At 44.3% G+C, this 144,179-nt stretch overlaps 4 protein-coding genes across 5 annotated transcripts; all 4 read left to right on the forward strand.

The window, feature by feature from the left end:
• Window positions 1–16,410: 16,410 nt before the first annotated feature.
• tmem170b (transmembrane protein 170B) lies at window positions 16,411–24,937 on the forward strand. Its single transcript, XM_071901398.2, has 3 exons — window positions 16,411–16,733; window positions 21,885–22,055; window positions 24,245–24,937. Exons 1-3 carry the CDS (start codon window positions 16,544–16,546, stop codon window positions 24,373–24,375), a joined length of 492 nt encoding a protein of 163 aa, XP_071757499.1. The 5' UTR covers window positions 16,411–16,543; the 3' UTR covers window positions 24,376–24,937.
• Window positions 24,938–45,319: 20,382 nt separating this feature from the next.
• hivep1 (HIVEP zinc finger 1) lies at window positions 45,320–90,452 on the forward strand. 2 transcript variants are annotated; one of them, XM_071901390.2, is made up of 10 exons: window positions 45,320–45,415; window positions 46,535–46,664; window positions 47,961–48,095; window positions 75,833–75,886; window positions 79,756–85,562; window positions 85,726–85,859; window positions 86,016–86,191; window positions 86,965–87,066; window positions 87,859–88,391; window positions 88,697–90,452. In XM_071901390.2, exons 3-10 carry the CDS (start codon window positions 48,056–48,058, stop codon window positions 89,819–89,821), a joined length of 7,971 nt encoding a protein of 2,656 aa, XP_071757491.2. In that variant the 5' UTR covers window positions 45,320–45,415; window positions 46,535–46,664; window positions 47,961–48,055; the 3' UTR covers window positions 89,822–90,452. The 2 variants fall into 2 exon arrangements, with proteins under 2 accessions (XP_071757491.2, XP_071757492.2); XM_071901391.2 differs by lacking the exon at window positions 46,535–46,664 and having other exon boundaries at window positions 45,329–45,415.
• A 3,001-nt stretch (window positions 90,453–93,453) lies between these two features.
• On the forward strand, window positions 93,454–96,779 carry edn1 (endothelin 1). Its single transcript, XM_071901394.2, has 5 exons — window positions 93,454–93,688; window positions 93,971–94,121; window positions 94,475–94,624; window positions 94,903–95,007; window positions 95,689–96,779. The coding sequence occupies exons 1-5, from the start codon at window positions 93,628–93,630 to the stop codon at window positions 95,825–95,827; spliced, it is 606 nt and encodes a 201-aa protein (XP_071757495.1). The 5' UTR covers window positions 93,454–93,627; the 3' UTR covers window positions 95,828–96,779.
• A 37,184-nt stretch (window positions 96,780–133,963) lies between these two features.
• LOC139908370 (cyclin-dependent kinase 5 activator 1) lies at window positions 133,964–134,956 on the forward strand. Its single transcript, XM_071895037.2, has one exon. It carries the CDS (start codon window positions 133,964–133,966, stop codon window positions 134,954–134,956), a length of 993 nt encoding a protein of 330 aa, XP_071751138.1.
• Window positions 134,957–144,179: the final 9,223 nt, after the last annotated feature.

Below are 144,179 nucleotides of genomic sequence, written 5' to 3' on the forward strand. Positions count from 1 at the left end.
CTGCATCAAATCCACCAAGACAAATTCCTGTACATTTATTGTACTTGGTGTTGACAGCAGGGTTGGGGTCAACTCATGAATGAACTCATCAATTAAAATTCAACTGAGGAATTGGAATTGAAAAAAAAAACAACAGGAAACAGAATTGGAATTGAATTGGAATTTCAGGAAGTTGAATTTAGTTCAATGAAATTCTGTGAAATCTGTTGTTTTTTTGTTTTTTTCTTACCACATACTCTATCTTTCCGGTGGTATTTGATGCATAACATGTAATCGTAATCCATACATTATGGACTGAATGTCTTTTATTTGATTCATAATGTTTGATTTATAATATTTATCAAGACAAACTCTCTTAGAAGTGTAATTTCATGGAATTTCATGGAATTCAATTCTGTTTCCTGTCATTCCAATTCAATTCACATTCTGTTTCCTTAGAGCTGATTCCAATTCCAATTCCAACTCCAGGGACTGAATTGGAATTTACCATACATTCTCAGTTCAATTCATGAATGGCCCCAACCCTGGTTGACAGTGATTGTGATTCTGACTTTGACATTTGGGCTTGAGGGCGTTTGTTCTGGAGGAAGAATTGGTTTGAGGAAATGTCGATGTGGAATTTGAGATCATTCTCACACCAATCTGCTAAAAACCACACTGCTGTGAGTCACAGTTACCAGAAGTTTACTTTGACAGAGACAGGCTAATTACCAGTTAATGAACTTTCCTCTTAAGGGTAAACAATTCATCAGAGAGAGAGGGAGAGAGAGAGAGAGAGAGAGAGAGAGAGAGAGAGAGAGAGAGAGAGAAAGAGAGAGAGAGAGATTTTATAGATTAATACAAAATAACGTCCCATCCTATTTGTTCTGGATGGAGCCATTAGCATGCAGAGGGAGTTGATGTGCCACCGTGCGGCGGATTTCTTCCAAGCCTTAATTATATCTCTGATTTGCATTTTAAATTCAATTTCCTCTCACAGAAGACAGATTGCTTTCACTTCTCTTTTCCCTGTCATAAATAATTCCACATTTAACTTCACAGACGGCAGTATAATGACATGTAAATGAGTTCATCTGAGTGAGGAAAAAGACCATGATGAGGAACAGATAGGAGAAATTTCATCTTGGCACTAGAGATAATTTGGGAGACAGATGAGTTTATTTTACTCTGATTGATGGCGACAAATGAATTTCACGAGTTTCATTCCAAAAGACTAGATGTCCAAAAAAATTGTCTCTCTGAAATTGTTTCAAAAACACTGATTCAAAAATAGAACTGTTTTGTGAGCAAAGGTCTAACGATGACTTTTAACTTCAATATTAAGCCATGATGTGCTGTACTTTCATTACACCAATCATTCTGTGAAAGTAATTATCGTCATTTTTAATGGCGGATATCTTGGAGAGAACGTCAGACGGACTCTTTCAAACTACCCAGAATGCACTTCAAAGTGTCTGATGGGCATGATGTGGCGCACGTCTCCCTCATGACTTCCAGCGGCTTCGTTTTCCATGCGGTGCTATTACATGAACAGCTAAGAGCTCTTAAATGTCACGATACACAGTTACACACACGCAGTCAGTCACACACTCACACACACAGAAACTCACACATACACACACTAACCACTCTCTCGTTCAGACAAAACACACACAGAAACACACACACACACACACACACACACACACACCTTCCGGCAGAGCAGTGATTATCTCAGGAACATGACTGGCTGCAGATTCAAAACAGGAACTAATACACTAATGCATATTGATCGGCTGTAATTGAATGCATCAAATGAGAGTTTTTCTACTGATGACACGCTCAGGTTAGAAGGTAACGACCCCCCCCCCCCCCCAATCCCCTGTCTTATAAACACACGACCCACTTTGCTCTGACACAAGTCACCCACTCATTGTAGTCTAAAATAGCTCAGCCAGGCCGGATAATTAGGCCTGTTTTTAATAAACAGTACTGAGGATGTCACTGCTGCCCGGCCTGCTCTACACGAATAAACGTCCTTTTCCATCTTCTGTAAAAACCCCACTGGCCCGCCGCGACTTCCAGACACACAGGAACAGAATGTGCCCCCCCAACCACCCTCCACCACCCCCCAAAAAAACCCCAGCGGCTGCCTAACCTCACTGCCTGCCTCTCGTCACATCACCGCCGGGCCCTGATTAAACCGGTTTGAGGCTTTGCCCGTATGTTTATCCAATCATATTCCTCTGCCACGACCGCGGAGCTGGGCTTCCTCGCACTGTCCAGTTTGATTTTTCCACGGGGGCTCGCTGGTGAAAGCTCTGCGGCTTTGGGGTTCAGGAGTGTCATGGAGTCAAGATGTGCTGCCTGGCTGCGGAGCCGCGAGGGTGGATGCTTCACTGAATGGATGAGGGCGATTTACGATGGGAACCCTGTTATTATGGGCATCTGGCTCAGTAGTTACTGTATTAGTACTGTATTAAACATATTGCTGTTGCCGTGTGGAAACCTCGCAATTCCAGGTTTCAGGTTTTCGTGGGAAGTGTTTCCTTGTTCTAACTGGGGGTCTAAGGTTAGGGGGTGTCGTTTTTAATTTATTCCTTCTTAATGTGGCTGTTGTGAAGTCATTTAAGACTGTAACAGTGATTAGGGGCTACACAAATAAACCAGACTTAGGGATTTTCATGTTTACACTTCAACTGAAGGATTACATGGTCCTCTGTGGCAGTGATTTTTAACTTTTTTCATATCAAGGACCCCTAATTGAGTCCACATTAGGGCCACAGACCCCCATTTGATGAGATTTTGTCTCTCAGACCCAAATCTGAGAAGATTTTTATTATTAGATATGATTTTGTCCAGAATTCCATGACTATCTGTATTGTAGATAGAGAGATAACAGTGAAACTATGATCAAAATAGTCATTCTACTACATTCTCTAATTGTGTTACTGTAACTTCTGGTAAATGAAATAATGGTGAAGTTGAACACTTCTGCTCTATGGGTTAAGAAAATTCTCTGAACTCTTGGTCTGATGAAACCCTTTCAAAACCCATCGGACAAACCAAAAAAATGAATTGCCATCAAGCTAAAAAAAAAAAAGGCAGTTTTTCTTAGTTCCTGTAAAGTTGACATTTTGGAAATACAAGGTCTTCTTCACCTGACAGTGATGATATGCAAGGTCTACAGAGCGGCCAAACACACACCTCAGCCCACTTTCTTCAGGCTTCTTCTTCTCCTCTACTGGTCCCGCTTTTTCTCAGCGGACAAAGCGGTTCTGCCACTTTGCCGATTACAGGAAAAGATGAGCGCCTCAGCGGACTTCCAGGGAGAGCTGGATGGAGCGTGTCCCACCAGCTGAGGTCTCGCTCTGTGAGGAGGCATAAAGACCGGCTCATACCTCACAACCTGAGTCACTGCCTGACGGATCCCGGTGCCGCGGGATCCCTGACTCAGAGGGGCAGCCAGGCAGAGTAATGTGCGGTGGGACACACGCACACACACACATGTATGCAGTCAGTCAATCAGTCAGTCAGTCAGTCAGTCAGTCAGTCAGTCAGTCGTGTGTTGGTCTGGGCGGTGTCCACATCAGCTCTTAAGCCCAGTGACCCTGGGATCAAGGCCTGCATGCCTTCCCCTTGAGCTCAGCCCAGATCAAGAAAATACCCGGCATTCTGGGGGCTTTGAGGCAGGGCAACTCTGCTAAACATATCAGATGGTGAAGCGGGACGTTTCAAGTCTTGGAACGCCTCTGTTTTAACACACAAAAAAACATTTTCCTACACACAGTTTGAGCCCCCGGTATTCTGGCTCCGACCGAACGGGCCCACTGCGCCTGACCTGAAGGTTTGTGTGTTTCTAATACTCTCTCAGGGCTCAGACTGTGAAAGAGTAGTAGCCCTCGTCCTTTGTGTTTGATCCCATTATGCTGTATAGTGCTGGTTGAGGGATCCATGGGTACTTTGTGCTCTTTGCTGATGAAAGACAAGAGGGGCTGTAAGTGAGCGAGCAGCCGCCATTTCAGGGCCCCAGAGTTGCAGGTAAGAGCAGATGGAAGAAGCAGCCATCCTTGCCATGCCTCCCTGCTTCCTCATTTGAAGCTGTACCACTGAACTGCGACCCATTAAGTGGCTCAGCCAGGCTGCATAACGAACCCCCTGATGGTCACCACCACATGCATACAAAAATAAAGGCAAAATGAGAAGGGGGGCATCTGTTGTTACCCGATCCCTCGTTAAATATTTGAAGGGAGAGTGACAAAAAAGAGGGAGAGTGACAGCATGCAATCACAAATACTCCCATTTTCTTCTTGAGAAAGTTATTTTGACTCAACAGTGAATGTGCGACTGTGCGGTTTTGGCACCGTATTGTGTTATGCAGCTTAAGGAAGAGCATAGCAAATGTTTAGGGAACATTGGATTAAATTGGATCATCTGCTCCGGGTCAAAAAAAAGCAGCTGATCTTATGTTCTAAAATGATTCCAAAAATAGTCCGAAAAACTGAATTATCCCACATATTTGTCTTTACCATACCTGCAGTTTTAGTGCCATTTCACATGCACCTACATGCAGTTGCACATAAGAAATATATTAGGATTACTGAAGACCAGTTCTGCTCTACAAAGCTAACTGTATAAGACCAATACTTCGTTATCTTTATTTTCATTATCTCCTGTCATGACAAAAGTATTCTTGGTACAGAAGTGGATATTGCACATTGTTTAGTATAGCATGACTCTAATTTTTGTTACAATGAAATCTAAACCTGAGTGATGATGATCTTTGAAAAACACAAAAAATAGTTACTGTTATCTTTGTATGGCAGAATTTGCCTCATCACTTAAGTTTTCCATGTGACCTATTGTAGCAAACACACACACACACACACACACACACACACACACACACACACACACACACACACGCTAACTCCAATTTTTACCTGTGGAACATCACCATGTTGACCAAATGTTACATTTTACAAATCATTTAATAATCATGGCTGAATCTATAGTACTCTAAAGTTTAAGAAAGAGACAGAGAGAACAGAAGTGTCGACAGATAGCGTGAACACAGTGAATGTTGTTTTGTTGTTTGTCCAGGCTGTGTATCCATGTTAGCGAGTGTTGTTGGTTGATGCCCTGTAATTTTTATTCTGCTGCATGGTGGCTGGCAGGCCGGCACCGCGCAGCGCCCATGACATCAGCTCTCTGGGCACGCTCAAGAAACCCAAGGAACAATATTTACCCAGGGCGCTCTCATTCAACACGACACAGACAGATGCACCAACAGACTGATACATGCTTCAGATGGCTCTTACTGGGGGGGAAAAAAACAAAATGTGTTCCTACTTCTTCTCTGGCTGTTTTGGGCAAGCGTTAGGCAATTCTGGGGTGAGCTGCGTTATGCAACAAGGCTCATATAGCAGCCTTATATGGAGGCAACTTGGTGAAGATGCTTGTCCAGTTAGTACATGCCTATCGATGCCTGAGAGCAGCCTGGCAACCTGGAATCCTGGTGACGAAGGAACAAAGTGAGATCCTGAAGTCTTTTTATCTGGAAATATGCACTCTTGTCTCATACATTGCAGGAAAATAGCGTAATTCGACCTCAGAAATAGATTTCTTCCTCAGTAACAACAAAATACAATAATTATAATAGCTACAATACAATATGAAACATTACTCTCTGTGGTTCATAAACTGCAGAATCCTCCTCTCAGTCTCAGTTTTCTTCTTCTCATGATTAATGGCAGCTTTGCATGAAGTCAGAGACTGTAACCATGCATCATGCTAAGCTTAACACTTTTATTAGTGTAGTTTTTGTAATTCAAGATAGATGTGTTTTGTGTGTCCACCACTCAAGAGTGATAAACTACATGTGATACTGAGATAAAAGCCGTCATAAACATGATTTATTCTTTCTAATCCGATGATACAGTGATACAATTGTACATAATCATATCTGCAATAAATCATTATCCAGATCTATCTAGTGCTCCTTTGTGCTATCTTGAGTTGCCTTTAATAATTAATAAGTGCTTTCTTCATATGTTTTTTCCTGTGTGTCTCCATTGTTTGAGCAAGTCCTCGTCTCACCTGGAATGAAATCCTGCACCTGCCCCAGGCTTCCTGCTTGATTAAACTGGCCAGGCATGAAACGAAAGCTGATCAGAGGTCTGTAATGAGTAAAGGAAATTAAATCATTCAGTGTAATGTGTCACCACCACTCTGTCTGTTTAGACTCCCAAAATTGTAGTGGAATTCTATCTGACTGGGAAGTGTTTTGTGTTTTTTGGGGCGTTCACAAGCTTAGTGTAATGACCTGGGTGGATTTCTGCCAGAGTACAGAACAGAACATTACGAGGGTTACTGGGTTTCAGTACCAGCAGAAGTTGTATTGTGTGACTGAGGCATGTTTCAGCTGGGCTTCAACTGGGTTTCAACTAGATTTCAACTTGGTTTCAACTGGGTTTCAGCTGGGCTTCAACTGGGTTTCAACTGTGTTTCTACTGGGCTACAACTGGGTTTCAGCTGGGCTTCAACTGGGTTTCTGCTGGATTTCAACTGGGTTTCAACTAGGTTTCAGCTGGGCTTCAACTGGGTTTCTGCTGGGCTTCAACTGGGTTTCAACTGGGTTTCAGTTTGGTTTCAACTGGGTTCCAACAGGGTTTCGACTGGGTTCACAGTCGTGAGGCCAAGTGGCCATGACTCTGTATGCACAGTATGGTGTTTTGGAAAATGCATGATTACGTGAATAGAGACGTAGCTGTGGAAAATACGGGCCTCCATGAATGACATCAGGGTCCCGAACGGCAGAGGCTTTGTTTAGTCTCACCGTCGCTGACCTAAAGGATGACTCACCCAGGGTTTTCTGCACTAATGTATTCAGAGCAAAACTTACTGTATAACTCAGAATAAATATTTGCATGGACACTTTTACACTGTCAGGACGTGTCGAGCATGTAGGCTACACACCCGGTGTGTGTATCGGACCCACTCACACCGACACAAAACATCCTCAACATCTCAGTGGAGAACGCAGACAGGAAGTTGTCTGGTGTTTCACCCAGTGAAGAGCCCCTCTGTCAGGCTTATCAGTGAAGATGGCATCGCTGAGCCACGGACTGAGGTTGATGGAGCGATGAGACAGAGAGACCTGACTCCGTCTGTCACATCCTTAAATCTGTCAGATTAGCAAGATAAACGCAGACCTGATGGAGAGCAGTGGCCTGTTTTGCGAGTTAACAACGGGTTCACAACAGGAAACAGGCTCTGGCCAAAGGGTTTCTCTATAATGACCAAAAGAGGATAATACTTTACTTTATAGTGGCCTTATTAAAGGATTTTATTAACCTGTGTATTAATCTATGGAAAATATTGATTAGACAATAATATAATGTTAGTTTTAAATGTAAATCTCCCTAATGTACTGTATCTGTATCTATTAGGGAGATTATCATTAAGTACTTATGTCTAAGTACTTAATGTCTAAGTGCTTTTCCATGTGCTAATAAACAGATGAATGCACAGGAATAAAGAATAAAGAATAAACAATTCAACATATTGTACAATGTGCTATATATGCTTAAGTTTTATTACTTTGTGTTCATTGCATGACTGTTGAGTGTTGGTATTTGTGATATTGTCTTGCTTTTCTCTCTTTTTTTTTTATTAGTGTCACTGCACCAAATTCCAATCATTTCTTGTTGAAATGACAATAAAGTATTGAATCTTGAATCTTGAATCTATTGTAAAGTGTGATCTAAAACATTATTTTGATTCACAGGCTAAGAAATTTGGGTTTCACTTTATTTCAATCCACTGTTGGCTCTCAACAAAGCATCAGTAGATATTCAACAGAGTATCAGCTGACTGTCAACAAGGCAGACTGTCAGCTGGGTGTTTTCAGTTGACTCTCAACAAAATGTTCAACAGAATATCTGTGTTTTATGTCAACTAACAATAAGTTGATTGTCAAGTACAGCTGCTCAAATTACTATCAATAGACTGAAAACAACTTGGGTTAAGGTTATGGTTAGGTTTCAGTTTCGGGTTCAAGTTTAGTCACATAAAATACCTGATTAAAGTCAGGGTTATGGGACAGCAAGGCAACTGACTCGTGAAACAACTCCATAAGTAGGAATGTTTTTCTCAGTTGATTCTCAGTCTGTTGATCAGCACTTGAGATGCCACTTACAGTCTACTAGTGGTTTGTTGAATACGCGTTACTTGTCTGCTGAGACAAATCTTGTTGACAGTCAGCTAGCATGTTGTAGAGAGCCAACAGTGGACTATCAAAATAAACAGTTTCCGAAATTTGTTGTATTTTCAATATTAGGCTATCAATAATAGAGAAGTCGGGATGTAAAAATGCACGAATGGCATAATAATTAACAGATAGTATTAAATCTAGAAGCTTGTATGTTTAAGATGCTTAAATTTCAGTCTTATGTGGAAGGCGGCGGGGCAAAGGAGAGACCCACATCATCACACTGTTCACAATAGACCCTCACATCGATACCACCCGCCCCCCCCGAGTGCCTTTGTTTGTTTAGTGTTCAGTGGAGTCTATCCCGTTGATAAGACTCTGACACATTCTCAGCCTGCGATATGGGCACTGCTCAGGTATTTTGGCATCTAAATCATTCCCATCTCCTGTCCTCGGCAGCCAGCCCTCGAGTAAACATAAGGGCCCTTATCTCAGTCTCGGTCTTTGCTGGTAATTCAAGAGCTTTTTTGTCACAAGCGGTGGAAGTCTAATCAGCGGAAACCATGAATGCCTCAGTGTCGTTTGTTGGAGCTGCATTGAGAGCCGACGCAGCCCACCGCCTTTCATAGCTCACCTGGACTTCCCTGACTTTGAAAAGAACTTGTCTTGATAGCCTGAGTGTAATCTACAGAGCAGTTTTATATGGGTCATTGTGTCCCCCCCCCCCCCCCCCCCTCCTGGATCTCTAAGGCCAGATCCCAGACGCTGATAGGCCTGTTGGGACTCGATGGTTTTGGCTGCTTGCGGGAACACTGACTCGAAATGTGCCGGGAATTTTTATGCTTCTGGAAATTACGGTGCTGCATGAGATCGTCTTCATTACCCACATACCGCTGGCTCCGATTCCTGCTCTTTTTGTCAGGCGAGTTGTAGTGACCCGAGCAGGGGTTCAGGTTTCTCATGGAAAGTTAAAATAAAAGTTAAGTTCCTGATTCAGGTTGTTTCACGGTATGAACTGAAAACATTGGCTGCACTGTAGTTTGTAGCTTGGAATAAAATGGACCTACAGTATATCTCACATAAGAAACTTTTCATCTTTTTTCCTACCTATTACTGTATTAATGTTGAGTTAAACATTGTTCAACTTAACACTCAAGCACTCCTTCCCCTTTTTCCTGCCACAACAATTCAGTGTTGTTTCTTTGGGATCAAAACCTGCCAATAAGGACAAGTAAATTATAGTCCTCCAGAAATGATTAACTCACTGATTTGACATTGACCAAGAGAGAAAATCTGTGCCCTTAGGAACAGTTTCCTCAATGAAAGACCAGATCCACCCACGTGCAGCAACATGAAGCAACCTGTTCCTCCCTGTACTACAGTGAGTCACCTTCTGATGAAATCTCAGGCCCGAGTAAAAAGACTCTAGCTAAGGACTAGTTGTCTTTCATTGGAACTATATAGCCTGAAGGCTGAAGTTGGATCTTGGTCCTGGTTTCCCACAGTAACACAGTGGTATCAGCGGTCAATTTGGACAGTATTTTTTAATGTAACCTATCAAAGAAACAGGATCCCTCTAATCGCATCTAAACCCTCAGTTCTACCATCCACTGTCACTACATTAAATTAAATTGTCTAACAAATTGCTGTTATTCAATTGTATCATTTTCATGTAATGCCAGGCAGAGATTTTGTCATCTTATCCCGTGACACATGTGCAACTGCCAACATGAAATCTCTCCTGACAGGTTAAAATCCAGGAGAAAAAAAGAGGATATTTTGTTCTGAAGGTTTAACAGGGTTCCCACAGGCCTTGAAAATCCTTGAAAGTTTGTGGATTTGAGAAAAATAAGGCCTTAAAAGTTTTTTGAAAATGAATGGATGGTCTTGAAAGTACTTGATTTACAAAAAAGGTAATAAAAAGCACCCAGATCCATCAGTATCTGGAAATGAGCTCCTGAGGAAAACCCTGTGATGGACATTTGACTTGATACAGCCGCAGTTTGTTTTTTTAAAGATTTATTTTTGGCATTTTATGCTTTATTGACAGAGAGATAGGAAGGTATGGGAGAGAGAGGGGAGGACATGCAGCAAATGACCGCTGGCTGGATTCGAACTCGGGTCGCTGCGGAAAGGATTGAGCCTTATATAGTACGCGTTCTACTTGGTGAGCCACCGGGGCGCCCACAGCCGCAGTTTTAAAATGGATTTCACCAGGATTTCTTGACCTGACAAGACCACGAGTGAACAACAATGCCTCTATGGTGTCCAATTCTGACCAATGTCACATCTTACACCAAAACATGGCAATTTTGAGTCCATGAATTTCACTTAACAGGATCTTGGAAGTCACTGAAAGGAATTTGATGTCCAAGTGAGTGTGGGAACCCTGTTGTAATATAAATGATAAATGATAAGAATTATGAGTGAACAAAAACAACACCAGAAAGATATAAGTGGTTGGGAGTTAGCATAGGGATGAGGTGTGTGTGTGTGTGTGTGTGTGTGTTGGGGGGGGGGGGGGGGGGGGGCATAAATGGCAGACAAATGCATGCTGGGGGCAGATTGTGTCAGATGCAGGTGTGGCCGTTGCTTGTGGTCAAGCGCCGGTCTCTTCAGGTGCAGCCATGCAGTTTCATGTGCAGCCAGACAGAAGAGAGATCAAACCCCATTCACTCCCTCAGTAAAACTCGCGCTACATCAAACAAAGTCGTTTATTTAAACTGTGATGGTGAACACCTGCCTGCACAGAGCCATCAAAGGTGAGCAGTACACAAATCTGCTTGTGATCCCATGGGAACTCCTTGTTCTTCCTACAAAAGGAACTGGAGTACCTGCTGAACTTTGTTTGACTTTATACTTTGAATTCACTTACCATTAGTGCACATAACAATAGCGGTTTAGTTTGTTTACTTTCAGGTATACACTTACTTTTAATCTCATTTATTCATTTATTTCGGTACATTTCCAAAAAAAAAAAGATGTCTTTTAACCATAGATAGATAAAAATAGAGTATGCAAACAGCTGGGAGGATTGCATGTCTCGGTCTAATAGTAAGGCAGCAGCGTCTTGAGTCATCACACAGCCGGTTGGTTCCAGTTAACGTCTTCACAGTGACAAGATGTTAGCCAGATGAGGGGGCTCCGCTCTGCTGATGACTCACCTGAGTCCAGGCCATCTGCCCGAGGGAGAGGGAGGAGGGTGGGGGTGGGGGGGGTGGGGGGGTGGAGGTGAACAACAGAGAGAGGGAAGAAAGAATGGCAGAAAGACCACAGCACCCACAGATGAATAGGTTCAAGGGAGTGAAAGCATTTTAGGTGATATCTCACCTCGCAGATTCAGTTACACCGAGGGGAGGGGGTGGAGAAAATACAATGGGCTCAATATACGAGAGATCAAAAAAACTTTCAGATAATAGGTCCAAAATGCTGCAGGTCCATGCAGAACCTCAGGGTGACTCTGTGGGTGAGCACAATGCCAGCAAGAATCTGCCCGGGATACAGTGACTTCTCATGTTGCCCCCAAAAATCCCCCTTTTCAGACAAAAACATTTGTCAAGGCCCCTCCTGGGAAAAAGGGGATTCACAAAATGGGGATTCACAAAAGCAGAGATTGACTGTTCAAAAATATGTAACGACAGATACAGCAAAGTCTTTATTTGGTGATCTCTAACAAGTACATGAAGAAAATGATTACTGTGTTAGTCAGGAGTCGCAAACCAAGATTTGTCACAAAAGCAAGTGGAAAAACACATAGAGGGTAATGTTAGAACTACCATCATACCCCACCTAGCCTTTTGTTGTACACATCTAAGCATGGCCATGATTGCTAGAAAAAGCCAAGCCAGCCTCATTATGGAAAACTACAGGCAGGGAGCCGGTGGAAAAGTGGAGAGAGGAATCCACCTGCTGGCCAAAGCAGGGAAACATCAAATCAAGAAAGCAAAGCAGTTTTCAAATAATCTTCCAAAGAGGAAAGAGGTGACATTTTAATCTGTCAGTTGCCCTATTCAGCAGGGCTCATTAATTATGTTTCTGACCTAATTTTTGCATGACCTTTATTTTAGCATTCAGCCAGCGGTTCATTAAATCTACAAAGCACCGTCTGACTGCATTTGATATGCTAATAACTTGTTTGTTTTCCGTGCACTGAAAATTTGTTCCTCAATAAACAAAGCTGAATTCCTTTGAGGATAAGAAAAAACATCAAAAGGCCACATCGGGATGAACACATCCAATCCGGCGTAATTATCTCTCACAGCCTGTGTTAGTGGTTATTTGCTGCCAGTAAAACTAAATGGCGAGCAATAGTGTAAAGTAAATTCGTCTTTTGTTCTCAGATCCATTAAGGGTTTTTTCGCCGTGCAGGCTAGAGATGGGTCAGATCAATTCAAAGACGCAGCAAGCTGTGGGAAAGTCAAAGGACTCTTTCATCCCACCACCAGGACCATTGATGTGTCTGCTCCTTCATCTTCCCCTCCCACAGAGCTCCACCAGTCCTCAGCGCTTCAGTTTACCCAGACGGACCCTCCACATCAGACGCGAGGGACCGAAAAACAATATGATACTGTCAGAATTCAGTTTTTCATTTGGGATAAATGGAGAATAATAGATCAAAGAGGCTACGGGGGTTAAGTCTTGGCTTGTGATGCAGACGCTGTTTTTATATGAAGGCTTAACACTCCAAACAACTGTACAGTGAGGAAAACCCTAAAAACAACACTGTTAGATTTACTGCTTAGTAGATAAAAACAAAAGACCAACCTGTTTTGACTGAGCCATGGCCACAATGTAAAAGTAAAGTTAGATTTTTGTTTTTCTTTGCTTCACAGTACATTGTACACTTTGCCTACTAGAGGTTTAACACTCTCCTGCAAACTCAGATATGAAATTGAAAAATGTGACACCTACCACAGTGAAATGATTGCTGGCATTAAAGTAAAACCCACTATGGATCATTATTGAAGTTATTTGTTATCTTAAAGCCTTTGCTTGCAAATACTAACATATTAAATTGCATAATCAGTTGTATTATTGAAATATTGAACAATGAACATTAAGTAACATTTTCCCCGAAATTGGATATGTGGCATTTTAGAATGAAGCAGTTCACATACTGTTGATTAAACCATTGATACTATGACCTGACATCCTTACTGACATTGTGACCCCGATGACACATGTGATGGTCTTCTCTTCATTACACGGCAAAATCTCCAGTGTTAAAAATCAACACTATGCTAATGTTTATATCAGACCCATCAAAGTTAATTTAACACTTTTAGATAGTTTTGAACAGCCGCCTCAGAGCCATATCAGCTCTATAAGCGAACAAACAACTCTCCAATCAACACTTGTCAACTCAAAATAATTGTCACTGAAAAATCAACACTTATGGACACTGGAGAATCTGCTGTGTTCATCACTTTTAGGCTGATTAGAGCCACAATTTGGCATCATGACTGATTTTCAAACTCGGACCGAATCCAAAAGCATAAAGGCTTTTTGTTAAAACTTTTTCATGGTGGACAGTTGCATCTTGGTGGACTTTTTTTTGAGGTGTCAAAAAAAGTTGGCATCTGCTTTGCAAACCAAAAGTTACCTTCATAGTGTCTTTGCTGTCTGGTCTGCCTGTCCCCCCAAAGACCACCTGTCTCTACTGCAGAGCCAAGCCGCACTTCTATTTCTTTCTGTCTTTTTTTGTGTCACAGAGAATAATGCATGTACATCCATGCTGATTCCAGGACTTCATATCAAAGACAAAGCAAAAACAGTAATAAAGATGCTCCTTCTTTATACATGGCTTCATTAGGCCACGACACGTGATAGCTCTTTAACTCTTAACAAAAGTTTAGGATACATGTAATGACTGGTGACGAGTAGTAACTGGTTTACTGTATGGGATGGAAGGCTTCACAAATGTCCACAGAAAGATGCTTAAAAACAATATGGTACCACTCACCAAAAATGTCAGGGACTCAAAATTTAAAGGAAAAATTGCAAGATATTCGTAAAACTTGGACTACCTATTCTCCTTCTTGCTTTAACTGCCTGCCTGGACTGTTTTTTAGGCTATAAGGTCCTTGGGATAGAGTTTGTAGCTGATATATGCAGGAGTTAGGAAGTAGGAAGTAAAACTTTTGGAATGAAACGGAATGGATAAAGGCTGAGTGGGAAAGGAAGTATTTCACCGAGTTTGGGGTGCAACAACACAATGTAAGGACAAATAATTACATTTGTGTGCTTTGTGCTTACATAGTATTGTTACATCCCTATAAGTACATTATACATCAGGGATATTTTGATTCAGCAGTTACATGGGATTGTTGTGTGCTTTTCCACAGGTTACTACTGATTCATTGCGTTACAAATTGATTGCCTTTCTGAAAATAATAGCTGCACTTATAGTATAGTGGAACTGAATTGGAATCACAGGAAACAGAATTGAATTCTATTAAATTCCATGAAATTCCACTTCTAAGAGAGGTTGATGACTTTATAAATTATAAATCAAACATTATGAATCAAATAAAAGACAGTTAAACAAATCAAATATATTCAATCATAATGTATGTATTACGATTACATGTTATGCATCAAATACCACCTGAAAGGTTCCTTTAACATTTTATGATATTCAGTATTGATAATATATAATACTATTTGTATTCTCAAATATGTGGTACGAAAAAAACAAAACAAAAAACATGGAATTTCACAGAATTAAATTCAACTTCCTGAAATTCCAATTCAATTTCAATTCTATTTCCTGCAGGTTTTTTCAAATTCCAATTCCACTTCCTCAGTTGAATTTGAATCGCTGAGTTCATTCATGAATTGACCCCGACCCTGGTGTGAGTCTGCATGGATTCCCTCATGACCGAGCGCTCCATTAAACCCCATTCTGTTCACCTTCACCTCCGGGGGAGATTCCTCCGACTCGAAAGATGTCAAATGTCAGACATTTTCTCACCCTCATACCTCTGAACTGGGACACGTCTTAAAATACTGCTCTCCTCCGAGGATTGTGCCAGAACATTCAGAGTCTACATAACACTCAGCCTCCCTCCCTCCCTCCCTCCTCCAACTCTCTGACGCTCCACCGTGTGAGAAAAGATGTCAGACCATAACGCTTCACACTATTTAAAATAGCTTTCACCTGTTCTCACAATCTGTCTTCATCCTATTGGGGCTGACGGACCAATTAAAATCACTATTTGTCTCAGTTAGCTGTTATGTAAAAACACTATAGGACTGTGGCACACTGAGGTCTAAATTCAAGTCCACCTCAGCCCAAAAAGTTAGGATTTATTTCTACATTCAGGCTTGTTGTACTTCCAGTTAGGTTTTGAGTACGTCTTGTTTGTTTTTTTGTGTTTTTTCCTTCAAAATGCGTTTTGGAGGAAAACGCACACACACACACACACACACACACACACACACACACACACACACACACACGCATCCATATGCATCCATCCTATCATATCAGTTCACTTGTCAGGCGTTTTGGGGTGACGTGGCAGGAGCGAATCAGCACCGCGGACAGCTCCTGCATCCACCCGTCGTCACGGGCAACGCCCCGGTAGTAGCCTGACACTTATGAATGGCTTTTTGCTGTCGATTTTTTTTTTTTCTTAAACGACCGGTTAATGATCACAAAACACTCATTATATAGATATTTAGGCTACAGCGGATATTTGTAAAATGTATAGTTCCGTCCCTCCTGATTGGCTGAGTCACGTAAAAGCACACCTTTGACCACATAACAGTTCATGTAAATATTAATGCGCTAACTGATACGTGTCGCTTAGCAACCACGTTGTTTGGCTGCTGGTCAAGAACTATATTACTTGGCGGAAAAAAACACCAAAATATAATCATTATTGATTAAAAAACAAATGATTTTATGAATCTTTTTTTATCCCAAATTGTGTGTGTTACCGTTTTATAAAGACAGTAAGAATACCCTACGCTTGATAATATTATAGCAAACGATTACGCACATTTTCTGCGCAAATCTTTTGTTTCCCATTCATAAGTGGCTGCAGCATCATGAGGATAACTCGCCGTTAACTGTAAACTGTAAACTCCCCCTTTAAAAGCAGGCGACGGGCCCTTTAAGGGTTATGTAGCGAGGCTAGCCGATGTAGGACGACCGTGCGCGCTGCGATCCCGCTGCCATCCCCATCATGGCCTCCACACAGCCGCCGACACCACCGAGAATGAACCGACCAGCCGGCGGCCCTTCCCTTCCCGGAGCGGAGACGGACGTCAAGCCGAAGCAGAGGCACCGGTAGAGGCGAGCCGCGCCGGGGGAAAGCCGCCTCACATGCCACCCCGGTCTCCTCCATGTCTTCGTCTAAAGCCACGTACAGCTATTTGATAAAGAGGGGTGCGAACCCGGGCGGCGGCGGCGGCGGCGGCAGCGGCAGCGGCGGCGGCAGAAACATGAACACGAACAGGGATTATTCTATTAATCTGTCGGTGCAGCAAGTGCTGAGCCTTTGGGTGCAAGGCACGACGCTGCAGCACTTCACAGGTATGCAGAATAAATAGGCGCCGCTCGGTGCTCCCGGTATCCTACGTTACTGTTTTCATGTGTTTCACCCTATCAGCAGAAGTCATCAGCATCTACTGTAGAGTTGTATAGCCTGTAACGGTCGCTGTGGGCATCTCTGCGCGTCCATTTTAAAGGAGAATAACCGGCATATGACACCCACAAACCCACCGAGTACCCCGAGATGTTATCACAGCACACAAGCCGAGTGAACAGAGGAGGACAGGGGGCATCTGTATCACCTCAGACCCCCCCGCCGGTGAATAATCGCAGGGGAATGTGATGCCGCTCCTCTGTCCATGCGTGCGGAGTCAGCGGCCGACATGAATAACATCACAACATGCGGCTAATTAATCTTTCTGCTGCGTGAATGCGCCTGGGCTGTGTAGTAAATGAAGTGTTGTCATCTCCGTTCCCATCACAGACAGCCCCCCCCCCCCCCCCCTCCTCCTTTTCTTTTGTCTTGCAGTCGAGTAATCAGGGGCAGTTAGAGGCATCATCCTCAACTCTGGGACAGGCTTTCTGTCTGGGTCTGGGATGGTAGAAATAGTGAGGATGAGGATGGTGATGTGGAGGTGCAGCCGTGGCTTCATCAGATACATGGTGGTTTGTGGTTTTCTTGCGTTGCTGTGCTTCTATAATGTGAATATGTCGTTGGAATATACTGTAATGATGCATTTATAGCAAGTGACAGCAGGTGTGGTAACAGTGTGGTAAGGTGTTTCCTCTACAAGCTGGCTGTATTTTTTCTTCTCATTAAGAAGTTGACACAGCAAGATTTCTGGCCACCATCGCGTTAAAACAATGCCATTATTTTCCGGCCGTCGATACTAAGTGGTTGGAAAATGCTGAAAGGATTAGGATAGATAGAAATAAAAGGGGCAGTGTGGACAGGAACAACAGGAACCGGTGTGTCATACGAAGACAAGATGAAGAAACACATGAGTAAGAGCAAAAAGCAGAGACGGACAGGACATATGGGCATGATAGCCGGCCTGGCACAGAGCCATTTTATGAGACGGAGGGAGCTGACATCCTGTGTTGAGAAACACATCAAGCAAAAGAGGAAAAAAAAACCCCAAGAGGTAGTTAATGATGCTGACTCAGCAGGAAGCAGATGCACATGTAGAAGTTTGCGGAAGGAGAGTTTGCAGCAGCGAGGGGGAAAGCGGTGAGGAGTTGACACCCAGACGTTTGGCAGGACGCACCACGCTGCCACCCGATCCCCTCAACCTCATAGTTTATACCTACCAGGTGAAAAACGACCTCCTGAGATATTAGATAAGGTCAGCGGAGAGCGTGTGAGCCTCGAACAACAACAACAAGAGCAATACAGACTATTGAAGCAGATGTACATGTTTTTTTAAGATGTGACAAACCGCGGCCTTTTCTTTCAGGACCCGGGCGATTGCTTAAGCAAATGGATTTCCTGTTAATGTTTCGCACTATAGCGGCAGTTTCACATCTCATTTCCTCAAGTTCAGTATCTCAGCAAACCACAAGAACAAGATGTTTGTGTTATATGGTTTGCACAGTCGGACACACTTTACTGTACACAACATGTATCTTCTGCTTTTGCACTTTTTGTTTGCGTGCAAAAGGCAGATTTAAAAGACCATGCATCCTCAAACTTTGTCCAGATGTCTGCTGGATTTCACTGCTATACCGTTGATTTAGCAGACATCTCTTTGTCTCAGGCTTGCTTCACTTTCAAGTCCTCACTTGAATATCACGTCACACACACACACACACACACACACACACACACACTTGTATTGGAAACAAGGAGCATGCTGTAGGTGATAACTTTGAGAGGATTCACCTCAGATTTGCAGCGCCTGTCACGGGACAATGTCTTTCTTTCTTGGAGGTTTATTACAAGACAATAGCAGTGGCATTACTGCTAGCCAGCCATGTCCCTTCTCTCCCTCTCTCTCTCTCTCTCTCTCTCTCCTCCATGCCGGGGGAACAGATCCATCCATCTCCCCCCTGAGAGGTGAACTCAGAGCTTCATCAGCTCGGCACCCTGCTGCTCTCTCCCTCTCCTGTACGCCGCTTCGGGACTCTGTGGCCTTGCTTGCTTTCGACCGTTTGCTGTTCTGCAGCGGCCTCTGCGGTTGTCCGACCTCTTATCAAGGGACCGCAAACATAATTCCCTTCTCCTGTTTTTTTTTTTTTGTGCTTCATGTCGACACGCGAGCCCTAAAGCTGCCGTGCTGACAAAGACTTGGGACCGTGGCAGGGGATTAGCAGAAATTAATGGTGCGCTCTCACTGTGGGCCTGCGTTTGGGTTGTAACTCTGAACATGACACAGCACTTGAACTACAGACATCTCTCACCCATGGTCCTCTTTCTGAGCTATGATTGTGTTCGCACCGGTTCACACCCACCCACACACACACACACACATATACTGTATATATCTAAAGGTGTGGGAAGACACACATGCATGCTAGTCTTTTTTTCAGCTGTGTTCACATGCCAAAATCTGGTAAACATAAAAAAAAAGAAACCAAAAAATTGCTTAAAAATGTACCTAAAAATGTAAGAATTTATGCACCTGACCCATTTTCAGTGCTATTTCATGTGTAGACACTTAAAAGGTCAAGGGTCATTTAAAACTTGATTACTCTCTTGTACAATAGATCAAGTTTGTAATTCATCATTGAGTTCATGAAGAACTCAATAAAACTGACTGTCAGAAAGTTGACTCTCATTGATTTATCCGGCAAAGACAGACTTTACGGGCATTTGGCGCTCGCCGGGTGTTCATTTCGGACCCGTCCCGTAAGTGGTTTCTTTCAGGGTGTGGTGTTACTTGTGTCGGTCATGGGATACGACTGAGGTGGGGTTTTGTGGGACATGTCCTCCGCTGCCCCTGCTCGTTCCTATGTGGAGCGTCCTGTAAATCCGTCCGGGCTTAAGTTGGGCGACAGATGCCTGTGCAGCCCGGACCCGGTGTGGAATCCTAATGGAGCTGGCTGGGATGCCTCTCTCTCTCTCTCTCTCTCTCTCTCTCTCTCTCTCTCTCTCTGTCTCACCCCGTCCCTGTCCCGTCCCAGACGTCTCTCTCTCTCTCTGCCGGACGGGTGACGGTGATGGGAAGATAGTGGTAGACGGATGGGGCGCTTCACTGCGGCCTTGATTCGGGCCATGTGTGATCTCACCGTGTGTCGCGGCCAGTCAGGCAGAACAAAGAGCCGTTGTGTTACGGCGCTGTCACATCTCTCTCTGCCCGGCCTGACAGCTGACGGCCCGATCAATACTGGAGGTAGGCACTCAGTAGATTGTGCAACAACAAGGTTAAACGGATATGCTAAAAAGAGTTGCCTCCGGGCGAGGTTTGCATCGGAAAATACTTTGGAATCGAATGCTCAGAACGGGGCTTCAGATACTTCCATCACACAACGATGTCACGTTTCCTGTTTATATCCCAGCGCCCAAACAAAACAGGCTCGGTCCTTTTTGCGTGACATTCCACCGCTTTGGACCGGTTCATGGTCGTTCCTATCCTTCTACACCCCCCCCCCCCCCCCCAGTCCCATCTCTTTTCTTCTGGAATAATCTCCTGGCCAACTGGCTTTTCCTTGCTCCTACTGTGCCAGTGGGGCCAAGCGAGGCCCCTCTCTGGCCAAGTGTGATGAGGCCCTGGCTCTTTATGCAAAGCCCGTCTGTGAGAGCCGGTGGCCCACGAAAAGAGGGAAGAGAGGGATGAGGAGGAGGACGAAGAGGAGGAGAGAGAAGTTGAATAGGGCTCTCTCTCTCTGCAGGCTGACCTCTGATTCGGTCCAGCCTACTTCCTCTGGAAAGCTGTTTAGTACTGTTTTGTTTTGTTTTTTGCCACAAAATCAATTATTAAGGCAAGGCTGTCTGTGCCTGTAGGGATGCATGATATGTGTTGTCAGAGATAACAGTTGTGTTTGTTGGAGCTCCATAGCTGCATAATTGGGTGATTGTTGGCGATTCGGGTTTAACTGAACAACTTACGCTTTTTTTTTGGGGTTTCTGCAGCGGTAATCAAAAGAGCAGTGCAAGAATGTGAAATTGTTTATCTTAACGCTTCAACTGTATGCCTTTAAACACCTTAAACCACCACAAAACGCTCATGTTAGGTGTTGTTCCGTACAAGATATTCCATTCACCGCTGTAATCTGTCGCTCCAGCCTCGAGTTCAGGCTAAAGTCTGGCTCTGAGCGGTGTTGTACATCTCACCTCAGGTCCATTACCACGCCCGGCTGCCTTCCTGATGAGCCCTAACTTGGGTTGTGGCTGCTGTAGATTGAAATCCTCCCCGCCTGGCAGAGAGGCGTGCAGCCCCGATCTGTAGCCGCTAGCTCTACTTTCTGAGCCGAGGACTGTGATTTGTAAATCTGTAAAACTGCATCAGTGAATCTGTCAGCGGCGATAATTCAGTATTATCGTTTATCGTCTTTCAGTGGAGTAATATCGTGATGATATGATGATGTTGTGATATCGTGACAGACTATTCTGCTGTCTAAACTGATGATAACAAGCACATTGCATTTAAAGAATGAGGTATGGTAGGAATATTATTTAAAAATTTCAGTTTTGTTTGAGGTCACATGCTAATATTACCATTCAGTTCAATGGGATGAACATTCATTTGATTATTTAACGTGTGATTTTGCATACGTGAGCCATATTGTGATATATATCGATATCGAAAAAGTCCTTGTGATTATCATGATATTGATTTCAACCATATCGCCCTAGATCAACATAGCAGGGAATTCTTTCTAATCAATAAAACAGTGTATTTTCTTTTTTTTTTAATTCCTGACTATCCTATTCTTCACTTCTGCATTAATCCTTGGGGATCAATACATTTTCATCCTGTCTTATCTTAACCAGAGTTATGCCTAACCTCCTAGCAGTGTGCAGTGTAAATATCCTGCTTACAGTCTCTCAGGGCCTTTTGAATCTGAGCTGTCGAGTCGCCCATCTGTTCAGTCAGAAATTCTTGGAAGACATTGACATCCTGTAGCCCTTTTTCTTTTTTTCCTTTTTTTTTATCAGACTGTACTTGCTTCGGGCCGTATCTGATCACCCCCCCCCCCCTCCCCTCTCTCTCCTGTCTGTCTGTCTGTGGTGTGTTTTCTCTCCCCTGTCAGAGATGTGGTACTGGGTGTTCCTGTGGTGTCTCTTCTCCTCGCTCTTTGTCCACGGGGCGGTGGGGCTGCTCATGTTAGTCATGCTGCAGCGCCACAAGAGGGGCCGCCTCATCACCCTGGTGCTGGTCAGCGTGGGTTTCCTGGCCTCCCTGTCCGGAGGGGTCATCACCAGTAAGTCCAGTTACTCCCCCCGTTTTTTTTATTTTAATTTATTTTTTATATCCTTCTTTTTTTTTTTTTTAGACACTGACCTCGCAGCGCTCACACCCGCTCAACCAGAAAGAGACAGGAGGTGACTTAGAGAGAGAGAGAGAGAGAGAGAGAGAGAGAGAGAGAGAGAGAGAGATGAGGATGGAGGGACTTTCTGTGTCAACTCCTGTCAACCGAAGGAAGAATGGAGTTGACACAGAGAGACAGAGAGAGAGGAAGAGAGAGAGTGACAGAGGGAGGGAGGGAGGGAGGGAGGGAGAGAGAGAGGGAGGGAGAGAGAAGAAGGGAAAGAGGGAGAGAGTGACAGAGGGAGAGCGAGAGGGAGTGACAGGGAGGGAGAGAGAGACAGAGAAAGAGTGACAGAGGGAGAGAGAGAGAGAGAGAGAGTGACAGAGGGAGGGAGGGAGGGAGAGAGGGAGGGAGAGAGAAGAAGGGAAAGAGGGAGAGAGAGAGAGAGAGTGACAGAGGGAGAGAGAGAGGGAGGGAGAGAGAAGAAGGGAAAGAGGGAGAGAGAGAGAGAGAGTGACAGAGGGAGAGAGAGAGGGAGGGAGAGAGAAGAAGGGAAAGAGGGAGAGAGAGACAGGGAGAGAAAGACAGAGGGAGAGCAAGAGAGAGTGACAGAGGGAGGGAGAGAGAGTGACAGAGGGAGGGAGAGAGAGACAGAGAGAGAGAGAGAGTGACAGAGGGAGACAGACAGAGAGAGAGAGAGAGAGAGCGACAGAGAGAGGGAGAGACAGAGGGTCTTGCTGTTTCCTTCTTCTACATCCCCTTTTTGCTTATGTAGCACAGTGAGTCTCAGTCTGTATTTCCGATGTCTGTATATGTCTACCTGTCTGTCGCTGTCTGTCACCGGACACAGCGCTGCGTTGCTGGCTGCCTGCTTTCTGTCTATACTCTGTGTTTTTTTGAATCTGAACGTATACAGCAATTTGTCTGGCTTCACTCCACCATGCACAAGGCATAAATTTGAGCGTTGCATTGTGTTCGGTTCGGTCCAGGCAGAGTGCTGGAGCGTGGTCGCAGGGTGTGTAAATAGACCTAAATCTCTCCGAGCGTAGGACAGCAGCTCTGGAGGGCACACTGAATGAATCACTCTCAATCACAGATGCAAGCCGGCCCCGAAATAGAAAGACACTTTATTATTAATGTGTAGCAAGCAGGGAGAGCCGGCTATTGACTGTGCGCACCCCCCCCCTCTCCTCCCCTCCCCAGCCGCCCTCCACCCCATGTGTACACTAGATTGGCTTAAACTCTCTGTGCAGCGGGGCAGAGCAAGATGACAATCTGAGCCCAGTAGAAGTGAAGGAGAGGTGATGTTATGTTAGAAAGGTGAGGCTTCGACATTTTAAAGGCAACTTTATCTCTCAGTTTTAGATTCAAGATTCAAGATTCAGTACTTTGTTGCCATACCAACTTATTTGTTAGGAATTTGTCTCATAGCAGCATAATATAACAGAAAAGACACATGATAAAATTCATGACAAAAACACATGACCCCCTCCCATCCTACCCCATCAATAAAAAAAAGTGAAAAATGTATCTATGGATGTAAGACTTTAAAAACCACAAATTACAAGAATTTATTTAGTGTGTACAGGAATTTATTTAGTATGTACAAGAATTGATTTAGTATGTGTTGAACCAAAATAAGGCCGCTCTCTTTCGATCCCGAGATTATAGAGATTTAAAGAAAAAAAAAAAAAAGTTTCCTTGCGATGTTCTGTTGCTGTCTGTTTCCATGGCGACGCTCCAAACGGCATATTGTGAGGATAAGCGTGACAAACTCTCATAGGAAGAGTGGCGAGTCAACTCAGTATGTGGGTAGACATTCAATAACACCCCCACTAGCTGTGTGGAGCCACAGATGAATGCTGCCCATCTTTGAACGGCCCGTCTGTGTAAATATTCACACACAGAAAACGTCACTGGCTTTTGTGTGGGATACTTGGCTGCCGGCGGCCGCCGCGCTGAGAGACAGAAAAGACGAGGAAGGATGTGCTTGTCCTTTGTGCCCCTCGTTATAAACGCACAGTCTGCGGTAATGGTGACAGGCCGTGACAGACAGGCGTGTTTGCCCGCTCGCCCATCTATTTACTCTGTGTGTGTTCATGCTTATGATGTGTGTGTGTGTGTGTTTTTTCCGCCCTCAGGCGCGGCGGTGGCGGGGGTGTACCGCGTGGCGGGGAAGGACATGGCCCCCCTGCAGGCCCTGGTGTTCGGCGTGGGCCAGACCACCCTCTCCGTCATCATCTCCTTCTCACGCATCCTGGCCACTCTGTGAGGCGAGCGTTGCGCCACATGGACAGACCAATCGGAGGACAGCAGACCCGGGAGAGGAGAGGAAGAGGGAGAGGAGAGGAGAGGAGGAAGAGGAGACAGAGAGGGAATGAATCGAGCCAATCAGAGACTTTACGGGTGCTCACGTTAAAGAGCGTCGAAAAGCACGGCCAGGGTTTGAAGGGAAAGGAGAGAGGATGGAAAAGCTCTGGACGTTTGGGGCTGAAGGCAGGAGAGAGAGAGAGAGAGAGAGAGAGAGAGAGGGAGAGAGAGAGAGAGAGAGAGAGAGAGCCCCCTAGTGTCTCTGTTCTGTTACTGCCACAATCACAAGAGCCCCTTCAGTGCGGTTCAGAGGGAACTCAATGCAGGCCGGTCGTCTTCGCGTCGGAGAGCAGCAGCACTAGCAGGACGAGACGGCACCATCCTCAGCTTCTGTCGAGCGGCGGCACGTCCTGGACTGAAAGCCATTGTTTTGGGTGCGTTCTCCAGAGTTACATCAGTTCTTCGTGCCAACGGCCCCTCTCTGGGACATCCGGATGCCTTTGTGGCCGTCTCCACTGACTCTTGAAGGCTTTCTGTTGCACTCGTGGGGGGGGGGGGGGGAAACCTCATTTAAAAAAAAAACAAAAAAAAACACAAAAACAAAAAAGTGACGACCTGTAATTAATTGTGATGATCTCGTGATGATCGTAATGCACTTTAGGTGCCGCTGTGAGAGCAGAAGTTGAGCAGTGAGGGTTTGTCGAGAGCGTCGCAACCCAGCAGTGTTCATCAGCAACTTTTTTCAGTGTTAAGATCAGCCTCGCCAACTAGGTCTTCTCAACTTTCGATTACAGATTATCATAACCATTCCTGTTTCTTAAGTGGTTTGACGACGGCTGCAGTGCTATTTCACCGACCTACTCAATAGCAGGATGCAGCTTTTGAAATTTGCACTTTCTAAATGTTGGAAATCCCCCTGTATGCCTAAGAGGTCTGAGTAGAGAAATCAGTAGACGTCTCAGTTGAGCGTTACGGAGGAGATAACCAGCGTCCGTGCTACGTTCAGTTTGTCTTGTTGAAATATTGTATCATTGTGTGCCAATAAGAACTCTGATCACGGAGTTAAATAAGACAGGGGGAAAGCCAAGGCATGAGGACAAGCCCTAAGTACTGCAAACATTTAAAAAATGGGCGTGCACTTGGTTGAATTTGCCTTGAGCAGTTTCATTCAGGTCTGGTCAGTATTAGATCAGTGTTAGGTTTCCCATATTCAGGTTCAGAGGAAGAGTATTGGGACTAACTGCGGTGAAAAGGGACGCAGTCTGCTTGTTTGTGTTGCTGCTTGAGAGTTAACTGATATATTTTCAGACAAACTGTGTCTGCGAGTCCTGGCTAGTGCAGATTTACTGTATGAGGCTGGATCCATCCCTCCTTGGCCCGCCATAGTGTTAATAACATTGTCTGCACTGCTGTAAATTCCCCAAGGAAAGCCATCTCTCCCTGGAGAAGGTCAGACTCATTCTGCTGCTCAAATAGCCGTTTTATATGGCTCCCTGTGTTGTTGTTTTTTTTTGCCAATCCAGTCTCGTTTTGTTTAACCCATGTTCCTTAAGTTTAACTTTGCATATTGCACTGAAATTGATCTGCCTTGTTTTAGCACAGTGTGCGATGATACTATTCTGGTGTGTTCCCGTATGAATCCAGTATACAGAGTTGTTATACACAGGAACCAGTGATTATATACACTGATAATCTTGTTTCGGAGAGGGTTTTGGTTTCAAAAGACTACATTACCAATAGCATTTGGTAAAGCATACTGTACAGGATTATGACGAATGTGATTTATCTGCTGTATTAACAAGCTACACAGGAAATATCTTGCTGATACACCGGTTTGAGTTCTTCACTCCTAGTATTGAAGAACAGCAAGGTACTCTGACTTTTTACCTTACCATTATATTTACTTTCAACGCCCACTACCTATTTAATTGGTCTATAAATCCTCCCAACAGTGAAACCGTTTCCCTTGTATACTGCACCAGACCCAGGGTGGGAAGTGTTAGGTTGTAATGCCAAAGTATCTCTCACATCCTAGCTTTATTTGTCATCTTTTTCTCGTTTGATTGTTATCATCGCCAAGAATTAGTCATATGATGAATTTTGTTCAGTTTTAGAAACATTTGCACAGTGGCACGGGTATCAAATCACCCTCAGACTTGTGGTACAAGTTCATAATACTGTACTTGGTGTGACAAAGATGATGATATCATATCTGTGACCTAAATGTGCGTGCTGTGAGATTTTGTAGCTCTAAAGGTAATTGAATTGCCATGTGTTTCTGTGAGTTATGTAATTGACACGACTCACCTTCAGTACCAGCTCGGCACACAAGAGGGCAATATTGCACAGAAGTGAGTTAGCAGCCTGAATGGAAAGATGATTGTGGACTTGAAAATGTTGAAAATGCTACAGAGTGTTTTGATACCGTCATTTGACAAGATATTTTCTATTTAATCCTATTGTTTGTTCATTCGCCTGCCAGAACCTTTCCCCAAAAATGAAAAGCATAAGAGTTGTTCTTATTCGGAAAGTCATCTGAAAGCCCTTTTTATCCACTGGACTGTCTGCACATAGACCATACTACTCATTTGAATGTTTTAGCTCAATTTCAGGGACCAAATGTGAGTTATTGCTGGTGACTCACCTGCTGTAATAGCAGTGATATCTATGTGAAGCTGTGCTCGACAGTTTCTGCATATATGGTTCATAGGAGACGTGACATTTGAGTGTTGTTTTGCTGTATTTGGTGTCGGTCTGTGTGGTTGTGCATGTGAGTACTACTAGTATAACATTATATTAATTTATTTTCTTTCATAAGGGGTTGGACACATTCTTTACCAGACCTCTGAAGCGCTCTGTCTCGATCAAAAAGGGTATAAAGGACCTAATTGTAAGTGACACTGTGTTCGGAGAGGCAGTCACAGCAGTTCACTGAGCAATGTCTTACATAATGTGTTGGAAACCGGTTTTTATTTACTGTTTCAAGGTGTTAAGAACTACTTTTCTGCCAACAAAATTCCAAGCACTGGACGTCTAACGATAGCTGAAGTTGTTAGATCAGTGCACTTACATCCTGTACTGTATATAGCCATAATGTACAAAGTCTTCACTGGGCGGGTGCGTATCAAGACCAGATGTAACCAACACACTAACCTTTGGATAGTATTTTGATATTCACACACACACACACATGCATTCGTCTGCTACAGTACAGTACAGTGACCATGCATCGCAGTGTTCATGCTTGTGCCATGATCGGTGATCTGAGTGTGATGAGTGAGAATATTGGTTTTCTGCTTTATAGGCTCTGTGATTTGGCCATTGTCGAAGTGGGTGGATGATACCGTGTGTACTGCAATACCTAAAGAGACACCCAGCAACTAATAATCCCCCTTAGTCTTTAAAATGCCATCGCACAGCAGCGAGACGCCCAGCTCAATAATCCTGTCTCTTTCATAGGCTTATAACTACTGCTGCCCCCTCAGCCCACTGTTGTACAAATGCCACATATTCTCCATGGATCCGTACTATGTTCCCCCTGTGATTGCATGTGCAATGCAACTCAGATAATGTGTGAATGGATTATGGACAATCCAACAAGAGACAATGTTGTACAAAACCCAAAGTGGCACTTGTAGATACTGTATAATATGTTCTTTTTTAATTTTGTACCAGCCAAACAGCTGATGTTTATAACTATTGCCTATTTATGTACAAATTGTTCTCCTGTACATACTCAACAGTCAGTTGAAATAAAAATGTTTTGCAGTATAAACACTCAGAGGTGCTGTTTCCATTTCCTCAGATGTATTGAGCGGGTTCTTCGCGGCCTCCATATGTCTACCTTATCTTGTTATAAGTGCTGCGGCAGTGTCGGCGGTGTCTTTCTGCATCACTCTTTCACAGGAGCGGCGGAGAGCGTGATAACATCCAAAGAGTCCGTTGTGCTTTTTTCCCCGTCTCTTTCCTCCCTCCATCCATCTGCTGTCTTCCTCCTCTGTGCCCCCGCTGTTACCATCGCTCTCCCTCCGGTTTCTCCTTCCAGGTTTCTGTCCGTTCCCCCTCCCTCCTCCTCTCTCCTATCATTACTTAGAGGTGGAAAGAGCTTGGAAGTATATTACTGAAGGACAAAGTTCTCCTACTTTAGGTAAATTTCACTCAAGTCAGAGTAAGAATATCACGGCAAAGTTGTCAGTGTTAAAAATCAACACTATGCCCGTGTTTATTATGCCAGTTATCCTTTTACTTTGAGTGATTTTGTACACAGCAAAATTGTCAGTGCTAATTTTTTTTTCTGAGAGTTAAAATCAACATTATGCCAGTGTTTCCACACCCACCGGAGTTAATTCAACACTTAAGATAGTTTTGAACAGCTGTCCAGGAGCCATATCAGCTCAGTGAGGAGTGGGAAATTTACTGTGTATTGTGGATTCAATCCAATTTGAGCTTTCAGCCATGATGCCAATTTGGGCTATAATCAGTCTAAAAGTCATGTACACAGCAGATTTTTTAACTAAAGTAGGAGTAATACATTTCCATGCTCATTCCACCTCTAAGTAATGATTTTTAACACTCTCAGAGTAAAATTAGCACTGACAATTTTGAATAACTCACTAAAATACTCAATTACATTTGAGCAGAAAGCATTGATATTTTGTGCAGTTTCCAAAACTCCCGCCTCAGAAATTGCCCATTTTGCGTGGCTCTTGCAAATCATTTGATCGGCCATGAATCCAAACTGATTAACTGTAAATATATACTGTAAATAGCTAAAATAGCTATACACTAAATAGATAAAAATCAAGCTCACTCAAGTAGAAGAGTAAATATTTAAGAAATGACTCAAGCCTAAGTGAAAGTACAGTATCTAGTCACTTTATGAGCTTTACTAGCCCTTATGAACCATTATCCATTGTGCGTCTGTGTCTGCTGTGTTGTCTGTGGCTTCAGATCTGTCATCTCCAGTCACGCCTCGTCTCCTGGTGTCTCAGACTGGGCTGGAGGCGTCGGACGTCGACTCAGAGATCATCAGAAAGAGCAGAAAGACGTGTTGTGTCTATAGCCTGGGTGTGAGGAAGTTGGCTTGTTTTGACTAGGTGGTGTAATACCCCAAAAAAGCACCCAGTACGTGATGTTTCACCATGGTAACGACTTAGGGTAGGACCGTCTAGAAGTTTTTTGATTGTAGCCATGACTCCATGACGGGACAAAACACAATTCAGACCTGGACACAATTGGTTATTCATACATCTGATTTGACATTTCGATGCTATTTGAGCCGTGTGATGTGAAAAGACTCGACCACCAAGGCAGTTTTTCCAAGGTTGCTTAAGGTTTCCACACCTCAGTACAGCATGCCTGCAAGTCAGCCATCTATGGTGTTAATGTGATTATAATGTGTGCGGAGGGGAGACTGTGAATCACAATGATGGAATTTAATCAGCCTGCTTGTGGATTTAGAAAAGACAAAGGTCCCAAGTTGTTATCACTCTGTTTTTGTTATTTTATTCTTTAATGGTGGAGAACAGCGTCCTGACTGGGCTTCTGGTTTCCACTCAGCCTCCGTGCAGATGGCAGTTTTATAACCAATGAGAGAGCGGCTGAGCAGAGCTGATAAGGGGTCAGCGGCTGCTCTGTGGGGCAGGAAGTGTTTCATAACTGTGACTCTGGTACATATAATCTGACCATGGAGTGTGTGGTAAACCGGTAAAAGTGTATAAAGTGTGTGCCAGCATGTGTGTGTGTGCTGTACAGGGGAAACAATGCTGTTTGTACCCTTAAAAATTCCTTAAACCACACTGAACCTCTGCAAAATGTGATTGTGTGATTGATATGTGTTTCATTTTCCTAAACAGGAAATCTGCCAGGTTGATTTCCTGTTTTTTGACCAGAAATTCAGAGTGTCCCGTAAATCAGCGTTTAAATTCCTGGAAATATCAGTTTGCGAATCTCTTACTTTCCAAGGATGCATGTTTGTTATCCGGAAGCGCAGCAGGAAGCCATGTTTCTGTGATCTACTTCAAACAGACAGCTTGTGTATGACAAACAGGCCTGTGATACTGGATTCATACGGGTCACGGCTCTCTAAAAGCCATTAAGTGCTTATGTCATCACGGTTTAATAGTCTAGTCATGTTATACACACATAGAAGCAAACAGAGGCAAATGAAGAGCTTTTCATTTGCTGAAATCCAGTGGTTGAAAGAATACTAGAATGTCCTACTCAAGTAGAAGTATTGTTACTTTGCTGATACTTTACTTAAGTAGAAGTTAAAGTACTGGTGTAAAAAATCTACTTAAGTAAAATTAAAAAGAAGCACATTTAAAATGTACTCAGAGTAAAAGTTAGCGAGTTACTTTTTAGAAAAGAGAACGTTGTTAGATGTGATATTTTCCATGCAACTCAAACAAAATGATGAGAGTTCAAATTAGATTGTTTTAATTGGAAAATTAAGAAAAGACAGATTACTCTTCTCTTCTTGGTGATTTAAAATTCGCTGCCAATGGCGCCACAATTTATGATTGTCCAATTTCTGATGCTTATGGAGAGCCACAACATCTGTACTGTTTATTAATGGATGTGATTTAAAATGTAATTCTTCAGCAAAAATGTACTTAAGTAAAAGTAAAATTACTGACTTTAAAAAATATTCCAAAAAGTACAAGCACACAAAAAAAGCTACTCAATTACAGTAACTGGAGTAAATGTAATTCGTTGAAATCGCCCTACAAGCCCCTTCTAAACTAGTGAATGCTTGATACTGTGGATGTTACACTATATACAGCACATCAAAGCCTCTTTATGTATTTACAGATCTTTTCCAACACTTCGCCTTGCCGATCCAAACACACCATCACAAAGTAAAGGCTCCTGGCTCCGAGAATAGCCCTCTCACTCTGCTGCCCACCGAGCCACTCGCTGCTATTGTCTTATTGTTTCCTCCGCAGGAAATACTCAAGAGTTGAGCATGAGTGCAGACAAGGGGATTGCATGCTTGCTTTGAAAAAAAAACACCCGTCCAACAATGGCTGGAGCCGGCCCAAGTCTTTTGACCCGGCAGATCGCTTCGCATTATTGACCTCGCCTTTTGTGCTCGGTGACTCGACTCCAGTTGCTCGAAATGTATATAAAGTGCAGACAACAGACAAACAGTCCATGAGTCCAGTCTCCAGCGCCTGGGATCTCCGTCTGGGGTTACTGTCGGACGGATCCTCCCGGCCCTCCTGTACTGTAACATCCTAGACATGGCTCATAGTCTGCTCAAGTGTCAACACAATGCACTCTGGGAAAGGTCGGGGAGTGCGTATAATGGGATTACAGTCAATTGAATGCCAAAAAACTACTTTATTCCTTTGTAGTTTTCCAGTAAAAACACAGTCATTCTGAATTTAAGCTTTGTTGATGTGATTATAAAGAGACCATCCCCAGTTCTTGGGCTGATAATGAGCCATCAGTGCATTTGCAGGGAAAACATTGGTATTACTTGTTGGATTAGTCAGAAAAAAAATGCTTTCAGGGTTTATAATAAGGGTTTATAATGGTTAGCAGATGGTAGCAATAGCAGATGGTGATAAAACTATTCATATTATAGGCTGTAAATTGGAATAAAATGTCTATTCAGCACCAGATTACATAGATTTGGAGGCAATCTAAATGTAGCTGAAAGTAATCATATTTAATCACATTTTTTGCATGAGTCAGTTTAATGAAATGCATATTGGAGGTAGTCATCCCCATCCTGACTCTGGGACAGTTTTGCAATGTCTGTCCTGTTTTCCCTTGATATTAACAGATGACATGAGAAATAATCTCTTTCTTCGCCCCCATTGTTTTTAGCTTCTCTTTCTTGGAGTGAACAATGTGGGATCCTGGACCCCGCCGGGCTTCCTCTTCGGAGGATCCCTCCTTTGTCGATGATTAGTTTCTGACGAGGGACTATTGTCTGGAGCAGCAGCGGTCGCGTGCGAGGGACGCCGCGGCGGACATCAGCCAACTGGCTCAGTCTCCGACACCAGACAGGACCATGAACTCACAGAATGACTAAGGCCTGAAAAAAACCCCTTTTGAAATGATGGATGAAGTATTTGCTTTTTTATTAAAACAAAGGCACCCAAATTCATCAGTACACCTCTGCTCTCTAGACCTTTCTCTTCGCATCAACACTTCACATCCTGAGAGTAAACAATGGGATCTAATTTTGACCAATGTCATGTTTTACCCCAAAACATGCCCATTTTAAATCTTTGAAATTCATCAAACAAAACCCTGAGATTAATTGAAAAGTTGTTGAATTTCATGTCCAAATGAGTGTTTCAACCCTGAATTGTGTATCATTCAGTATGGATTGTGTTATGGAAAATTGACCATAATGGATAGTTGGAATTTACTGGAATAAAAGTTGTGGAGATTATAAATCATCAGATACAACATGGCAGCATAACACTTTAATAAATGCATGGACATGAGTACTCAAAAAACCAATATAAAACATAATTTATTACATTCTGACAGGTTAAGGATCCCTGTTTGACACCCAACAGATTTCACAGCAGTGTTTTTCCCGTTCTGAAAGGACTTGGACGGCCACAGTATTTCACATCTGTTGTTCTCACTGAAAGCCACAAGAGAGCAGCATCACATTCTTCATCCTCAGTCTGCCGGCTCTCCGGCTCCGACCGCATCACCCACCGGGATCCCCACGGCGATTCATCATCTTCGGAGCCGCGGGGACTGATGAGCCCATCGCTCATTCGGCCAGTCAATAGCCAATCCAAGCAGGGATGATCTGCTGTAAACCGCGGCATTGGCCTTATATTCACCTGTGGCAGAGTGGGGAATGATGGACTGCTCCCACATCTGGGCATCTGTTGATGTTGAAGCAGCTCTCTCTTACACACTGTATATGGCTTGAACTGGGAGAATGATTGGGACAGTGAATGGAGGAATGGCCTGTTACATACTGGTTAACATGTTTTCTTTTTAAACTTTATTTATCCAGGAAAAATTGACTGAGCATACACACTCGTCTTCACATTCACACAGCTGCACATTATTCACACCTGGGAATAATTCACACCCAGCGCAACCACACTCTTCTACTGGTGGAAGATTTTTCCGGTTTGGGAATTGAACCAGCAACTCCGATCTTAAGCCTGCTCCTCTAACCTCCTGTTAATGTGTGTGGAAATGACAGAAGCATCCAGCAAGTTTTGGCGTTAAATCTGTCTCCTTCGCCTTTTCCCCTTTTCCCTCTGACTGAATTTTCTTTCCGGTTGGACAAAAGCTATTTCGCATCACGATAAGAATCTCTATTAGACGGGGATGCGTGTCTTTGAGGATCAACGGAGACACGTTTTACACGGTGTGATAAGACCCGCCGCGTCTCTCAGCTGAGATAGCATCACGCCGCACAACGTGTCGGATGCTTTTCAGACACTCGACGACTAAAGGATTCCCTCCTTCCATCCACTTCGGCGCTCCGTTACGTAACGTCTTCACATGGACTGTGATAGTAAAGTGCCTGGTGGTTTCTTGATCCAAATGAGTTGTGCTATAAACAGGCATCGTCCTCATCAATAATGGATTCCCTCCATGAAAACGTTTGTCGTCCCTGTTCTTCAAAAATCACCCAGTCTCCCCCCCTGTGTCCTACTTGGATAGTTATGTAACTCTACGCTGGCAGAAAACTGAAATGCCACAGACGGGAAAGATGGCATTGTTCAAGATGGCGGGGACAATGGCGGCCCCCTATCAGGCCCCCCCCCAGCCCTGCCAGCCCGGGCCCCCCCTCCTTCCCGTCGGACCCGGCCCTGACATTTTGATTGAGCGCGGCGGGGCCGAGGTAACGAGCCACCGCTGCGATGTCGCTGCTGATTTGAGCTGCTGCGTCTGCCGTCCTGTGACTTTCACAACAAGGGGAGGCCATTTTTATCCCGGCCATTACTCTCAGTCCACTAGCCGGGATGCTGACCTTTCCACCGGCGCTCGTTGAGAAGTAAATGCCGATTAGCGTCGCTGTACTGAACTGGAATGTGACAGTGACGGCTGGCAGGTGTGAGCTGAGGCAGCAGGTTGCTGTGCACCGGATGAGAGATTTTCCAGGCAGGTGTGGCGTTATGTAATAAAACATAATGCTAGTTTGTGCTGACTACAGCCTCTTAAAATAGTGTCTGCGCACCAAATCTGATCATTTCTTCTAAATCCTTGTTAGAGGGCCAAGCAGGGGAGAACGGGGTAAGTTGAGTCTGTGGGTAAGATGAGCCGCCCCTTGTTTCCAGGCAACCATACACAAAATGAATCATGTGATCACACATTTAGGAAGAGTGATTCATTTCCCTCATGGTAAAGATGTCATGATTCTTGCATCTAAATGGAACTAGATACATTTGAAGATGTATTATATAGTATATTAGTTTAAGGCTTTATAAGGTACAATATGAGGTCATAAACTTCATGTGTGAAGAAGTTTTCAGTTGCACTTATAAAACTTTATTAGCTACAGCAAATGTTTTGTTTTCTGTCAATGCCCTGTAGCACAAAATGCAAAAAGGGGCCCATTGTACCTCATTCACCCCAATGGCTGTCGGCCATTGGATCCCCAGAAACACATTTAGCTGAGGGCTTCATGGAGGAGAGTTGTTGTGTGATTTTATAGATTTGATTCAACACAGTAAGGCCTGTTAGTGTCCAAAATTGAGGAAATAATATGATTAATATACTCTTCATGTTTGTGGAGACCACCAGAGCTTTTAGGGAGAATTTCTCTGTAAAGGATGCCTAAACTGTCTTTGATTACCAATATTTTACCCTGCAGCATTTTGTGTAGGAGAATGTGAACCTACAGGAGGCCGATCAACCTTAAAATATTCATCTTCAGCATCATGCTAGAGCATATATTTTCCTCTCAAGTAAATATGGAGAGCATCTCACTCAGCTTAAGATAGAGCGGTACGGTGACAACACTGTACAGTTGGGAAATGTCTAAACTAATATTTTTTTTCTCATTATATATAGGCAGTGGGTGGGTGGGCAGATTGTGGGGTAAAAATAAAGAGCAAAGAGAATGAGTCACCGTTCCCTCAATCCCAGTCTGGATATAAATACACACACGTACACACATACGCTTTTCCACGCGTGGCTGACATTACATAAGCCGGAGCGTGGGAGGTGTGATGCGAGGCATGTATAATTCATCGATGTGGGATTGAATCAAGGAGTAACTCTCACCCAAGCAACCCCCCCCCACCACCACCCCCCCGAACACATCACCAGTGTTTTGGTTGAATTTCGATGGGTTGATTCAGTGTGGACATACTTGACAATTATAGTGTTAAATCAGTCAATTGCATTGGTGAGTGTAAACTGACAGCTGGCCCAGATGCATCAGAGTGAATCTTAAAGCAGTTATCAAGAGTGGCAGAAAGTGAGGAGAAACATCAGATTGTCGTAGCTGCAGAGCAGACAGAGGTGGAAATAATAAGCTATCTGAAATGTTTTCCTGTAGTAGGTGTACTGCTACTTCATTTAAAATTCACCCCAGTCAGAGAACTTGCCTATAGAAAATAAATCTAGTACTGTAAATAGCAGCTCACTAAAAAAAATACCTGGGCGGGGAGTTTTTGTGCATGTTCCAAAATTGCCCCCACAAAAAAAAAAAAAAAGAAATGATTATTCATATTGCTAGAGGCCTTAAAAATAACATGATGGGTTGTTATCAGCTCAAGGACCGGAGCTGTTCCTCTTTAGAAATATTACAAAAGAAAGTAGTTAGTAGGAGGAAATACTGAAATACTGAAATTTTGATATTAAGAATAATGATGTTAAATAGAAAAATAATATGATAGAGAGGTAACGCACACCAAAAAGTGAGAGATGCGGATCACTGGAAGTAAATAGGAGAAAACAAGAAAAAGTGATTTGTTAGATGACGTTTTGGCCCTGCGGCCTCCTTCAAGATCAAGAGAGAAATAGAAAATAGTACAAAAGTAGGAGTAAAAGTACAGGCTCAAGGGATTCTGATTCAGAAATTGAGACCTTTTTGCTTTCTTTTTTTGTCCACAGAGGGCGCAAGAGTGTTTATTATAATCCTCCACTGTCATCATGACTCTCCACTGCAGTTGTCTCATTAACAGCAGAGTATAAAGCTCTTTCTCACAAACGATACCATGTTCATGCCATGTGATCCCCTCTCTGTGTCTTTTCGTCATCACTCTAAAGACTATTTTGTTTTGGGGTTCTTTCCAACCAGAAGAGTTTTTACTTGTCCATCAGAAAGAATAGAAACCACATGGCAGCCTGAGTTTGTGCCAGCTGCGGTATCAAGAGGGCCGTAAAGATTTAAGAAAGCAGTGCTGGGGAGTGCCGGCATTTGATTTTGATTACAGCAAATATAAACATCCACTCAAAATCCCATGTATCCAGTCCACAAAGCTCAGATGTCAGTGATTTATCACCAGTGAGGCCGAAGACTGCAGGAGAAGTGAAAGAAGATTTATTCATGAAAAGCCTTAAAAAATACTTCATATTTAAAAGAAATCTGCCCATAAATCTGCCCATAAAACATAATACGGGGTAAAATATGATAGCATTTATTATCAACATTAGAAGCTGACAAAAAGGTAATAAGATTTAACACTATAATTGCCGTCATATAGTTTGATTGCCAAACTATTAAATGGATTACATCAATCATGCGTGGCCCTGAGAGTAAAAAGTAGGACTTTCACACACGCAATATTTCAACAGCGGTGGTCATGGCAGTTTCACTTCCTTTTGACCGTCACATTGAACTAAGGATAGAGGAAGAAAAATTAAACCAAAATAAACCAAACTAAACCAGTTAAACTAAACCAAACCCATACAAACAAAACAAAAAGACAAGGGACATACCATCATTTTCTGATCTATCTTTTCTTCTGATCCACCAAGCTCTTTCTTTATGAATGTCAATGATCAAGTTCTTTTCTTAATTTCTTAATTAATTAAAGTGTGTGTGTGTGTGTGTGTGTGATCTGCGCTCATTGCTCTCTCCACAAACCACAACATATGAATAATCCTCCTCAGTTGGAGTGCTATTATATATCTGCCTCTCTCCTCTCAACGTGATGCAAACCTCGACCGCTCGTCGGAGGAAAAAAGCTGCACTACAGAAAGGTCTGCTCTCCCACTCAGGCACGACGCAGCCACCTTCCAGCTCGCAGAGGACTCAATCAGGGATCAATAGAGTGGGTGCTGGAGGAGGAAACATCACAAACACGGTGACCTATGGGTCTCTTTGCTCTCTGCTGCCGTGCCGCTCCCCCCGGGCCCCGCGCACACAGGGACAGAGCGGCTACATGAGGGTTATTAAGTGCTGTGTGTAACCCATAAATCAGCTGATGTATGAACTACCAGGGGAGCTGCATCCGCCACCGCCGCTCCTCCTCACTAATGCAGCTTTTTTTTTTTTTTTCCCCAAGCAAACTCAAGTGTTTTTTCCCTCCTCTTTTTTCCAGCGATGGCTCTACAAGAAGCGACAATACAGCCATAGGTTTTGATGACATGATTTTTTCCCTGGGTGTGTTTCTCTCCCTAAATGCTTTCCAGTAAAACACACACTGCAGGCATTTTAACATGATGTACTAACTCCAATATAAAGTCAGACACAGTGCAAACATGTGGGAAAGTGCAGACATGTAAAGACTTTAATTAAAGGATGGAATAGCATGGGTTGGGCAGGTTATTTTATTCTGTTGCAGTTACTAGTTACTTCATCTGTGACGTAATCCAAGACATTACCCAAACTCATCAACGCAATCTGATTACTTTCAGTTACTTTCAGATTAATTTGCCATATTTGAGGCACAAAGGTACAGATGAGGAAAAGTGAATCATTACAAAGTTCAGGAAATTGATTTCAGGCAGATCACCTTCACTTTAAAGGTTTTCCCAGAAGAAATCCTCTAATTTTTCAGAAGTATCTGTAACCAGAATACACTATTGTTTTAGGTAATGTCATGGAATATAGTATATAATGCCATTACATGTATACCCAGCCCTGGAATAACAATATTGTGGTATTACTGAACTTCTGCTCCACACATCTCTCCTCTCCTCTCTTCTTAACAAGGACTTCTCCTCTATTTAGGCGGATACTCTGCGCATTTTCCCTTATTAGCACAGCCTGGCCTTCCCCAAGAGCAGGGATTTTTCCCTCTGAGGTAATGTCACTGGAAATGTTGACACAATATCAGGCTTCTCTCCTCCGAAACACACTTCAAGACTGCAGCATCCAGGATTCCAGTCTCCTCTCTCTCTCTCTCTCTCTCCCCCTCGTCCCACATCCTACCGGGCGATGTTGCTGAGGTGTCGTCACAGCCTCGGTTCGGTGTCGTACCCCCGGTCTGCAGTTTTGCCGTCTGCAGCTGAATGGAAACACTGCATGGCTGTAGTAATGCACTGGCACCAGGTCTGTGGCAGCCACTCTTAACGGAGGGGAACAGAATCCCAGAGAAGTAGGACACTTCCTAAAAAAATCTGGCCATGCTTGAAAGAGCATCTTTAAAAAAAAAAAAAAAATCTGTTTTTTTGCACTTACATTTTTTTTTTTCCTGACTATATGTGGGTCACATGGGGACAGTGAAAAGAGGGGAATTTATTTTTCCTAAAGGCTCATTTTGTGGGGCACTGGGAGCTGGATGGAGCCGCCGGGGTTGAACGGGGCACAGAAACAGGGTTTACCACAGCGATACTTTTCCGAGAAACGCTGTGTTTAAAGCTGGCATCGGGCAAAGTGATTTTCTCACTGGGGATTAGCGCAGGGCATAAGACTTTTTCACTTAGCAAGACTAAAACGACAACTTTCCACTTCTGCTCTGCTGATTAAAAGTAGCATCAAATCCACATATACTGGAGGTAGGCCGTAAAACTGAGCAGATTTCAGCTTTAACCTCGATGATTTATACACTGCAAAAACTTGTTCAGTTATGTCATCTTGTATCCAGACTTATCAAGCTTATTTTAGGATTTTTTTTATGTGAAATCATCTTACTGCACTGGCAGATCATTTTACCAGTTTCAGCAAATTTGCCTTTTTTCAGGAAAATGTAATTTCTTTCAGAACAAAGTGAAATTGTCTTGGAGAAAGTTTCTTGTTTCAAGATTTTTAGCATTGTTTTATAATGATTTTCTGAAAGAAGTCATATTGGCATGCATCAAGTGAAATTTATTGAAACCAGCAAGATTATCTACCAGTGCAGTGAGATAATTTGACTAAAAATATCATGAAATAAGCTTGATAGGTCTGGAAACGAGTTAAAAATCACTTCACAACTTGTCATTTTTTGCAGTGTGGATTAAAATACATGTCAGCTTTCTTCACATATGCACACTCACACACTCACACATACACACATACACACAGTTTCCTTAATTTTACTCCATGCAGTTTGTTAAAGGAGGATTCAGAGTGTGTTTCTGCAGGGAGGGAACAAAGGCAGCTGCTGCTCACTGACTTTCCATCATGTATTCACTGCACAGCGCTGTGCGACCTGCACGGCCATGATGGATGACATGGGGATACCGTCAAACGTTCCCTCTCTGTACGGGCCAGCCATCAGGTCTTCACACACACTATCCTCCCTTGTTCTTTTTATCGATAAGAATCTCTGGATCTGTGCCTGGGTGCTTCGGGACAGTTTTTACGATTTGTGCGTGCCGGAATATCTCTCCTAGACCTTGAGAATGCAAGGTTTTATTTATTTGTGTGTGAAGATGCTCTGTCTGCATACCACACATAAACACATTATGCAAGTATGCCTTTTTCGGTGTGACGAATCACTCAGAGGTGCTGAGTTAATATACTGAGTAAAATCCAGCTGAAATGTTAACTTTTCTGCTTGGGAAACCAGCAGAACCTGCAATCAAATAAAAAAGACAAGTGTTTTTTCCCCACAAATTTAGATCTCTGCAGATCGTCTGCAGCGCAGACGTCAACATGAACAGTTGATTGCTCTCTTTGAAACTGGAGATGAGCAAAAAATTGTCCAGGGGGGGAAAAAAAATGGCTTTTAATTGATTATTTCATTGACAGATAGAGCAGCGGGGAACGGGAAGGCTTTGGATATTGAAAACGGGGGAAGCTTCTATTTCTGCCGAGACCAGCAGATGGTTCGATGGCCGGTCACATGGCGTGTGAATGGAGCTTTGAGACGGCGTCGAGAGCTGAGAGAGCACTCAGCGCTGCACCCTGCAACACAAAGAGACAGCTCTTGTGCGGGGATGCCTGGTGTTGTTATTGTGCGGCTCAGGATGGCAGGAGTGCCTCCCTGACCTTGAATTCATCTAGTGGAGCGGATTGCTCACACAAAGTAATGAAAACTGACTCACACTGTTGCCATTCAGCCGCTGACAGCGTGGACATTGTGCGACCCGGGCAAGAACTCTCATCACATTTCCATCGGTTTTCCTCAAAGATATACAGGACATGATCTTTTCTTGGGCCGTTAAGTAATGGGATTGTTGCAGTTGCAGGTGGTAAAATGAGGTGTCTGTTTAATTTGTTTATCAACAACACCAGTGTGAAGCATCAGTGTTGAGACGTTTTTCCCCTCCTGGTGTCTGGGAAGTGTCACATAGCAACAACATTAACAGCCATGCCATTAACAGCGTTTATCATCCAGCTTTAAATCAGCCAGTCAAGTCATGTGGCCACAGAATGTCCTCTTGTCTGAGCGGAGGGGGGTGGGGGGGGGGGGTGGTGGAGGGTGTGGGTGGGTGGAGTCAGAGCGTTACCGGGGCAACAGCCTCAGTTATGTAACATCATATGGTGCGGAGTAAACAAAGCATCCAGCAATGTGTACACCCCGCCTTCTTCCAATGCTGTAGAGAAAATACATGGAATTATAAAGCTCAAAACATTTTGCTCAAACCTGCACAGATACTTTTACAGATTTTACATTAAAATCTCTGTCTATCTCCCTATAAAAACCCTTGTTGCATCGATGATAAAAAAAAAAGGCCATTTATAGAGACAAATTACACAGACTGCAGTGGACATTATAGCCTCGTAATTTACAATTTACAACCGCGCATGGCACCTCTAATTGAAAATGCTGAAATATAGTTTGTTAGGGAGCCCAGCGGCTGTTTGCTCTCTGGTTCTGGTTTCTATAACGGTGTTTAAATGGAAAACTGTCCGGTGTGATATGTGTATATGGTGGGGCTTATCTCTGGAGGACAGCTTGGGTGCCAACACCATTGGATTTATATAGGGTGTTTAAGGCCGGTTCCTTTCATAACTATGGCAATAGGAAATGTAAGGAAGAAAAGAGATGAAAGGACAGTGACCTATAAATACTTCAACCCTAACATCAATCCTTCCCCAAATGCTTAACTATGTGCCAAGAGAAATAGGGACACACAGACATTCCCCTTATGAATACTCGCTTTCTTTGGAAGGTCGCGTTCAATAAATATCTATTTTTGATACAAAGGAAAACAAAGACAGAAAAAGGCACAAAAGCCCCATGAACATCGGCCGCAGAGGGCCGCAACCAGAAGTGCCGTCCCTTCAACGCAGGCACATAAGAGCCTATTGTTCAGGGGGGACAGTTCTGGTGGGCAGCTGTGCTTATTTTCTGAAACCACTCCAGGATATTAATAGCCACCGCTGCCATTCACCAACACTGCTGCGGAGGAAGTCCCCTTCTCCCATCTGACCAAATCAAGATTACATTGCTGCACGGACAAAAAAGTTTAACGCGGCGCGGTCAGAGTTTGGGAATGTCAGGGACTCCGAACAGAGCGGCCTTGTGGTCAAGAAAATCCCTCCTGAGCCGCACAGAGAGAGAGCGAGAGAGAGAGAGAGACAGGAGAGAAAGAAAGGGAGAGAATACGAGCCTGCAGTGTGTAAGGTGACACTGTCTGTAAGAGGGTGAGGTGTGTGTCGAGGCCTCCTCCTCCCCTCGCGCAGACTTTATTAGGCCAAATCTACAAACAAACACGATCCAAAGCAATCCCACGTCTCTGCCGAACTTTAAAGAAGCAAATACGTCTGCAAAATGGATCTAGTCCAGCTCTCACCGCAAAAAAAAACACCCTGATTTGATCTGTGCTTGCATTGACTTTGGCTGAGACAGTGGCAGCTGGGGGTTCAATTAATAAACAATTGTTCCACCCTTGGCATTGCAGTATAGCTCAAACCCAACGAGCTGTCTTCTCAGGGAAAAAAACAGAGCAAAAAACAATGTGGTTATGTAAAGTTTTCACATCATACTCTGCATATTCTCACTTCTCCCCCTCCTCGCCTTTCATCCTGCACTAAAAAACCCAAAACATCTTTTTTATGTGGGTGTACAGACAGGCAGTGAAGGCAAGTACAGCAGCGTCTCTTGCGTGACTGGAGTTGCCCTTCTTAAATTATGCTAATTGATAAAAAGCCTTGTTGTTGTATTAGAAGGAGAGATGAACTCCTCATTATTTCCCTGATTGTAAGAATTAGTTTTACTCGTATAAAGTCACTGGCATCTCGTCCATTCGTGCAAAATAAATCCTGAAGACAGAGAGAACGAGCAGAAAACGCTGCATCAACTCCAAATCTCTGGCTGAGAAAAAGACAACACCTCATTCCCACTCTTGCGAAAAAATGTTCCACTATTCAAATGTGCCATTTTAAGTTGTTGCAGTTGAAACAGGTGAGTCATAAAGCTCAACTGAGCCAGGAGTCCCACTCTGCAGTCTGCGGGAAGCCTGTGATATGATGGTGGGTGGCTGTCACACAATCACTTATTAATGGGTAGATTTGCCTCACTGCAGCAAAGTTTCTTTGGGTGACAGTGTGTTTCTCTGTACCGGTTTGCAGCAACTGCAGCTATTGATTGGGTATGAAAAATTACAAACTGTTCACAGGATCCAGTTCAGTTCAGTATTCTAGATCTGTTCTCACATACAGTAAACTGGGAGGAAAATATCCGTTTGGTGATATGTGCTAGATCATCCAGAATTAGTTCCAAATTATTGTTTTTCCATTAACGCAGCCTGCCAATAGTGTTGTAATCATGATGCCTTTTCCTATATATTCACCTTATTTCGTCATTTTATACTCTGTGCAGATACACTAGGCTATTGTATGAGGAATTGGTTGCTGGGTGAAACATTTCCATTTATTTTACGCATTTATCTGAGATCTATTTCTATCTATATGGCAAAAAATAGCCTGACCTTTTTTCATTGGGTGACGTGTCACAGCTGAACCCACTCACGCTCACGGTGGCCATAATTCGAGGAATACAGACACAGGATAAAAATAACAACGCCATGTCTTGGCACCAGACGCACCGCTGTACAGAGTCACTGCTGCAGCTTCTTTACCAACCTGAGTGTCTTCACTGTGTGGGCTAACACCAGGCTGGGCCTACGGGCACAGGGACATATCAAGAGTTTATTACAAAATGACATATCCACGGTTTGAAACAAATACCTACACTGACAAAATGATTGCTGTCATGAGGGTTACTATTAAATTTAGGACCCTTTCCTACAAATAGTTTCAAAAATATCCATCTTAACGAGTCCTTTAGTCTTCAAATCTTACTTCTCAAAACAAGTGGAAAAATGTGGTGTGGTGAGATGATTTCAGTTGTTTCCAATGCAAATCAACTTGTTTTAAAAATGTTCTTCAATCAAGTGACATTGTCTTGATATTTATGGAGTGATCTGCCTTTTTTTCCAAGATGTTGTCACATGTTTGCTACCTCCTTGGTAGATTTTTTCACTTAGGCCTATTTTAAGGAAAACACATTTTTCAGAATAAATGGCTTGTCAGGATGGATGTTTTTATTCGGCATGTGTTTGAGGATGGTTTTGAAATATTGACTGATTTCATTTGGCCACATTTTTCCCAGTATGGACATATAGGTTTTGTAATTAAACCCTTCATATATCATTTAGCCAGACTACTGATTGAAAATAGTCAAGGCTGACTGGCTGCCATTTAAAAGGGTAAAGGGCAGCTCCTTAAATGAATTCAGAAAGGAGATTTCAAACATGAGCCCATTTATTTATTTACATTTCTCTTGTTTGATTGTGATCATGCAGACTGTGGATAACACTGATCTAGCCAACCAGAGACAGAGAGAGAAAACAAATAATAATAATTATAATAAACTACTTGGATTGGGTAGACCTGCCAAAATCCCTACAGGTCTGATCAGGGATGTAGTGTAGGTACAGGTAAACCCACCTTTATGATATAAATTCATATTAGTAACTAGTGTCAAACCGGTTTCATTTATATGAATATGTAGCCTTTTAAAAAGAAAAATCCCAGAAAAGGGTTAATTTATGGGATTTTTCTCTTTAAAAACATTATTAGTTTTTGTTTATAGTGGTGGCTGTTTCCCTTATGATGATCACCGACCGGAGGTCACAGTTCACCCACCGCTTTTTTTTTTATTTACCACGACAAGCAGCGGTCCTGATGGAGAAAGATCCTCAATTATATTCCCTACAGCGGGTTTGTGTGCATGGGAAAGCCCGGTCGGTAGTGGTGGAGGGGCACAACGTGACCTGACAACAAGGAACCTCCGGGAAAACCGTCAGTCCTAAACTATGTGCAGAAGAGGGGAGGAGGGGGGCCCGCCGAGGGGGGTTCACGACAAACGACACGGCCACAGCGTCTCACCGTGCGACTAAAACGAGCCGTAATGAGCTCCTACCGCGGAGGGAGGTGTAGTTAAACCGATGTGAAGACAACGGAGGAGGGAATTTTGGCCGCGATAGCACGATAAGCCGTAATTTAGCCGGAGCCGGCGCGGCCGTCGGAGTCCCCCCCCCCCCCACCCGGAGTTGACATCTCGCGGCCGGGAGGCGGAGACGGGACCCCCGCTGACGTCAGTGGGCCTGTCTGTTTCCTGCAATAGAAAGTGAGAGAGAAGGGTGAAGGGAGAAAATACAGACCTTTCCCCCCCTCCTTACCCCAAAGGTGTGTTACAACAGAAACTCTGACAGTAGCTAAAACCGCACTTGTGAGTATGAATAAATTCAGTTTGAGTATATTTGTTTTTTGTTTTTTTGGGATAGTGATTGCGCGCGGGGCCACCTCGGGCTGCTAGAGTATGCTCAGTATCAGTCAGTGCACTGATAGGTCGCTCTCGTTAGCTGCAACGCCTGTCGGACATGAGTATAGGCGCTTTATCACTGTTTATCATTGTCTGATTGTTTGAAGCCTGCCGAAAACTTTGCAATGCGGAAATGTCGCGTTTCGGGTGTAGAAAACAGAAAAAGGCAGACAGGCTCGCCGCTGTTTTTGGTGCATCGTTGTTTTGGTGTAGACTTCTGCAGCGCACCGTGCCGTGCTGTGTGGCAACTTGAGCTCTCCGGCTCACTACGCAACGTGTAACCGAGTCGTCTCCGCTCTCTTTGTTGCTCTTCTGTACGCCGTAGGTAAGCCGAAATGTTATTGCGGTCCAACCCCATGCAATTATGTTGTCATTTTGCTAATGTGGTGGAAAATGTGCCTATCTAGAGAGGCTGAAGGTGATGTCGCGGGTTTTGTTGAATAGGGGAAGTGTCCCATTCGAGCGCTGTTGCAGACAGTGAGGGGTTTTCCCTGGCTCCTCCCTCATTCACAGAGCGTTCATGTGTTGCAACAGGCACAAAATACGCTATTCCCACGCATTGTTTTTGCTGACTGTATTCCCGTCCAATTATCAGCGGTATAGCCTAATTAATGTTTATTCTACCGTGCGCATTTTGGCACCTGGGGAGCCTGTACTCACCTTGGCTGTAAGGTGGAAAAATTATGGTCAACATCACACCAACCTATATATATATATATATATTCATCATTTTGATTTCCACGGGCTATTAATTAGAATAACACACACTCTCTTAGCCGTGGCAGACGTTTCCTATCGCAGTGCGTGCCGTCCTAGTTTTTCATATTAATTTTCTCGTAAGGATCTGGCATTCCTCCTCAGGTGTGAGCGGAAAGCATGACTCAGTGACCTGCCAGTGCATTCCTCTCTGACAGGTTTAGGACATTGCGTTACAGTGCAGCGTTGGCTTGAATCACTGTTTTGCTTCCTCATGTCAGTATCAGGGTGTTTCCTCAAATATCTATGTGCTTACAGGCAGAGAGACAGGCAGAGAGACAGGCAGGCAGGCAGGCAGACAGGCAGGCAGACACGCCAGACAAAATGTGCATGTCTCTTTTCTCCATCTCATCCGCGCCGTCGGACCTGCAATGACATTTTGCATCATTGCATGAGCCAGGTGAGCGCTTCTAACGTGTTTAATCGTGTGGCGTTAGTCGTCCTTGTGTGTTTTATGTGACCTGGTGCATGCGCTGTGTACATTCTACCGAAATCCACCGTGAGATGATGTCATTGCTGTAGCGCCACATGTACCACTGTATGGTGGAAAATCATCATCCAGTTGTAGTAACTGTTATGTAATATTGGGGAGCGAAACAAAGGCTGAATCCTGAAGCACCGCGCTCATTGCAACGTGCATTGGACTGGCTGGGGTTGAGGTGCTGTGGGGGGGGGGGGGGGGGATCTATAGAGAGAATAGATGATGTGGGAGCAAACATTGCATCAAAACATCATTAAAATAAGAGAATCATTTCCTGATCAGATGCTTCTTTCTCTGTGCTCTGCCCATGCAGAGGTGAGCTCTTCTTCTGCGGATATGATTATGCATATCAGGCAGCTCACAGAAGCATTTGCAGTGCTGTGGGTTTGAAAGGTCGAGGTCTTGGTAACATTTAACTTGAACGGCCCCCTCTTTTGCCTGATGTTGCTTTTACCAAACCAGAATTTGCATGACGCCTATATTTAACTTCTAATCTTCTAGTACAAAAAGGGCATCGAAAGCCATACAGGGAGTAAAAACAGCTCCCCTGTCAGGATGAGTCCATGTTGCCCTTTTGATGTTTGCATAGCCCTTATGCAGTGATCTGTGAGCGCTAACTTTTACAAGGAGATTGGTGTGATAGTAACCTCTGTGCCGGCTGCCCAGGTAGCCCTGAGCGCTCGCCGCCCGGCCCACACAGGACCTTATTGTTTGCACCTTTCGTCATCCAAGCTGGCATTCGTCAAAGTGAAGGGCAGGCGCTCCGTATCAGACGCTGACATGTCAATCAGACGTTTCTCCAAAAACAACAGCCGTCTCCCCTCTCCCCGTCTTCGCAGAGATCAGAGTGGCAGATAGTGGCTGCTGCAGAGGTTATATTGATATGGAGAGAACATATTCACACCTCCTCCCACCGACAGCAGACAGTAGCCCGAGCCGCACTGCACATTATTATAAAACCGCTCCGAGGAGAGAGGCTCCTGTTTGGCCTGAGATGAGGAGTCAGGCGGGGTCACCTGTGTGAGGGGCCGACTCCCATCAGCAGCAGCATCCTGTACTGCCAAGCGAGAGCGGGGGGGGGTGCGGGGGGGGACGACACACTGGGTGGGAGTCCTGCAAGGCCCGCACCCCGCTTATTGATCCGTGGCGTTTATGTTTAGCTGATGCTGACTGTGTGTGTCTCTGTCTGTGTGTGTGTGTGTGTGTGTTTTGTAGATGTACCCAGAGCGTGGATCAGGAGTCAGCTCTTCTCAAGACGCGACATTAGAACCCACGTTTCCCAAGATGCACCTGTGAACCGAGGCGGAAAGATGCCGCGCACCAAGCAGAACAACCCGAAAAATTTAAAAGGTGAGCTGCACAGCCTAAAACTTTTCAAATTTTAATGGAGGCATCCTTGGGAATCACTCACATCCAGATAGTGGCTGGTGGATTTGTTGATTTGGACACTCAGCTGTCTCTTCTGACCGCAAAGCAATTAGGTCACTAAATAATGTAGGTCTTATGTGTAATTACTATTAATGGAGAGTAATTACTTCCTTATTACTCATGCTCTGAGATAAGCACTAAAGGAAGACATGAAGGAGGATGAGAAGGGTTTTTATAAGAACGAGTTTCGACCTTCTGCTGACCGAATGTCCACTGAATCTGCTGCATCTTTCTTGTTTCACTGCAAGTCTCCCTTTCCCTGTATTGTTTGCAGCATTTCCCCCCTTTGCGTTCATCAACGCGAATAAACAATTCTGGCTTTTATTCATCTTTACAAATGCACGCTTATTAATAAACAGCAGAGATTGTCTGTGGCTGCATTGCTTGCTTTTGATCTCCCTCAGTGGTTATCATGTGCTAATTCTTGTATGATTGCACTGGTGATAGGCTGTGGGTCTGTGTCTGATGAGTATTTAAAGAAGACCTGGATATAAACATTCTGAGATGAGAGATGTGATGAGATGAAACTTTAAATTGCATCTCTGCAGCAGCAAAGACTTGGGTAAAAATGAGAATATAACAAATAGAACAATGCTACATATTGAAGATAATATAGCAAACAGAGCATACTGAAGATACAGCAGCTTGTCATGCTAATGCAGAACACCTATCGGCTGGAAAGATTTCGTGTTATGTTGACTATTGACATATTTACATGGTAACAGATGTTTGCAGTTCACGGATCTATGAATTTACAGCATACATGCAGGGTGTGAAAATGTGCATCACTGCCATTCCCGACCAGTAGAGCAGATTTCCTAATGCCTGTGAACAGCGAGCCAGATTCTACTGTGTATTTATCATATAAACACTTCCTGCATGCGTTTTTCATAGAGCTTACTTGGCCAAACAACATAAATAATTAAGTTTTATAACAGTACATTGCCCAACAGAGGACGGTAGAAACCCCAGCCAAATTATACTCCATGCTATTTTTAATAGTGACTATTCACTTGTTGTTTTTTTTGTAGTACAGACAATTGTACTGCGGCTTTTGCAGTGTTGCTGGATTTTTGGTTATTTAAAGGGTTTAGGAGAGGGTTAGAGGAGACTGTGATTGATGGTATTTTGATTGGGATGGAAAGTCCTAAATTGTGACCCACTGTATGGATAAAATGCTGGTTTATATCCAATGTCCCATTCTGCTGTATTTCTGTCAGTATTAGTGTGTCTGCAGGTCCTGAGAAAGTCTTAAAATGTATTAAATCATATTATCTAAACTTTAAGCCTTGCAGCATCTTAAATATAGTTAACTGAAGCATTTAAAATCATAAATTCAGCTTTAAAAGTGCTAAAAATACTGTGGTTTCCCGGTGCACCGTTGTTCCGATGAGAAATCAGCCCAGTATGCAAATTTAAACTCTGATTAGGCTACGGTTGTCTTCATTTTCATATTTATTTCAATTGTGATTTAACTTGAAGTGACTTGTAGACCGGCTGCTTACACATGCAGCCTTAATCACGCTGAAATTTCTCAATATTTTCTAGTGAACAGGGCATTTCTCCATCACCCAGTGACTTGTTGAGACCATGTTTTGTGCCTTTTGACCCAGTTCATCACCTCTCCTCCAGGCCTGCACTCAAGGCGTTTCCTTCATCAGACAGGAAATGCTAATTGCGTGGCATGCTATCACATGCTTAAATTCTGCTGTGGAGAATGTCTTTCTCGGGAACTCAAAGCGCCCTCCTCATCCTGCCTAAAGCCGTCACATGATGATGCTTAGCGCTCAAGACTAGGATGTGAAAAAGCTAAATAACCTTTTAACCCAACCATAAATATTTTCCTAGTGCTGTTATTTACTGAATAGCTCTGCAGTAATTATTCTCGGAGAGATGGTAATCGGCTCAGGTGGCATTTAATTCGGCAGTTTGCGTCTTGGCTGGTTGGGAGGAAGCCTCAGCCCTCTCTGCCTCGCAGTGCTTGGCAGCGATGCGAGCGCCGACGCTGTGGTGAGCAGCGATGGTGTCAGAGGAAACACCCTCACCTCTCTCCTCCCGCTCTTATGAAAGGCGACTTCTCACACTTTGCCCTGTCAGAAGATACAAAGAGTGAATTGTTTTATTGTCACCGATCCCGGTCCAACTGCATTGCTGACGCCTGTCCAGGTGCAGTTGAGGCCTCTTGGTGTGTGTGTGTGTGTGTGTGTGTGTGTGTGTGTGTGTGTGTGTGTGTGTGTGTGTGTGTGGGCGGGTGCGCGTGCAAGGTTGCTGTCAGTAAACCTAGAGCGCTAGACAAAACTTGCTGTAGGCCAGGGTAAAACATTTTTGTTTTTGCCCCTTTTGATATTATTTTTAGGGGCATTTTGGACTTCTTTGGGATCAATTTTATTGAACTATCAAATAATACATTTGCATTGCATATTGGCAAAATATACACTCTGTTTGTGACACTAAGATTTGCTTTATTTTAAATTTTAAGATACCATCATATGCTGTAAAATGGATAATGATCAGAGATTTCTGCTGCTGCAGGCTGCATGCTCAGTTGTTTTTTGATCAAAAATGGCCCCATTTTCTCTCCCACAATGCAGTGGGAGAATCCCCCGGTCATATGAATCCCATGAATCACCTGCAGCGGCCCATGGTAAACAGAGTGAAATGCACAAAAGGGCACTCCTAATGCCCCTTTAATTTCACAGGCATTTCATGAACTTTCAAGCCTTTTTTTTTTAGCATACTTGCTTAAACCCCCAGTTACTGTCTGTCCCCACTTGTGAGCATATATTACATGGGTTCCTCTGTGTGAGGAATGATCCTCTGACGCAGTTTGTGGGTAATAAAGCAGGAAGTTAGGAACTCCTGCCCTCCTCCTCCGAGGCTTTTGTTTACTTTTCTCAAACAGCTGGTCTCCAAGCAGCTCAGGCGGGATGTGCAGTAGTTTCCCCTTCAGAGACACACTCGCTCTCTGTGGACATCGACAGAAATTTACGGCTCCTGGCAGGCGAACGCTGAAATAATAAAATCCGAGGGTTTCCTAATGCAGGGCGAAGTTATTGTTGCGTAGTGTAAGATAGTTGACCTAGGTACTTGCAGAAATATTGAAAATGAGTGCAATTTTAAGTATATTTAACCTTTTCCACAAGTTGTTTTCACTCTTTCTTTTTGCAATTTATGTCTGCGGCCTATTAGAGGCCCGTTTTTTCCTCTCCCACTGCAGTAAGTGGGCTCCTGGTTTCATCGTGACAGTGTCGGCCCCTTCTGTGTTTGTCATCCTTCGTCTGCGTGGCGTTTGGTTTTCCTCACCCGTCCCCCTGCCTCCTGCTCCAGCCCCTCGCGGCCCCGTCCCTCAAAGTGCCCCTGAAAATGCCCAGACTTGTTAGCAATACCCAGTGTTTATAGAACCAACTCTGCATTCCTCGTGTCTTATAAAAGGCTCTTCGCACCAAAGCCCGGTGCGTCTGGTCCCCCCTGCTTTTAGCGAAGAACACGCTGCGTGATAAATGGCGAACAACTGCAGTGAAAGGGGAGGTACATTTAACAAGGTGGAAAATGTTTACCCTATAAAGCCAGTGCAGGGAGAAAAGAGATGGAGTTTCCCTTTCTCTCCGGCGCCCTTCGCTGCGCTGACGAGGATGGAAATGTTTGAGCGAAGCAATCAAGCCTGTGTGTATTATTACATTAACCTGATGGCTGATAACGGTCCGGATCTGTAATTTACAATGATGGAAAATGTAGTGTGGTTATGCTCCCTGATTTTTGCACATGCAGAATTGACCTCGCTAGTCAGAATCTGAATGGAAGCTAAAGGGAAATAGCGTGGAGACGGCAGCTGAAGTTTTGCCAGGCAGGTGTCCAAAATCCTAAAGTTCAGATTGTTCTCTTTAAATGCAGATTGGCAGATAGAGCCGGTCCACAGTGTGTTTCACCACCTCTGTGATCTGCAACAAACCGACAACAGCCCTCCTGTTAATGATCAACCGTCCCTCTGACCTCATCGCCGGCTGTGGTTAAATATCCAGGGGTCAGAATAAACTGCTCTGATCAAAGTTACACAGCAGCCTAGAGAGATGGCCTGATACAGGACACACACTCATTTGTTGGCGGCTTTAAAGGTACAGCACAATTAGGGCTTTTCCTGGCTTCACCAACCCTCTCATTTGCTTTTTTTTTTGGTTTTTTTTTCTCGGCGAAGTGAACGGAGCTTCTTTTAACCTCGTCAGTGTCAAAGCCCACTCAGTCAGGAGAAGTGGACGGACGGGAGGTGCCGATGTTTCTGTTCCAATTGTGTCTTGAAACTAAGGTCATAGATTAAGAGAGGCTTGTGACGCCTCTTCTGTCCGCTCTTTGGTCTGGTCTCTGACCTGCGTCGACCTCCCAGCCAATCCCTCTTAATCCCGGCGTCAAGCCGCGGTCAGGGTCTCCTACATGCCACACTGCTGCCTCAGCAAGCGTTTGGCCAATGGTGGAAATGTAAATACAAATTGCGAGCCCCCTTTTAAGTAGGGCTGAAGTAGGGCTAATGGCAAATATTTGACACAATATTGCAAGTGCGATTTAAACTGCGATTTATATCATCACAAGTTTTTCTTGTCATTAGAAATTTAAAATCGTTTAAAGGAGAGCGATTTTGTAAAAAAAAAATAGATGTCAGTGTGTAGAATTTACTGAATTTGAGTATGATGAAAGGTTTTCACCAATATTGAATTTGATTCATGGACCAAAGATTACCTGCAGCACTAAAAGACCTTCAATTTTGGACAACCCTCCCATAATTGCAGCCTCTGCGATTTGGAAATTGCAGAAGGCAGTTTTTTTTTTCCACTTAGTTGTTCAGCTCTACTTTTAAACAAGCCTTACTATAATTAATACTGGAAAAACACATTTTGAATTTGTTTGTGGAGAGTTTAGAGCGGTGCAGAGAAAGAGTTAACACCCTGGCTCCGGTGAATGGATTTTTACATGTTGTGTCATGCTTAGGCAGCCAAACCAGTATTTCCGTACTGTACCTTCAAATTACAGTGTGTGTATGCAGCGAGATTCACACAAAGGGAACTTCTCTCCCAGAGGCAGGAATAAACCGGGGTTTTAGCAACAGTAACTACAACAGACAGGCTGAAACTAGCTCAGGGATGTCTGTTTAACTTAGTGCTAACCTCAGAGAAGCTTTCACTTTGAGAGAGAGAGGGAGGGAGAGAGAGAGAGAGGAAGGGAGGGAGTTGGGACAGGGAGGGACCAGGGAGGGAGGAATTTTTATGGCCATATTTTGTGTGAATGAAATTGAATATGGTGAAAAAAAGAAGGCTGCTGCTCTCTTTGCCATCCTGAAATGTGGGTTAATGTCTATTCCTTCTTTTTAATGGAGGGAAAAAGCATATATTTTAGTCCTCGCCGCTCACTGTGCGCTGGATTTTATGGCAGGCAAACAGGCCTGTAGTTCAGAAACGGTGCAAAAGATGTTCTTGATGATGGAAAATATGATTATCGGGGACCGGCTGCAGCTCGTAGCAGATTTTAAGTGTCTTGTGCCCTTTTTCCATTTGGTGTGAACTCTAATTATTAGGTGTATCTCACAAATGGCAGTGTTTTTAATCACCCCGGGCCTTTCCTAAGAGGAGGGCGGTCGCTCTCTGACATATCAGCCCTCAGGACAACTCCACTACGGTGGCAGAGAGGAGAACCTCCCCAACACCTGGGAACATCTGGTTTGGAGGAAACCAATTTGTCAGTCAGCTAATTTGCAAGGATTTCAGATGGCAGCTTGTTCAGGTAATTAGATAGAAATGTTTTGGGTTTTTTTTTTTGGCGTTGAAGTTTTTGAGGGTTTAAGCTTTCATCAGGAGTTGGATTAGAACTCAGCTTCTCACAAAGATCCCCATTTTCAGGTTTTTTTTTCATGCTAGATCAGTTTTAAGGTGGTGGGATTGGTGTGCTGGTTTTCATTGTCTTTCTCTAACCTTTCTCTCTCTCTCTGTCTCTCTCTCTCTCTCTCTCTCTCTCTCTCTTCCTCTCAATGTGTCGGAGGCCTACTTTTGGTTTTCTTCCCCCCATCTCATCTCAAACCATTTGCTCCTCTCAGACTTTCAGTTTGAATGTCTGTCGAACACTGACTGTTTATCAGACGATGGTGACTAATACCATAGCTAACACCACCCGCCTGCTTGTGCAGAACAAGGTCTTGCCTGTGTGTGTTCATGTGTGTGTGTGTGTGTGCGAGTCATTTGTCCGTTAAAGCCCTGTGTATTCTCATGTGTGCTGCTTGCGTCCCTCTGTGGAGGCAGCGATGTATTTTCATGTGAAACAAAATGTTCTGCAAATGATCAAGGCGTCGCTCATTAACAAGCTGCCAAAGCCTTTTACCTGTCGGAGCTGAGACCTCCTGAGCCGAGGCAGATGTACGTGTGTCTCTCACCGTGCGCCAGCCACCCACTCTGCCATTTACGCACGACCCCCTGATGACAGCGGACCTGACTTTTTATAGCTCGTGTGTGTGTGTGTGTGTGTGTCTGCCTGTCTACGCGGCTGTTTTGTATTCCCGCTCCTCGGCTTTAGCGTAGGTCAGTAACAAGGCCCGCCGCTCCAATCAGTCAAATTATTTGGCTTAAACTTTTCAAACTGAAGTATTAGTGAAGGGCTCAGGCGAGCCAAGTTAAATTGGAGCTAACGAACGGTGACCTTCTCGTACTTGTTAGCCTCGTACACACACACACACACCTTTTCCTCCGCAGGTGAGCTTTGCGGCCTGGGGTGCCACTTCCTGGAAACTTGGTTGAGCGGCATTGATGTTGGCAACTTAGAAAGGTGAGCGTTGGCGTTGGAGCGGGAATGATGAGGGGGAAAAACAGGGTGGGGGCAGGCAGGATTTGCCTCGGCTCGCGTCAGCGCAGCGCAGGAACCCTGAACGGTGGAAGCAACACCCTGCGGCCCGGCCGGCGGGGCGGGATGTCACATTATTTGGAGACGTGCTCATGACACTTTGAGGGGGCGGAGGAGAGCTCCTATATCGTACGCACTGAGGATAATGTGTCATGTGCAGAGAAAGGCCCCAACAAAACCTGCCTCTGTTAGAAAGGGGGCTTGCTCATTCCTGGGGGCTCCTTTTTTTTTTTTTTTTTTATGATGGGGGGGGAAAATGTGACGAGTTAAGCCGCTGGAGTAAGAGTTAAAAAAAAAAAAAAAAGGGCTTTGGAAAAACTGCTCAAATTAAAAAAAGAAGCAGTAAAGCTAACGTCTGCCAGCCGGAAACCCTTAAAAGGGTGGATGTGTGGGGGCGCTTTTCTGTGTGTGTGTGTGTATTTGTGTGTAAGTATGTGCGCAGCTGCATGTGTGTGTGTGTGTGTGTGTGTGTGCAGAGCTGGCATTGCTTAGTGGTTTGCACAAGCAAAGCCCAATGTAGGGGTTGCCAGGGAAACAGAGCAGCATGAGTCTTGGTCTGCAGGTGCTGTTCCTTGTGTCCTACTGCTGGAACCTCCTACGAAGACGGAGGGAGGGGAGAGAGGGGCAAAAAGACGGAGGCAGGCGGACGAGGGGAGAAAAAGAGCTGTGGGAAAAGCTCAGGAAAAGACTGATAAAAAGAGAGCTGGCGGAGATAAAAATGTAAACAGCGGGGAAAGTTAGGTTTATTGTGACAGTAACGTCGGATGACAAGAGCAGGGAGAGCGGGGCAAATGGAGACGGATAAAACGAGGCATGGGTAAAGACAGGGAGAGAGAGGATAATTTCACACCGAAAGAGTCCTTGTCTATAGTCCTGGACCTTGGCAGCCGCGCACTAGGGGACCGTAACCAAAGTCACACTCATGCTGTCAGAGGAGGTTAGAGAGGGAGAGAGAGGGAGAGAGAGAGAGAAAGAATAGCTGTAAGAGGAGGAGAGGCAACAATGCTGTCAATTCAACCAGAGTCGCTGGCAAAGAATGGGCAATGAGGTTTTGGTTAAAGAGAAGGAGAGCGCCTGTACTGATGAAGAGGGGGGGGGGGGGGGGGGGGGCGGCGGCGGCTCCATAACAATAGTTGAATGTGTGGATGTCAGTTTCGATCCAGCGGCTGGAGGGAATGCCACTGTTCCCCCCCCCCCCTCCGTCTTCTCTCCGGTTCTGCCTGGGAGTGAGTGACATGCCCGGAGGAAAATTCAGACATTCCTATCTGGTGCAAAAACACGCTCTCTCGGTCCATGATTTCCCTCAGCTGGGCCGCGAATCCCCCCCCCCCCCCCTTCTTCTCTCCTCGTCATCCCTTTTTCCAGTCAACATTTCGTCTGGTCCAGTAAGGCTCCAGTTAGATCATGCATTGATTCACGGGGAGTTTTGGGCGCTTACCGCCTACTGACTGCGGTTTTTCCATACATCTGTTTGTGAACACAGCGATTCCCCCATTAGTATTAATGACAGCAGTTAGCTGCCGCGACCTAATAGCTCAGCGCATTATTAATTCAATGTCAATGTCTTAATTCTGCACACAGCACACGCCGATGTGCATACATCACATGCCCGTGACATACATTAACCCTGCTGTATGCATTTTCTTCAGAGATTGCTTGCATTTGCACACTTATATATGATCATAATTTACATTGAAGCTTCAGTTTGTCAGTCAGACAAGAAGGTGCACACACACGCACACACACACACACACAACACACACTCCCAGGCTTCAAGAGGCCTTGTCCTTGACTCAAAGCGACAGGTCTTTTGCCGGTGTTTCCAAGCATCAGTAGGCGGCCTTTGCCCACCAGATGTTGAGGTGGAGGAGAGGGCAGGTGGGCAGACGGGTGGGCAGATGGGTGGGAAGGTAGAGGTTGTTCTGCGGTTTCCTTAAGGTCAGGCTGTGGGCTGTATTTATCAACACTGACACTTGCTGTCTCGCTGCTGCGTGGGATGACTACCACCATCACTGCTACACAGCAGCCTATCAGAGCACAGCTGTGTGTGTGTTTCTGAAGTCGCGCGCGTCAGGCCAGGGGCTGACTAACTCTCAGGCCCCATGGGAACGGAAGCTGTTGCTGTGCTACAGGCGACAAATGGCCCTCTGAAGCACCCTCACATTAAAACCCTGTCTAAAGACATGTCAATTTGCTTTTTTTTAAAAAAAAAAAACCTACCCACAACAATTCTCTGCTCCATTAGAGATTATCCCATCGCCTCGCCTCACTGGTTCTTTCCAGCTTTGACTTTTTTCCCTCCTAAACACTTAGCAATCTGCTGAGAGGGAGGACGCTCAGAGGGCAATCTTTTTTTTTTTTAAGCTCCGATTTTAAGAAGGCTCTGCAATTAGCGGCACAACAAGCAATTTGACATGATTGGAGAAAATTGCACCGAGGCTGTTGTGGTGTGCAGCGAGGTTGCTCTGCTGTGTGTGTGTGTGTTTGTTGATACACAGCGCTGTTAAGACAATAGTTGCCTCTGGTGGTGGTGCTACTAAAACACCCTGCCTGCTTTTACTTCAATATGTTGTTACTCCACTCTGTCTTGCCATGCGGCCTCACTCTCTGTGTCTTGGTACTGTCTATGCATTCATATAGCTCTTCACTCAAAGTCTAGGGGTATGCACACACACACACACACACACACACACACACATAGGCTCCCCTACTCCCGGGAGCAGGGCCAGCAATCTCTGGTAGCGGTGGAAAGCAGGATGCTGAATAAAGACCTGACAGCTATATAACTCACAACATGTAGACCGTGGGCGTTTTTTACGGGAAACAGCGGACCCTCCACAGGTCGGCAAACAAGTCCCCTCTGTATGGCCTCTTTAAAAAAGGAGGGGCTTTGCTTATTCATTCATAAACACTTTGTTTTGATCTGCGTGTGTAAGCCAGAACACGCTGTTTGGTCTGTATGTTTTGTTTTGTTGTTTTGTGTATGTTGCGTATTGACTGAGCGCGGAGGAGGAAGAGTGGGAGGAAGTGTCTGTATGGCCTGAAGTATCAGGGGAGGATGTGTGTGTGTGTGTGTGTGTGTGTGTTGGGTGGTGTGTGTGTGTGTGTGGGGGGGGTGTCCTTGGCTGTCCAGACCCAATGGATTCCAACGGGTCGATGGTGAAAGATTGAAAGCCCCCAAACAGTGTGTGAGTCATCAGGAAGGTGCGTGGGGTCAGCGAGGTCAGGTCAATATTTTAAACACACACACACACACACACACCAGCGCGTATATGTAAGCACGTAAATAGGATGCGCACAGGTCGTGACGACACACACACACACACACACACACACACATATACACAGAGCAGGGTCAGAGGGTTCCCTGGCCTCGGAGCCGCTCAGCGCAGAAGTGGAGTCGGTAGTGACAGGTGGCAGTCAGGTGTGAGGGCCTGATGCATTGTCTGCTGAAGGTTTTATGATGGGGAAACTCGCGCTCCGCTCCCCTCGGCGGGTCAAGCGGTCGCGTCGAGTCCCTCCATCAAGCGGTTGTCGTCGAGCTCAAGCTATCAGCTCTGTTGACCGCAGAAATGGCTTTTTCAAATGGAAAGCCGGTCGGCCGTGCAGCGCCGCGTCTCTGCAAAGATAAACGCCACCCACCTTCATCAACACCGGCCAAGAAGAGACTCAACCTACCGCCGAGAGAGAGAGAGAGAGAGAGAGAGAGAGAGAGAAAGGGGGGAAAGCAGCCGTCGAGGGGATGGGGATAGAGAGAGGGGGTTAAATGGATAGATGGATGGCAAAGGTCCAAGACTGAGGGTGTGAAAGAGAGCGTGAAAGAGTGGGAGAATGATGTGGGGTTTAAGAGAGCGATAGGGACAAATGTAAAGAGGGTTAATGGGGAGGCTGTGAAAATAGGCGTATGTGTAAAAGGGGGATAAGAGGAGGGGGGTAGAAGAGGAGGAGGAGGGGGGAGAAAGGGGGGGGGGTGCCTGCTTTGCCTGCTGGCAGAGCTTCATCCTCTTGCGTAACATGGGCCGTCTCTTCCTTTAGCCGCTGTTGCCATGGGGAGAGATGGCGTAGGGTGTGTGTGTGTGTGCGTGTGTGTGTGTGTTTCTGAGATCACTGTGCCTCACGGGGGGGAGAGACTCTCTGGGGAACTCTAAGCTGCGACTATCCCCGACTTCCCTCTGCTGTAATAGCACACAGCGCTCGCTAAGGAGGGTGCTGGAGGAAAATAGTGGGGTTTGCAAATCCTCTGGTTTCATTTTTTTAGACTCCGGTGTTTTTTAGTCAAAGCAAAGTTGGTCAACCCCCCCCCCCCCCCCAAAAAAAAAAAAGCAAAGGCAGCTATTGTGCCATGTGTGATAGAGACGATGAGAGGAAAATAAAGTTGTGTGTGTGTGTGTGAATTGCTGGGGTTGGTGTGTGTGACTCAATGCTCGTTCAGGTGTGCCTCATAAAATAAAATCCAGGCATTGTGTGTAACTATGTGATTTTTTCTGTGTGTGTGTATGTGTGTGTGCGCGGCATGACTAACGCTGAGTCTCAGCAGTGTGTGCAGGTGTTGGTGCCAGGTCAGTCACTACGTGTCTGTCTGTGTGTGTGTGTGTGTGTGTGTGTGTGTGTGTTCACCAGCAGGTAGACACACAGAGAGAGAGCGAGAGAAACCACTCAGTACACTGTGTTCACATCTTCAGCACTCCTTGTTTACTGGTGCTGCTGGTGTGTGTGTGTGTGTGTGTGTGTGTGTGTGTGTGTGTGTGTGTGTGTGTGTGTGGGTGGAGCTGCGTGCAGGTCCAGGTTAACTGTGTGTGTCACATGTCTCTCTCCATGTCTGACTGTATGGGTGATGTACGTTTCGGTGGCTGTGCCCATTAGTGCCTTCATTAGTCCCGGTGTGTGCGTGTGTGTGTGTGTGCGTGTGTGTGTGTGTGTGTGTGGACTGTCCCTGGTGCTAGCGAGCTTGCCCTACACCGATAGGATCAATGTACAGAACGGATGGAGGAGTATTTATAGCTGCTGTGGGGGCGTGGGAGGTTGTACACACCACAAGTAGGTTAGCGGCTAATCTGATGTTGACAGTGTTGTTGAGTGTGTGTGTGTGTGTGTGTGTGTGTGTGTATGTGAGTACGTGGCTCCTTGCACATATAGGAGGAATTAGGGACCATGCTGTTTTTAGCCTCCATCCTGATTTGTTTTGCTTTCTTTTTTCTTTTTTTTTGTTTTTTTTTTTTTACAGAGAGCTGTGCGACTCAGCAAGGAGAAGTCAGCACACAGGCAGGCAGGCAGGGCTTTCCCTGATTTAGAGTAGGGATTAAAAAAAAAAAAAAAAAAAAAAGGAGGACGAAGAGGAGAGGAGGAGGAGGAGGGGGGGGAGAAAAAAGAAAAGAAGGAACACGAAGGCAGGGCAGGGAGGAGAAGCGTGGTTGCTACACCGACAGCGGAGAGGCAGAAGTGAGAAGTGAAAGCTCGGCTCTCAGCACCGGGTACACACAGCTTCTGTATCTATGGTGTGTGTGTGTGTGTGTGTCTGTGAGAGAGACTGTGTGTGTGTGTGTGTGTGAGAGAGAGAGTGAGCTTGGAGACAGACGGCGGCCAGACGCTCAGCTTTCCGCTCTTCTTTCTGCTGTGGCATTTGAGAGGTTTTTTTTTTTGGGGGGGGGGAAGGAGGGAGGGAGGGAGGGAGGGGGGGGCCGGGAATGTCAGCGGTTATTGGTTGGGGAAGTGTGCGTCTGGGTCGGGAATGTCAGGTGTTCCCCCGTAAGCGAGTCTGACTACCGGGGGGGGGGAAAGCCAGCCAGCCAGCCAGCCAGCCAGCCTGCCTGCCTGCCTGCCAGCCGCTCTGAGAAAGTCTCGACTTCAAAACACAGCAGAGTTCTTTGGTTCAGCTCTCCTTCCTAACAGGTATTGTGCAGAGCTGCGAGAGCTCGTCTTTGTGCGTCTGTTGATCTTTTTTTGTTTTGTCTTTGCTGCAGCCTTTTGTTTCAGTGCGAGCTTTATGCGTGTAGTGCTTCAGTTTCCTTGTCTGTTTTTTTTGTTTTTTTTTGTGTCTTTGCCTGACTATCTCTTTCATTCTTTCTTTCTCTCTCTTGTGCTGCTGCGTTAGATCGTTTCTCCCTCTTCCTTTTTTGCTGGACTTTTTCAGAGTTCCCCTGCCCCTCCTTTCTGATTCGAATGTGTCTTCGATTTGTTTGACCTCCTCGTGAGTTCCGGATTGTTTTTCCCATTTTCTACAGGTTTCACTTCGTTGTCGTTGTCGTCGTTTCTTTTCTTTACGGTTTTAATTCAGCGTGAAAACAAAGTGAATGCCTAAGAATGTGAGGTACAGAAGTTTCTGATGAGTATTTCCTTTGTTAAAAATGTGTCAATAATGATCATTTGCTGTTTAAATGCCGTACTAGCTTGACACTGCCTGTCCGTCTTCCTGCGTGTTTGCGTCTGTTCCCGGCCGGTTGAGTAATAATGACAATGTCGGTCAAGGGGTTAACGGCTCCAGGCGACTCACTAACCCCGGCTCAGTGACTCCTTCTGCTGGCTCAGGCTCGAACGCACGTCTGCGGCGTGTTCCTCCGCGGCCCGGGGAGAGCTGACGTACTGCATGACAAGGAGGACAGGATAAGCCTGTGCGCTGCGGGACGGGATGAGCTGTAGGTGTTATGCAACAGCGCGGTCCAGAGATAGAGCGCCGCTGAGCTTAGGCACTCCTGACTTCTTCCACACACCATGAGATCATCAGGCTCACTTAGCTTCCCTCCCGCTCGCTGCTCCCCCGCCGGGCGGCTCCGTGTAAGAATAGACGTCCCTGTTATAGAGGAGAAATATGATGGGGTGTGTGTGTGTGTGGGGGGGGGGGGGTCAGCTGTGAATGCTGATGCATGTACTCTGGGATGTCTATTTATTTGTGATATCCTCTGCTAATTGCTTCGCCTTTGTCTTTGCCGCTGTAATTTCATTATGGTCTTTTAATTGCATCATGATCTTATTAGCGCTCCTGGAAGCATCCACCTCAGTTCCCGCCTCGGTTAATCCCCCTGTTCTGCTGGATTTCCTGGACACGCAGAGCTGTTTACCACATCCACTTATTGTCTTTTGAGTTGTGGGTATGGGTATTGGCGCTGGCGTTTTTGTGCCGAGATGGATGGGCGAACATGCGTGCCGCTGTATAATGCTCTTATTACCAGATGAGCTGCGGAACAGTTCGGTGGGTTTCGTAAGACGCAGACACGATGTTCGTTACCGCGTCTCTTTGTTCTGTTTTTTTTTTATTTTTTTTACTCTGATGTGATGGAAACGGAGGAGAGAGGAGTGGGCAGCGGAGGGCTGGAGGCAGAAGGGAGAAGGGAAGAGAGAGAGAGAGAGAGAGAGAGAGAGAATGGGATGGTGGGGGAGTAAAGAGTGATGACGACAGAGAGAGGCAGAGGGTGGAGAATGGGAAGACAAGGTGGGGAAAGAGGGGATTGAGGAAACGAGGGGAGGGGGGAGGAGGAGTAAGTAAGATAAAAAGAGAGTGAGGGAACGCCATGTCGTGTTGCGCTCGGCGCGGTTATGTAACGTTACCTCCTGCCTATTGGTGATGGCAGAGGAAAGCACAGAGTAACAGCAGCGGATGGCGTGGAGGCGGGTGGCAACAACATGACAGAGGAGGCGGCGGCAGCGACGCGAAGCCCCCTCTCGCTCAGACTTTGTATCCATCACGGCCACATCGAGGGTCAAAGGGGCCTTGCCGCTGCCTTTTCATGTAAACTACCTGTAATTCCCTGACATCAAGCTGCTCCAGGTGAACGGTGTTTTTAGCCAGGGTGTCAAAACACTCAGCAACACCTAGGATCAGGGAAATGCAGTCGTAACAGAGCGGTTTCTCGAGCATAATGTCATTTGGTGGACACTTTGGTCCGAAGTGATCTTGCAGTACTGTGAGTGTGTACGATTTCAGTGCAATCAAACACTTAAACCTGACAGTCTAAGTGCGATGCAGGGTCCAACAAGACGCCAAGCACCAAATGCCAGTAAAATTTGTCAATCAAAAATCGTAAAGGGTCATCTGCCACACTGGCCAGTAACGTTTTGAGATGACAACATTTGAATTCCTCAGCTATTATATAGTCCTTAGTCTCAAACTTTGTCTCTGCTGACCACCATACACGCTCTCTGACCTCATTTTATACACAAAATAGCATTGAAAACAAGGTAAGGTGACATATTTCTATGAAAAATGGATGTTCGTTATTTCCACTGGTAAAAATAATTCTTGGCAGGTAGCGTTTTTTTAGTTTACCGGCCCTTGGCAGCTGAGCCAAAAAGTTAATTTGGGACACTGGTGCCATGCTTTACTGGCTGAGCCACACAGGACTCTGCCCGCTGCGGCCAGTGCCGAGGTATTTCACCCGTGTTTACATGGAGGACCAGCAATGTATGTGTGAATGCGTGTATGTGCTAAATGAGGTATAAAAGCAGATGGTTGTCTGGCGGCATCCAGAGAGAGAAACGAGAGAGCGAGAACAGAGAGAGAGAGAGCCACAGAGCAGCTGCAGGAAAGCCCAGAGGGAGGCTACTGAGCCGGCCACCAGTCTCTCCGGGCGAGCCCACAGCACACTGACAACACACTGCACAGGCTGCAGAGACACAGGCCTACATGAAGAGCTCAGTCCAAAACACAGCGTATAAAACAAGTACCTGAAGTTCATCATTCAGTACCTACAAAAAATTGAAGATCCAGTCTGACAACGCTTCAACTGGTAATCTGTGAGATCTTTCTTTTTATTTTCATTTTGTCTCCATCTTTGTTGCAGCTGTGGTGTTTCTGCACTGCACTTCCCAGAGATCACCTGTCAATCAAACAGTGTGTTTAGTGCTGTGACGCCTTTTTCCTTGGATTTTCTGTTGATGAAGTTTTAGTTGCTTTTTCTTTGTCTGTTCAGCCATGGTGGCTTTCACTGCTCATGCTGACTACCCAGTTCTTCTTCTATTATTTATTCCAAACAAACTGAGGTTGCTGCTGGAAACAAAACGCATCACTTCCTGTGTGGCAGAGTGTTTTTCTCAAGAAATGCCCACCGGACACCAAGTGTTTTGAACAGCAAATGCAAAACCTTTCATGAACTGGGCATAGGTTGTGTCACTATTGTGTTATATCAGTTGGTGATAGAAAGTAGCAAAATAGACATTTTTATATATGAAAATGTAATGGATTACTACTTTATCTTATAAACAAGAACCTTGATTTGACTTATAGCCTTTAAAAAGTATAATTATTGGCATATCTGTCATTTTGTGAGACTAGATGTCTTACAAATGGTGGATATCTCATTGTGTTGCAACACTCTTCACATGCACTTACACTGAACAACAGCTCTCATTAACATCTTAGCTCCTCCCCTGAGGACTGGGGGTGGGAAGCAGTGGATGGTGGAAAGCATGGTGGTTGAGAGATGATGGTTGAGAAGAGAGCTTTGTTTTGCAATCTAAACAGAGGAAAGGAGGAGGAGAGAGAGAGAGAGAGAAAGGGGGGAAAATGAGTAGAGAGAACAGAAAAGGAGAATGGGTGAGAGAGAGCCAAGATACAGTAGCTGGGACTGAGTAGGATCCGACGAGTGTTTTGTAACATGATCAGTCCGTCCTTGTGTACCTTCACATCCTGACTGTACTTCCTATATAGGCTCACTGACTTTATTATACTCAGTGCCTCTCGCTGTACCCGGCCTCGTAAGCTCCAGATCTAATTAAGAGTTGCCTCTTTCGTAGAAGGCTTGGCAGTTGTAATAGTCTCTCCTCCTGTAGCGAGGATGGCACAGAGTCCCACTGCGATTAGACTCAGAAATACAAGAGCAACATCTGTCAGCCGGATGAAACCTATTGGCCAGAACTGTGTTAGGTCCCTCTGAGTATGTACAGTATGTGTTTCTGAGTTTATCGGAATGATGTGCTATTATGAATTTCGGAGGATTTTTTTCTTTTTTACCAAAAGATGGCCTATGTTCGGCCATTAGTGACCGCGCTACTTTCCGATTGCAGTTCAGGATTTCAGCTCTGATAAAAAAGCGGAAGCCTTGTGCCAAGAGGAGCAGCTCATTTCAGATGCATAAAAGAACATTTGAATGTGGCCTTTGTGTCCGGTTGAATACAGTTCTGATCGCGACCGTACGCATGAAAGTCTTGAGATGTGGCCAAGTGAAAAGGAGGTTGTGATGGGACCTCTCTGAATAGAGATGGAGATAAAAGAGCGCCCAACTCCCCGAATGAGCTTTGTTATTCATCGGTCCTCCCTACGTGGTTCTGGACTGGTTTCAGATTGGTATTCAGAGCGATTCCTCCAGCGGGAGTGGAGTACGAAGGGGTCAGAGGGAGCTGCTTGGTCGTATGCATGCAGAGAGGAGAGGAGACTGAAATTTTTGGCAGCGAAAACTGTTGAATTCATTTGTATTTTGAAGCTGAAGGATCGTGAGGGTTTGCGCCTGTGCCTGCGTGTGCAGTTGCATGTACTTGTGTGTGTGTGTGTGTGTGTGTGTGTAACCCTGATTATGTGCGTGTTTGTAGACATCTTTAACCTAATGGACACCCGGCACACAGAGGGCAGGGTATTAGAGGTTACTAGCTGGATTGGTTCATTCAGGCTGTTGCATTATCACCAGCTCAGCTGCCATTAACTCAGATGTTCCCACAGGGATGAGGCGGTGTCCTCCGCTGCTCCCTTCACTTTCTGCTAATGCACTGCGTGTACACACAGGCACACACACACACACACATTAGACATACATTGTTTACAGAATGAGCCTTCCCTCGGCCATTATATTTTTAAGAACAGTAGAGATTCTGTACAGAGCCATCAAAGTGACTCAGTGTTTATTTTTGCTTTCAACTCGCCAACACCAACTTTATGCTGTTAGTTTAGCCAGCCTAATTACAGGCCATGATGTTGATCCTGGAGATTTTGCTTGTGAAGTATTTATCTAATATACCCTGGCAGTGACATTGCAAAAAGTGCTTGGTCACACTGTTTGCTGTCCCTGGCCTCGGTAAATATTTATCTGATTTGCTGAACCCACTTTGTGGCCAAACTGTAAAACCTTCCGCAGCCCTAAGAATTCCCCATAATGACTAATCCAAAAATAAAGCAGAAGGAGCTTCCCTTTTTGAAGTTTCCCGACCAGAGTGGGTACAGTGAGGCTGTACCAGCGAGCGCCATTCAGCGAGACGCTCTTGTCATCTAAAGCCTGCGCCTCGCAGCTCGGCTAGCTGTGTTTATGTAACACACCGGCTGAGCTCTCGTTGATCTTGGCCCCAGTGTGCCGTGCTGTTGTCACCCTGTCTGCCCTCAGCGGAGTGAATCCCCTCCTTTAAATATCGACCCCGCCGCTCCTTTTTAAAAGCCGGCAGCCGGGCCTCCCAGAGTGACCCAGAGACTGTATCTGACCGAGGCCCTGCACCGTTATCTCAGCCTGTCAGAGTGTCAACATCTCCAGTCAGCTGATCACCCTGCTTCCACTCCACAGCTTCTGCACAACTAATTGAATACCACATTTCATGTTTCCTGCAGTTTCCCGGCCACTTTTTTTTTTTTAGGTTTTATGCCCCACAACAAACCTTGATACTATTCTCTTTATGGAATAAAAAAAAAAGAAAACTATTTAGCTGCCGGGCGCCTCCATTTTCCATCTCCTCAGTCAAGACAAAGAACAACAGTGGTTTGCTGTTGCTTAAGAATCAGAATTGAAAGAAAAACTAGTCGGTCTTCTTTGCGTCGGCCTGACCTGGTGAGCGAGCTGTTGGGCGGCCAGCAGTTGGCAGGACACATCAGTTCCCTCCCCCTCTGCCCCCTGGCACTTCAGAGGAATGGGAGAGAGACAGAGAAAGAGAAAGAGAGAGAGAGAGAAGGATCCCCTGGAGGGTGCCAAAGCCGGTTTCAGTGACGTCAGCCACCCTGCTCTGTTTGGGCAGGCCCTCCCCCCTCCCCCCCCCCCCCCCCTCGCTTCCTGGGCCTTACAGGAATTCCCCTCCTCGTCACATTATTCTGAGGAAACCGCTGGCAACGCCCCGACCGCTGCAGACCCACAGCTGATAGGGCGGAAGCAGGGACTTGTGACTGCTTGTGTTGACACAGGAGCATGCAGTTGTTTTTCTGTTGCCTTTTGTTGCCGAACAAAAGAAGTTGCTGAGTGTTTGTTCCACTGAAAGGTTCGGCAGAGTCCGGGGTAAGAAGCGAACATTTTGTCCTACAGGCTCTTGTGACACACTCACACACAGACACACACACACACAGACATGCAGCGTACATGTATAATGTGCTGGCTGTTGTCAGGCTGTGAGAAAGCCCCGTGTTTAAGGGGACAGTAGCGTGTCAAAGGTCAGTGCGAGGGCAGGGATGTGTGTACATGGCATGCAGCTGCAGTTTAGGGGGGGACTCTTTGCTGTCAAGTGTTTCCCCAAGGCCTTAGTGAGGGAGGAGGGGCCGGGCCATACAGTGATCACTGCCTGGGTGGAGGTGGTGGTGGGGGGCGGGCGGGCTGCGGAGGTTTGACTGCTGCTAAGTGCCACAGTCCACAGGAACGTGTTTGACGAGAGCCGAACAGACAGGAAGCAGTCAGCGTGCTGTCACTCAACCCCGGCGCCACGGCAACCGAGCAGACAACAAGCGGACGGCGGGACAGCCAGTCAGGGCCGAGGGAGCCGGCGTGTTTTGAATGTGTTTTTCCTCTGCTGTTGTAAGTACAGTTCCTTTAACGGCAGGCAGCAGCGCTTTCGGTTTTGATTTGACAGGCGCTGTGGGGAACGGGGCCGCTCCATAGAAAACTGCAGCAGACAATTGATATGTAACTCCTGGGTTTAATTTGCAATGAAGTTTGATTTTGATTTCTGTTATATTTAATAAGTACTTAGGCACCTCCATGTTCTCCTCTCTGCGACTACCAGTGTGAGTGGCAGACTTCTCTATACTAATTGCCTCGGCTAATGACTGTATCGATGAAGCGCTTAGCTTTTGCGCACAAAGGCGAGGCAACCTCGGGCAAAGTATTTATAATTAATTAACATGATTATGGATACATGGAGGTTCTTTTATTTCTGTCTGAGCTGTGTGTGACACCCCACACCCCCACCCCCCACCCCTCCTCCCCCACCCCTCTTCCCCTCTTCCCCCACCCCTCTTCCCCTCTTCCTTGGCTGATGCACAGAGCTTGTGTGTGCAAACTTTGTTTTCATACTGAAGCTAATGAAACGTGCTTCCTGCCCCACGAGGCCCGGTCGTCGTTTGACGACACGCCGGCCGTCACTCGCTGGGCTCAGTTAAGTGGAACCGCCGGCTTGCTGTTAGTTCTGTGTCACAGCCTTCAGAACCCAGGGGGAACTTGAGACGCTGACTGGATGGAGTTTGACGTGCAGCTTGTTTTAGTTCCAGTTTTTTCACCCTCCGCAAAGAAAGAAGTGGGTGTTTGTGTACAGTGGAGGCTCGCTGCTGCATTTCAATGATCGTTTCACGTCGTATCTGAAACAGTTAGGCTCAAAAAGTGACAAAAATCAAAACTGAAATGTTTTTTTTCTTTCAAAGTTGCTCTTTCAAAATATTTCTCAATAGATCTGCATTCTTTTTTTTTTATTTTGTGATTTTTTTGTAGGTGTGCTGTCAGCAATGTATTTAATTGCATTGCAAAACTGTTTCAGTAGTAAATACTTGATTATGCTCTTCATTTTTAGTAGGCCTTTTAATGCTGACAACATAATGCAGCTTGTGATTTATTTTGCTAAAGGCTAAAACTGGCTGTGCACCCTCCATGATTTGTGACTGCGAGGGAAGGAAATAATTTTTTAGCATTTCTTGGCTCTGTGAGTCTGCATTGTGTTGAAAGTCTGGCTCTGCTCAGTCTATTTTGGTGCAGGCCAGATTTTTGGGAGGTTAAATGTGCGTGGTGTAAAAAAGATAGAAGAGGTAATATTCACATTCACATTCATCTCCGCCTGCACCATTAAGTCCCTTACACACGCACACACATTCACACATGCGCACACACACACTCATCTACTACCCACCCATTGGATTTCTCGTTATATCAATTTTTCACAAGGGTGCCCACGCAGTCCCAACAATCAGTGGCCTCCAGTCTGCTGCTTCTTCCACCTACAGTTTCCTGCGGGGGCAGCAGTACTGTACAGATACCGCACCAAACCTCTGTCTTTGTCTGTGTGCAGGAGAGCGAGTGTGATCAATATTTAATATATATATTTGTTGACTGGGTGTTCGCGGGGTCGTCACGATTCACGCTCGGAGCAATAACTGTGCCTCATAACATGTGTCCCCTAATTAGTGCAGGAAATGGGATGGGAGACTTGTTCAGCTAAATCCACATGCTGCATTGTTAGACTTCTGTGTGTGTGTGTGTGTGTGTTTGTTTGTGTGTGTGTGTGTGTGTGAGAGATGCATTCAGAAGTGTACTGCTCCTTGTACAAGATCTGCACAGACTCTCCCCCTTTATAGCCATACATTATTAAGTGGTGCCTGCCCGAAGCTGTGGTTAATGCTGTATTTTTTTTGTGTGTTACTCCTACCTGCCCTGACAGCATCATTACCATTCACCATGCTGCTTCATGCCCCACATAAACAATCTCCCCCAGTCTTTCCCAGTGGAGGGTAACAGCAAGACTGCCTCACTCAAACCGCTGCCTCCTTCCACCTTGTCTCACCCAGTAGTGGGATGCTTAGTAGTCAGAAGCCGATCCCCGGGCTGCAGAGAGCAGGACTCGCTTGAGTGCTTTGTTTATGCTGCGCCGAGTGCATGGGAACCCCAAACCCTTTTTGCTCAAGTCCGTGAGAAGTCAGGCTCTGTCTTTCACTTCCTCCCTCTGTCTTTTATCTGTCGTTCCTCTCCCTCTACCTCTGCCCCTCTCTGTCTAGTCGATTTGATAAAGAGTGAGCCACTCCGGTGCCCAGGCTGGCTAATGTGTGGAAGGAGAGGGAGGGAAGTCACTTTGCGCTCCCCTCTAAGCGGGCTGATGATGATAGACTGCGGGGTAATGGGACACTCTCGCTGTGGCAGGGGGATTCCTCCGCTCCCATGGACAGGCTCCGACTGACTCACGTCATCCTCTGCCCGAAAACCAGGGAAAGGGAGAGCACACTGCACTGCACGTCCTGTGACACTTGCCCTTTTGTGCGTGCGCTTGTGTGTGTGTGTGTGTGTGTGTGTGTGTGTGTGTGTGTTTTCGTCTCGGCTCTCCCTTCTGATTGGTCCGTCCGCTGTAGGGCCTCTGGGAGCCTCTTTGTACGGGCGTGTCCCCGAAGATAAACTATGTGTCAGACGCAGACAGTAGCCCTTATGGCCACTTATTGCAGAGGTCAGCTGCTGAGCTCTGCAAAAATGCTGCGTCTCATTCACAGACCACAGGAAAGAAAGCTCAGATAAGATCGGCAGACTTTCCTCAAGTCGGCAGGAATTGTGCGACGGTCACGTACGTTCCAGATATTATGACTGTTGTAGCAGGAGCGTCTCCTTGTGTCACAACTTAGCAATATAGTAATATGTAGCCTGATTGCATTTTGTTAAGTGGGTGATGCTGAGTGGAATTCACTGTTACAGAGAAGGAATATTGTTGCTTTTCCATTTTTGATGTAAAAAAAACAAACTGTCAATATATAAAACAGCAAATGGGTTGTTTATCAAAATTGTTACGCAACAATGCCTATAGTATTTGGCTATAAACTGCTTTCTTTCCTGCAGCTTACAGAAACCAAGTCCTCCTTATAAAAAAATAAATAAAAACACTGATAGCAAAACCCATGCAGAGTTTTCAGTTATACCAACAGCATAACAGTATGTGTCCATAGTGTGTATCTGTTTTTGTTGAGTTGGATCATGTTTTTTTCTATGTATGCATCAGCCTATGTGAGTGAGTGTGTGTGTTCTGTGGGCGTGTATACTGTATGTGTGTGTGTGTGTGTGTTTGTACACAGGCGGGTGTGTACAGCAGGCTGTTGGAGGTGCTCAAGTTACATAATCTCCATCTCCCTCCCGCACAGTGACAGGGAAGAGGGGGGCAGCTGCCGACTCCTATCTCATCTCCAGCCTGCTGAGGCATCTCTCCTCCTCTCTTCTCCTCCTCTCCTCTCTTCTCCTCCTCTCCTCTCCTCTCTTCTCCTCCTCTCCTCTCCTCTCCTCTCAATGAAACCCAGCTACAGTTTGCTATGCTACATAGTGCAGCCATCATCCAGCTGGCAGTGCAACCATCCTTCTGTCCCCAGACATCAACCTGCTATCATCCACACATCAAACACAATCCACCTACTGCTCCTCTCTTCTCTGTGTGTGTGTGTGTGTGTGTGTGTGTCTGTCTCTGTATTATCTCAACAAGATCCATCACAGCCCAGTGTGTAAGAGCTTGCTACACACTATCAGGCAAATGACTTTAACCTTTCACCACCTACAATGCTATTTGTCATAATACAGTATGTGGGTACATTAAACATGGCGTGATGAAGTGACTGGAGTCACTAACAGGGGGCTCCGCTCGCCGCCACACTGTAATATGATTTACTGCAGCACTTGACTTATTATTGGCAGTCGTCGCCCATCTGCCCAGACTGTGGTCCACTGGCATTGTTCTAGCTTGTTGGTGGTATACTGGCGTAGTGTCGTGCATAGTGATCACACCACAACCTCGCAGATGCTGTTTTTGCAAAACAACTAGTGCTTTTCCCTAACACATATCTGTGATGCTCGAGGGAGACGCAGCACCACGCTGAAGCCAAGCCATCAGAGCCATCTGAAACACATGAATGCCATGCATATGGACTATGTGCGCTGCCATGAAAAGCTGCCACTATGCCGTTGATGGGCGCCATTTGGCATAGTGAGGCCCAGCAGGGCAGGCTGTTGAGCAAAATATGAATGTGTTACAGGCTGGCAGGGAGGGAGGCTGGGTGTGTGGAGCCTGGTGGTTGTCTGACAGAGTCGGCCAGCAGGCAGAGGGGGGGCACCGCCTCTCTCTGGGAGAACCCAGTGCCAGGCTATGCAGATGTGATGCTGCTCCATGTGGGTTGATGTTCCCACTTCATTGTAATGTAATATTGTTATTCATTATACAGGCAGGAGCCCGGTTCCATACAGGAAATTGGCTCTATTACGTCCATTTTCCAGAGGCGAGGTGTCGGTGCTCTCCTCATTAGAATGTGTTTGGATCTGCAGCTATTATGGCCATGTCTTCCATGATTATTGTCTGTCAAACGCCTTAATGGAGTGTGGATGGGCTTCCCCACCTACTGAGCAACCCCTAGTCATAGCTGATGGATTGTAAATTCACATCAGGTGGGCGTTGGAACTCAAAAGCGTGCACGTTTCCCATGTGATGACGTAACTTTGGCCCTTGGGGGACTAGTAATCACATTCCCCACTCATCCAAGAAAGTGCAGAGAGGGGGGGGGGGTGTTGGAGGCTGCAGGGGGGCCACATTAAAGATTCCTGGTTGTCATGACAGCACCAACGAGGAGACCGACTCCCTTCGCACAAATCCCTGCCTAATTGACATGCACCCCACCCACTCCGGCCCCTCCCAACCTGATCCTCGCGTATCCTTAGGCATCACGTTGCCTAGATCAAAGATGACATGAGTCCGCCACCTTGAGACCGAGGGCTTAGTTCAACCTCGGTTCGCGTTTCACCGCCCTCCCTTTGGCTTTGTCTGCTCAAAGCCCCGTATTTGCAGGACTCTTGTCAAACAGTGCCGCATTAGGAGAGAGAAAGTTGCATGGAGGTGGTTAAGACTCAGGGGGGTCGAAGGGGGAGTCAGGTGGAGAACGGAGGTAAAGATTAGGAAGGGAAATGCAGCCACCCGTCTGCAGCTGATCTGTCTTCCCCGAGGCGTCTGTACCCACTCAACACTCTCCGTATGGGACAGTCAGCGCTCAACACACCTGTCCGGAGAGACACTAAGCAAACCTAGGCATTTACCATTAACATCTCTCTTTTTTAACCGACCTGTTGTTTATGGTAAACCCTGCATGTAATGCTTATCAGATGCAGATCCATTGTATTGATGGAATATCTCTTCCACATGTTTATGTTACATTAGTGGACTGTATTGATTCATACTCTGCTAAATTATTGAATTATTTCTGAGAGCCAGTCAGATGCTTCATTTGCTTTTCGCTTACAATACAGCCTACTTAAGCATACCAGGCCCCTTAGGCAAAGGGTTCAGTGTGCCTTCAAAAGCCCTGGTAATTTTTGTGTCATTTATTGGTTGGAAATAGCTTTAACTCTGGCAGAGAAAATTACAGTGTGGGTTTTCAAAGGACTTGTCGGCAGTATGAACAGTACCCTTAAAATGTTCAAGCATCCTACGAACTAAGGATTTTCTCTGTTTTATTTAAGACCGCACTTGTAAACAGTTGAGTTTCTGGCAGCAGTTTAAGCAAGGCCTCATGAGTTTAGTGCCCTCAAACAATGTTTTCTTTCCCTGTCCCTGAATTCCATGGTCATGGAGCATAGTCCACAATGTACTCTGGTTTTCATCACGGGCAACACGCAACATTTATTTACATTCCTTTTATTGTTTTCCCCTGGGTGCGGGACAATTACACGCATTTGAGATGGCGTGATGAATGTCTCTAAGCCCGTAGTGAAATATGTAGCATAAACCCCCTTCTTAAAGTTGGCCAGTGTCCTTTCATAACGGCGGTACAGTAATAACAACAGCAACCCCACCAGCCATAACGAGGGAAATATGAACAAGCCCTGTAATCATTCCCTGCTGTCTTAATAAGTCCGGCACTCTGACAGAATATTTTTGGTCCTCTCTGAAGGCGAGGGATGAAGGGAACGCTGCCTTGTCTTCCCCTTTCCAGTCAGTTGGGCTGTTGATTCCCGGTGTTTCCTGTTCTTTTCCATGGTTCAGAGCGCCTTGTACATTCAGCTCTGGGCGTAGTGTTCCTGACTTAATGGCTGTCATTCAGCATGAGGGGGTCCTGTTTGCGGTTTATTATGTAATAGGTGCAATCAGCTCTATAATAACTTATACTCTGGTCTCCTACCATACACAACCACTAATAAGATTTTTGTTGGGCAGTAATCACTTATGCCTAGGTTTGCCAGTGTGGTCTAATACAAGACATATGCATCAAGCTGTGCAAACAATGAAGCATATACTAGCGAAAATCTACCCCGAAATCTCCTAACCACTAAAATAAGCATTTATTATCTCAAATTGGGTTGCAATAACATAACCCTTTGCTTGAGGAAGCGGTGGGGTTGAGCTGCAGAGCGTGGTGAATACGACTCTCTGCAGGGTAGAGGAACTGAGGAGAGGGTGCGGGCTCAGATGCAGCTTCTCTAAGGTTACTGATCCGCTCCTTTTGGACACACACCAAGCCAGTCTCTTTGCCAGGAAAACACAGTCTGCCCCGTGCCTCTGTCAGAGGGCGAGCTCGGTTCACATGGTCATTTATATGCAAACGTACACCAGAAACGCACACATGCACGCTCATGATGACTTGCTGCCAAATGATACTTAACAGAAAATAGTCTCTCCTCTTTCTGCCTCTCTTTTTCTACCTTTCTTTCAAATTCGTTCTCGCGCACACAAACAAACAGACTCTGCCCTCTCCCCATGTGCCTCGGTTGCTGTGTTTCTGCTGGCAGGGTGCCTTTGTTTTGCTCCACGGCAGCGCAGGGGTGGGGACGCATTATGTAATGTGTGGCGTGTGCCTGGGATACAGAGAGAGAGAGAGAGAGAGAGAGAGAGATGGAGCAGGGTGTGACTATAGTAACACACACTCATGATGACATAATCCACTGACCTCGTCCGTGGCCTGCTCGTGTCCCCCCCTCCTCAGAGTATTCCCGGCATCGCACTGCGATTTTGGAAACCACAGAAGAACATCCTCTTTCACCCTCAATTTGCATTTGTGCAATCTAGGACAAAATTGTTACCATGGGTCCTTGAGGCCTCTTTTTGCATTCTGGTGTAATGTGCAGGGCACAGAAATTGGTTTATTTTTCCATCTAGTTTCCATGGTCAGAGGAGGCAGAAAAATGTTACAGTACTGCTCTGCTTCTCTGGTAACCACCCATGTTTCTCTCTGTGTGTGTGTGTGTGTGTGTGTGCATGCACAGTCATGTGTGCACGTGCCCTCTTGCCTCCGCCCATGGCCAGCCTGTGGAAGTGGCCCTGCAGGAGCGGGAAAACAGAGGGTTTACTCACCCTCTCCCTCTTATTCCACTGCGTACACCCCATGCAGGCCACATTAAGCCTGCTTATATAATTAAAATTGATTACAGTAACACACAGCCAGTGCTCATGTGTCGCCTCCCACACATCCATATGGTGCGTATTGAAACAGGTTCTTCACCTGCTGGATTGTGGGTGATTATTGTGACGTATAAAAGGGCCTGAATGGAATGAATTTGTCTCCCCCGAGGGGTGTAAGCATTGAATATGTAAATTGATCTGTGGGTAAGCACTCGCTCAGTGATAATGAGAGTGAACCCACCATATTGACTTGCTTGTGCACTTAACCCGTATATTTATCATACATATTCACACTGTGGTATTTCTGTTTGCGCACGCATGCACATGCAAACACTGTGAAATGCCCTGTTCATGATTATGGTAGTTTCCATAATGCTCTGGTGCACTCCCTCTGCCATGGAAGAATATCTGTTTTTCATTAGAAAGACCTTCATCCTGCTACAGCCGTGTGGGAAGCATCCCCAGTATCATTAGTTACATTCTGCATTGCCTTTGGTGTGGAGCGTGAGTCTCTTTGCATCTGTACAGTACTGTTCTCTGTGCTGAAAATGGTATCTGTCCTTGTGTTGCAGATAAAATCGAAGAGGCACAGAAAGAACTCAAAGACCCCAAAAGCTCACAGAAAGGTAAGAGACCTTTTTATCAAGACCTTGGATAAAAATCAATGAGTTACATTTTCGAAGAGGAAGTGAGAATGCTTTCACTTTCAATAGGGTTGAAGTTTCTAAGGGAATTTCTCTCTTCCTCTTCACCACCTGGTAGTTTGAAAGGAATATACCGTACTGTAAGAAGGAACCTAAAATAACTCTTTTACTAAAAGCACACATTAACTTTATTTCGCAGCACTGAATTGGAAAGGATTCACAGACACAAATCAGTTTGTGTTTTGCATCAATGGTCTAAAAAATATTTATTATATAATGTGTTTATCTTTGCACTAGTGGTTTGTCAAAATAGTTCATATTTTTGTTTCCTGTGTTTGTTTTTATTTAGCCATGATTTACTCAGTCTGTATTATTGTTTCATTTATTTAATTGTGCCTTCCCTCATTGAACACTATTTACACATACTGTATACATTAGTTGAAGAATGGAGTTTAGTAGTTCTGTTTGGCTACTTCTACTTCAGAAGCAGATCCCATTGCTGTGGGATTTTTGCAGCAGCCCTTACATTCAAATATTTCTGCAGTGCTTCCTGTTTCAGCATCAAACTTAGCACCATTCGCTGCAATTATTTGTAATACAATAGTTTATATTTGGTACATTCCTTGGTCATTGTTTTACAATAGCAAGATTTTAGTTTAGTGGGGATACAATGTTTTGTTTTTCATCCCACTGCTCGGAATATGCCCTTGTGTTTCAGCAGTGATTGCCATAGTGATCTTTTGATATTCTCATGTTGTGACACATTGAAATTAGGAGGGCAATTGCATGATTATACGTTGTAGAATGGCTGGTAAATATTTTAGGGTTCATGTGACCTTTATCTTAAGTGAGATAAAGACAGTTCTTTGTCCATTTTTGTTTAACAAACAATGCAGATTTTCCAGCAAATTATATATTGCTCACTTTTTTAATTTGATGTATATATTCCTTGCATATAGTGAATACTACAGTAAAACTACAGTAATGGCATTGTTGTTACACACATGAAGAGCATGTTGCTTAGTTGAGTGGCTTGTTATGTAACGTTCAAATAGAATAGCAAGTTAAGTTAACCCAAGGCAGCTTTATGTTGCCTGAGAAATAACCAGCTAAGCTTACCTCATCCTTACAACATTTGTCCTTTTTAAAAAAAACAAAAAACACCCAGCTTATTTGCAGGACGTGCAAGCATTCACTGACTCACCCACTGTAAATGAGATTGGGTGGAGACGTGAGAAAGGATTCAAACCTAATAAGAATATCTCAATCCCCTTCTCAAAATACAGCAAGTACTGAAGTCACTACGTGTCAAAGGTTAATCCCTTTGACAAGCTACTTTTAAAAGAAGTTCATTCTATCAATAGCTCTTCCATACTGGACCACCATGGCATGACTTTTTTTCTGTTACAAATTATATCGTTGCTACAGTCATGGAGGAATCATGGAATTTGAAAACTGTGTTTCCCAGGCCCAGAAAAGTTATGGAAAATGACCAGTCATCTCATTTCCATGGAACAACATGTGATTGGTTGGAGGGGGAGGGGGGGTAATGTTAAGGTTAGCTACTGGTTGATACAGATTACCTTTTGAAAATATAAAAAAGCAAATAATACATTTCCTGAATAAATAAGTTTTAGTTGGTAGCTGTGTCTAGCCAAAACTCCTTTTTAACAATAACATTTACATCTGTACATAGGCACTGATAAATGTTTGTTTATATTGTACTTTTTTATAAGTCATGGAATTTAAGTTGCAGACATGTAAATTAACCCTCAAACTGATCCCTTTTTCATGCCTTTCAGTGACTCTATTTTCTTCTGTGTTCATACAAAGGTCCTTCTTTGTAATGTATGATTTAGAGTGGTTTATTTCAAGAATATCATAGGGTTTGCCTGGAGAACTATTATGTTGGTTGTATGCTGTTTTAAAAGGTCTTCGGTTGCATGTTTGTGTGGAGAATGGATTAACTTATGTAAAGACAAGGCGTTCCTCAATCTAATTATGCCAGAGCCCCGAAGGAATCCTGACCTCATCTTGGGAAATACCTACACAAGCCAGGAAACTGTGACAGGGCAATGCTAAACTTATGCAACATGTCCTTAAAACCACATGCCTAAATAACCCTTGTAGGGCCAATATGACAAATTATGGGACATCCTGGATGGGTGTGTCTGTTTAAAAACAGTGCAGAGTTGACAGCATGCAGATGCAGTTTGTCTGTACCATGGAGTACAGTACGGTGCTATCAACTGCTGAAGGTTTTCTTTTTTGATCAGCCAAGACTCCACAGGTTGACATTATTAGAAAAACACAAATGAAGAAAGGATGTTTTTTTTTTTTTATGCAATGAAGCGTGAGCCTCAGTGGCTTCAGACACACAGCAGAAGAGGAAAAGACTGAAGGGAGTGGAGAACTTATATCTGTATAAAGAATGTATCTTCACCAACTATTCAAGAAGAACAGCTAGTGATAAAATACTGATGAAAAGGCAGAGCACAGGCAATTGCCTTCAGTGAAAAGATTTCTTGATTTTCTTGAACTTGATGTGGAATGTTATGCTCTTTATCTAAGTTACACCACTTTAGTGGCTGTAGACTACAACATTTTTGTTATATAATAGCCTTGAATGTTATATTCATTATGTAATTGTATTGCACTAGTATTAATCTGTTGTTGTTCTGCATGTATGTCTTTAATACTATATTTCAATTGCTTGTTTTATTAGAAAAGTTGCACTGATATGTAACAAAGCAATTAGGACTAGATTATTAGTCCTGTTGCAGCCTTAAAGGGGCATTAACTAATATATGAGTTTTATCGATCTCTATTGGTGACCAAAGAATTGCAACATCGACAGTCATAATGTAATGTAATGACAATAGAAATGAGTAAGCTAGAGGTAATATAGTTAAGAGGTAATATATCATGATGCAAAATGCTGTAATAATAATACTGCTTTGTCCTTTCCTTTTTTGGCTTAAGGAAATGTCATGTAACGTTGGTGTTGTGCCAAAACTTGTATCCCCTAAAAAAAGTGTTTCCATGGTGGTGTGTGCTGCTTTTGTCTTTGATGTGTGTTTTGACACTGCACAAGGAAATTATCATAGGGGAAATGTGCTTAATAAATGACAAGTAAACCAAACATATAGCCTGATAATTTCCTTGTAGATTCAATGGACACTTGTGGTTTGAGATAATAAGATCACAAACAAGCGTGATCTCTGATCATTATGAGGGAACTACAGCAGACTGCAGTATTGTACTTCTGACTATAGTAGAATCTTATATACAGTGATGCTGTGGTATATGCAAGAGTGGTTAAACTATTATCTCCAGTCGGTCATTTTAAGACATAGCAACCACCAATATAAACAAAAAATCAATTATATTTTCAGAGGAGCATTCATTTTATGCTTTTTCCACTTAAAAGACCTTATCCTAACATTGCTTTGGTACTACTTGATATGATGTATACTGTAAATGTACTGAAATGTACCAGTGTTTCTTCATTATATTTGTAGAAGCAAATACAAACACGTGCAAACACATTCTAAAATTATCTGAGCAGTCAAATTTTCAATTTAAGTGCTTTTAGTTTTATGAGCCAATAAGGAAGTTTCAACAATTCAGCACATGAAATGTATTTTCTCAGTAGTGACTTTCTTGCTCACTATGCCCATGTGGTGTGGTTGGAAAGGTTTTGAAAAAGACAGCTTACTGTGCCAACTGTGCTTTTCTTATAACATGAGGAATTTTGTCGTTTTCATTGCATAGAAACGAAAATGTACTTTTTGCTTGACATGGCATAATAGGTTATGGACTCATATTCTTGTCTGTGTTTGTATCCACAGGGACATCTGAAAGCAGTCGCAGAAATGCAGATAACATAAAAGGCCTGAAGAGGAAAAAGGTTGTTGGAGAGAATCAGCTCAAGAAAATTCCCAAATCTCCAGTGAAGAAGCCCCTGCAGTCAAAAACATCAGGAGCCACAACCAAGGAAACTACGCCTTCCTGCTCCTCCTACTCCAACAGTCCTTCCCACAATCCCTCCAGGTCACCCAGTGGGAGCAGAGACCCAGAATATGCCCAACCAGTTGCAGCATCCCCTGAGGAAGGGGCATCCTCCACTGACCATGAAAGGCTGAAGCAAGGAGAAACTTCCTCTTCAAGGCCACCGTCTCTTGATCCCATCAGTGGTGAAGAGGGGTGTTCAACTGCAGCTGAAGTGTGTCAGCCCAAGGACAGCAAGAGCAGCAACCCCAGCTTTGAGGGAGATTCCTACCACACCAGTGCTCCCCTTGAGGTTCTACTAAAGGCCATGGAGCCTGACTTTAGTACTTTGGCTGAGAGGAAAAACTCCTTGCAAATTACAGCCATTGGAAAACCAGCTTCCGCCCTCACTGCTCAGTCCAGTAGTGAAGTAAAAGCAATGCCAGCTGTCAATTTTGGCCTCCAGGCTCAACCTTCCCATATGCAGACTTATTATGTTGACAAACAAGGTAACTTTATTGGCATTGCAGCACCACTACAGGGTAATATGCAGACATCTGCCCAGGGTACTCCCCTGCAGTCTTCTCAGCATGCTACACCACATTTTATACCTGTTGCTTCGAATCAGGAAAAGCCTAGCTTGCACATGGGCTTTAGTACTGGACCGTCCACCATAACTCATGCACCTGTTCCCTCAGGCTCCAATGCCTTGCCACAAAGCCAGCCACCAGTTGTGCACACATGCCAGTCCCTCTCAGCCAGTGTTCCCAGCACCATTCAGGTCCCAGTTACACCTGGCTGCAACCAAGTCCAGATGGCAACAGTTATGAACTTTGGTGCTGAGCAGGTGGCTAAGGACCAGAAGCCCAAGAAGCCGGGGAAGTATGTGTGTGAATACTGCAATCGGGCATGTGCAAAACCCAGTGTGCTGCTCAAACACATCAGGTCTCACACAGGAGAAAGACCATACCCTTGTGTTACATGTGGTTTCTCATTCAAAACAAAGAGCAACTTGTACAAGCATAAGAAATCACATGCTCATGCTATAAAACTGGGCCTCGTCGCACGTTCCGAATCTGGGGGCGGATCGCTCTCCCAAGAATCTGACAAAGCCCTCGGGACACATTCAGAGGCAGAGGAGAGTGGGGACAGTGATGAGGAAGGTAGCACTGCGGACTTGGACCCTGACTCATCACAGAGCAGTGTGACAGCTTTGTCTGAAAGTAGTTTGCAGAGTGCAGGTACAGCTCAAGCAAGCCATGGGGAAGCAGACTCAGCAGCTGTCTTCGAGTCAATGAAACCAGCCTCTGGTCAGAGGGGTTATGAGCCCAAAGTGACAGCTGCCCTTCCAAAAGTGGTTGTTTACCCAGTTAATGTCTCCCCTCTGAGGGCAGATAGCCCAAGGGTTACAGATTCAGCACCTGAGCAAGCTGCTGCACAACGGCAACGAGAGTTCCAGACAGCCAATCTGAGATCTAGCATCACAGTCCTGTCATCTCTGAAAGAGGTGGACTGTACAAATCCTTCACTGGATACTGTGAGTGAAGACGAGGACCAACAATGCAAGTCTCCACTGTTCGGTGGACATGCTCAGCTTCAGAGACAACAAGCAACAGACTTCTCTCAGCAGCAACAGGCCAAGTGCCTACTTAGTCCCCGCAGTTTAGGAAGTACAGACTCTGGCTACTTTTCGCGCTCTGAAAGTGCTGACCAGGCCATGAGTCCCCCTAGTCCATTTGTAAAGATAACTCCACCAGCAGACATAGACGTTTCCAAGAGCACACTTCCCAATATCCCTCCTGTGGTTGCCACAGTAATGCATGTAGCAGCTGAGGAAAAGCCACGAGCCACACAGGGACAGATGCGTCCACCATTGGAAACTAAGGCACTCTCTCTGGAAGAGCGAATTTCAAAGTTGATATCTGATAATGAGGCAGTGGTTGACAACAAGCAGCTGGACAGTGTCAAACCAAGAAGGACATCTCTCTCAAGGAGAGGTAGCATAGACTCCCCTAAATCATACATATTCAAAGACTCTTTTCAGTTTGACCTTAAACCAATGGGAAGAAGGTCAAGTTCCAGCTCAGACATCCCCAAGTCCCCATTCACCCCTACAGATAAATCAAAGCCAGTATTTCTTCTCTCTGTACCTCCTCAATACCCACCAATGGATTGTTTGCCAATAACAAGGAGTAACTCTATGCCTACTACACCAGGACACTCTGCTCTTCCCCTTAATGTTGCCCCCCAGCCCCACCCTTTGCGAATTTGTCAGTCATTTGATGACAAAATTAGTTCATTGAATGATGATGTATTTTCATCAGCCCCATCTACCCCAAATCCAGCAATACATTCTCGTACCTTAGTGAGGCAAGTAGCAGTGGAGGACTTTTCCACAAGTGAGGGGCATGGCCTCCCTTCTGTCCGTTCCATGGATGAGGGTTATCATGGTCCAAGTAATTCCACAGAGATGATGCAAAGAAGCAGATCTTTTGAGCACAGTCAGGACAGAAACAGAAAGCCTCAGCAGAGTAAAGGCACAATGTATGAGTGTGAGACCTGTCGTAACCGGTACAGAAAGTTAGAAAATTTTGAAAATCACAAGAAATTCTATTGCTCTGAGCTTCATGGTCCAAAAAACAAGCCAATCGCTCTTAAAGAAACTGAGCAAGATGTTTTTCAGGTTAACATACAGCAGCCCCTAATCCCCAGATCAACAGGCATCTCAGGAATACTTGATCAACAGACATCAATTAGAAAGAGAAGGAAAATGAAGAGTGTTGGAGATGACGATGACCAATCTCCAACCGACACCATTCCCCCTTGCTCTGTCAGTTTTGATTCATGTCAGCTACCAACAGCTCTGGCAGGTCGGACATTTTCTCAGCATGGTGCCATGGTAGACATACAGCCTAAAAACAACCAGACACAACTACCTCAGATCCAGCTTGTAGCAAGAGGTATAGATACTTCAGATTCCAGACTGTCACCAATACGAGAGGCCCAGATCAGCACTTCTACTAAAGGAGACCTGCAGAGGCAAGGCAGTGGTACTTCAGTCATTAGGCACACCAACTCACTCAGCAGACCCAATTCATTTGAGACATCAGAATCTTTTGACAGGGCATCTCCTGTTGATAGTATGGAAAAAGATGCCCTGAACAAGGTCAAAACAGATGCTACAGCAAATGTTTCAATTGAGAGCTACCATGAAAAAATGTCTATACCCAAGTGTGTTGACTATGGAAAACAAAGGATGGAACATTGCACTGATGGCACAGTAGCAGCAGTTGGTGAAAGCTCTACCCCTGTCCACCAGTCTCGCCTGGTTCGTCAAAACAATATCCAGGTTCCTGAAATTCTGGTCACAGAGGAACCTGACAGAGAACATGAACCACAGAGCACTGAGCCAGCAGATAAGCCTGCAGATCCATTCAACTGGCCTCAGAGAAGTGAGAGTTTGTCCAAGTTGCCAGCGGAGAAACTTCCACCTAAAAAGAAGAGAATTCGTCTCGCTCAAATGGACCACTCCTCAGGTGAATCCAGTTTTGAGTCAAACCTCTCACGAAGTCTCAGCAGGGACAGTAGTCTTTCTCGCTGCTCCAGCATTTCAGCCTCTTTTGACAGAGATGAGACATCCAGATCAGAGAGCCCTTCTAGAGGGGAGTGTGTCAGCAAAATACCAGAGCCTCAAGGTTTACCAACAGCCTTCAACACACTTGGTGTGCCTGGCATGATGAGGCGTGCTGCATCTGAACAGATCACTTGTACTCAACCCTCTGTGGAGATTTCATGTGACTATCGTAGCAAGTCCTTTGATTGTGGCAATGTCTCTCCCAGCAGATCATTGTCCCCAGTTGGTCAGCCAAAAAGTGCACAAACTTCCCAAGTTGCCCAGGTGCCACTCATTGAAAGACGACGGGGGCCATTAGTTCGTCAGATGTCTTTAAAGATAGGTCCAGAAAGTCAGCAACCTGTCCGGAAAAATATCATACCTCTGGAGAAACTTTCCATTACAAATGTAAGCTCTTTAATTCAGAACCGATCCCAACAGATTCATATTGCCAATAAGCCCACCATGGCTCAGTCTTTTATCTTGCATTCTGGAGAACCAGCCTTGCAGAAGAATGAGCAAATGGTGCAAAGCATTAATTTGGGTAACCCAACTCAGCAGCCTCAAGTCCATGGCCTTCCACACCCTTGGCATCAAACATCAAGGGTTCAAATATGCCAAAAGATACAGCAACCTCTGAGCCAGATCTCTGTCCGTCGTGAAAATATCCAAAATAAGTCAGACTCTGAAGAAAAGAAAAGTTTTGTGCCCAAATACCAACTGCATTGTCCTGCTCTGAGAGGAAGCCAAACATTTTCATTCTCTAGCACCCAGGGAACTCAAATAGCTGTACCAGTTTTAACAATACCTATTGCCAATCAGATTTTGAGTGTTTCAAAGTCTTCAGATGTACTGAAAAATGTCTATGTTGCTCAACAGAGTCATCAGGCTTCTGAGATTAAGACACAGACTGTTGTTTTGCCAGGTGGACAACAAAGGGACCCATTCAATCAGACCCAAACAGGTGCTGCCCCATTGCCACAGATACTGATAACCCATGAGCAGATGAACCCTGCGCCTTCTGTGTCCAAAAAGAACAGTCTCTCATCCATTCACAGTGTAGATAGTGACATCCAAACTGCACCAACTGTAAATAAGGATAGAACTCAAACTCACCGAGTTAGCACTCATAATCATACGGGAGAAAGAACACCTTCTCTCGGGTCTTTACATTGCACACAGAAACTGGCATCGGTGACCCTATGCCCACAGCAGGAGCCCATTGCCTCTAGCAAACGAATGCTGTCCCCTGCCAATAGCTTGGACATCTACATGGAAAAGCACCAAAAGCGGGCTAAGGATGAGCATGGTGTTGCCTGTCTCACTGATGGCAGGTCAGTCAACTATCTTAACTCCAAGATGGCAGAGGTGACTCGACAGCGGAAGCTAACACTTGTCAGGCAAGTTTGCACCACTGAACCAGTGGACAGTCCCATTGAAACTGAGGCCCCACCATTGCCCCAGAATAAACTAGATGGGGAGAAGGACTCAGAGGCTCATGATGACTGGAAGCCTATGTCACCTGACAGTGCTGGGCTGGAAAAACACACAACTACTGTAGTTCCTCAGGAGCCAGGCGCTGCATTGAACACAACACCAGGTAGCCACAGCACTTCCATCCCAGCTAATAACACTCTGAAGCCTCAAGACAAAGCTGAGGAACAGAGATGGACTCCTGCCAAATCTCCAATAAGGCCCTCCAGTTTCCATGGTGGTCAGGTGAAACTGACCTCGTCTGTTTCTGTGGTCAACACAAAAGACAGCCATCGCCTGTCTTTCCCCAGCCTGAAGACTGCCACCACCTTCACATGGTGTTTCTTGATGAAGAGGAAACCACTCCATGTTCCACAGACTGACCTGAAGATTTCAGCATATGCTGCCTGGACCGTCAGCCCCAACAACCCTAACCCACTTGGGTTGCCCACCAAGGTGGTGATGTCTCTGTTTGACTCCAAGCAGAGCTCCAAGAAAATACACTACACCTCGGCAATAAGGACGAGTGGGAAATCTGACATCTTGTCTTACTCAAGCAAGCTGAAAGACATCATGCCCAGGGTAAGAACAAAACTATTATTTGCAAGGTTCTAAAATCTAACACATATTTGTCATTGTCTTGTCTTAATGTCTTGATTCTTCAATCAAATATATTGATGATTGCATGATAGAAATTTGTGAATATATAATGTATATTACAGTAGATCCTTTCATCTCTCTGCAGGTGCTAATAAACCAGAAGTCTATAACAGCTGAAAACAGAAGCAAAGTACAACCAGAGACTCAGCCCAACAATGAGTCAGACAAGGACTTGTCATCCAAAACAGAACCAAGGCGGGTCAAAATATTTGACGGAGGGTATGTATATAAGCAATAAAGAAATATTATTACATGCTAACTCGCTTACTTATTTACTTGCTTAATTACTTATTTATTCAAAATACAAATAGTTACTTTCATGTGCTTGTCTTCCCAATTTATGCGTCCCTAATGGTTCCATCTCTAACCCTGCAGATACAAATCTAACGAAGAGTATGTTTACGTGCGGGGGCGTGGCCGGGGTAAATACATCTGTGAGGAGTGTGGGATTCGCTGTAAGAAACCCAGCATGCTGCGCAAACACATCCGCACCCACTCTGATGTCCGGCCATACCACTGCGTCCACTGTAACTTCTCCTTCAAGACGAAAGGTTAGAGCTCAGTACATTAGTTTGTTTCAGTGTTTAAAACCAAGATAGAGATGTTTTTGTGACTATTTTCCTTTTGATCTTGGGAAATTTGCAAGTTAAAACCACTTGATTAATTATCTTTCTTTATGCAGAGTAGAGGCAGAGTGAGTGTCACATTATCAATTATACCAAATCAACCCCCCCCCCCCCCCCCCCCCCCAAAAAAAATAAATAAATAAAAAATTTGCAAAAAGAAATAAAGGAAAGCCCATTGAGATGTATTCACAGGTCAAGGGACTATACCACAGGTGTTATGATGCATTCATGTTTAATTTAGATGGGATTTTCCAAACCATAACCTTTTTCAGAACAATTGCTTTGGAGTGAAAAAAAAAAAAAAGTACAGTATACCAATATATAGCCTGTAATGAATCTATTGAGAACAACAAGATTCAATCAAATTTTCATTATCACAATTTAGGCCTACATTTTTCTTTCCAGAGTTCATTTCATTTTTTCCCTGTTAGGAGCTATGGAATTAAAGATGTTGTTTCACCATCTCTTAAACCAAGACAGTATGATTCACCAGTCTTTATCGAACTTGCCTACCCACGCGACACTGCAGAACAGTACTTGGTGTCAGAGCAACCCACGTTCCTTTAAAAATGTCTTTATCAGTTACTCACCCTTTACATACAGCCTGCCCAAAGACAGCATTCTCTTACATAAACTCCTTCTGTGCTATTGTTCAAGCTCCACCCACCCATAAGACCTTGTTGCCTCTCTTCTTGCAGGAAATCTGACCAAGCACATGAAATCCAAGGCCCACAGTAAGAAATGCATGGAGATGGGAGTGCCTGAGGGTCTCATTGAGGATCAGGATGCAGAGGACTCTGGTACAGTGTTTCACTTCTCAGCCTTGACCTAGAGGGAAATACACAGGGGACATTGTGTGCTTTGAAGCTATATCTTGCTAATATAGAGAAAATTTGCATGGGATCTTAAGCATTAAACTAAGCAAACATGAATAAACACCTTTTCTGTTAGTTCAAGGGTTTATTGCCAGTACATTGTTACATGTGTTTTATTGGGTGAATACAGCAAGGTCTTGTTTACCCTATTTTCATATGTATTCAAACAACAGGATTGCCCTTCTTTAAATAGCTCTCCTGATAATGACTAGAGATATGAAATACGGATTGTCCCTGCTTGTGCTCTGTAGCTATGCCGATCAATAGCTGTGCCATGGTCTAATTAGAAATTCTAAATGCAGCTTCTTCCCCTGTTAACTCAGAGCGCATGTGGGCGGCATGCACAGCGTTTAGAAAGAGGAAATTGCTGCGTCTAATTTTAGAAAAAAAGAGAAGCTGCCTGAAAGCATTCTATGGTCCCAGTCTCTAAGAGCATATTTGTTTTTCCTCCTCTGCCTGTGATGGAGCTCAGGGGCTTATGGTGGTCTAGGGTGTGAAACACCACTACTGCAGCAGTACAACACACCATCGAATGGTATTTTTCAGTGGTAGATTTTCTCATTGTGTGAGAGAAACCTAGATGAGAATGTTGGATTTTTAATGAATGAAAATGGTTTAAATGCTGCCTAATAGCTTATCTTTTATGCATCAGCTGTGGTGACTAATATGCTCTGTAGAATAACAAGACTTCCTTCTTACGTTTTCTCTCAACTGCAGGCGACCGCAGCCAGGTGAGCAGCGCTGACCGTCCAGATTCAGATGGCGATGACTCTGAGGGCCCTGACGATGAGGAGAACGATGACAACGAGGAGGAAGAGGAGGACAGCCAGGCAGAGTCGGGCCTGTCCACCAACCCCTCTGTCTCTGCCAGCCCCCAACACATCCCCTCCAACCAGGCTGAGGTCCCTCCTAGTGCCCTCCTAGCCCAGATGTCCATCAGCTCAGCTCCCCTCCCCCAGTCCCAGCCTCCAGCTTCTGACTACCACACCTCGGACTCAGAATCTGTCCCCATGATGAGCCCCGTGTCCCTGTGCAAGCAGATGTCCATCTCTGGGTCCTGCTCCAGCCCAGGCCCCCTCCCTAACTCTCCTCCGCCCATTGCCCCCATCTCAGATTCCTACACCTCAGACACAGAGTCAGTGCACATGATGAGCCCTGTGTCACCATGCAGGCAGATGTCCATCGACTACCCTGACTTTGATGTGCCCCCTAGTCCCCCAGTGCCGGGCAAGGGCTCCAAGCTCGGCCAGGTGAGACCCATGTATTCTCATTGTGTCTCTCTCCACCCCTCCCTGTCTGTCTCCCTACGCTTTCTTTCCTATCCATACCCTTACCTTGAATCCCGCATGTGAGGCACTTCCACAAAGCTCCTGTGAATGTTCTTTAAAAGGTGAATAGTCTTCTTAACGCTGATTTGCCATTTTTCTTGGCTTGGAGGCTTTGTTCAAATAGCGTAGCACCTCTCATCCTCTTCATATCTTATCACTAGGATTTTACCATAATTAAGTCAAGAAAAATGTGATTGGAGATCCCATTTCTCTCTCTCTTCTCACAGGATGGCTCGTCTGCCCCTCCCATCGTGCCGACAAGCGAGTCAGGTGTACCAGTGGACCGCAGCACTCAAACCTCCTCCTATGCTTCCCAAGGTCCCATGCACTTTCCCCCACAGGGCCTATCCCAAGCACCAGGAGCAGGGACCCGGACACACCTGTTCAGCCACCTGCCCCTGCACTCCCAGCAGCCTTCTCGCTCCCCCTACAGCATGGTCCCAGTCGGGGGGATCCAGCTGGTGCCCGCTGGCCTGGCAGCTTACTCCACCTTTGTACCAATCCAAGCTGGCCCTGTCCAGCTCACCATCCCAGCAGTGAGCGTCATCCACAGGAACACCAGCCCGTTGCCGGCTCCCCACACTTCACCCCAGCCGGAGGGCTCTCATGCCCAGCCCCTTGTGGTGCAGGAACCCATCAGTAGCGTCGTGCCCTGCTTCCCCCTCGGGCAGGTCACCGGCCTGCAGGCTCAGACTCTACAGCCTGTGGGTTTGGAGACACTCAACCTAATGGGGCTGACCAACACAGGCCTGGCATCTACCCAGCTGCTGCCCCAGCAAGGGCTCACCCTCAATGCCACCCTGGGGCTGCAGGTTTTAGCTGCCAGCCCCACCTCCCAAAGCAGCACTGGCCCCCAGACACATATCCCTGGCCTGCAGATAGTCAACATCGCCCTACCTGCCCTCATCCCCTCCCTCAGCCCCCTCTCCACCCTCAGTCCTCTCGCTATGCCCTCCGAGAGGCAGGGCAGCCCAGAAGCTCTGGGAGCCCAGCCATCTCAAACTGAACATGGGCTTGGTCCTTCATGGAGCTGCATGTCTGCTTCACCACCCATCCCTCTGATGGTCAGCAGCCCTCCAGAAGTGACCTCAGCCAGCAGGCCTAGCCCGAGGAGTGGGAGCAGAGCAGAGCTCACACAGACTGTGGAGAAGGAGGAGAGGGGTAAATCCCCACAGCAGCATCCATCACCAGCTCCTGAGAGCGGAGCAGACAATGCTAAACAGACACCAGTTGGGGGCGCCAGCAATCCTGCACCTCCAAGGCCACTGCCAGTGTCCTCCTGGCAGAAGGTAACTGATGACTATAATGAGGCATCCAGTGATGACGAAGACAGACTGGTCATCGCCACCTGAAAAAGCCCCAATGGGAAAGTTCTTCTTTGTTCTCTTTTTGTAATGCTTGTCACTTTGTAAGACTGAAAACACTTCTTCAGGGGTTTGTTTCTTTGCAAATCGCCTTTCAAAGCACAGATACTGACATTCATATTGTACGTGCAATCATATGATGATTATGATTATAATGATGACCAATCATTTTATTTTTACTTTTTTGTCAGCTCCAGACAATTTCTTTTTTGTACATGTTGTATAGACAATTGTGCCTTTTTGGAGTTTCTTGTTTAGGAACCTGTACATAATTCCTTATAAATTCAGTAGTTGCTTGTGTTTATTTCAAAAAATGAAAGTAGAAGGAGAGATGACAATGGAGGATATCAGTTTTATTTTGGAGAATTTGTCATTCGTAAATTTATGGAAAAAAATAAATGTTGTACTGGTATATGTACATTTCTATGGATTTTGGGGCAATGTTTCTGTGTACAGATGTTGTGTTCAACTATTTATTATATTCCATCTAGTGCCCATTACGACTCATAAGTCCATAGGTATGTGCATTATGGTAGCTTTACATTGCGGTATCAATATTATTAACTGTATCAGTAAAAATTTGTTTACAAACATTCAAGCGGTGTCAATGTATTTTGTTTTTCTAACACTGGAGACATATTTTCACCAGACAACATGCCAAAGAGGACAGGTATTCATTCACACTCTTTTACTTTGCATTGTAGACAGTTAGAAAATATTGTTAATATTTACAGTCAAATAAAATCTAATAAATACATCTACTGTATGTGCAGTCAGTGGCAAAAGTGGGACAGTCATGTCAAACTGATTCTGTTTGATGTGTCCTCATGAAATTCACATTCATGGTCAACTGATGAATATGAAGCAAGAGTACAGACGGTCAGCTGTTGGTCATATTTGACATTGTAGTTAACATTTGACATATTTTTCCATATCAAAACATATTAGAATTGCTGAAGCCAGTCTCACCAATTTCAGCTGAGATAGTATTCAGAGAAACAAAGAGTTTCATTCCCAAATGAGATTTGAAATAAGTGACATCTTCTCTGACAATGTGATTGATGGCAAAAAAAAAAATCTGGTATTTTTTAATAGCTAGTAGGTAACTTAAGCTCTAGGTCGACAGAAAAAGAACATTTTACAGACTGGATGTGCTATAGTGTAGATAGTGAATGATTAACATTCGGTTGTGATTTTTTGTTTTCAAAATGTATATGTGCCATTTTGGAATAGCACTCTTCAAATTACACTCAAGTACATCTGAAATATTTAACGTTAATGTTTGATTGCCTATTTATATGCAGTAACTGCATGGGGTCTGACCCATTAACACCACTGGATTCTTGACATCTTCCTCTGAGATGCTCTGCCAAGCCCAAAATGAAGCTTCTTGCATAAGAGTGAATCCCATTGGGATTTCAGCTGTGGGATGGACTCTCTCTTAAAATATGCTAGCCTACTAAATGGCTGACTCTGTGATTGTCTCAGTAACTAGGACTAGTATGCAAGTCAAAAACAGTTCATCTCCCACTCTCTCTGAATAGTTGACAGTCTCTGCATTTACAGTACGTCATATTTATCTTTCGATCAGTGTGCAAATTTCATGCAGCATACGAAAAAAGATCCAATCTCGCTCAACTTCCCGCATACTGTAAACAGTGACACTGTATAACAAAGATAATTTCTATTCATGCAAATCCTCGGGGGACGTCCTCATGATCCTCTCAGCATCACAATAATGCACTTCATTAAAAAATCACAATTTGTCGATCAAATGAATAGTGGCACTTGACCAAGAGATTTTATTTGTCCCTTTTTTTATCTTATACTTAATGAAAAAGTCATGATAGAGAGCTCTCAGAGGACCGGGGGCCAAACATAGCAATCTGCCCTCAATGAGGGAAACTTCGCTCTCATCTCAAGAGGCTTACAGTGAAAACCTCCTCGTTCCACCATTCAGAGGGGTGACTCATCCATCTACAGTACAGCAGCGTCTCCCCCCCCACCCCCCGCCGCCTCAGGGCTGAAACCTGCAGGGGAGGCTATGGTGAGCTAACAGAGACACCTAGAGGTCTACAGCTGCCACTGCTGAGCAGACAAGAGCAGGCTGATGAAGTGAAGGACCCACCAAAACACCAGACACACTGACACACACAGTGGGGTCAGCGAAAAAAAACTCTTCCCTGCAAAATCTTTGCTCGGGCGACACCGTACGCAACACAGCACCACCGTAACATCACAGCAAGCTGTCTGTTCTCAACTCAGGTGTCCAAGATTGATCTCGTGAAGATGAAGCTGGTTCTAATGCTGCACTGCTGGGTTGCTGCTGGCCTGAATGGAGAGAGGCCAAATAAGCTCTTCCTGCCAGTAGCACAAGCTGTTCCCCTGGCCAGTGGAAACTCTTAACACCAGCCTCTGATTAGGGACCGCAGAACCATGTCAGGATGCTTTACCAAAGATTTTTCCACTTTAAACATGCATACACATGTGTGTGCACGCCGACACACACACACACACACACACACAAAGTACATTTTCCACCCTTTCCAACCTTTGCCTACAGCACAATGTCTCTGAATGCATGCTTTAGCGACACAATGTACCTCTAGCTTTCCACGACCTGGCGGTGAAGGAAGAGGCCTTTATTAGATTAGCAGTCATTTTGGAAAACTGTTTGTACTTTCATTAATCAGACTTACTGATTAGTCGTACTTCATTCACCAGTTGCAAAGCACAAGGCACAAGGGCAGCAGGGCCTCATATGCAGTGCAAGGAGACACAGTCAAGGCAATAGATAGTAGACTATATCACTACTGAAATACACATTCAGCGTTCAGGCAGAGTTGATGATTTATTAATTAAGACACACTTCATCAAATGCTCCTTGATTAACTGCTGCCCTACAGCCCTACAGAGCTACCATGCCCAAAAAGGATTACAGATAAAGATGTTTGTACTTGTTATGCAATGTTGGGTGTAGTGTCCAGCTTAAGTTTTAACCCTATAAAGCATTATTATTTTTAGAGGTTGAGAATGAGATGCGTTACAGTCTGAACTTTACTAATTCACTTCCCCGGTCAAGTTCATGCAAATTGAGAAATCCCCACTACCAGGCGACCACTTTGTGTGAAGCAGTCCAACTTATATTGAGTGGACTGGCTCTCAAAGTTTAAACTCAAATATATGAGACTTGATATCTATTTTTACAACAAACTTAACTGTATCAAATGAATTGCATGACTTCTAAATGCCCCAGTAGTATATTTTTTATGAAGGGTTCACCATAAAACAGGAGATTGAATTGTAAAAGTTGTCGTTTGACTGCCATCTGCTGTTTTATAAGTGCAACTCCCCGTCCAGGATAGTCCAATAGGAGTTTGGCACAGGTCACAGCCACCCGGCGTCTCCCCCATCCCTTAACTCGGAACCGAGGAATTTCAAAGTCCTTATCTTGACCTGCACGGCTGCTTATCAGCGACTATTAACAAACAGCATTGTCTGGGAATAAGCCAAAGGACAAAACTGTTGAACACGGGGCTGCAGAAGGAGGAGGGGAGGTGGGAAGCACTTGTATAAAGTCAAAGGGCTGCACATGTGGGGCCACACTGTCAGAGAGACTCCTGACTGATGCCTCTGCGCTCCTGCGTGGATCTCTGAGGACGCTCACTGAAGCATCGCTTTTCTGGAGCGAGTTTCCCGCTGGATTCTTCAATTCTTTTAAGGATTATTCATTTTCGTCAACAAGATTTTTGTTTAAAAGGAGCCGGAAATTTTTAAATCTACAACCAAATAAAATGGATTTACACATTTTGTTTTCCATGTTATCAGTGATGTACTCTGGGATTCTGCACACAGGTAAGTTCTGGCGAGGTATTTCAGCTGTGAAGCTATTTTATAATATGAGATTTATTTTAATTGCCGTAATACAACACAACAACGTGTATTACTCTTTCATAATTGAGTTCCATTAAACAATTTAACACCTGAATCTTACCTGTACACGCTGCTGAGTACCTACAGAGCAAAATATTTTTCATACCTTTAGATGATTGACACTTTGATTCATGCCCAAATACCTAGACCTACTTCATATATAAAGGCTTAAGGACTCTATTTTGACGATGATTTAAATTACAGTCCTATCAGCTCCTGCTGGCGAGACACCCACCGCCTCCGCTGACACCCCTGGGCGCCATGTGAGGACCAAGCGATGCTCCTGCGCTACTTTCCTGGACAAAGAGTGTGTCTACTTCTGCCACCTGGATATCATTTGGGTCAACACACCTGAGTAAGTCTCATTTACTGCTTATAAGTTTGATAATGTGGTGTTACTTTCCCGAATAACGAGTCGTTACAGTAATGCAACTTTCTCCAGTAACGCGTAGACTAGTCGCTAGGGAATTAGGCTACTATTTTGATTTCGGTGATAATGTTTTTTGCCTATCAAAAAGTGGTTACTTTTGTTATCACCGTTTCTAAATACCAGATGGAAGTTGAATTATTCAAAAATTCGCCTTCTTTTAAAATGAGTAACGAGTAGCCTAATACATAACTTTGTGAGTGACACGTCCAACACTTCTTACACATAAAATGATGGCTCTGCTTATAGTTTCTGACTCAAACTGTTCCTGTTTCATCCAGGCGCGTGGTCTCGTACGGACTGGGGAACGCTCCCAGGACAAGGCGCGCGGTCGCGGACTCCATGGCAACCAACAGGGGACCGCGCTGCAAGTGCCTCAGTGAAAATGACAGCGCCTGCACGAACTTCTGTTCGCTGGAAAACCACCCCAGGTACACATTATGTAATATTTCATTGTATCATAGTTCCAACTTGTCCGATGAGCACTTACATCCAGAGAGACGCATGCCATCGGGCAATAACAATACGTTTAGTAGCCTAGCATCTATTGTACTGATACTAGATACCGTGCTCTCTTCTGACTCTATGTTCCCACCACATGTGGAAACACGTTTTGTTGCTTAAATGCCTCTAAATGTTTCGAAACCACGGGATGAATAATTGAAACATGACTCCGTCCTCATCACGTCTTGTGCACTTCTGCTCACAGATACAAGACATCGCCAGACAAGGTGATCCTCTCTGCCGAGGGCGATGGTTGTGCCGAGACACAGTGCAAACACAAGCTGGCAGCCAAGGCGGGCAGGATTAAAAGGTAAGACAACCCGCTCAGACTGAAGAAGACGAATACCACAAGTCTATTTGCAAAATAAATGGACACGGTAATTATAACCTCACGCAACACAGAGGTCTTTTGTGGGACAAAACATCTCTGGGCGCATAATTTCTACGTGCGTAAAACCAGTGAGCCTGCGAGATAAACACAGATACCACGTGTTGAGAAGGCATCTCAGAAGCAGATATTTCCAGATTACCACCCCTCAAGCAATGAATTCCCTATATATTATAATGAGAAGTGTTGTATTCCTTTCTGAGACATGGTAAACCTCTGAGATTTTACGGAATTTCCCAAAAGTAAATTGTATCACTCTCCCTTAACTGTCAAAAGTGATGTGGGTAATAGAGCCCCTCTCTGGCACAGCTCCACTCATGTACCATCATGTTTCAAAGTGAAACCCACTCACAGTTTGCGGCGCCGCGTGTCTGCACTTTCTGACACATTAATAAATGGAAACATAAACTTCAATCTGCTGTACCCACTGAAAACTGTGTTGTGCATGACATATAGCATACTTTGCGGTTCGAGTGTGAGTGATTGACAGCCTGAACCCCCCCCCCCCCCCCCAGCTATACGTTTACCTTTTACATAACCTGAGAGATCGATGGTTTGGACGTCCCGATGCTGACCAGCCTCCCTTTTTGTCTCTGTCTACAGGATGAGGAACAGCGGCGGGGAACCGGTGTCGCCTCTAGCGCTCAGGGCAGCGCTGAAAACCCGCCTGCTGCTGGAGAAGTGGAGGGTGAGACAGCGCCACAGGGCGAGAGCCTGGGAGGGCGAGAGCACAGCCTCCTAAAGAAGACAAGATAACCTCCGCGCCTTGTCAAGACATAGAGGAAAGGGATTTCATAGCCGTGGAACCTCTCTCCCATCCATCTGCCGTTAGGGATGTGCCGTGTGCAGCGGCCCCCCGAGAAAGGCATTGGACAGCCGACATTAAGGCCAGCAGCCTTCCTCCATGTTGGCTTAGTGGCTGCGGTGTTATGAAGTGTCTGTTGGTTTTGCATATAGTGCATTTACCACTGGACTTGGTTGCACTTCAGCAGAGAGATGAACGAGGTCAGAGACAATCCAGAGACTTCAGGTGAGGAGAGATAAGAAGAACGGAGAGGACGTGACCCTGGTCTACTAAAATCAAGGACGTTCAGTGATCTTTTCAGGCATCGTGGTCACATGAAAGTCTCTCTGGGCCAATCACTGTACTCAAAAGACCATCAAGAGGAATTTCACAACACTGTCTTCACAGGGAGAATCGAATAATAACACAAATTCTTCTATTACAGAAAATGAATCACTGCCATACATGGAAGAAGCAGTTCTTAACTATTTCAAAATAGCATTATTCTCCCCCGCACAGTTGCATTGTTAAGAGATTGTTAGGCCTATATAGAAGTTACTATGTGTCTCATGTCATTGTTGTACAAGAGCTGTTTTGTCATTGACTGAAACCAGTTACTGCATTTACATAACAGGCCGTTCCATGTCAGCACACAGGTCAATATGCAATAGGTCTTGGGAGTTTTTCTTGCTGATGTTGATTGCATCTGTTATCGCAGACTTCTCTACATGTTGTATCATAATTTAATATTTCACTAAATATCGTATGTACATTGTTGCAAGCATGTGCTTGGATTTATTTATTCCTGTTCCGCATTGTACTTTACTGGCCATATTGGTCCAATCATATGTTTGGGTTTGTCATTTCAATGAAATGTGCTGTCACCGAAATGCCAGATTCTGGCAAAACTTTGAGAAATAAATTGTTACACTTATTTAATACACTTGATAAACTCCTTCATCCTTATTGTTTCATTTGCTCTGTAATATTTCATATGCAGTGGATCATATCTTTGGAGCTGAAATAGGGCACTAACCTTAGAAAAGCAATGTTTCACCAACTTAAGTGGAGGATAATTATCTTGGGAGTAGTGTAATAGAGAAACCACAACACCAGGAATAATCAACATGAAAAAGCTCTAATCTTCACTACCAGTCAACACATAGGTGCACCACAGATAAGTCATCTGTGAAAAATGAGTTTCATAAATCATACATGTAAAAAAAACAGAAGCAGTCTTTCAAGTTCACAGTGTTGGAGGATTTGAAGTAGGTCATAAGAGAAAGAGCAGGAGAGAAAGAGTAAGAGAGAAAGAGAAAGTTGCGTGAGAGAGATACAGAGAGAGACGGAGCCAGATGTGATGACTAGAAAGTGTTGATGTGGAGGCCAACAAGGCAAAGTGCAATAAAAACCCACTAACCCCGCCTTTCATCTCTGTGCCAAACCAATGTATACACTGCAATTTCTAAAGCAGCTCAAAGTGGATTTAAAGTTTCTTTCAGCCTAGGTGTTTTGGATTTCAAAGGAGCATCCAGCACAATGTTTCTTTTCAGACCTGCAATGATCTTTTTTTTTTTTTTTTTTTGTAAATACCTTTGGATATCAATAATCTGCCAGTCGGTCCCCTCCAACCTGAGCTTCTCCAACTTTTGCTTACAAGTGAATCAGCAGAATCCTCATGCCTGCCGGTCCCAATGAATCCTGAGTCACTCTTAGGTTATTCTCTTAACTACCTGCCTTGTCCTTTAGAGACCCACCTCTCCTCTCCCCTCGGAGGATTATTGGAGATAAAAGACCATTATTTTCGGCTGGTGTCCCTTAATCACCCTTTACCATGCCTCCAGGGCCTTTGTGCGTCAGTGTTTTTCCCCCACAATGCACCACAACCTCCTGGCGCTTCTGCAGATATCTCTAATTTCATCTCCTTTCATTCAGTCGCTATTATCCTCCAATTTGCTACCCTTTTTCTCATGACTCCCTAATTAACACTTACCCAAGGAGCCTGATTACAGTCTGATGGACAGTTTAGGAATTCAGACTAAACCTTCAATCAGTAAAGCTGTACATTCCTTTAGGTATGAGGATCTTGTTTGTCCCCTGTGCATAAAAAACATTTTTAATGTACATGAGACATTAAATAGTTAATCTAAACTGACCTGTTTATCAACTGAGGGACATTGTCTGGCAACCCTCTGATTATCAGGCATCAAGATGATTCACTGCAGTACATAGCAGAAGATGGCTCCTCATTGCACTACTGCAGAAAACATTGTTTTCATGGTATTGCAGCCAAGAGAGAGCAGGGTGGGGTTTACCTCCTGCGCCAGGCTATTTTAACTGTAACTTCAAAATTATTTTTACCACCTCAGGCACATCTTTTGCACAGATTAAGGCTCTGTGAGCGCTTTGCTTCGATGTGTCAGATCTGTCCCCTTTTAAATCTCAGTTTTGCACATGATGAATGTTATACAAGATGTACTTGTACTCAGTTCAAACATTTGTGCGTCTCAAACTTGCTCCCATCACTCATCAGAGACCTGCTTGAACTGGCAGCAGAGAACAATCCAATGTAAATTGGTTGAAAAGTCTTATCTAACCAGCCCATTTAGCAAACAAATCCATGGAGAATTTTGTGCCTCTGGCTTATTCTAAGGAATACTCTCGTGTCCTGCTGTGTGTAGAGTCCAATAACAATACTGGTCTAATATTTTCCAGACAGACCTACTTTTTTTTTTTTTTTTTTTTTTTTTTTTTTCAATTTTAAGACATGTCTGCTCCAGTAGATAGCATACAGACTAGAAGAAACTGGAAAGATAGGCGAGAAAGTGGAGACGAAGGTGTTGAGCTGGAGTTGAACCCGTGCCACAGGTCCAGTATAAGATATAAGATATGCTCTGTAGCCTGTTGAGCCATCAGGACAGACCTAGACAAACTTACTGTGGATGAAAGGAGATCTGCTGACATCTATCAGATATAGATCTTTGATATATATCTGATATCTAGTCTCTTGGCTCTGTAGAGAAAAATGTTATCAAATTGACAAGGAACTGAAGTGAAGTTTGATACAGCAAGTTATTTGTTCACAGCATGTTACATAATGAGAGAAGGTGAGACATGGACGGTACCACAGATGATGGTTTCCATTTAGAATTGGCTCCCTCAAAGCCCTTTTCTCCATATATGATTCTCTGGGGTTTATGGTCGATATGACACATGCGATGAAGTGATCCACAACATGTTTTACTCTATTGTTAATGTTATCCAACTACACTTCCTGTGAACAACCACTTCACTACAGTCATTTAAACACACATAGACTCCATAACCTGTTATCAGATTACCTTTATCAAAATGACGTCTGCTGTGTTTGTTTCTTTCAACTGGCCCAATTAGTCTGTGTTATCTTCAAAATCATTACATGCCCTCTACGGCATGAGTCAGTCATGACATATTAGGTCTTTAATCGTGCAGAAGCGTTGCTAAAAGGAGATTTGTCCCTGTACCTGGGCCCTGAAGAGGTTAACAGCATGCAGACGGGCCCGGGGCCCCAGCACAATGGCACTCACCCTCTGAGCTATGCAGCTTTATGCAAGGAACTCCCATGAGACATTAGCTTTTGGCGTAACTCATTAGTCTATTGAATAGACCCAGTGCTAACATAATAGCCCATTACACAGCAAGGAATCTCCTCGACTCGACAGGAATTCTCGAGCTCAGGAGCCGAACAATGGGACTCTGTGCAAAAAAACGGCTGGGAGGGGCGGACTGGCCGAGGCCTCTGACGTCTGACCAACGCCCTGCGCTACCTCCGCACGCCCTGTTTTTCCAACTCACTTGGTTGGCTGAGGCAATCTAAGGATTTGGCTGGAAAGGTAACCAGGAGTCATCTGGACAACTGAGCACCATGAAAAACCTTGCAGGGAAGTTCAATGGAGAGTAGGGGAGGCGGGGGTGATGTTGCCCTCATAGTCTCGGTGTCCCTCCCTCCATTCCTCCCGAACCCCAAGATCTGTCAAGAGGCAAGAGAAAGTCAGAATGGGGGCAACTTCAGCCCGGAGCGATGCATCTCTCTGGGTGCATTTGATTTGCACTCACATCTGGGCCGGGGGGGGGGGGGGGGGGTGGGTGGGGGTGGGGGGGATGACACACTTCGCAGAGAGAGACTTGATTATGGGAATCTGTGCAAGTATCTCTCAGCACGCTGTCTGCCTGTAATCCTGTTCTCAGCACCACCCAGCCCAGCTACTCTCTGCCGGCAGTCATCTCAATCAGACTCAGGAACACAACAAATGCCGAAAAGTATTATGGGAATATCCCCTGAATATTTTGTAAAAATTCTTCGCTGACAGACATGAATGTGAGACTGAGTCGAGGTTGTGTCTGCGGCTGTGCTTATGGGCTTCCATGACTTTATTTAACTTTACTGTAGCTTCAAATCAAAGAGAGTGGGGGGGCCTGTCATCCATCGCTCAGATGCACATTGGGAGGGAATGTTCAGAATGCTTGGAATTATACACTATGCTTCAGGAGTTCGGTACAGTTTAAAATAGTTGACCGATACCGATTCAATCTAAGTCACAGAAGATGATAAATATATACTGTACATACAAGGTATACAGTGATAAATGCTTTGCAAAGCGTGCATGTATTTGGCACTGAAAGTAATGATTTGCATTTTTGTTTTAGCGGTTAACAGGTGTTACTCTCGGAGCATTCCAGATGGACTAATTCACCCTCTCCAGAGTTCATCAGTGTCTGACAAGGAAAAGCCTGAGGGCCTGCTATCCAGAGATACATTTTTCTCTCAGCGAACGCCGCAAACTGAGGAATTAGCTGCAGGTAGTCGTATTTTTGGATCTGGGAGTTCACACCATAAAACAGAGTTAGTGTCAGGCCCACTGTCTTCAGAGGTGAAGTATGTTTTTCCCTGAACATCTAATTTGATATAGAATTAAACTGGTGCAAAGTTAGTAAACATATCTTATTGCAATAACATGATGAACACATGCTCCTGACAGACCTTTCATTGCATTCCCTTGTAGATCTTGACCCATATTGTCTTACTGCCATATTTGTCAATATTGAGTGTTGAGATATTGGACCTAGGACAAACACTTCACTATATGAGCCAACACTGCACTGAGCCAACATTGCAAGCCAATAGATCTGAATTGGGTTTCCAAAGATAATTCCAAAGAAAAATACATAGGGAAGTGGGTGAGACTCATTTACCACACAACGCATGGCAACACTTGGTGGTAAGAGTTTCTGTGTTACTGTTGGCGTTGCTCTCCTTCGTCACCATGTTTGTTTACATTGCTAGGCAGGTGGAGATTAAGCTCTTGATCTTTCATTCTCTCTCGCTCTCTCTTTCTCTCTGCCTCTCCTGTTCAGTGTTTAACTATTCATTCTGATATTCATAGTTCCATTCTCTCAGACCGCCTCATAAAGGTTAAATAAAGTAATTGTTCACAGTGTATATTGAGCAGGACAGTACTTCTGCTTCATAATAGAGTGTGTTGCAATCCCTGCACAACAGTTATTTCATCAACGATTGACACCATTATGTCACTTCGGTTTGGAAAAAAAAGAAATACCCTAATAAAAAATGCCTACTCACTAAAAAATTATTTATGGCACGAAAGCAAAGTATGGGTTACTATCAAAGTTATCAGTTATCCTTGAGACTTCTGTATTCAAAATTATTTGAGGAATATTGGCAGCCTTGTTTTCAGCTTGGTGGCAGTACATTTCTGACAATATCCAATGTGTTTTCAAAGGGTTTCATGAACCCAAGAGGTTGTAGAATCTTCTCAACGCATAGAGGAGCATGAAATCCTTCAGTTGAAGTGAAAATCACCAAAGTTGGAGTTACTAGGTTTTCACCCGACAACAGCCATAAACTGGTTAGCGTTTTGGAACGCAACTTCAAATACAGTAGCATCCTTGTTTTAACAACAGCCTCACGCTGCTTACAAGGCTCAGTGACCTAAAATATGCATAAATCAGTCTGTTAATAAGGGCATGAACTGGGCACACGTTCAGAGCCTCCTCCATCATGCTGCCAGCGACAGCCAACCTGGGCTGGGACAGCGGCGCTAAGAACCCTGGGTTGTTGTTTTGACAGGACGGCTGCCAAGTGATAAACTTCTGGGTTAGACGCATTGTGTCAGGTCTTTTTATACTCCATCATCATCCTCTTTAGTACAGCCTTTCATTGTCTATGGTCATGCCAAGATGATTGTTCATGTCGGGGCTTGGAATCCAGCATGCCCTGCCATTGTCAGCGAAACAATTTGCGGTTGGATCCACAAATCCTCGATAACAAATGCCACCGATTCTGCTAGGCACTGACAGTATTCTTAATATTTGTGGATATATTTTTTCAACCTCACTGTTGACACTGCCTAAAGAAAAACATTATCATCAAGCAGTATTTGACTGATAATCTCGGGCCAATCAGATTAATAAAACGTTGACGCACTTATGCCCATAATTAATGTTGTGTTAAAGAGCCAGAAATCTTTGTTACAACAAGAACCAAAACGTCATCATTCCAGCGTATTATATTGTCAGAGGTTTGTTGTGATGTTTGAAGCAGAATTAATAGAATAAGTTCACTAGCTAGTGCAGAATTAATAGAATAAAAAAGCTGGCTAGTGCAGCGGTTGCAAGCTAAAAGAGTCTAATTTCTTTGATGTGTTAATTTGGATCGATGTAGTTCAGGGGAAGGTCATACTTTTAATCCCATGCTGAGGCAAGGAAACATGGGAGCTGCAACAATACGGGATCTGCTGTAGAATGGCTTCTAAAAATACGGGATCTCACAGGAACGAGCAGACTGTTGACATGTGTGCACCGGTACAATGTTGATGCAACCGGGATGTTGACACCCAAACTCTTTGAAGTGAGGAGAAGTGCAGGCCAACAGGTCTGTGCAAAGTGCATTCACAGGAAAGAGTTGGGGCGCCTATAGGTGAGCCCTTATTGACAAGGCCACGGCTCATGCACAACCTGTGGAAATCTGATTGTTTCCAAGGTGATGTGATGTAGAGTGAGAGTGCTGTTGCTTGCGAGCCTAAAACAGATCAATATGGGTAAAGAGTCTAGAATATTTGGAGGGGATTCATAAGACATCTATAACTTCTTTCTTCCTTCTAATAATTTCTTACAGCAGCACAGAGGCGTAGAGAATAGGGAACCCGCCCTACAGCTGGAGGATCCAGGTTCAAGCCTCCATCATGCTGAAGTGCCCTACCAGCTCTAGGGATGCTGAGCCTGCATCCCTGGCACAAAAAAGAAAAGGGAATGATGCTGTGGGGATCAATAAAACATTATTAATGGTGCTTTTCATTTATAATGCACTTTTCATTAAGAGCAAATCCCAAAGTGCTACAAGAAAAAGACAAGCACGTAAAACAATACAGGAAGAAGAAAAAAAAGCAGGACATCTATCTGCCAATTTCATTTACACTATGTTCCGTACATTGGAGGACTTATGACCCTGTGTCTCATTGGTCATACACAAGCACACAAGCACATTCATACCAATATATGTGTGCAGATATACACGCTTTCTGTACTATATGCAAAGTATACATCAGCAAGATGGCTAGTCGTGTGAACATTTAACGCTTATAGCCTTGTTATGAACCTGGATGTTTGTGTGGAACAGACCCTCTATCCTAGAAAGGAATGGCTAATCCCAACTCACACACATATATTCACACCACACACACAAACATCTCATGGAAAACTAATAATACCTCAAAATGATGACTTCATAGTTTAACCTGTTTGGGTCAGTACTCAATCACACCACAACTTGTTTATGGGAATTACTTTCAAACAACATTCCTACATTACATATATGACATGACCCACAACCATGAACCCATTTAGCTAAACTAAACGCCCGTACATGCTGTAGATGTAGGTGATGTCCATAGTCTGGTTAACATCCTTGAAAATTATCTGCAAGGCCAAGGGGTCATTTCAATACTGATAATATGAATCATTACCGTAACCGTTAACTGATAACCTACATTTGCTTTTCTTATGAAAGATGGCCTGTTCTCTCTCTCTCTCTCTCTCCATCTATTCATCTATCTACCTGAGTAATGGTATTTCTTTCCAAATGAGATGTAACACATTCCAGACATATTTGCTTCAACACTATATCCCATTTCCCAAACCAGTTGTCAGTCTCCACCTCGGCCCCACTTGACACTGCATAGCACACTCACAGACAGACAAATCACACACTGACGAATAAGCCGACAGACACCAAATGAGAGATGTTTACACGTTCTGCTATCACTCCGTCACGTCCAACTCTCAGCTATAATCAAGCCAGCTACAGCCCATGTGCGGTTCCTCGGCTCCGATAGCGTCGCTTGGCTCTGTCGCTGCAGAGTATCCTCTCTGCCACACTGCTTTGGTGCTATCTCCCTGAACCAAAACAAGATAGTGTGCACCTGCAGCATGTTGAGGGAGTCGTCCCCAAACAAAACTCTATCTCTGTCAACACTGAGCGAGTCAGCTGACCACCAACTCACTCTCTGTCACTCCTAACCCAAACAACACCGAGGATCGGCACAACCCAAAATAGCAGAATCATTTCTGATGCTGTACATCAATTTATGTCTGCACTGTATATCTAACAGTAGAGTACGATGCTGTAACAATAACAATAATGATAATACTACTAACATGACTACTGCTTCTGCAACTACTATTACTGCTACCACTACTACTATTTCTACTCTTTCTACTATTGCTCCTACTATTACTTTCTACTATTACTGGTATTTCGACTAGTACTACTACTACTATTTCTACTATTGCTACTGCTTCTACTCTTTCTACTATTGCTACTACTGGTATTTCGACTAGTACTACTACTTCTATTTCTACTACTTTTGCTACTACTATTACTGCTAATACAAATACTACTACTACTGCTACTTCTACTACTATTTCTACTATTGGTACTACTACCACTAATACTTCTAATGCTCCTCCCACTACATTTACAACTACTACTACTACTACTACTACTACTACTACTACTACTACTACTACTACAAGTACGACAATTACTATTATTGCTGCTATTACTACTACTATTGCGACTAATGCTACTACTACTACTACTGAATTCAAGTGGGGTTGTTTCATTTGGGGGCCGTATTCTTCAACTAGACCTGGATGCCAGAACTAGATGCTTTTTTCTTCTGTCGTGTGAGATTTTTGTGCCAGTGATCAGCATCTTATGAACTTTCTTTCGGTGTGTGTAAGTTCCACATACTCTCATCAATACAACCAGTTTACCCACCTTTTAATTTGCAAGAACAGAGTTTACTCACCTTTATAGCCTGACATAAGTGTTTAGGACCAAAACGTCTTAGTAGACATGACAGTAACTAGTATCAAGCTGACATAAATTATATAAGAATAGGGTCGTTTAAGTGGGGGGAAAAAACATGAATTAATGCTTTTCTTAAAGTATAAATGATTTGTGATATTGGTGGCTGTCGTGCCTTATGATGATCACCAACTGGAGGCCATAGTTTACCTTTTAATTTAACACTAAATCACTTCTTAGACCACATTAAAACATTTGAAGGTGGGAGATACTGCTTGCTCTACCTATATAACCAAATTACTCAATCCTAAGAAACAAAGCACAGATGAACTAAGGCACAGCTCTGTGGTAAGTCTTCCCTCTGTTGCTTTTGGTTTTGGCTGTGAAATTGACCAGAAAACGATGGCATGACCTCCTGTTTGTCTTTGGGTCTGACTGATTGAAGGGCAGAGCGCCGTACACAAAGCACCCTCCTCTCAGGGCGAGCTCAGCCTCGTCTGTAGGCCTCTCTGACACACTACCTGATCCCCCCGGGGGGTCCTGAACCCATCATGCCTTTATGAGGGCTATTTGGGACGCCATTCAGGCCTTGATGACCTTCCCTATGGGGACACGCCTCAGGGCAGAGAGGGAGGGGCCGGGGAACAACAGGGTCATCCTAATCCTCTCCCGCTTTGAATGGCCTCCATTCGCTCAGCCTTCACAAGTCGCAGAGAAATACGGTGGACGAGGACTGGGAACGGACACGAGGGCAGCAACTGTGCCACCGGTGCCCTTTAAAAACTATCAAGGATGTTCAAAGGCCACATATCGAGTTTTGTGGAAATATTTATAGGACTAAGTCACGTTCTGATAAAGGACCGGTGTCTCGACTAAGGGTGAACCACACTGCAATCTTACTGTATGTAGATTGGTGAGGCGCAGCTGCCAGATACGGGACCACCTGCAATTTGCAGGTGCAGCTGTGACCCCAAATGCTACAGTATATTATCTTCGGGACGCCAATGACAGCAGATAAGGAATTAGACTCAGTTATCACTCGGAGAGTTTATTTTTTGGTCTGGAATGAAAATAGAGATACATTACCAAATGTTTGGGTGTTGTAATAAAACAAAATATTGGAAAAGCACTGTGCGCTGCAGTAATTGTCTGACATAACATATTGTACCAAAACACTGCTCCTTTTGATGACCATTTAAAATAAAATTGTTGCTACTCAGCAGCTTGTAAACACTGAGCAGCATGTTCCATAATATTTAATTTGTTGCTGTGAGTGTATACTGTACATGATACAGTCTACTTCAAATCAAGTCTGACATAAGTGTACTGCTGTGAAATTATGCAGTATAAAATTAAAATAGTGGGGAAATTCTACTCAGAGGCAAATTAACTTCTTAATCCTACCTAAAAAGAATATAACCTGAAGAAAAAATGTTTACAGATTTCACTGTGATTGTTTTTGTTCAGTTTGTGTGACTGAACATGAGCAGGTTATTTGGCTCGGTGTCAGAGAGTTTATTTAACGATAACAGCGCTAACAACAACCATGGCTGGTCTTTGTCCTCCTGTCTGTCACTGTGCACCGGTGTATGACAAATCAACTTGTAGCTCAGCTGATGACTAACACTCGTCATATTTACCTCTCAATGAGACATCTACTAAAAACAGTCCAAAAACTATGTCAAATCTTGTAGTATTAAGCTATGTCTATCTGCAGTTTTATGCTTATCATGCCAGTGATGCACTGTAAGACAAACGCCTACCAATATTTCCCTTTATATCATGGTGCTTTTTCTTGCACACATATGCAGCCATTTAAAATGTTCAATGTATAATGAAAATCATTTTGCCCCACCCAACAGTGTGCTAATTGATGATGCACTGTGCACAAACACCTCTCATAAAAAGGCTAAAAAACTTGTCTAGCTGGTTGTGAATTATGCTGCTCTGTACCACATTTTACCAGATCATCTGCCCTACTTGGCTGTTCAGAACATTTTATTAGGATACTGATGTCTCTGACTTTGTCTTCGAAATGGCAATTTTAACTGTGTTGCTTTGCTATTAAACCTCATTCAGCGATAAAGACTTTACAACTAACTCACAAGGAGACTGAGCATCAAGCCACTGTTTTCTCACCATCTTTTCCCTTAGTCCCATTTCTCTCTCATTTTCCCTGGTTCCCCTGTGCTTCTCTGCTGCGCCCTATAGGCTCCTAACAGGGTTGTATAATTGCCTTTGTCTTTCCAGAACAGAGTAAAGGCCCGTGTGGTTTCCCCTGACCCCCGGCACCCAGCTTTCAGACCCCACAGGTCACCACACCCTCACCCCACAGAGACGTGGAAATCTGGGACAAGCAGGAGACCACCATCAAGCAGAGAAACCAGCTAAAGCCGAGTTGCAGAGGAAAACTTCATACTCCATCATACCTCTAATCAGACCTGAATGGAAAGTGAACTGGAAGCATCCTTTGTTCACAACAGTAAGGCATGCCAAGTATTTCCACTGTAGTTTGATGAATGTGATAAGTCTGATCTTATCAGTCGCCTCCCTTGTTATACATCGTCTCTCCTCTGCTTTTACAGCGCTATAAACAGTGTCTTCAAAGGTGTTTTCCCAGACAAGGGGAGCAATATATGGGCAAGCAAAGGTTGATCTAACATTGTGCTTTTCTATAGTGGCCACTATATAACACTTCAATCAGCTTCTCTTTGAAGACTGGTGCAGGTATAGTATGTCCAGGGGACACAGCTGTCATGTTTCTGCTGAGCTCAGGCAACACTAAACCAAAATCTTGTTAATATAATGTCATATATTGGTAATATTCTAATTATGGTCCGCCTGGATTTCATTTATGTTGTGTCTACGTGGGAGACTGTATGTTGGCACAGCATACCAAATATCCTCACTCACCGCAGCTCTTCTTATTTAGGTCAAAATCAGGCAATATATTTAAAAAAATCATCATATTTTTGAGAGCTGAATTTCAGTAGCTGTCCAATGGCCAATTGTTTTACAAAAAACACCATTTTAATAGAACACGAACCTTACAATACAATATTTTTTGAACATTATAAAAGCATGCAGCATTTCAAACATTTGCATCAAGTTTTTGCTCTCAAGAATGTGACACCATTTGAGGCTGGAATTCCAAGACTGTAAAAGGGTAACGAGGTTGTGTTGTCCCTCAGCGTGAGTGGAAGTGATAGTGGCTCTGTGATACATTTATCAATGCGCTGGTCGTATTTGTTTAGCTGAGTGTATCCTGTCTCAACACTTTGCTCCCATTCAGTCCTGTTATGTTCTCGGGTCCGCCGTCTGCGGCCCGGCCCGGCTCTTTTATCTCCTTAGTTAAACACCTCGTATCAACGTTCTGCTCGCTGCAATGCAGACATCCGGACAAATCAATGTAAATTTCCCTTTCATGCTCACTTGCCAAAAAGTACAGACGAGAGGATGCAAAGTGGTTATCTGCACTGCGAGTGAGGCCTGAGGACAGACTGCTTTTCTCCCCCCACCTTAGTCTTTTGACCATTTATCTGCCTCAGGAACCGCACCGCAAGGACGACAGCAGCATGATGAAATGGCAGGATTTAGACCTGGGGGGGAAAAACATGGCATGATTTATCTTGGCAGCTTGTTTGTTATTCTTAACGAGGCGTTTAGTGACCAGAAAAAAAAAAAAAAAATCGAATGTCCTTTTGTAGATGGGGAGCAATTTCTCCAGAATCAAAACATCAAAAAGTTTTCAAAAGCGACTCGGCTGAGGAATGCCGCAGCAACCCGGTGTCTCGCCTCACCTGAGTGACTCGTGTTGTTTTAGGAGCGGCGCGAAATGAAAGACAAGTGATGATGTGACAGTTTGGGGCGCGGAGGAAGACCGGTGGTTGAGTGGAAGAGCTTGAGCACCTCCACCTCTCCACACCGCTCGTTCTGTACACAAACAGCTACAGATGTGGCCAAGGTATAAAGTCCCACGTTTTACTAGCATGCTTTGTGCTTTTTGGCTGCATCGCAAAGAGGAACCTAATTTTTCTTTTCTGCCATCAGTAGGTACAAGAGACGGTCTGGTAACTAGCTGGTTGAGAGACACAAGAGTTTTATGCTGCAATATACTAATCTGGTTGTAACACATACATTCGAGGACTAATTTCCTGCAGTTCGAATATGAGATTGAAATAGGATAAACACACGAGGGACTCTTGCACAATTGCTAACATTGTACAAAGGTATCTATCACCTTTTTGATAAATGTTAAACTAAGAGACTTTTCATCACATTAATCCATTTTCCAAGATCTTTTATTGTCTAGCCCTGTGTTGATGACTGTTGTTTACATATCTATTTGTCAGCATTATCCTTACTCATTACATTCAACACTTTTTCCATTAATGAAAATGTTTTCCTCCATTTGTCGTCTTTTACAAATAGGCAAAGCACCGGCATTCTCTCCACAGGAACCGAGTTGAACCGAGTTTCTCAGCCTCACACCATTGTATTTGATCCCCTCCGCTTGTTAGTCGCTGAACCTGAAATGAGCACATTTTGACTGAAAGGACGGTGGAGACAACAGTCAGGGACAAAAGGCTGAAAGAAAGAGGGGAACGGAGTGAGAAAGAGAAGAAAAAACTTGACTGGAAAGGTTATAGTGTTAAGTGCCAGCATGGGGTAGAGGGAAAATCAAGTGAACTGGGCTCACAGATTATCATGTCAAACTACGGAAACACAGGCCAGCAGCAGGCTTGTGGCAATTTAAACCTTTGCTAAATATCATAATACACCTATTTATAGTGGGCATGGTGTGCTGTGATTTTAACAAAGCAATACTTTCCAAGAACTTGATTGTCTAATTGCCTGGACTGGATTTCCTCCTTAGCTATGGTGAGAGCACAGCAGTGTCCTGTCAATCAGCTTTTGAACTGGAGCATGTCAATAAAAGTATTACTCATTTATAACAACCAGGGTGAGGTCTTACCCTCATTACAAGAAAAATACACAAGATACCTGGGATCCACCAATATTTTGCAGGACAGTTGGCATGTACTGCAGTTTTTTGTGGTCTATGTAAGCTCAGTATCCATTGTAATATTCTGAATAGACCAATATTGGTAAGTGGGACACAAAGATATAGATAGTTTATTCTAAAGGCGATGATAGTGATATGAGCCGTTATCCTGAATTCTGCATGCATGCAAAACTTGTAAACAAAACTGGTTTTCTGAGAAAAGCAGCAGACTGTCCAATCAATCATGCTGTTTACCACAATGATCCAGTCTTTCTGTCATGCTTCCACACTGCAAAATCACAACAGATGCAGGGGGTAACACACTTGTCTTTCTATACAAATGACTCTACGTATGTTTAATTGATTCCATAAAGTTGATTAATCGAGCTCAGCTTCGCTCATCTTCCGACTCGTTTGACTTGGTGAATAGCAGGCTGATGTCGGGCTTAAGAAAGTTCACCTGCCAGTGGTGATAAATGATTTCTGTTGCTAACCTCACTGTTGATATACTTTGTTTATTAGATACCAGGTAGTTTTTACTGAACAGACATCCATACAAAGACAACAGTAGAGCTGCCTTGATGTCAGCTGTAACAGCTGGCAGCGCAGAGGATTTTTCATATCGTTGTCATCATGTGAAAACCTTGTAACTTATTGTATATTATATAATACATTATATATAACTAATGTTTTAACTTCAGTTGAAGGATTACATGCTCCTCTGTGGTTTAGGGGAAAATTCTCCCACCATTGGTCTTATGAAACCCTCTCAAAACCCACTGGATAAACTCCAAACTGCACTGTGATCAAGATAAAAACAAGGCTGTTTTTCTGAGTCCCTGAATAGAATCACAATTAGAATCAGTTTTATTTATTTATTTATTTATAAGGTTTGCTCCTGTAGGTCACATTAAACATAAAACAATACAAAATTATAAAAGAAGCATATAAAAAAATAAAAGTAGAAATTAGGGAATAGGTCTCTTAATGATGTGGTATATAAAGAAGTAATATACAAGTATAAGTACTACATGAAAAACTAAAAATAGAAATACAACTCTTATCTATACAGCATGCACATGGTTCTCTGTTGCAACCTGACTAGTTGCACTGATGGGAAGCTATGGAAATCAGTAGTAGAGAAATAATAATAAGAGGCAGGAATATATACAGGTATAGGGAATACTGCACAGGGAGTATAAATAGGTATAAATATATAGCTAAATAAACTGTACAGCCAGAACAAAGTTGAGTGTTTAAGAACCGACTTTGGATTGAACTTTGGGTCAACTTTGTCATTTTAGAGATACGAGGTTTTCACCCGACAGTAAACGTCAGTGCATCCTAATCCCCGTTAACACCTGCTGAAGAGCTTATAACTCCAGATGACTCCATTTGGACATTTGTTATTTTTAATTTCTATGCAGGCAGATCCTTAAAAACACCGTTATCCACATTCTTCATCTCGGTTTGATGGCGGTATCACCGGCAGCTCGCCCTCCTCCCTTGCGTTACGTGGTTAATGAGCTTCGGCAAAGCCTGGCTAAGCGTGAAATATTTTGGCAAGGCGCTGGTTTCCCTAGTCGGTTTGTGGTGTGACCCTGACTCTCTCCTAATTCCTGAGCCGTCCCTCGGAGACCCCGGGCAACAACACCGTGGATCAAAGCTGGGCCTTAAGGTCACAGAGTTCAGGCCCCTGGTGGGCTGATTAAGGCCATCAAAGACACTGCAGAAACAACTGCTATACACACACACACACGTAATAAACTTTATAGTTATATCCTGAAATATTCCTTCTGTTGCTGAGGGGATCAGAAAGACGAACGGCTGGTGTACGTCTCCAACAATGAGGTCGACCAGTCAACTCAAATATGAGGAAACAGCCCCTTCGCTCCTCTGTCACGCTAATCCCAAAGCTGTGAGCCTGCAGCACCCCGCGCTGCCTGACAGATACACACCTCAAAACACTCTTAACTGCTCCATTACCGTGCTGCCACAGGCCACAGGCGTCGACAGACAGCTTCTTACTGGGGTAATCCTGCTGCTGACGACGGGTTCAGCGGGATGAGGGGGTAGAAGAGCTGAGGGGGGCGAGGGAGGTTTAAGGAGGTTTAGGGTGAAAGAGGTTGGAGGCACCAGCGATGCCCAGAGGGAGTCGGGATGACTGACGACCCTCAGCTTCTAACATCTACTCCCCTTGTAAAGGACTTATTTAATAATAATTATATAATATAAATCTTTATTTGTTTCAAAACAGAGCTGCAAAGCACTTTACAAAGGATAAAAAAAAACACTTAAAATCAACAGCAAAAGGAGATATAAAAGCAAGGCAGGACTCATAAAAGCAATAGCAGAAGGTCATTAGGTAAAAGCAAGCGTATAAAAATGAGTTTTAAGAAGTGATTCAAATGATGATACAGGTTTAGGTTGTTTCAAAGTCGAGGAGCCCTGATGGCAGCGGCCTGATCACCTCTTGTTTTTAATCTAGATTTTGGAACAGCCAATAGGAACCTGCCTGAGGACCTTAGGCTACAATCTGGCTCATATGAGGTTAAAAGGTCTGAGATGTAGCTTGGTGCCAGACCCATCTGTGCTTTAGATGTGAGCAGTAAAATCTTCAAGGAGAATACCGGTGTCACTTTGAGTTATAGCCCATTTATTTCTGTCTACGTCTAGTTTACATTTCCCACAATCATTTTGCAATGCATGCTGAATGTAGCATAGATTTACTTGTTTTTCGACATTTTTAAAATACAAACTTTACGGTGTCAAACACAGACAGTGACAATGAAGTTTGTAAGGTGACATGTTTTGAGATTGATTATGGTCTGACAGAGACTTCCATTTCTTCCTGTGGGTGTCAGGTGATTGACATGAAAACACTCAACTTGGACTCAATGAAATAACGATTAAACAGAAACTTTGACAAAACCAAATTAAGGCGTCATGTTTACTGTGATGGATTACCTAGCCTGGGCTATTTTCAAGTCTGTGGAAGTTGTTTTTCATTCTGTAGAAGAATGAATGGCAGCAAATGGCTTCCTCTGAAGGGAGGAAAATGAGCCCTGATATCTCCAAATTCACTGTTGACTGACTGTTTGCAGACACCAGCAGGAATAATGTGACAGAGCCAACCTTGACAATCTTTAAAACCAAGACAAACCTAAAAAAAACAAAAACAGAATTATCCTTTAAATGCAAATTCTGCAACTAACAGGCAGCCAATGTAACGATGCTAAAATCAGGGTGATGTGATCTTGTGTTTTTGTTCCAGTAAGTATCTCAGCTGCTGCATTATGTACAAGATGGAGACAAGAGAGACTTATTATTTGACCGAGGCAGGACTACAATCTACCTCGGTTTAATCGAGCTCCATTTCTGATCAGAGAGAAAGGGTGAAAGAGCAGGAGGAAGAGAAACAGGAGGAGGAGGAAGAAGAGGAGATGGAATTCAACAACAGGACCCTTGGTGATTCCTGGTCTGCGGACTGGAACCGATTGAATGTGAGGACAGAAACGAGAGGAAACACCTCTTAACTAGACCCAGTGCAGCTTGTGGGGTCTGCTCAGTACAGATGGCACCTGGCATCATTCATTCACCACCACACAGTGAAACAGCATCTCCTTCCTCAGCCTGCTGCCTGTCTCAGCATCATCTCAACGCTGATGAGTTCGTTTGTTCGCTCGACTGTTACGGGCCAGCGACCTCCTCTGAGTTCTGTCTGAGTGCTGCAAACTTTCCATGAACCGCTGTGTTCAGGTAGAGTGAAATCAGCTGAAAAACGTGGCAAAGATCGTCTTGCATAACTGTGTCACTCCACTTTTTAAGCAGTTTGAATGTTTTATGTTTCAGTTTCGCTCCCAAATGCTCCTCTGGAATGTTTTCAGCGTAGCAGGTGGAGTTAATGACCGAGCTATTTTCCATACTTTAGGAATCCACTTCAAAGGTGGCATCTGGCACGCCCCAGTGTCGAGCGTACGAGTCTGTTGCACAAGTCTTTCTGCTCGCTAACTCCGGCTTAACGTTTAGCACGCAGATACGCTGGGAGACAGAGAGAATGCAGGTGAAGCAGAGCCGAAGAATGACATGACTAAGAGTCGCAGGGAGACTTGCATGATATCAAGGGCGCCAAAGTCCCCTCAGGGAAGATTACATGTACAGTAAGTATGCTCGCAGGCACCTGCTAAGGATTTTGGAAAAAGAAATTCCTTGCATTCATGTTCTCCGTGCTCCGCAGTGACCCCTCAGTTCACACACTAGCATTCCAGAGGTTCTGGAGGAGGGAATGATAATTTCTTTCCAGCTTCACTAATGCAACAACCCATAGCCTTTGTCCTGCACGCATTCCTCTGACACATGGAGCAGATTTGGGTAACGATGGCCTGACAGCTGATCTTAAGCTGATGATGTTTGGAGCCACAAGCGAGTCTTGCAGATGTGGCGGGCTGACACACTGTCAACCTCTGTAGCCACAAGCAGTGCAGTTTGTGATGGAAAGGGATGGAGTCGACCAAATAACCAAGCAAAATCATCTTCGATCAATCCCTTTGTAATACAAGAGGCACTTGAGCTGCCTGATGTCCCGCCATAATCACCATGATATATTAAACAAACCTGTTATGCTAATGAGGCCACTGATTGCATTAACTAATATTTCTATGTCAAAATAATTGTCTTCACCTAACACAGGGGCAGTATTAATGAAGATACAGAGTGTGAACTCTGTATCGTAAAGCATTAAGGAGTTATAGTAGTTTCAAGAAACACATTTTTCCTCATTAATATGCAAATTTATGCAGCAAGGTGCTCCACAATCTAATCAGATCATCTACTCTACAGGGGGAACCTGTGGTGTAAGTATAAAGTTTCTATCATGTATTGTTCTTGAGTTAGCGTGTTCACAAGAATGTGTCTGCATGCATAGACAGACACATGCCACCATGATGACATAATGTCCCACATACCATGTACCGTGATGTACCATGGTGGTGGGACATAAAACTACAAGATCAATATCTGAATTCTTGGAATTTTAAAAGTAAGATGTCTCAGTATTACAATAATCAGTAGAATACGATGATCGTTCAAAATGGCCGGAGGTTTTGACTTTTCACGCATGTCACTCAACACAACGCAAGCTGGCATGCTCAGGGAGATCATGCGGCGTTTTTGAGCGGTCAGATCATTCTTTATTTAGGGCAGGAATCTGCAGGAGGTCTGTGTGCTGTGACAGGGGCCGAGAGCAGAGAGGCCCCACCTGGAAGTACTTCTCCTGGGTCAAAGGTCAATGCTATTGAACCTGAGTGACAACATCTATACATAAACAAAGACACACATCAGTGTAACAAGAGAGATGTTAGGTTCACGGCAACAAAAGAAAATGTAGTCTCCCCTTGCTGGATACTCTTTCAGTTTGTTTTTCCAAGAGAGTTTTTTTTTTTTTTTTATAAAAATACAATACAATGCAATGCCAGTTAATCATTAATTACTCTGACATCTAATATTTATTTTAACAATTACAAGAAATGAATCTAGATTAATCAAATTCTTCTACACTGCTCAACAAAAACCTTTACGCACCAGTGTTAGTGTTAATGTTAGTGTTCAAAGGTTATGGCATAGAAAGGAAAAAGGTTGATAGATGGCTTTCACTGGAAATAAAACAATTGCTGTATCAATTATACAGGTCAAACCCCCTTTCTCTTGGTGGCGGTGACCCTGAAAGTGCTTCAATAGCTTGATGAAACAGAATTGTTGCGCACAATAATAGGAAGCATTAAATGCTTTAATATCAGGACAGGCATCTCTCTTAACATTGTGCTGTATGTGTCTAGGAGCAAAAACTGACAACTACAGGAAGGCATCCGCCAGGGAGGTTCCCTCGCATTAGCAGAGAAGAATAGGTGTCACTCTGACTGCTGGACTTTGTTTAGTAGGTCTGCTGTCAGGGTGTGGAGGATGCCATCTAACCTCTGTGGTAGAAAGTAGATGATAAAATGAGGATGCCAACTATGTCTAAACAAGATTATGGGTTGATGCCTCAAGTAAGTAGGACAGCCTCGTCTGACTAGAAACAAAAACAACAACAACAACAACAACAACAGCACGCACTCCCAAATCCCTCTCAAAACAACAATAGGACTCATGCCAGTAGGTATAGCGTATCTGTTGTATTGTGTACTGTGTCTGTCGGTGGTGATAAGACGTTTTCCAAGAGGCCATGCTCTTTGCTTATGTTTGGTTCCAAAACAAGAGGCTGAGATAATAAAAAAAACATGACAGATAAAAGTCCAGCCTCTTGTGAAGTTTACATTACGTAAAAGAGGTCATGATGCTTTCTGAATTTGTTAGCCAAAATCATACAGACATAAGCATCAACAGCACTTTGGCCCATATAGAACATGAGTCCAGATTCGACCAAGGTCGCAAAACCATCTCAGCGGGTCCCCGTATTTAGTCTATTCAGCGATCGCTCCTCATAACATCCCCGGGGGTTCGCAGTCTTCGTGTCTCTGCTTATCGAGGCATGCCAGACATTCTCTCCACTGTGTGTGTGTGTGTGTGAGTGTGAATGCAAGTGTGTGGATGCATGTGTGTCTGTGTGCACACATGTGTGGCTGTGTGTGTGAATGTTTGTGTGTTTGTGTGTGTGTGTGTGTGTGTATGCATGCTCTGACCTGAGCACAGACATGAAAATAACATGTGAATTCACCTCCTCAAAATTCCAAACACTTGTAGAACCCACGAGCCAAAACAAGGGGATGGTTTCCTGTTTTGTTCTCGGCCCTTTTGAAAGGAGAGACTCCCACCTTTCCACCACCCACCGTCCACCTACACCCCCCCCCTCTTTGGTCTCATAGGAAAGGACGGAAAGTTTGGAAAGGAAGGCTGAAAAGCTTTCAAACTCTCCACCAGTGAGTGGTTTTCCATTTCAGACCGTTTCTCTCCGGCGCAATTTAATTAACAAGCTTTTGTGTCTTTATCTTTCTCACAAAGAGTTACTCATCTGCAAGCTACCTGTTCCATAAACACACTGCATTGCTTCCTGCTCTGCCCACTGACTTTCCAGAGATCAAGCGAGCGATACTGCCATTGTAGTCTTGTAACATATAAACTGATATTGGTATATTAAATCATAAAATCTGTTCAACTAATTCAGATTTTCTGGTTAACAGCTGGCAACAGCACGGGCTCCTGTTCCACTTGATTCCAATAAATTGCGATGCTAGAGGAGTTTCCCTTGTTCCAGTAAAACTATTCAATGAGGATCCAACCCTGACATTTTTAGAGGAATCCTTGCTGTAAATAAACAGGGAAGGGAAGGGGGTGAGAGGAGAGAGGGGGGAGGGGGGGCTGGGGAGGAGGGAGGGCGCGCTTTTATTGCAACAGTTGATTGTTCTCAGAGTCAAAACAACGCACGCTCAAGCCACTGTGGACTGGCATTGTAATAACAAACAATCCTTATTTTCTGCAATCGACGTTTATACAATCTGAATTGTCAGGCGGTGAACAAGGCTAGAGCCTGGCTGTAGCCAAAGTGGGTGCATGTATCTGCCTGCACAACATGGGATCGCAATAACAGGAACCACAGTGTAGCTCCTGCAGACCTGCAGATAAGAGCCATGCTGAATGAGGACCTCAGGCTGTTCTAGCTGTCCAAAGCCACATAAAAAGTTCCATTAATGAATAAGGCGCCTAATAATAATGTGCTGTTCAAGACAATACATTAACTGGAATCTCCAGACAAAGCCAAAATGTACGGTAAATTACACATCAAAATGCCAATCGCAAAGGTACCGCCGTTCTGTGTGCATCATGGAAACAAGAAGTGGCTGTTCCTCAATAAGGTAACAGAAAATGTTAGGGCTGGTTATAACATCTAGAATAATGACATGTGCTTGACAAGATGTATTTGTCTCACTAATTGACTGCAGTTTTCTCGCCTATGCACCTCAGACAACGCTGATGTAATGGAAACCATAAGATGACAGCAACTATTGGAATGCTGTTCGCTTTAAATCCTTTTCTTGTATCTGCTCCTCCACCCTGGCAAAGGCTAACCTCAAAGAGCAATTACTGTGAATGTGGAGTAAAGGTGAAATAATAGAATATACAAGACCGATTTCCCTTTCCCCCTTCTGTAATTGATTGGCTGTGTTTTCTGAGCTGCGTATGTCCACTGTTTGGACGCGATTCCAGGACGACTTCCAATTCATGTCAAATGTCTTGGCTGTTGGTCTCTCCAAGTGAAAATATTATGGAAATGCTAACCAGTATTTGAAAAACAACCAAGATGGTTATCAACTATTGTCATCAGTGAGCAAAGGAGGCCTGAGGGAAAAGGCACCGAACTCTAATAAAGAGCGCTTTTGTACAGTTTTTTGGGCCAGGCTTTGCATGTATTTAATATATTGTTTACCGTATAATACAGGGTGGAATGCTGTGGGTGAGCTCTTGATGACAAACTACAGTGTTAAATGTTGACAGCCTACACCATGGTTACGAGGAGTGAAATGAATCTGTTCCTTAGAAGCATACTTGGCATAAACAAACCTGCGGTTTGCACTGACTTGCGTCTCAAGGCCTCGCAATCATCACTAACCTAGATTAATTATTTCAAATACCAATATAGATACAAGCTTTTCTCCTCATGCTAAAGAGTTGAGATCACTGGAAAGAGGGCTGAGGATGAAGCTGAAACTGGAATGTAAACATCAATTAAAATTTAAAGTAGCAGTTAAAATTGAATATTGCGGCCTGGATGCTAAAATACTTACAGAGATATGAGAGAGAGAATGAGGGAGAATAAAATGACGCAACGGTGGGATGACAGTAACTTCAACTGTCCTCTAAGAGATTCAAGGAAGAAAAATGTAGTATCTTTCTATCCAGTCAAAGCCAGTCAGCACCTAGTTAGTGAGAATTCAATCTCGCTGAACTTTAGATGCCCTGGGGACGTTGGCACACAAGCCAGAGCCACCCTCTCACCACTCCTCATGAGGAGATTCCAACCAAGCAAAATAACAAATGGTGTCCAATGGGATATGCAACTCACAAGGAAGAGGAAATAACAGGAGAAAGCACCCTTCAGATCGAGGGCCCTAAAAGGATTGAAGTGAAAAGAGAGGGAACGCGGGTCGACAGCCTGCTAAGTCAGCTGACTTCGAGTAACACCGATTTCTATCACACCCTCCGAAACAATGAGCATCGCAACCGCATTTCTCCTCCCTCTCTCCTTCTCTTTCTCTTTCTCTCTGCTGCCCGTTCTGCTGGTGTTTGCTGTTTGGTTGCTATTCAGGTTGTACTGGAACACTCTCACACTTGTGCCACATTATCAAGGGATCAGCAATGAGCGACAAGGAAGTGCCCCAGATTATGATTGGCAGACAGGCTCTGTTGTGTTTGAGGTCTGCGGTGAAACCGACTTTGATACCTGTTCCATTACTTATTTGGTTTTGAGATGGGGAAATAAAGCGTGATGGGAAACACTCCCTCCAGGATGAACTCGGGTCCCCGTTCTTTTCGCTGGCTGAGTGGTAACAAAACACTCACTCAAATTTTAAAGACAATATGGGACCCACTTACAGCACACTGAATGCAGCTAGGGAAGAGTCACTCGCAAGTTATTACATGTGCTCCTGAATTTGGATTAATCTCTAAACGCATCTGCACTTCTGGTGAAATACCTCCGGGGGGCCCTGATTGTACAAATCTCATGCATTGCCTATTCCTCACGCTTTCCTTGCAGATAGAAAGATACACACACACACACACACCACTCTATTAATAACATTGCGTGCAGACGGCCTCTCTCTCGTACCTCTCACGCCATGACATCACAGGGTTTAACATATTCGCAGTGTTACGGAGTGGCTCGCATTAACTTGGACTGACAACCGGTGACATTAAGCAGCATTCCATACATGCTGCCCTATTGGGGAAAGCAGTTAGAAGATCATAACATATTTGAGTGGCGTTTGATGAGCGTGCAGAGGCTGAGGAGCGGAGGCTTAAGAGGATTTCACTGATGATGTTAGAGCAAATGAAGGGCGTCCCTCAGTTCAGGAGAGGAGAATACACGCAAATCGCTGGATCCGATCAAAGCAATATCGAGATGTTCACAAATCTAAGTTTCAAAGTGTTGAATGTTGGGATACAGGCACCAGGTCACAGTTTCCAAATGATTTTTTTCCCCCTGACATAATCGCAGCTTAATTTTACAGTCGTTTGACTCATGTCTAACTGATGGAAACCCAAGGTATGCACAGGCAGTAGTGCCTCTAACGACAATAGATGCGTGCCAGAAATGTCTTCCACTAGGACTCAGACACTGGAGAAGAATAGCTTCCAGCAACACTTGCAGTGCTGAGAGCAAATATAAGAGTCATATAAGAGTCATGAATGAATGTAAAAACGCGTTTCGGCTCGTGACTAGGACTCAGACAGACAGACAGACAGTATAAGCTGACATCATTGGAAATGTCAGGGGATTTCAGCACCATCTAAGATAAGAGATCACCTCCAATGATTGTCTACCTCCATAAAATTTGATATGGGAGGAGGATTTGATACTGACAATCCATGATGAGGTAGAAACAGAATAAGAAAGCAAGAGTAAAACCCTAAAATCACCACTACAGCCAAACAGGCGTCAACTATAAAAACCTGTTGCTATATTAAAATGTTGTTTGTGGTTGTTTGTCACGCGTGGGATCGGTTGTGTAGGGGCACTTGAGATAACAACCTGATCTCAAGTATATCCTATGATTACTACACCGAGGCTGAGACACACGCATCCGGTACGCCACCTGATACGCTCAATCCACAAGGCGTGAAAACACCTCAGCATGACAAGATACGGGATGAATTCTTGAGGAAAAGTGTACAGTCACGAATACCCTCATCATCGCTAAGTTCCAGTTTTGCCCATCAAACCTCCTCTCTGTTATTCAGGTGTAGTACTGTGCCAGATAATGTTACCATAAGACCTAAGGCCATGCTTTCGGAAATGAATAGTTTAAAAAAAGAAAACATCGCTTCAAAAGGTTAGGAGTGCTGTTACATAATCTAGACAATTAACTGAATGATTCAGGGAAAAGATCATTTGATTACTTATCCCGAAAAATAGAGATGAGATGATGTTTCATGAAAGCCTCCAAGAATTTGGCATTCTGAGATACTGTAAAGGGAAAGTTTCCTATGCTGCCCATCCCAAGTGGGTCCAGCCCAGGCGGTCTGGATGATAAAACAAACTAAACAAAGTTGGAACATTCCAGCACTAAAGCACCAGAGCACCCAGAAAGAGAGGCGGTGTCAGCCACCATGTTTACTGGCAGCAGACAGAGGCGTGTGCAGCCTGCCTGCATATGGGCCGACCCCAACCAAGAGGCGAGGAGCTTTCACCTTCTTGGTGCATGATGTCATGGACCGTCGCCTCTGTCTGCTATCTCTGCCCATTCCAAACGGCCGCTCATCCTTATCCCATCAGGGTATGAGGGCTTGTAACATCCCTCCTCTATTTTCAAAGCCACCGTTGAGTAACAGGAGACTTGCAGGTGAGGTTCAGGTGGAGTGACGGTTACAAATTGGCCAACTCAAAAAATGAAAAATTCTTATAAAGAGCAATATACAAACCCGGCCAAAAAAGCTACAAATACGTTAAAAATGCTGCTTAATAACCTCTGAAACAGGGCCAATTCTATTGACCTGCTGAACATCCCTTTAAATGGGCTTGTTGCCAGTCTTGTTTCCCCTGACTTGTGGACTCTTGGAAAGACGCACCAGTGCAGGAAGCAGAATTGAATGCATCCCCCCAGGGTTAGCATATACCCAGGAGAGTTTGCTTACTTTCTCTCTCTCTCTGACAGAGAAGGATGAAAGCTTGGCCAGGACAGCCATGCCTGAAGGTGAAAAAACGAATGCCAGGCTGGCAGCAAGAATGCGGTTATGAAACATATCATAACCAAACACTGTGCAGAAGAAGACTATATGCGGCCATGGCACGGCACGTCACACAAAACACAAAATACAGAACATGTATCCACAGACACATGCAAAAAAATGCATATGCACACAGACAAGTATGCGACACAAGCATGTATGCACAGGCACACAACACATACTCATGTACTAAACAGAGTGACTGACAGAGAGAGTGCTAGTATGCCATGTAAGGAGAGATCTCCAGCATTCTTGCACAAGACAAGAAAAAATATATTATGTTGCAGCTGTGTGCAGCAAAATTCATAATTGGATCAGACCATGATGGATGGACAGCTCATAAGCGAAGAATCATCTGAACCACAGTTGGTACCCTGACACATTTACCAATATTGTAGTCGGCATGCAAATATGCATCTTACTTATAACCTGAGGGGCTCTAAAATGGCACAAGTAACCTAAATGGAAATTGAGGCAACCATGATCTAACTGTGGGAATCTTGCCACATCTCTTCACTGCAATGAGTTACAATTTCAGTAGATCAAAGGACCTCATACTGTTTCTGTCTTTGAAATTTCAGGACAACTTCTTCCCTTCCATAATCATCTTAACATTACCTATTGTCGTGCCTACGGGACCCCTGCAGCAGCACAGTGTTTTCCAGTGGCCATGACAACGGCAAAGACTGATTGAGCTCCATGAGCAGGAAGCGCTGCAAGGACAACAGGATGTGCCCTGGCTCCGCCGTCGAGGGTCTAAGAATTCTAGGAAGTTATTGTACTTTGTGGAATGGCCTGAGGAATGCAAGATGTCTGCCGTTTTTTTTTTTTTAGGTCCTGGCCATATCACATGTTGGAGGCGACAGGCTTTGAAGATAATGTGCCCCTGTTTGATGCATGTGTGGCATTGTGCTGGCACAGAGATGTTTGTGGTCGCCCACCTCTCCACCCCTCTCCACCCCTCTCCATTCTCCTCCTGACAGCCAGAATGTTAAACAGACTACAATAAAAATCCCTTCAGTCAATCAGCCACAGAGGCCACACTTGGTCACATATCAGCCGGGTAAATGGAGATGTTCCTGACACTAATGTTACATGAAAAAACAATAAATGACAAATATCAGATTATATAACCTCCCTGTAAAGTGACTTTCAGCACAAATAAAAAGAAGTGTGATAAGATTTAGCGGGCCATCAAAATCTGATTCATGCACAGTGCCTGATAAAATAAACACAATGAAGTAAAAGCAGGAACACACAGACTATTTTGGCAGAAGAGCTCTTACAATTGTGCATTGAGAAGATGATAGTATAGTTTCAGTACAGTTTCTCTATTTTTTTTCCCTAAGGTTTATACTAACACTTAACATACGTATAGCACACTGTGGACGCTTGGTGGATGACACAAGATAACATTGCATCATCGCACTAAATACTGAACAGAGGGGAAACTGCTACCTGTCATTTTGTTGCTCAGCAGTAAGTTCATCAGAGTGTTTTTGCTGCAAAAGTGAGGGATTCTTTTAATATAACATATCCCAGTTTGCATATTACACAACAGTTTGAGCTTAATCAAATCGTCAGTCATTCAGCCTGTTCACCGGACACAGCACTCGCTCTGAGAAGCCTCATGAAAGGTCAATCTCTTAATCCACAGTCTCCTCTTCAGCCAACGGTGTCCACTCACACTTTTCCTCCAGACAGATCATGTATCCGGTAGCCTGCATTCTTAACTCGCGCGGTGCATTTGATCCTGTGTGAGCTACACCTACCTAATTGTCCCTGCCTCACCCCCCCCCCACCAACCCCCCCACACCCCCTCATCAGGCCCGGCCCGTGATCTGGATGTTTCCGTTGTGACAGCCCTTCTCCCTGACGCGTGGATGGAGCTGTCGTCCTGCGGGTCAAGGGGCACCGGGGTCATGGGTTAACACCACAGGCTGCTTTGCAACAACAAACAAATTGTCCAAAAATCCCCAAAAAAGGGGGTGAAAGGCTCCACTCTCTGGTCCCATAAATCCCCTCACACCCTAAATACACAGCCAATGTCATATCTATTTCCACACTGGAGTCACGGCCATGAATGCTTGTTTTGAAGCTGCTTGGTAATGGGTTGTGGTAATCTTTCAGTAGATAAATCTTTTCTTCATGTTGCCATCAGGTCTATCCGATCTATTCAATCTGTACACCATAGAAACATGCAATGGAGTGAAACATGTTGAGCTAATGGGGGATGAGGGTTTTAGGGGGGCTGATCCCCCTCCCCCCCCCCGACGGATCAAATGTTTGCCTGGCGCTGAAAGGTACGTTCTGCCTGTGGGATCGGGGTGTCTGGTTGTGTGCCTTAGGTGTAGCGAATTGCATGTTGTCTCTCCCTGATGATGTGTTGTTCAATGGAGAGGTTAACAGGTTTGACCCCCCCTCCTCCTCCTCCTCCTCCTCCAGGCCATGATGGTCACGAACAAAGACAGACAGATAGGCCGACACATACACACACACAAACAGACGGACACACAGGCATACAGGAAGCTATGAGGCAGGGCATATAGAAACTTTAGCTAACTTAGAATTAGGAGGTACAAAGTGACCGTGAATATTTTAAAAAAACCTATTACTTATAGAAGATATACATTATCTAGACATGGGTTTTTGTGTCAAAGACCTCCATCCATGTTGAACCATGGGCTTCCCTTTGATCCAATTTTGTCCTAAGGAACCCCATCTGAGATGATATTTGTTGTTAGATATGATTTGGTGCACTTATTTAACTGTGTATACCGGGAGTTCTCAAACTTTTTCAAGTCACAGACCCCCGAAAAGACACACATCAGGCTACAGACCCCCCATTTAATGAGATTTTCCCATTATGTCTGAGGATTTTTTATTTCTGTTGATTCAGTGTTGAATTGTTCAACTGTCTACACTGCACATGGAGAGATAATAGTGCTGTGAGTGAAGCCTCTTGTGATTCAAATAGTCATTATAATACTTTCTCCAACTGGGATAATTTAACTGAATTATTAAACTATTCCTCATTTTGCAGGGGACCGCCTTGAACCCCCTCAAGGACCCCTGGAGTCCCCGGGCCCCACTTTGGGAAACACTGCATTAGCATACCAGTAAATAATCATATACCAGTATGTGGTGGGAATTTATGTATACTGATTCTATTTCTGATATCAACTATAAGATACCAATGACTAACATGAATACAGTGCTGGTAAAAGCTTTGACATAAAATACTGCTGGCTGCAAAACATGTACTTAATCTGGGACAATCAATTTCTTAATTTTACTACTGTTGCCATGCTCAGTGGTACAATAAAAGGCGTTCAGTATATTGCCGGTGTATATTATGTCCAAGCTAAACTGGCACCCAAGGATTTCAAATAAATCAATGTACAGAGTAGCAATGGCACGCAGCCAATGGAATAAAACACTATTATAAGTATCTAGTGCCATCTAGTGTTCAGTCTCTAGTACTAGGTTCATCTTTAAAAATATTGAAGTAGGTCCAGACTTCAGTTTTACCACCACTGAGAGCCTACAAGTATCTATTTGAGGATATAAATATATCTTTGATAGCTTGTTATCTATCTATCTATCTATCTATCTATACTGTGCGCTATGCCACCTCAATGCTCATACTGACTGAATGCTGATTGAATATATATGCGAAGGTTGATCTATAGCCTATAGTCTACTGTCTATCATGTCTTGAATTGTCTCCGTGCACTGTACTGTTTGAGTCATGCACTTACTCCAGTATCTAATGATACTTTCTGCACCAGTGCCACCAAGACAAGTTTTTGTATATTTTTGAACACCCAAGGGACAATAAACTTTATGTGCACACACACTGTGCATCTAAATCTTAAGTCCTAAAGGGACACTAAAAATCAATCTTGGCGATCATATATGTTATCCCATCAATGGGTTGTAGAAATAAAGTCAAATCTTTCTGAATTCACTAAGGGGAACAGGGAGAGAAAAAGCAAAAGCAAGAATTGGCTCTCACAGAAATCCTGCCGTTCATAAAAAGGATTCACCTCCTTTGACATTTGACACATTTCTGAATTTTATTTTGTTTTTATTTTATTATCTTTGCAAACCTCTATGTGCATGTATTTCTCTAGACATATGTGAAGCATACATTTGAATGATATTTTCCACCAAAATAATTTTTAATCTACCTTTTTTGCTATCTTAGCCAGTTTCAGGCCCCCTCAGTGCATCTCAATGGGATATTAGGATATTATGGATATTATGGATATTAGGATAATAGGATATTATGCTTATTATGAGTTATGCTTCAGAAAATCTGTGTAGAATACATTAATTGAGTTTCTCCTGCCAATTTTCCTGTTGACTTCCATATTAAAATGAGAAAGTGCAATTTTAATATGTTAAAACCTTAAAGTGAACACATTTTGAGCAACTACACAGTATATGTACATACAGTTTTGGTTATAGAGGTCCAGCCTATTTGGTGTATTTGGTGGTGAACTGAATGAATAATGAGTGCCAAATATATTTACACTATTACACTTTACTGTAAATAAGAAATTGGAAGTTGTAAGGATCATCTTAATATAAGGACCTATGAAAAATACTTCTAAAACAGTGCAGTATGCATCTTTTTATGTGCACAATCCAGAGAATTACTTGCTACACCTTTCCCTTTATAAAATGACAACCATCCATTAATTCAGCAGCACTTTTCAGATCTGCCCTAATAAGGAGTCAGGACTGATATGGAGTGAATGAAATACAGCATGAATTTTTTCTAAGAATATCAAAAATATTATGTCCGCGGATACAGCTTGTATTGTATGGATAGATTTAGGGAGAAAAGTAACAAAAAGTAACATCAGCTAACTAAAATTAGTTAGATAGAGCTAACGTTAGACAGCAAATTGGCTGTCAGTAGCTCTAACATCAGCCTGACTGTAATTCGTTGAAACAGAGTCTGTAGAATAGCATAAATATTTATTACCTGGCAGGCAAACTGTCTCTGAACTTCCTGTGTTGCAGTCGGTCAGCAGGTGGAGAGGTGATGCTAGCAGCCACAGCTAGCTAGCAGCTGTTAGCATCTTCAGCAACAAAAATAACGTCTCTGCTGCTCCTCCCGGCGACAGGTGGACCTGACCAGGGCTGGTGGATGAAGTTAAAAAGCTAGGGCAGTTTTGCAAACTCATTCTCTTGCTTACGTTTTTATTTATTGATTTATTTTTCCGTTTTTGGCGGTGCACCACTTTTGTGATGTGATTTAGCTAACGTTATTTTCTCGAGACTTCCAAGCTAACAGATCTATCTGATCTGATCTCCCATCATCATCCTACATCCTGATGAAAAGACAGCGAGCCTCTACTGAAATTGTAAAATTAACATTAAGTGTTGCGCATTTATTAATGAATTACATTGTTCAATGAAATTTCACAATAAAGTCGGGTGATTAAAATTGTACGTTAATGTAGCCTAATGACAAACAAATGACTTTGATACATCTTGAGATTTTCATTAGACACTTTCCTATTTAGAAACGCTGCATCATGATGAAGACATTTTAGTCAATCTTACATGTTGAGGCAAGAATGATTGTTGCTCACTTTATATGTAGGCCTACAGAAATATTCACTCTGTATAAGAAGACATTATATGTTAATATTGACTATGACATTTGCTGGACACTTTTATCCAAAGCTCCTTACAGTGCTGTGAGTGGATGGGTGACTGCAGTAGAAACTCTATCTGCCTCACCTTGGCTTGAGAAAACCAAGGTAGCCTGTAATGTGGACTTTTATGGCCTTATAATTAGATTAAATTACCTTCCTCATCACCACATAACCTTAGATTCAAATCAGATTTTTCCAGGTTAGAAATTGATTTGGAAAGCACAGACTTATATTGTCCACTAGAGTGCGGTATCACCACACAAGCTGTGCAATACAGCAAACAGAGTTAGGACATGCACTGCAAATGACTATCATGAGCTATGAGCAATATTTCAGTTTCACTTAAATGGTGAAGAATTTCAATGTCTGGGTAAACAACTACATCTCAAATTACTCATACTCAGTGAACATCCCCACATTTAGTGATGAGACTGTCGTGCAGGGTTCGACTGATATGGGCTTTTGAAGGCCAATACTGATACCGATGTGTCTAAACTGCATTCAATATCTTTAAATTTGACCATTTACATGCCACAAAAGTATCCAGTGTTTCCCCCAGAGTTTTATTCTCATCAGTCTGGAAAAGCCTCTGAAACAACATTTAGACCATCATGGGACACTAAAACTCTCCACTGAAACCCAGACTAATAGAAGAAATTCTATCTTTAAAGCATGGTGACCAATGGCAGGGGAAACTCTGGGATATATTAGGGACATTAAATGAAAAATGTATTACAAAAACAGACTGTTACAGACTGTTTTGATGTAGCTGTGGTCAGGGAGGAACCTCCATCATATCGGCAGTGGACAACATGCCCGACATTTGATATTTAATAATAGGCCAATATCGGCCTGATATATCGGTCTAACCCCAGTGTGGAGTGCAGTAGTCTCTCTCCTCTCTGCTTTCTGCTGCTCTACAGGTCTTTAAGAGGCAGATTAGAGTCTGGTCAGTCAGACAGACAGATGTGTCATCAGGTGAACCTGTCTGACTCCAGCAGCCACAGCTGAGCTTATACTGTGCCTCTCCGCCCGTCTGTGCCCTCGTTCTCCCTCCCCATTATTCTCTCTCTCCCTCTCTATCAGTCCTTCCTTTCCCGTCCGTGTCCTCTTTTTTCTCCCTCACCATTTCTCTCCTCCCCTGCATCCTGCTTTCCTCCATCTCTCTCACTCTATTCCCCTCCGTCTGTGTCCTCTTTTTCATGTCTTTCACCCACTCCTTTCTGTTAAATCACTGCCCTGGTTTTCTCTCTTTTCTGATTCCCCCCCCTCCCATCCTTCCTACATGCTTTTCCTCCTTGTTTTCATTTTGATTACTGGTGTTTTTAGTTTTGTAAATGCTGTGCCGCATTGTGTTGTGACCTGACTTTTTGCGGCTCCCTCTGTTTCCTTCCGTAAAGAGCCGTGGGTGGGCTCTTTGCTAACCTGAAGTGCCCCGGTTATTGCTGTGCATGAATTGACTGAAGCCAAAGAGCCTGCATAGATAAAGTCAAGATGAAAGGATGCCAGTCGAGACAACAACACACAGGCAGTGTGTTCATCCAGGCTATCAGGTGGTAAAGTATTCAGCAATTTAAGGAAACAAGAGAGATAAATAACAGCTTGATGCATTTTTACAACAAATACATTCAGCAACATGCAATAATGTGGCCAAAGAAAATAAAAGCAAGCAGTAAACATAGAGAGACATAATTACACTATGAAAAAAAAAACAATTTGCAGTAACTGGTCTGAGGAAACAGTAGCCCCTGCTGGTACAGAAAATACATTTTAGGTTTCATTTCAGTGCATTCATGCTGCTCAGTTAAAATAGTGGGTGTGTGACAAAAAGGCAAGACGGATCCGCTGTGCATTTGGAACGGGATGAAAGTGTGTGATGAGACCAAATACATGCTGCTGTGCCTCATTTGTAAAAGAAGTCCTGGTGCAAAAAAAAAAGCAGTACTTAAAAAACAACAAAGCACAAAACAATTAGTTTCATTGACCGCACCAGTCTTTTCTCCTACAGCAAAATGCAGGACATGACAGTAGAAATCACAATTACATAATGGAAGTAGGTCAAACAACAGCAGATTATACCAACTAATTTCAGACCCAAAATTAGTATAGGAAAATAAATGCTTACCCTCTTTGGAAAAAGAGGGCAACTTTATGGCAAAACGAGAATAAATAAAGTCAACTCTCTCTGGAAGGTAACCTTGGAATTTTTTTTATTTCTGACCCAATTAACAACAGTTTTAATATCAATTGATTCCATACAACCGATGCCTGAGGCTCAGACATAATTTTGTGCCATGCATACACATTTAATCTCTGGATTAAAAAAATGTTGAAATGGGCTTTAGAATAGGAAGCTTTCTCACTATGATACATATAGTATAGATAATACTGTACATATAGATATAGTAGATGTGCAAAAACAGTGATTACTGTAGGAAAGACGACCATCACAGGTTCGTGCTCCTATTTCTACCTCTTGTCTGGATGATGTTGGAGCTGCTGGTGTGTGTTCTTGTATGTGTGTGTGTGTGTGTGTGTCAGTGGACAACAACAGCTCTTTTCATAGCCGTCAGTATCCGGGTCAGCTGTGCAGGAGACGCCGGGAGTCCTGCAGCTGTCGGAGGGAGAGAGTGAGAGAGAGAGAGAGGGAAGAGCAGGAGAGAAAAAGAGACAGAAAGAACAGGGTGGTGGTGATGGTGTGTGTGTGTGTGTGTGTGTGTGTGTGTGTGTTTGGTGAATGAGGAGATCTTCCCTATACAGCTCTAGTGGCCAATCAGCCAGCTCACACTGACATACAACCAGATAGAGGAGAAAACAAAGATGGGTTTATGCCAGAGAGGGATGCAAAGTTGTTTGTCTGCTTGCTCAAACTGGTCACACAGTGTTTTATATAGACCAGTGAAACACAGAGCCACTTTACTGATGGCACAGCAGCGGGGGAGTTAGGTCTTCCTGGTAGATAAAAGTAATGTTTCACTCTACCGGGATGAGTCAGTAATAAATGCGATGGACAGCTGTTTGAAACACTGCCAGACAAGCTTTTAGACATATTCTACAAGGTTATGGAGTGATTCATGCTCAGTCACGCGACTCGCTTTAACCAACATGCTTTTGGCAAAGAAGAACCCCTTAAGAAGTTCTTTGTTACGGTCATCTTAGTCACTCTTATGGTTGTTTTATGCACTTTATGCAGCTTTGGGAAGGATTAACAGTTCAGTTCCTAATTTTTGAGACTTTACTAGCTTTTATGTTTTTCATCTCATCTGTTTCTCTTCTCTTCTCTTCTCTTCTCTTCTCTTCTCTTCTCTGCTGTACTTCTTTCTCCTCATCAGGATCTGCTTTTAGTGTTTTCTGTTGCCTTTTGCAAACTACAGGCTGTCTTATCTCGTCTCCCTGTTAGTATTGGTTTTTTTTTTTTTCTCCCATCTAGAGGGAATCCTCCAGGAGGAATCTAACCAATTCAGAATTGAAATCACCAAATGCAAATTGGGTTACATATCACATACTGACAACTACTGTACAAGGACAACAGGCCCTCGAAGAGAAGGTGCAAGACATACAGCCTGTAAACTGTCCATATTAAGAGACATTATCTATAGCAGACATCTGAATGATCGCCCCTAATTGGCTGCATACTTCAGTTTAGTTTGTCCCTGCAAGTGATGCAGGCCAATGTGTTGTAATGGAAGAAACAATTTGTCCATTGATATTTTATTGCCCCCTCTCTTCCTTGAAGACGTAAGATGCATATGATCCTCTTACTCCGCAGCACACAGGAGCTTCATGACCTATAATACAGGATGACCTTATCAAGACGGTTGTATAATAAGACCTGACCTGTGGCCATGTGAGGGAGGCTTATTCACTCCGCACACCCCCAGGCACGGGGTCGAAGCTATTTATTGACATGTCATCTTCATGTAATATTTCATCTTAATCTAATCTTTGTGAGTTAGCGTCCCTAAAATTCAATAAGAACCTAGAATTTTATCTCCCTGTGGTTAATACTTACGTTTCCAAGCTTGTGACAGACCACTTTATAACTTCAGAGTCACAAGGCCTTTACTGGCCTGTATACTATACCATGTGCAGTCTACAGTTCATGTGGCCTATAGCACTAATTTGATTTGGTTTGATTTATTAGACAACCAAATTCTAAGTAAATTGGGCTAATTCGTGCAGTGCTGGCAAAATGATTTGTGCAAATTTATCTCCAAATACCAAATATCCTACTCACAAATTAGAGAAGTTGTAGTACAATGTAAATGCTGCTACTTCTACTACTGCTACTACTATTGCTACTACTACTGTTACAACTACTACTACTACTGCCACTACTGTTTCTATTAGTACTACTAGCCTAAGTGTACTGTTCCTAGTACTACTACTATTGATACTCTACTACAACTAGGACTGCTACTATTATAAATGATAATAATAATAGTAATACTAATAGCCTACTAATAATACTAACAATAATAATTATTTTACCAACAACAATAATAATAATAATAATAATAATAATAATAATCATAATAATCATCATCATCATCATCATCATCATCATAATGATAGCAATAATAATAATCATAACAATACACAACTGTTATTTTAAATCATGTAATTTGGGTGAAACCATTCATTTGGTAAGTGAAGCCTATTCAAGTTTCGCAGACGGTGTGTTTGTTTGTGTATGTGTTTGTTTGTTTATTGTGTTTGTGTGTGCGTCAGGCGGCAGCTGCGCCCGGCTAGGAGGAGTCTGTCAGGGGGGGGCGGTGTGATGAGCGGCTCTGTGCGCTCACTGGTTAGTGAGCCTAATGTCGGAGTCCATACGGACGACCGGGACCGATCACCGGCTAGTAGGCAACTGAAGCCTGGTATACCGGCTCTCAGCTACACCAGAAAATTGGATTGGAGGACTAAAAAAAAGGACTTTACGCACGGATCTCTGTTTTTGTAAGAAAGGAGATGGAATGCATTGAGAGGACTCAGATATTGCTGTGAAAGTTTTCATTTCGTTTTGCATCTCGGAGATGGAGAGGCAAATTAAAGGGAAAAATATCACAACATTGTCAACATCCACACTCTTCGGGGTTTAGGGTGCAGCAGAGGATGACACCTGCACCCAACCTGGGAAAGACCGACGCGTTATTCTACACTAGGCATCTTTGAAGAGTAGGTCAAAGCTCCTGCAAGAGTGACTTTCTACCTCTGATTGGGCAGACAGTTCATTTAACCATCTGGCCAGCTGTCAGTGCGAGACTTTGGCTATTAGGCTACTGCATAAACGGCGGATTTGTTGCACTTTTTTGCGTTTCTTCTACCTTTGCACCATCGCGGACTGCGGCAGTCGTCTCGCACCCGGACATCTCGTAATAAACAGGTGAGCATCACAGCATCCCATTGAAGAAGACGATAGTATCTAATGTTCGCATTGAATGTGAATAACTTTTTTATAATAATAACGTTTTTGTAACATCACAATTCAAGTAGTTTTCTGAAAAGGGGTGTTGGGAATGGAAACTATACTTTTAATACCACAGCTTATTACATGGAGAGGAACAGCTTGTACTCGAATAGCCTACAGTATATTCTCCATTGCGCACGACGCGAAAGTGCCGCTTGCATTTGATCAGCATGAGGGAGATATAAATCATTTTAATAGTTTAAACTCTATGAGTCTCACAAGAATAACAGCACAGAATGGAAGTGCATTGCATGGATTTCCCTATAGGCTGCAGACTAACAGCTACTAAAGTGTTTTTATATGGCACAGTTGCATTAGACAGGGGTTTAGATCAAGAGCTGTATAATTTGACACGTTTGTTTTACTGCCCACGAGTTAAAATTCTCTCCTCATCTGTGTTTTTATGTTACAGGTAATCTCTGTGTTACCACAGTCATTTAAATTGAATCTACCATTCAGCGTGGAGACCGGTCCAGCTTACCTTGACATGTCTGAACCACTCATCTTTTCACCCAGTTTCTCTGTTACGAGTTCACATCCTCTGGATTTTAAGAAATAAAAGAGGAGGGAGCTGTGCCTCAGACATCCTCACCTCTCTCACCCCATTAAGGCAGCATAATCTCTTAAGCACTGACTCACCATGGGCACTGTACTATCGCTGTCGCCTGGCTCTCGCAAATCAAGCTACTATGACAACCGGCCGGGCTCGCTCAGCCACTACCCGAGCCTCAGCAGCCGCTCCCTCAACACCCAGAAAGACCGCGGCCTGAAGCGGGGCCAGTCCATCTTCCTCCCGGCGCTGACATGGAAACGACTGGTGGCGTCGACGAAGAAGAGGGGCAGCTCTAAGAAAGGCTCAGGCGGTCCGGTGGCCCTCAGCGACCCGTTCAACAACAACAACAACATCAACATCTACCAGAAGGACCCAGTGCTACACCTCAACCGCGAGAATGTGAAGAAGTCTCTGTCGTGCGCCAACCTGTCCAGCTACGAGGGCCCGGCAGGCATGGGGCTGGGGCTCGGCTACGGCCTGGGGATGGGCCAGGGCCACGGCTACGGCTACAGTAAATCCCAGCAGCTTTCCTCCGTGAAAAAAGTTCCTCAGGGGACAGTGACCTCGTCCCCCAAGCGCGTCATCGTCCAGGCCTCCACCAGCGAGCTCCTGCGCTGCCTGGGGGAGTTCCTGTGCGGCCGCTGCTACCGGCTGAAGCACCTGTCCCCGGCCGACCCGGTGCTGTGGCTGCGGGCCGTGGACCGCTCGCTGCTGCTGCAGGGCTGGCAGGACCAGGCCTTCGTCACGCCGGCCAACGTGGTCTTCGTCTACATGCTCTGCCGAGACGTGGTGGACGGGGACCTGGTGGCGTCGGAGCACGAGCTGCAGGCCACGCTGCTCACCTGCCTCTACCTGTCCTACTCCTACATGGGCAATGAGATCTCCTACCCGCTCAAGCCCTTCCTGGTTGAGGCTGGTAAGGAGGCCTTCTGGGACCGCTGCCTGGCCATCATCGACGCCACCAGCGGCAAGATGCTGCGCATCAACGCAGACCCGCACTTTTTCACACAGGTGTTTGCTGAACTCAAGAGCGAGGGCGGCTGCGGCCCTCAGGACTACAGCCGGGTGCTGGACCGGTGAGAGGAGGCTTGAGCCCTCCCCCAGCACCCACAGCCGACCGCATGCCTTTTTGTACGAACATGCACACACATGCACACAAATACATGCACATACACGCACACATACATTGTCTCATACAAACTCCCCCTTTCCCCTGCTTCTGATGTCTGATGCAGGAGAGTGTAAGGACTTAACAACCTGACGGCCTATCTTGATAGAGTTGTGTATAGTTTTTGAATCATTCCATCAGATGTTTGATGCCCTCGTCCCCCCCATCCACAGATCCACAGATTAGGAATGCAAAAAAAATTTTCCTAAAGATTTTCCCAAACTATGATTATTGGCACATTTCATCAACAGAGGGAGACTTACGGTACGTTTATTTTCACAAGCTGTTTTTTCTGGAATACTCACCTGAGTTTACTTGAATTGGGGAGCCATTTGGTCCACCTGTCCCGTCTGACCCGACTCCCACCCCATGTGTCTGGTCATGGGTGACCGGTTGTCCCAGCTGCCCTTCTGGAATCGCCTCACACAACCAGCCCTCCACCCTCTCCAGCACAGCCAGGCATCCCAGCATCCCCACCCACCTACCTGAATGTGATCGATCAGTGTGCATGAGCCATCCTTAGCTGAAAAGAAGATGCCATTATCCCTTATGAAATGCCACTGAGGAATTTTTCATGAAGACACTGGTTATGTTATGACCGGCCGAGTGGATTGGAATGACATTTTCGTCAATGACATTCTTACCATGGAAGAAGAACTGCATCTTGCATCTAAAACATGTGGCACAGGCAACATAACCCACATAGACTAAGTGAATATTTTCCTGGACAATACAAGGAGACTTACTGACATTCATTGCTGGGTAAGCTCTTTGTGTCAGCAATGAAAAGTGACTCAGACTGATGGGAACAGCTGAGAAATCCATGTTAGGTCCCTCTGGTCCCACTGTGTGCTTTGTAATCAGTAAAGCAAAACAAACAGCCAGCGTTTTGCAGAGCCTTTTGGGGACAGTTGCCAGTTATTATCTTTACAGCTATTCACTCAAACCTGTCAGTGGGTTCCTCTGTGTTTTTGTCTATCTTATCTCATCTGAGGAGACTTTCCTGGTGGAGGTGGAATACGCCCCGTTTTAACTTTGGAGTGCGTTTGAGTGTGCGAGTGCATGTGTGTGTATGAGAGTGTATGCATAGTGCTGTGGACAGCAGCCAGGGTCATCAGCTGTTTACCCCATCCTTTGTTCGCTGCGTCTTGTTGACAGGGCGCCCACAGCCGGGTATTAATGAGATTAGCAGATTACTGCGGCCCCTCCCCTCGCTCAACCTCTGCCCCCTTCTCGTCCGCTCCACAGCCCTGCAGAGCTTCAGTGGCTAATCCAGACCGGGCTGGGGCTGGACTGTAAACACACGCGCACACACACACGCACACACACACACTTTAAATACCTTGTCGTGTGCGCATTATTCTCCTCAGACAATGTGCTTGTGTGAATACGAACACACGTGTGCTGTGCAGGGTCAGAGGCAGAGGTAGAAAGGGTTGTGTTGTGGTTAAAGGGGCTTCTTCTTGTACAGCAGTTGTTTTTGAATTTGTCCCACTTTCTCATCAGTCACCTGCGTGTCCTCATCTGCCATGAAAAGGCTTCCGGGGACAGGGAGTTTTTTGCTTTCTCTCTCCTCCTTTCTCTCTCTCTCTCTCTCTCTCTCTCTCTCTCTCTATTTCTTTGAATGAAACCTTGCCATTTGTGCTTCAGGCGCTCTAATCTCTAATTCCCATGTGCTTTTATGTGTGTTTGCGCATGTCAGAGATGGGTCACAGATGAGCCCATAGTTTAGGGTGATGTTTTTCTCTCTTCTCTCTCTCTCTCTCTCTCTCTCTTTCTCTCTCTCTGTCTTCCTCTCTCTCTCTATCCACTGGGGATGCAGTACATACAAGCTGTGAGCAGAGGTCAGCCCATTGCAGCCAGAGCATGACAAATATGATTTGACAAAGGAGTACAGTGAGCGTGGAATAAATACAAATCAGACACAGTGGGGTCCAGTCAGGACATTTGAACCCACTGAAGCCACTCGCTGATGACTCCGATGCCAACAACCGGCCTCCATTCAGCGACAACAACCACAGTGAAATGTGTTCTCTTATCGCGTCTGTACAGGGAACTACTCCCAGAGGGGAGACTCATAGGAAACGCACCAAGGGAGTGTTTCCCCTGGAGCTGCTCATCTCAAAGGATGACAGGTTATACGGCTAATGGGAGGGCTAATGCTAACTCCGTGTGACTCAGTTCAGTGTGAGATAACAGCAGCGTTGGTCCAGAGGGCTGTTTCAGGCCCACGGACATCGATGCTCCAGTCCTGCCAAGACGTGTGTCCCACAATGCCATGTGGCAAAGCAGGCAGGCCTTAATCTTATTGTGGTCGGGCATCTGGAGGTTTGGGTGATCCAGCTCCCTTCCCCCCATGAGGCAATCGCTCTTACACACTCTGCTGTGGCCGGATACCCACACACACACACACACATTCTCAGATTGATAAACAAGCACTCTCGCATAAGATCTAACCTTTACACACGGGCATGTGCATACACACACGCACACACACACACGCGCACAAACGCTCTCATACGCACACGTACACCCTTGGGTAATCCAGTCCTAATCCGCCCACCCAATCAAATAGAGAGAGGGAGCGAGGGATGGAAACATGGGGAAATAAGTAAATGTTTCGGAATCCGATGAGATTTTGGTGTCACACTTCCCTTCCAGCCTTCAAATCCCGCTGCCACACGCTCCTGTAACAACCTGGAGGCCTCTCAAACCAAAGCTCAGCCCTCCCGCCTGTTCCAGCTCACCCAGGCTCATTGGAGACAAGCCAGTGGCGACTGTCTGCCCGCCTGAGGGATCCTGCATTCGTTTACAGCAGCCAACCAGAGTGGGGTGATAGGACTGACTCACGGAGATAGAGTAGAGCAGAGAGTGGATGCCGCCGTCTCTTTTTCAGCTGCCTTGATTGGCAGCCATTTTGGACTCGTTCTTGCGGTCAGCGTGGCTCCACTGCAGCCTCGGCCTCGGCCAGCTTTCACAAGGACACTTGTGTGTTGACTCGACCCCTCCCTCCTCCCCAGCTCCCCCCCCCCCCCCCCCTTCAACCCCCATCTCACTTACACTCAGCTGTTGTTCGCTGCCTGTTTCATTTGATTTGACACCCTGCACCCCCCCAACCATTGTCAGGAGAAGGGAGGATAGAATGGGGTTGTTTGTTGGCATCAGACTCGCAGGCAAAGTGATGTTGGGGATGTTGTGTTGCGTTGTGTGTATCTTGAAGTGAATGTGGGTCATAGTTGTGGGCAAGGTCTGCTTCCACCATCAGTCTCCTTCTCCAGGCCTGGACATTAGTTATAATATTGCTAGACCAAGAGATACTGTACAATGATGTATTTTAACTCATGCACTGAAAAAATAAGTGCAGGAATTCAGATATGCTGCCAAATGTCAATAGGATTCCTTTACTGGTACATTGTGACCATTCCCTTAATGAAAAACAAGTCTTGTTCACGTCATGCTAATTCCTCATGATCATGTACAGCAGAGACACAGAGGCCCCATGTACATTTAAGTGTAACTGACTATGAATGCAATTAGACAGATGTGACATAAGCTGGTCCCCTCCTGACCGAAAAACAGCTACTCTCTTTCTCTCTGTACCTCTGTGCAATCAGTCTCTGAGCCGGATCATGCTACTGTTCCTCCAATCATATCGTAGGATGGAGTGGCTTCCGAGCCAATCAACACGCTTCTCAACCTCAAACCCCTCGGCATGACTCCTGAATTCACACCTTCTACCTGACTCGATGTACTTATTCACAGAAAAACAGACACATGACAACGCTGTGGATAATTCATGACTGTCCTTATGTACAAATTGACTGAATCCAAATATTTAAACAGGAATGAACATCGCATATAGTAGGAACTGGACAGATGGACCTTACTCTGTGGATGGGACTTCATCTGGGACTTCAGCAACTCAGAATATGATGGGCCAGTCCTTCGTTTGGCTGTTATGGGAGACTTTTGGGTTTGGGTGAACAATGTGATAAAGGATTAAGTCACCACAACTCTGTGAGTTGTGCTAAGTTATTTTCAGTATGTTGCTGCTGCTCTAGGTTGGTGTGGCGTTTCAATGGCAAACCTCGGACAGTCTGAGGTTCAGACATAAGGAAAGCAGATATTGTATGATGTAAATATGTTGATGTGTAACAAAAGGAACCATCGAGAAAGAAAACAAACAAACAAAACAAAAAGAATATGTCTTGCTGTGTAGTAGCATGCATGCCAGCCAGTTAGTCTAGAAACGTTTCTTTTTTACCTCCGCTTTTGTTTGATTTGCTTTTTATATGTAATAATGTTTTCAATGAAAGATGATTTCCTTTGGTAACCTAAAACAAGATTTCACTGGATTGTTCCTTTACGGGAAATCTGATGTCAACAGTATTATTAAAGTCTCTCGTGACTGCAAATGTAACTATCACATCATCATTGTGGTGGTTTGTTCATGTTTAGAAACTACAGAGACAAAAGAGTCTACTCTCGTTTTCTCAGTCTTGAAATAGCAAAGCATGTGAATTCATATGAGCCGTGACAGAGTTATATCATCAACACTTTTTTTTTCCCAACACGCCGGTCTTACAACAGTCTCATGCATGACCTTCTACTTCACCTCGCCGTGTTAGATGTGGTCAGAGCGTCAGTTGAATATTTTGAGTCCTGAGGTCAACCAGTTTCGGAGCTGAATGCCTATCAACCTTTACCAGGAAGTGTCATTTGACTGTTTCACTTATAGCAGCATGGCAAACAAGAGGGGGGTCGAATCTCTTGGCCTCCTCAGAATCACAGGGCCATTTTGTGATGGCTGTCTGTACGTATAGAAATGATCAAATTAGTGGCGATCAATAGCCTTCCTCATCAATGCGCCAGATGGTGACACAATGAGGCCATTGTACGCGGTGTGTTTGTCCCAGGCGGCTCCAGCCCGGCCCGCATCCTCAGTGATTGTAGCTTTTGCCTCCGATGCAAAAAGGCTTCGGCTTCCTTCACAATGCTCGATGTTTTACGGCTTCATTTTTGTCACAGGGGAAGTAGTCTTACAACATTTGCTCTGTGTTGTGTCAACACCGGACAGTGTTAATATAGAGCTAAATACACACCTGCCCGTGACCCATCCTGTTACTGCCTGCTCCATTCTCATGCCCCCCCCCCCCCCCCCCCCTCCATCTGAGTTTCCATGGTTACCTTCGTCAGCCGTCACTGTAAATGTCAGAACAAAATGAAGCAGCGCACCACCTTGAGTGACTTTTGTAAAGCCACCTCAGAAGTGTGTGTAGCTCTAAAAGTATAATACTGCTGTTGGGAAAAACTTGAAGATAAACAAATGTGACCGTTTCATTTTTTTCACGTGTTTTTTTTTGTTTGCTTTTGTTTTGTTTTCCTTTTTCATGATGATGATGTTGACTGTTGATTATTTAATAAAGTATTGAGCTGAAATCCAAATCCTGGAGTATGAATGCAGTTTGTGAAATGACATAGTGTCATCTTATCATCTTATATTCTCTCTCTCTCTCTCTCTCTCTCTCTCTTTCATAGACACACACACACACACACACACACCCACCCATGCAATCATCACACCCTAGCCAGCCGTCTGCGCTTTAGCATCTGCAAGGCTCACACTTACTAAAACAGCCTTTGTTTTTCCCCCGGTACACATGATAAACTCTCTGTGCCTGCAAACCTTAAGGCTGGCAGTAAATTCCATGCAGCACATAAAATAGCTTAATGCACAGTCACACAATGGCCTGGCAGCGCAGATGGCCTTTTGGCTTTCTGTCAGGGGGCTGCGCTCCATCTGAGCATGTCTCTGCAGTCAATCACCACCCACCGCTCCGAGCCCCCAGCAGGCCGCACGACCACAGGTGGGATTGCTGCAATGCCGCCTCTGTTTGAGTCTCTGTCCCATCATGAGATGAAAACACGTGCGCAGTAATGATAGATGCACGGTATGCGATTGTGTGAGAAAACAAAGATCAGTGCGTGTGTCAGTACGTGAGTTCTCGCACACGATGGTTACATGTGTGCTTTGTTCTGTGAGTGTGTGTGTGTGTGTTTAAAACGAGAGGCAGAGAGAGGAAAGCACAGCAGGTCTGATGTGCAGATTTAGTACCAGCACAGTGGTCAGTGGAGCGGCTGCCTTCAGGCTGCCTTTCTCTGTCACTGTGTGTTATCACTGATCTGCACTGTCCCATGCTTATACACACACACACACACACACACATACACACACACACACTCAGAACATGCAGAAGTGTGCTTTGCGCTTGTTTTCCTAGAATCTAGAAGTACTTTCATCTCTCAATATTTTTGTTCACAGAACTGCTGACATCCCACACATGAACTAACACTTAACTAAATACCACAATAGAACCTAAATAGAAGTGGGAGGTTTATAGAGCTTCATTTTTAACAGATATATTACATCTGCCATTATCAAGCAGCAGATGTCTGCCATAAAACTAAGACTCGAAAATAACTTTGCAGCCAAAACGGCTTACTTGGTGAGGCACGATGCGTCCGTCTGGTCTGTCTGCTGCGACCGTATTGTAAAAAGATTTTTTTTGTTTTTTAAAATGCCATTTATAATCTGTTCACAATGCTTAAGCGAGAGGACAGCAGAGACAAACCATATGGCACTGGCCAGAGCCGGGGTCAGTGTCCGGGGGGCAGGGGGACACCGGAGGCCAGGGACGTCCTGATGAAGAAAAGGACGGAGTGAGCAGGACAGAGGAGAGGGGAAGAGGAGGCAGTGCTGCAGATGGCTGCTGCAGCACTGGGTGTGTCTTCTCCAGCCTGCTCCTGTCCGCTCAGGACACAAATCACCCGGTGTTGGGCTGCCATTGTGCTGCTGCGTGTCCCCAGTGGCTCCGTGAAAGCCTCTGCTGCTGCTCCCTGCCTTTTATCAGCCCTCTGGGATCCAGCAAGGGCAAGGCTCCCCCTCTACCACTTCGTATTGGATGGGGTTCATAGAAAACATCAATTCAAGTTCTGTCTCACAACCAATATCACTTCTATCTCTGTCTCTGTTGGGACATTTCTCACCACAAAACAACTACTTATGTCAGCTTCTAGTTTGATAAATCGGTAAAAAAAATTTTGAGTGACAAAATTGGGTTCTTATATCATATATGCAACGATATTCTCTGACACATGCATGCACAGTCTTTGAATTTGATGTACTAGATGCCCTGAAGGATTTCATTCTTGATCTAATTGGCATAGATGTAATCTACATACGCATATATGAAACATTAATTTATCCACTTTGTATGTGAGTCTGGAATAGCTTCAACCACCAAGGTTATGAATAAAGCATTTTCTCAAACTGTGTTGTGAGAAATAAGGATCCTGTACTGCAGCTGAGATTAAAAAAAAGAAAAAGGAAACACCATTTAATATCGGGGTCAGTCTCTACAGTGAGATGCTTTACGGATCATGGTACGGTTTGGGACCTTGGGAGAGCAGTAGCCTGCTGGCAAGTCCTGAATGAGGGAACAGATGGTTCTCGCTCTACCAAGTACCAAAGCACCCATAAGTAGTGGGCTGAGGACAGTGCCAGGGGGGACTCCATAAGAGCCCAAGGGGAGTGTCGGGGACGTCAAAATCTGTGACGAGCTATCAGTCTGTCTGCGCGACACTCAGAAGCCCCATTAAAAACTTTCATAATGTGCTAAGACCAATAAACACTCTCCAACCACAGAGTATAAAATACCCATCATGAGGTCACATGCTGGAGTTCAGTTACGCTAAAAAACAAGAAGCGAGTTTGAGTGCTTTCACAACACAGCCAGTGGTTTGTCAAATATTTCCTGATTAGTAGGCAGTCGAGCTGATGGCATGTTGGTTCAGAGCAACCCAAGCAAAAACCAATCTCCCCCCTCATGTTACTGTAATCTCCAGCATGTGACTTCCCCTCAGGCCGACGGGGAGATGCTGGAAAACCTGCAGCGCACACCAAACCGGTGGCCGGTCTGCCCTGAGAGGATTTAGGGGGGAAAAACACAGCGGCTCTGGGACACATATTATATTCCCACTAGTAAATCCTCTCCAACTCATTACCAAATCCTCACTGCAGGGCCGCTAATCTCTAAAGAGAGACCGGCCAGGTGCCAGTCTTTTTTGTAATGGAATTGCACGCCTCTTTAAGTGATTGCATCAACAATTGCCAGTCCTGATGGATTAGATTAGAATTAGAAGAATCCTATTTGTACTGCACTGCAGGAGGAAACCAAGAACTTCATCATCAACCAAAACAAACATCGGATGAAAACCATTTAGCATTGATTTACATGTGTCAACATTGTAACCGCTGAATTTCTGCCACGCCTGGGTGGCAGTAAAATCTAACGCTGTGTTTGTGCTTGCTTGTCATTCAGTAAATGAAACAGCAAGTCCGCTTTTCATTCAGAGTTGAACACGGGCCTGTCACCGAGAGAAGGATGTGATTGGACGAGCTGTCAGAGAAGTAGATGATTGGACAGATTAAGCGAACAAAAGTCTGCCAGCAGCGGCTGTGAGTGCGATGAGGAAACAATTGGAAAAATAATTGTCGCTTTCCTGTGGCCGGAAGAGCTGCCGTCAAAGTAAACCTTTCACAGTTTGTAAAAAACAATGTAATGAATAAATTTTGGAGTTCTCTTGAAAAAGATTCTGCTTTGTTGAATCCAAATGTCCATGTTTGATCTGAGCAATACACTTCGCCTCCTGTTCATCTGTTTAGGAAATTTCTATTGGTGTTTGTGTCAAACAGAAAAAAGCGACCCTCAATAATAAATGGTGGATATGCTTGAATTTATATTTTCACAGACTGCTCTCTAACTTAATTTAGACAGCATGACTTGTACATCAAAGATTAAGGGATCCTTCAAAAAACAATGCGGTGTTAAAAATATCTGTCTCTGTTTCTGATCGAATGTGACGGGCTAACACTGTGTCGATGAATGATTCATCTGATTGGTGGAGCTGTCGCTGGGATCAGAAGTCCACTGGAGGAAAGCAGCAGGCTTCAGTTTATCAACGAGCAGCTGATGGTCCCAGCAGGAGAGAGACTACAGATTAGCATAGAGAAGTCTCAAGGCATCTGGACGGCTTCATTTGGCTCAGAGCTTCCACAGTAAGAGAAATCGGGCT

The sequence above is a fragment of the Centroberyx gerrardi genome, chromosome 19 (assembly GCF_048128805.1).
Source record: "Centroberyx gerrardi isolate f3 chromosome 19, fCenGer3.hap1.cur.20231027, whole genome shotgun sequence".
Taxonomy (NCBI): Eukaryota; Metazoa; Chordata; class Actinopteri; order Beryciformes; family Berycidae; genus Centroberyx; species Centroberyx gerrardi.

Bases quoted from the DNA above. Each gene is read 5' to 3' on its own strand.
- tmem170b (XM_071901398.2), top strand. From the start codon at position 16,544: ATGTCTTCGTCTAAAGCCACGTACAGCTATTTGATAAAGAGGGGTGCG. The intron at 16,734-21,884 runs GTATGCAGAATA...CTCCCCTGTCAG, and splicing joins GACGCTGCAGCACTTCACAG to AGATGTGGTACTGGGTGTTC. The intron at 22,056-24,244 runs GTAAGTCCAGTT...TTCCGCCCTCAG, and splicing joins GTCCGGAGGGGTCATCACCA to GCGCGGCGGTGGCGGGGGTG.
- hivep1 (XM_071901390.2), top strand. From the start codon at position 48,056: ATGCCGCGCACCAAGCAGAACAACCCGAAAAATTTAAAAG. The intron at 75,887-79,755 runs GTAAGAGACCTT...TTGTATCCACAG, and splicing joins CCCCAAAAGCTCACAGAAAG to GGACATCTGAAAGCAGTCGC. The intron at 87,067-87,858 runs GTACAGTGTTTC...TCTCAACTGCAG, and splicing joins TCAGGATGCAGAGGACTCTG to GCGACCGCAGCCAGGTGAGC.
- edn1 (XM_071901394.2), top strand. From the start codon at position 93,628: ATGGATTTACACATTTTGTTTTCCATGTTATCAGTGATGTACTCTGGG. The intron at 93,689-93,970 runs GTAAGTTCTGGC...TTTAAATTACAG, and splicing joins CTCTGGGATTCTGCACACAG to TCCTATCAGCTCCTGCTGGC. The intron at 95,008-95,688 runs GTAAGACAACCC...CTCTGTCTACAG, and splicing joins AAGGCGGGCAGGATTAAAAG to GATGAGGAACAGCGGCGGGG.
- LOC139908370 (XM_071895037.2), top strand. From the start codon at position 133,964: ATGGGCACTGTACTATCGCTGTCGCCTGGCTCTCGCAAATCAAGCTAC.